This window comes from Neoarius graeffei, chromosome 20 (genome assembly GCF_027579695.1).
Source record: "Neoarius graeffei isolate fNeoGra1 chromosome 20, fNeoGra1.pri, whole genome shotgun sequence".
In the NCBI taxonomy this organism is placed as follows: domain Eukaryota; kingdom Metazoa; phylum Chordata; class Actinopteri; order Siluriformes; family Ariidae; genus Neoarius; species Neoarius graeffei.
This window is the reverse complement of record NC_083588.1, coordinates 59,446,116-59,590,294: the sequence shown is the minus strand read 5'-3', so window position 1 is coordinate 59,590,294 and position 144,179 is coordinate 59,446,116. Positions and strand designations below refer to the sequence as shown.

At 41.6% G+C, this 144,179-nt stretch overlaps 1 protein-coding gene across 1 annotated transcript; it reads right to left on the bottom strand.

Annotated features, from left to right (window-relative positions):
- Positions 1–35,042: 35,042 nt before the first annotated feature.
- Positions 35,043–137,974, bottom strand: LOC132868851 (C1q-related factor). Its single transcript, XM_060902087.1, has 2 exons — positions 137,387–137,974; positions 35,043–35,513 (listed from the first exon to the last, which is right to left on the bottom strand). The coding sequence occupies exons 1-2, from the start codon at positions 137,957–137,959 to the stop codon at positions 35,334–35,336; spliced, it is 753 nt and encodes a 250-aa protein (XP_060758070.1). The 5' UTR covers positions 137,960–137,974; the 3' UTR covers positions 35,043–35,333.
- Between the last annotated feature and the right edge of the window lie 6,205 nt (positions 137,975–144,179).

Here is a 144,179-nt window from a genome sequence, read left to right as displayed (position 1 = left end):
GACCCTGTAGAACAGGATAAAGCGGCTAGAGATAATGAGATGAGATGAGACAATTAATACTAATAACAAAAACCAATCCTTTGCGGCAACATGAGCTACCTTAGATAGAACTTTACTGTTTTCTTGGGCTTCGCGTAACATCACATCCGCCTCATTAGTTATTCAAAACTTTAGCTGGTGGTCTACCAAAGCTCAGTTGACAAAGCGTTTGTATGAAGGTGCATTGCTCGCATGAAAAATACCTTACGCTTGCATTGTTTGAATCGATCAAACCGTGAAGCTGATAAAAGTTTCTTCTGGGTTTCCTGTGAACGAATAAAAAAGGGTAAACAAACAGGATTTCACAAGATGTCGAAAGGTGGCTTTTGAACCTCTCAGTGAAATCGAAGGGAGCCTAGTCGAAGTATGCTCGAGTTTGCAGTGATCACTTGGTGAAAGGTTTGTATTTTCCTCTCAGCTATGTGTTAGTGTTTTCCAAGTACTTTTCTTGCTGTGTTGTTATTGTACGGTACTTTTCTTAGTCACGAAGAGCTAAAGTCCCCAGCTGTTTCTTTGTTTCCTCCTCACAAAGTCCATATGCATGAAGGCCACAACAAAATTCTTCCCCAGCCGTACAGTTACAATGCACCGTGATCACTTCTCCGTCTTGTTTAACTAAGATCCAGGTCTTTAAAGGGGTTTCTGATGATCTTTGTGAATGATTTAGCTGAGAGATAAGAGCCAACACAAGTGAGAATCAAGCCAACTGTTGTCTGTTTACACTTCAACTTGCATCGCTTCGTTGTAAAGATGCGAATGAAAAGCTTAAAAAAACATACTTACATGGGCAAAAACAATACAGGATTCATTCGGCAGCGACTTGATAGCGAGGTCCTTTACCCAGCCACATACAAAAAAGTCGTAAGTCTCCATACTCTTCCACGCTTTCATCTGTTTTGCGGTGTAGAAGGACGTCTGCAACACCAGATAGTTCGAGATGTCGGGGAACTCGACTGAAGGGTAGTTTTGGAGATCGTATGACAAATCCTTCTTTCCCAGACTGTAGGCATCGATTCCATTGCACATAGCAATCTTCTGAATATATCTAAAGCGAGCAGTGGCTTCTAGATTACGGGTATACTCTGATAAGTCATCGCTAGTTGTTTGCACTACAGCAGCCATTTTGGTTTGCTAGACCACCAGGTGTTTTACCGGAAGTGAAATCGCTAAGAAAAGTCACGTGACTGAAACCCAAGAATATTAGCTAGCTAGTAATGTAGCTAACTCATTGCTAATTAGAATTTTTTCTTAACGGTCATCGCCCCTCCCCCACCCTCATTCACACACACTGGTCTGGTCCTGGTCTTGCCTCAGTCTCGTCCTGCCTCGGTCTTGACTTGATCTCAACCCCTCAAAGTTTTGGTCTTGTCTCGGTCTAGATACACTTTGGTCTCGGTTTAGGAGGTCTTGACTACAACACTAGCTGGTGCTTCATACGAACAAGGTACCCGGACATCATCATTGCACGAAGGAGCACTGAACATGCACAGAAGGTTCGAGGTGCGGAAGGGAATCTGCTCAAGCGTTTACATGGCTGATATTTTCTTTTGATAGTTTTATGAAAAGGTTTAAACTGTCCTTCTGAAACTGAATGAAATTTCAATCAGTTTGGGCTTTTTTTTTATTCTGACTGAGGTGTATGAAAATTAAGCATTTTTATTTGGTTTGGACTTTGAAACCAATTATAATTGGAATATCAGGCTCCATGGAAACCCAGCCATTGATACCGTTTGACCTTCATATACGGAACATGACACATGACGTCACGGTGGAACAGCTTGGCATTTACACCCCTCATTTCAGATCGGTTGTTATCTGTGTGCTTGTTTGGATGTGAGATCTGCACCATAACAACACTTCAACACTTTTGTATGGTTCTGTAAGAGCCTGAGATAAGAAAAGCAGGTTAATTGTAAAAAAAAAAAAAAATTGTGGTGTGTCATTTGGTATCAATAACCTCCCATCATTACGAGCTTCACATGGGCAATTTTGGCAAAATTAGACTGTGCGCCTGAGAGAGAGAGAGAGAGAGAGATCGTTGGAAACAGTGGTAATTGAAAAGAAGAGTGCAGTGGTGGGCGTGATGCCTAATTGGGCAGATGGCTCACTGTGCCTCCCTCAGTGATGCATGCAGCCCTTAAGGCGCACACACACACAGGTAGCCGTTCCACTTTTGTCCTCTCCACCTTGTTACCTGACACTGCACACACCACAAATCACACCTCATTCACCGTCTAAAATCCCTCCATCAGTTCTGTATGTTTTCTTCTTCGTTGTCTTTTTCTTACTTTCACCCTTTATTTGTCACATGCACACTTCAAGCACAGTGAAATTCATCCTCTGCATTTAACCCATCTGAAGTAGTGAACACACGCACACACACCCAGAGCAGTGGGCAGCCACACGACAGCACCCAGGGAGCAGTCAGGGGTTCGGTACTTTGCTCAAGGGCACTTCAGCCCAAGGCCGCCCCATGTTAACCTAACTGCATGTCTTTGGACTGTGGGGGAAACCAGAGCACCCGGAGGAAACCCACGCAGACACGGGGAGAACATGCAAACTCCACACAGAAAGGCCCTCGCCGGCCGCTGGGCTCGAACCCAGAACCTTCTTGCTGTGAGGCGACAGTGCTAACCACTACACCACTGAAAGAAACTTGTGCTCAGTATTTCTAATTCAAACTTTCCGAAAGTGTAAAAACAAGTGTTCTTGTGCCTTCGTGTCTCAGTTCCCCCTTCAGCTTGAGTAATTACATGTCACGTAAATACAGATGCTAATCCACTGCTACTGGCGACTAGCGCAGTGAGGCAGAACACAATACAATCAATGAGCTGGGCAGTTAAAGGTTAAAGAAATAAAATTTACATAATGTCTCCTTTCTACTAAATGTAGTCAGGATTTCTAGCATTTTCTGAGACAACACTGTGTTAACTACTCTAGCACTTTCCTATCCACAATGAAGCTAAAAAGCTAACAAAATAAAAATATCAAACAGCCCAATCAGCAATATCCTTCCCCAAAGTGGTGTTGTCTTTCAAAATAGTTTTAAAATCAGGATTCAAACTAAAAATCTCACTCTAGAGAAAATAATTTCATCTTAAAAAGTGCTGCCACTGGTGATGACAGCTACTAAAGCGACAGTATCTTGCAAAATAATTCCTCCCCATTGGTGTTTGTCTTGTTTTGTCGCATTACAAGCTGGAATTAAAATGGATTTTTTGGAGGGTTAGCATTTGATTTTCACAACATGCCTACCACTTTAAAGGCACAAATTGTTGTTTTTTAATTGGGAACAAACAATAATTAAGATGAAAAAAACATAAATCTGGAGCATGCATAGGTATCCCCCCAAAGTCAATACTTTGTAGAGCCACCTTTTGCTGCAATTACAGCTGCAAATCTCTTGGGGTATGTCTTTATTAGCTTAGCACATCTAGCCACTGGGATTTTTGCCCATTCCTCAAGGCAAAACTGCTCCAACTCCTTCAAGTTAGATGGGTTGCGTTGGTGTACAGCGATCTTCAAGTTATCCCACAGATTCTCAATTGGATTGAGGACTGGACTTTGACTTGGCCATTCCAAGACATTTAAATATTTCCCTGTAAACCACTCCAGTGTAGCTTTAGCAGTATGCTTAGGTTCATTGTCCTGCTGGAACGTGAACCTTCATCCCAGTCTCAAACCTCTGGCCGACTCAAACAGGTTTTCCTCCAGAATTGCCCTGTATTTAGTGCCATCCATCTTTCCTTCAGTCCTGACCAGCTTTCCTGTCCCTGCAGATGAAAAATATCCCCACAGCATGATGCTGCCACCACCATGCTTCACTGTAGGAATGGTGTTCCATACTTCTCCACAACTTTGTCTTTGACCTGTTTGGAGTGCTCCTTGGTTTTCTTGTTGCTTGCTTAGTAGTGTTGCAGAGTCAGGGTCCTTCTAGAACAGGTTGATTTATACAGACATCCCGTGACAGATCATGTGACACTTTGGTTGCACACAGGTGGATCTTAATCAATTAATTATGTGATTTATGAAATGAATTGGTTGGACCAGCTCTTATTTAGGGGTTTCATATGAACGGGTGTGAATACCTATTGCACACTCCAGATTTCTTTTTTTTTTTTATCTTAATTTTTGTTTGTGTCACAATAAAAAATAATAATAATTTACACCTTTAAAGTGGTAGGCATGTTGTGTAAATCAAACGGTGCTAATCCTACAAATATCCATTTTAATTCCAGCTTGTAATGCGACAAAACAGGACAAGCACCAAGGGGGATGAATACTTTTGCAAGACACTGTAGCTAGGTATTTCGAAAACAAGATAAAACCGTATGCCCAACCTTTGTGTCATGTCCAGCATTTTCTTTCTTTTTTTTCTGCCAAATTAAACATAAAATACAGTTTCTTGATTGTCCCGGCATTGCCTGTACACTCTACACAGCATTCAAACATGAAATTAAAATACTAAAATACAGAAAATAGCATCCAAATTGCACTATCTTGGCATACTTGCCAACCCCCAGAGAATGAAAAGTGGTAGGTGAGGTTGTACGGTGCAGTTGTGGCCTTCTAGAGTGGTTAAAAAAAAAAAAAGTGTAAAATGGTGCATTGTGCTGCATTCTGACGGCCATATTTGAAAAAAATTCTCAAAAAAAATCGAACCAACATGCGTCACAAAATGCTGCTTCTCAATCTCACCTCGCCTCGATGCTTTGATGCTGGATGATCCAACGGCCAAGTCAACTTGAACTTGTCATAGCGAATCCTTTTTCCTTCAGAGTTTTCCTTGCTCGTGATCACCAAACTGTGTTTGGTTTTTAAACATACATACAGTATTTGTTGAATCATGTGAGCTCTTTTGCTGATTAGCTAGAACCATAATGAGAACCAATGGAATGGTGCAATACAATAGAGCGATACAATTTACATTCAATATCATTATCATTATCGTGCCATTCCATTGGCTCTCGGCTTCATGACTATTTGAAGCTGTATACTTGTACCCCTATGCTGAAAACAGCTGAAGTGAGATCAGAAGAGTGAATCCAAGAGTGTTTGCTGATTATTTTGTAATATGTTATTTTTTAGATCTAAAAGCGTTAGGCGGGATTCACCTGTCAAAATCGGTAGACTACCACGTGAATTGGTTGAGTTGGACACTATGACTTGGAATTCTGGACATCACATGACAATTGTATGTTTGCCTTTGCAAAAAAGTACAACGCAAGCATGGCGCTGTCTGACTTAGCAACTTTGGAGAATGGATTGAAAAGGATTTCGAAGTTTAGATTAAGAATATTAAACGGAAACTTAAGGCAAAACTGAAATCACAACTATTGATAAATCGCTAGTCGCTCATCTCTTCCTGTGTGTGCGTTGTCTAGAGTTGTTTTTTTTCCAGTTCTGATGAGAAACAACATTGAAACATTTCCAAAGATAATCCATCCATCCATTATCTGTAGCCGCTTATCTTGTTCTACAGGGTCGCAGGCAAGCTGGAGTCTATCCCAGCTGACTATGGGTGAGAGGTGGGGTACACCCTGGACAAGTCGCCAGGTCATCGCAGGGCTGACACACAGACAAACAACCATTCGCACTCACATTTACACCTACAGCCTAACCTGCATGTCTTTGGACTGTGGGGGAAACTGGAGCACCTGGAGGAAACCCACACAGACACGAGGAGAACATACAAACTCTACACAGAAAGGCCCTCGCCAGCCGCTGTGCTCAAACCCAGGACCTTCTTGCTGTGAGGCGACAGTGCTAACCACTACACCACTATGCCGCCCCAAAGATAGTCCATTAAACACAAATTAAAGTGCTAATCAGTGTGAAAACCAGTTGCTTGACTGATACGGTAGGTTCTCTGTGCTCGGCTTCATTCTCGTTTTACTGACAGATTAGCAAAGCAGCATGCTAATTGTATTCGCTACACTCACACTCATCAGAGGCATCAAAGCTTCCTGCTACATCCTTCCAAGATTTATTTATTTATTTTATTTCTATTCAATATTTGCCCTGTGGCCGGCGAGGGCCTTTCTGTGTGGAGTTTGCATGTTCTCCCCGTGTCCGCGTGGGTTTCCTCCGGGTGCTCCGGTTTCCCCCACAGTCCAAAGACATGCAGGTTAGGTTAACTGGTGACTCTAAATTGACCGTAGGTGTGAATGTGAGTGTGAATGGTTGTCTGTGTCTATGTGTCGGCCCTGTGATGACCTGGCGACTTGTCCAGGGTGTACCCCGCCTTTCGCCCGTAGTCAGCTGGGATAGGCTCCAGCTTGCCTGCGACCCTGTAGAACAGGATAAAGCGGCTACAGATAATGAGAGCTCTGTTCGCATGCTCTATGGTATAGTAATATGGTCCCCTGGCACCTGCTAGCATTAGCATTCTGTATGATCATTGTGCACAATGCTAAACTAGCAGCTAAATAGCATCACTAATCATGCCATCACTGACTCCTTTTTTTATAGCTCCACTGCAAAACAAAAAACAAAAAAACAAAAACAAAGAAAGAAGTAGAAGAACATCACTCAACAACACCAAACATGTGTTTGCTAATTGATGGCGTGTGATAAGGAGGTAATTTTGGTAATCTTATAATTAGCCAGACGGCTGTGTTGAGAGAGCTGCTCTATCGATTAGCGGTGGCTGAGTCACTAGCATGGAATCATTAGCTGCTAAGCTTTAGCTAGTTTAATGCCAAAGTGCTGTATTTTACTCTCCTCGGTGTGATCAGTGATCTCTATGGATGTGTGTGTGTGTGTTTCTTCCTGAAATTAAATCCTGTAACCTGTTGTGTACGTCCCGTACCTTCAAAATGTGTAATTGAGCACTGTGTGTACGAATCTATAAATAATATTATGGGTTAAGTGTGCGAGTCGTAATGTGTAGTGACAGTGTCCCTGCGCTGTGTGTGTGTGTGTGTGTGTGTGTGTGTGTGTGAAGTCACAGTGCGACTATTCCTACTGTGTCCTCTGTGCTCAAATTGCATTATTCATCCTCATGCCTACACTACTCATCCCTAGACATTCACACTGTAAGGGTACTCTGTGTGTGTGTGTGTGTGTGTGTGTGTGTTCTCTACAGTGATCCAGCCATTATTTATGGACACCACAACCCCCGGCATGATGAATCCATCAGAAGAGAAAAAGAATAAATGCTACAGTCATCGTCACCTCTGGAAAATCGTCACACGTTCTATTTTAAAGTGGAAATTGTGATCATGCAATCATTATTTTTTGCTCTGTATCCCTTTAATCCCTGCATGAGACCGTTCATAGTCATGAAATACAATTTCTATGCTTTCCTTTCTGTGCTGTCCATGAATGATGTGTTGGCTGTTCTGCTCTCGGCTCTCGCTCCACATTGGAACGCATCAGTGTCAGATGGAGAGCTCTGAAACATGTTTTTCTTATGGAACAGAGAAGGACAGATCATGAATTCATTAGTCAGCCTCCCAGGCAAGTGAAAGAACCAGTGTGCTGCCCAGTCTCATGTTTTGGTTGGCCACAAGTCCAATTAACTCGAGAATAACTTCAATCCAAAGTATGACAAGCTGATAATGTGCAATAATAGAGACTTTGGGAAAATAAAGGCTGATCCGAGTCCCTGAGAGAGGCAACTTCTCTAATTATCTCAGTCTCTGGTGATTGTGTTTGGACAGGAAGTATTTGGAAAACATTTCAGTTACTCAAAGGGCGTTCAGTAGATTGTATACGTCTGCCAAGCCACATATGTAGAGTTGCATCAAAATCTAATCAATTGGTCCTTGGCCCATGGTTCACCTTTCTTCCAAATTTCATCCAAATCTGTTCATTACTTTTTGAGTTATGTTGGGAACAGACAAAGAAAAATCCTGGATGTGTATACATATTTAGATCCTGGATCCACATACATATATAGAGTTGCATCAAAATCTAATCAACTGTTCCTTGGCCCATGGCTCACCTTTCCACCAAATTTCATCCAAATCTGTTCACTACTTTTTGAGTTACATTGGGAAAAGCCAAACAAACAAACAAACAAACAAACGGAGACGAAAACGTAACCTCCTCCAACATAGTTGTCGGAGGTAATAAGCTGTAATGTTCTTGTTCTGCATAAAAATGTTACTTGAGCCTGGCTAGAGTCTTCATGTTCTCATGTTGCCAAAAATATGTGGACACCTGACCATTGCACCAATTTGCAGTTCTTCCCTGAAGTTGCTACAAAGTTGGAAGCACACACTTGTCTTGAATGTCTTTGTATGCTGTAGCATTACAATTTCCCTTCACTGGAACTCAAACCTGTTCCAGCATGACAATGCCCCTGTGCACAAAGCGAACTCCATGAAAACATGGTTTGCCAAACTTGGAGTGGAAGAACTTGAGTGTCCTGCACAGAACCCTGACTGAACTCAACCCCACTGAACACCATTGGGACGAATTGGAATATTAATGGAACCCCAGGCCTCCTCATCCAGCACTGGTGCCTGACCTCATTAATACTCTTGTGTCCTCACAGCCATAATCCAAAATGTAGTAGACAACCTTCTCAGAAGAATGGAGATTATTATATCAGCAAAGGAATGGAAATCCTGGAAGGGGAAGCTCAACAAGGACATATTGGTGTGATGGACAATTGTCCATTAACGTTAGGACATATAGTGTATCATTAGAGTTGTATTACAGCCGTTGCACTGCGTTATACCAATCTTTACAAGGTGTTTCCACAACTCTTGGTATTCCAAGAAGCTCCATTTCTCTCTTCTCCCAAATTCTCATAAACATTCCTGTCCTGTCCAAAATTCTCCTCTTCCAAATGTGCATTTATCATAAATGTAAGTTTGGAAGATGTCCTTATCCAGAGTGACAGTTATCTCTTTGATTAAGGGCCCTACAGTGATATCTTGGCAGTGCTGGGATTCCTCTCCTATGCCAAACTTTCCTATCTTACCCTGGTCAAGGCATGGTGGATCCAGAGCCTGTCCTGGGAGCTCTGGCATACACCCTAGATGACACACCAGTAACATCACACTCATTAACACCTAGCTTGACTAACACATCTACCAGTGTGTTGTTTGGAAACCCACACGGACACTTGGAGAACTTGCAAAACTGTACAGAGAGCATCCCAAGCTCAGGGTAAAACCTAATAGGAGACCCTATTAGACAGGAACACTACCATGTGCCATCATGCTGCGCACCATATCTGATTAAATCCAATCCGATTATATCCTGGTTTAAGCAGATACATACAGATCAACTTCTTCTTCTTTAGTGTTCTGCCTGATGGAAGGTGTACTCTGATGGCTTCAGCCATCAAGGATTCAAGTAGTGGCTTCCCGTTGCCTTCTACTGGATTATTATTATAGAGGTTTTCTCCTTTCAACCATTCACACCCATGGACAATTTAGAGTAGATAGTTAACCTAACCTCATGTCTTTGGACTGTGGGGGAAACCGGAGCACTCAGAGGAAACCCACACAGACACGGGGAGAACATGCAAACTCCATACAGAAAGGCTCCCATGGGCCACTGCGCTCAAACACAGAACCTTCTTGCTGTGAGGCAATAGTGCTAACCATGACACCACCGTGCCACCCACAGGTGTGCATGCATTTCAAGCTTATGATAAAATCTGATTCTGTCCGTAAGGACAGAGGTCAGACAGACTCTCTGATGTCTCTGGGGTGTTTATGTCTCTGCAGTGTTGATGTCCCAGGTGAAAAACACTTATGAAAGGTTATGCACAATAAGAGCAAAATTCACAACTCCTGCTGCTGATTTAACCTGTTTTCTGGCAGGCTTCCCAGAGACCATTTGTTTTGTGCTGTATCTGTGTGTGTGTGTGAGAGAGAGAGAGAAAGAGAGAGAGAGTGAGTGAGTGTGTGAATGAGAACGTGTCTTTAGACCCTCCTTGATCCACCATGGCCCTGGTCACAGTTAGAGAAGAAAAACCTCACACTCAGAAAAGTGAAGAGAGAAAACAATGCAGAAAAGACAAGAACACAATTATAAAAGTAAATAACAATATACTGGAGGAAGAGATTAAGAGCATCCACGTGAAGCATGAGGAGGATTAGAGTTCGATAAATGCTAAATTCCATCAAACTAATCGCACACGCAATTCAGAGGACTTATAATGAGTGAGGGAGATTTCCCCGGATTTCATGTAAATGAAATAATGTTATGAGCACTAAACCCTTCTGCAGTCACAAATTTAACCTGAAATTCCTGTGACGTCCTTTTAATCCGACAACAATTGCCATTTGTTTTATGTTAATGGAGATTTAATACTTTCTTTCAGACTTCACATACATTCGCCTTTGCCTTTTTCCATTTCTCTCTCTCTCTCTCTCTCTCTCTCTCTCTCTCGATGATGGTTATTATTTAATGTACTTTCAGTGCACATATTCACTTCAATTTAACACACATAATACTAGTGCATCTCAAAAAATTAGAATATTGTGAAAAAGTTCAATATTTTCCATCAGTTATTTAAGAAAGTGAAAATGTTATATATTATAGACTCATTACACATAAACTAAAATGTTTCAAGCATTTTTCTATTTTAATTTTAATCAGTATGGCATACAGTACAAAACATAAAAAAAAACATCTCAAAATATTAGAATATTTCATTTCGAGTTTGAGTAAAACAGTATGAACACAGTGTATCTCTCGGTCTAGTTCAGTACACACAACCACAATCATGGGGAAGACTGCTGACTTGACTGTTGTCCAGAAGATGATCACTGATGCCCTCCAAAAGGAGGGTAAGCCACAAAAGGTCATTGCTGAAAAGGGTGGCTGGAAAAGGTGCACAAGCAACAGGGATGGCTGCAGTCTTGAGAGGATTGTCAAGAAAAGTTGGTTCAAGAACTTGGGAGAGCTTCACAAGGAGTGGACTGAGGCTGGTGTCAGTGTATCAAGACCCATCACAAACAGACATCTTCAAGAAAGGGGATACAACTTTCGCATTCCTAATATCAAGCTACTCCTGAGCCAGAGACAATGTCAGAAGTGTCTTATCTGGGCTAAGGAGAGAAAGAAATGGACTGTTGTTCAGTGGTCCAAAGTCCACTTTTCAGATGAAAGTACATTTTGCATTTAATTTGGAAATCACGGTTCTAGAGTCTGGAGGAAGAGTGGAGAGGCACAGAATCCAAGGTGTCTGAAGCCCAGTGTGAAGTTTCCACAGTCTGTGATGATTTGGGGTGCCATGTCATCTGCTGGTGTTGGTCCACTGTATTTTATCAAGTCCAAAGTCAACACAGCCATCTACCAGGAGATTTTAGAGCACTTCATGCTTCCATCTGCTGATGAGCTTTTTGGAGGTGCTGATTTCCTTTTCCAGCAGGACTTAACACCTACCCACAGTGCCAAAACTACTACCAAATGGTTTGCTGACCATGATATTACTGTGTTTGATTGGCCAACCAACTTGCCTGACCTGAACCCCATAGAGAATCGATGGGGTATTGTCAAGAGGAAGATGAGAAACACCCGACCCAAAAATACAGATACGCTGAAGGCCACTATCAAAGCAACCTGGGCTTCAATAACACCTCAGCAGTGCCACAGACTGATCACCTCCATGCCACACCGCATTGATGCAGTAATTCATGGTAAAGGAGCCCCAAGCAAGTGTATAAATGAATATACTTTTCAGAAGTTGGACATTTCTGTATTGTAAATCCTTTTTTTTTTATTGATCTTAGGGAATATTCTAATAATTTGAGATACTGGATTTCTGATTTTCATGAGCTATAAACCATAATCATCAAAATTAAAACAAAAAAGGCTTTAAATATTTCACTTTACATGTAATGAATATAGAATATATGAAAGTTTACCTTTTTGAATTAAATTATGAAAAAAAGGAACTTTTTCATGGTATTCTAATTTTTTGAGATGCACTAGTATATTTTGATTTTGTACTTATACACTCACCAACCTGTAGTGGTTAGCGCTGTCGCCTCACAGCAAGAAGGTCCGGGTTTGAGCCCCGGGGCCGGCGAGGGCCTTTCTGTGTGGAGTTTGCATGTTCTCCCCGTGTCCGCGTGGGTTTCCTCCGGGTGCTCCGGTTTCCCCCACAGTCCAAAGACATGCAGGTTAGGTTAACTGGTGACTCTAAATTGACCGTAGGTGTGAATGTGAGTGTGAATGGTTGTCTGTCTATGTGTCAGCCCTGTGATGACCTGGCGACTTGTCCAGGGTGTACCCCGCCTTTCGCCCGTAGTCAGCTGGGATAGGCTCCAGCTTGCCTGCGACCCTGAAGAAGGATAAAGCGGCTAGAGATAATGAGATGAGATGAGACACTCACCAACCACTTTAAAAGGAACTTGTTCTTGATTCTAAGATTCCTGTTTTTCACAGGAGTGGAACCCAATGTGGTCTTCTGCTCTTGCAGAAGATGCTTTTCTGCTCACCATGGTTGTAAAGAGTGATTATATGAGTACCTACGGTATATCCTTCCTGGAAAAAAGCTCAAACCAAACTGGCCATTTACCTCTGACCTCTCTTATCAATCAACAAGGTGTTTGTTTCCGCCCAGAGAACTGTCTCTCTCTCACTCACTCAGTGTTTTTTGTTTTTCGCACCATTCTGTGTAGAGACTGTTGTGTGTAAAAACTCCAGGAGATCATCAGTTTCTGAAATACTCAAACCAGTCCATCTGGCTCAAACCAACACCCATGCCACAGAGAAAGAAAGTCGCATTTTGAGATCACAATTTTTTTCCCATTCTGATGTTTGAACATGGGCGGCACGGTGGTGTAGTGGTTAGCGCTGTCGCCTCACAGCAAGAAGGTCCTGGGTTCGAGCCCCGGGGCCGGCGAGGGCCTTTCTGTGTGGAGTTTGCATGTTCTCCCCGTGTCCGCGTGGGTTTCCTCCGGGTGCTCCGGTTTCCCCCACAGTCCAAAGACATGCAGGTTAGGTTAACTGGTGACTCTAAAATTGACCGTAGGTGTGAATGTGCGTGTGAATGGTTGTCTGTGTCTATGTGTTAGCCCTGTGATGACCTGGCGACTTGTCCAGGGTGTACCCCGCCTTTCGCCCGTAGTCAGCTGGGATAGGCTCCAGCTTGCCTGCGACCCTGTAGAAGGATAAAGCGGCTAGAGATAATGAGATGAGATGAGATGAGATGTTTGAACATTGTGAACGTTAACTGAAGCTCTTGAATTTGTATCTATATGATTTGATACATTGTGCTGCTGTCAAGCGATTGGCTGATTAGAGAACTCCATAAAACACATATATGCATGCGTGCACCTGCTATGTATTGTATGTATGTTCCTAATAAAGTGGCCAGGTGAGTGTAAATATGTTTAAATAAGTACTGTATATGTAATATTCTTGGTGTTGAGCCAGAGTGCCCCCAGAAATATTGTAATTAACTATTTCAACATTTATAAAAAAACCTATAAACAGTAAACAGTAAGCCATAATAAATGAAACAAAGTCAATATTTGGTGTGAGACGACCCTTTGCTTAAAAAAAAAAGTCATTTCAGGTACAATGAGTGCAGTTTTATAAGCAAATGAGCTGTAGGTTTTACTGAGCATCTTGCAGAACCAGCCACAGTTCTTCTAGACACTTTGAGTGTTGCTTATTTATTTTTGCAGCAAAACCCAACAGCCTTCATTACATTTTATGTCTGAAAAGTGTCTCTTATGCAATATACTGCTTTCTTAACTGACTTACAAATGTTTTTAATTTAGTAGCATTTAATTTTGTCCTGGAAGACTGATGTTCGGAATCTAAAATGCTCTTGTTCTGACTCGATAATATACAAGTCTGTGGCAGCGGGGGCGTGGTCAAGCGCCGGTCTGTGACAGGAGGGCGGAGTCAGGGAAGGTAAGTGGCAGAATCACTACACCTGACGGCAATTAACCTGTGTTTGTGTGTGTCTTCCCAGTGACCACGCCCTATTTAGGGAGGGAGAGCGAGAGCAGAGGGGCTGATCCCGAAACCAGATGCCGGTTGTGTGTGTGCGCATCTGTGTGAAGCATATTGTTAGACTGAAAAGTGTGGCAATAAAAGCCTTAATTTACAAACCTGATCTCTGTCCTGGCGTCCTCTGTGCTCCACCCCTAGTTGAAACGGTTACAGTGGTGCAGAAACCCGGGAAAGTGGAGCACCAGCTGATCAGCCCCATGGAGTCCTCCCCGTTCGCCGACCTGGTCCACGCCCTCGCCACGGGCCAGCAAAGCCAGCACCAGGTGCTCGTCACCCTCCAGAAGGAACAAGAGCGACGCTTTGAGGCCCTGGTGCTGGCCCAACAAGAAGACCGAGAGGCGTTCCGGCACCTCCTCGCGTCGGCGGGGTCCACCAGCGCTCCTACTGTGGGCCCGTCTCCCCTCACCGTCACCAAGATGGGCCCGAAGGATGACCCCGAGGCGTTCATCACGCTCTTAGAGCAAGTCGCAGAAGCCTCGGGGTGGCCGATGGAGCAGCTCGTGGCGCGCCTCCTCCTCCTGCTAACGGGAGAGGCGCAGCTGGCCGCGCTACAGCTCCCCGCCGACCGCTGGCTGGCCTACGCGGACCTCCGCCGGGCCGTCCTCCAGCGCATGGGGCGCACCCCAGAACAGCAGCACCAGTGCTTCCATGCGTTGCGCTTGGAGGAAGTCGGCCGGCCGTTTGCGTTTGGCCAGCAGCTCTGGGACGCCTGCTGGCGGTGGTTGAGGGCTGACAACCGTGACGCCGAGGGAATCATCGACCAGGTGGTGCTGGAACAGTTCATCGCTCGCTTGCCAGCAGGAACCGCAGAGTGGGTCCAGTGCCACCGCCCAGCGTCGCTGGATCAGGCAGTCAAGCTGGCGGAGGACCATTTGGCGGCTGTCCCGGCGGCCGGACAGCAGACGGCATCTTCTCTTCTCTCCTCTTCTCTCTCTCTCCCCCTCCTCCTGTGTCCCGTCCTCGCCCCATTCCCCCACCACGGAGGTGGGGGCCGGCACCACCCCAGCCGGCCTGCCGCACCCGCGGTGCCCTCCCGTTTCTCCCTTCTATGTCTGTCTCTCCCCCCTCAGGTGAGTGAGCCCCAGAACACCGGTGCAGAGGGAAAGCCCGGGCCGGTTTGCTGGTGCTGCGGGGAGCCGGGCCACTTTCAACAGCAGTGCACGGTGATGGAAGTGGGCATGGTGGTTCGGATCCCCGACGCGCCAGAGGCCGCCGTTGATCGGGCTGGAGCGTATCACATACCGGTGAGTATCCAAGGGGATACATATCAGGCGTTGGTGGATTCTGGCTGTAATCAGACCTCAATTCACCAAAGCCTGGTGCAAAACAAGGCATTGGGGGGAGCACAGGGGGTGAAGGTGTTGTGTGTGCACGGGGACATTCACAGCTACCCTTTGGTGTCGGTCCACATTTTTTTCAGAGGGGAAAAAGTTATAGTGAAGGCGGCGGTTAATCCTCGCCTTACCCACTCGCCGTACAACAAGGGTACGCGCTTTGGGGACTGATTGGCCGGGATTTCGGGATTTAATGATGCACTAAGTCAAGAGTGGGTCCTGCCATTTAACGGGGGGAGGTCCCGGTGTCGCTTTGGCGGGAGCAGCTGTCACAGAGCTGTCTACGTCATCTCCGCGTCAGAGTGAGGAGCCGCCAGCCCCTCCTCTCTCTCTTGGGGAATCCCTCGCAGATTTCCCATTAGAGCAATCGCGGGACGAGACTCTGCGACATGCATTTGACCAAGTGAGAGTAATCGATGGTCAAACGCTCCAGCCAAACGCCACCCCGTCCTTCCCCTACTTTGCGATTATGAAGGATAGGTTATATCGAGTGATACAGGACACTCAAACTAAAGAGTGAGTCATGCAGCTTTTGATTCCGAAGAGCCGCCGGGAATTGGTATTCCAGGCGGCTCACTTTAATCCCATGGCTGGACACTTAGGGCAGGATAAGACACTAGCCCGAATAATGGCCCGATTCTATTGGCCGGGGATTCGCGGCGATGTTCGTAGGTGGTGTACGGCATGCCACAAATGCCAGTTAGTAAATCCAGTGGCCATTCCAAAAGCGCCTTTGCGCCCTCTTCCATTGATCGAGACCCCGTTTGAGAGAATTGGGATGGATCTCGTCGGGCCATTAGATCAGTCAGCATGGGGGTACCGCTTTATATTAGTTCTGGTGGACTATGCAACGCAATACCTGGAAGCAGTGCCTCTGCGCAATATCTCAGCACGCAGTATTGCAGAGGCACTCTTCCGCGTCATCTCCCAAGTCGGAATCTCAAAAGAGATTCTAACTGATCAAGGCACTACATTTATGTCACGGACACTGCGCGAACTGTATGGGTTATTGGGGATTAAGCCAATCCACACCAGTGTGTATCACCCACAAACGGGCGGTTTAGTGGAACGGTTCAATCGCACCCTCAAAAATATCATTAAAAAATTAGTAAGTGAGGACGCACGTAATTGGGATAAGTGGCTCGAGCCCTTGTTGTTCTCAGTGCAAGAGGTTCCCCAAGCCTCCACGGGGTTCTCCCCATTCGAATTATTATATGGGCGTAAGCCGCGTGGCATCCTAGACATGCTGCGGGAAAATTGGGAGGAGGGACCTTCACAAAGCAAGAACGAAATTCAATATGTTATGGACCTGCGCGCAAAACTCCACACGCTCACCCACCTAACCCAGGAGAATTTGCGGCAGGCCCAGGAATGGCAAGCCCGCCTGTACAACAAGGGTACGCACCTTAGGGAGTTCACCCAGGGAAATAAAGTACTCGTACTGTTGCCCACTTCGAGCTCCAAATTGATCGCCAAGTGGCAAGGACCCTTTGAGGTCACACGGCGAGTCGGGGACGTTGACTACGAGGTGAGGCGAACGGACAGGGGTGGGGCGCTACAAATTTACCACCTCAATCTGCTTAAACTCTGGAAGGAGGAGGTCCCCGAGGCATTGGTGTCGGTGGTTCCGGAGAAGGCGGAGCTGGGGCCGGAGGTTCAAAAAGGGGCATTGACATCAGGTACCCCTCCGGTCCCCTGTGGAGACCACCTCTCCCCGACCCAGCTCACGGAGGTCGCTAAGTTGCAGACCAAGTTTTCAGATGTGTTCTCGCCCCTGCCCGGTCGCACTAACCTCATAGAGCACCACATAGAGACGCCCCCGGGGGTAGTAGTGCGTAGCCGCCCTTACAGACTACCCGAACACAAAAAAAAGGTGGTTTGGGAAGAACTTGAGACCATGCTCAAAATGGGCATCGTCGAGGAGTCCCACAGTGACTGGAGCAGCCCGGTGGTCTTGGTACCCAAGGCCGACGGGTCGGTCCGGTTCTGTGTGGACTACAGAAAAGTCAACGCGGTGTCTAAATTCAATGCATACCCAATGCCTCATATTGATGAGTTGCTCGATCGACTCGGCACTGCTCGCTTTTATTTGACACTGGATTTGACGAAGAGATATTGGCAGATCCCCTTGACTCCCCTATCCCGAGAAAAAATGGCCTTTTCCACACCGTTTGGTTTACACCAATTTGTCACCCTTCCGTTTGGGCTGTTTGGGGCGCCCGCTACGTTTCAGCGGCTGATGGATAGAGTCCTCCACCCCCATACCACTTATGTGGCCGCATATCTAGATGATATCATCATCTATAGTAATGACTGGCCGAGACACCTTGAACATCTGAGGGCCGTCCTTAGGTCGCTGAGGCGAGCGGGGCTCACAGCCAACCCAAAGAAGTGTGCGATTGGGCGGGTGGAAGTATGGTATCTGGGCTTCCACTTGGGCAACGGGCAGGTGCGTCCCCAAATTAATAAGACGGCAGCGATTGCGGCCTGCCCGAGGCCCAAGACCAAAAAGGGGGTGAGACAGTTCCTGGGGCTGGCTGGCTATTACTGTAGGTTTATACCTAATTATTTGGACGTCACCAGCCCGCTGACTGATCTCACTAAAAAGGGGGCCCCAGATCCGGTCCAGTGGACGGAGCAATGCCAGCGGGCTTTTTCAGAGGTAAAGGCTGCACTGTGTGGGGGGCCACTTTTACACTCCCCTGACTTTTCTCTCCCCTTTGTGTTGCAGACCGATGCGTCAGACAGAGGGCTGGGGGCAGTTTTGTCCCAGGAGGTAGAGGGGGAGGACCGCCCCGTCCTCTACATCAGTAGGAAGCTGTCAGTGCATGAGGGGCGCTACAGCACCATTGAAAAGGAGTGTCTGGCGATCAAGTGGGCAGTCCTCGCCCTCCGTTACTACCTGCTGGGGTGCCCTTTCACCCTCTGTTCGGACCACGCGCCCCTCCAGTGGCTCCACCGCATGAAAGATGCCAACGCGTGGATCACCCATTGGTATCTGGCACTCCAACCCTTCGATTTTAAGGTGGTCCACAGGCCGGGGGCACAGATGGTCGTGGCGGACTTCCTCTCCCATCGGGGGGGGGGGGGGGCGAGTCGGCTGCGGGCTGGACGGCCGCCCGGCCTGAGTCGGGCGGTGGGGGTATGTGGCAGCGGGGGCGTGGTCAAGCGCCGGTCTGTGACAGGAGGGCGGAGTCAGGGAAGGTAAGTGGCAGAATCACTACACCTGATGGCAATTAACCTGTGTTTGTGTGTGTCTTCCCAGTGATCGCGCCCTATTTAGGGAGGGAGAGCGAGAGCAGAGGGGCTGATCCCAAAACCAGATGCCGGTTGTGTGTGTGCATCTGTGTGAAGCATATTGTTAGACTGAAAAGTGTGGCAATAAAAGCCTTAATTTACAAACCTGATCTCTGTCCTGGCGTCCTCTGTGCTCCACCCCTAGTCGAAACGGTTACAAAGTCATCAAATAAACGTCAATAACAAAAAGTGTGTACTAAAAAATGCTGCATATGATGACGAAAAGTCGCTGCCTCTGGTTGGGAAGATTTCACACAATTTGCAGTTAGCAATCATAGTGAAGGTAAAGAAGCTTCGTAAAGTTCTCATGGAGTTCTCAGAGCTGTCGCAAAGATCTTCAACCTCCAACTGGTTTGGTTATTATGCAGGTAAGGAAATGATAAGGGAAGGAAGAGAGAAGCTAGAAGTCAGTTGAAATGAGTTGCAGGATGACCTGAAAGCAGCAGGAACAACAAAGTCCGAATCCTTATTTCTGTTCACTGTACCTGTATCTGCCAGATAAACACTTTGTTCTGTTTGAACTTCTTGCTCACCAGAGACCTCCTGACAGCTTTGCCTGGCTGAAAGATGAAGAATAATTTTTCTTCTTCTCTGATCTTCTAGATCAGAGGAATGTGACTTTGCTGACGACAGAAACTACCCAAGTTCTCGTACAAGCTTTAATCATTGTTGAACTTCATTATTGCTGGAGTTTACTTCCTCGTCTCCCTTCGTATCACTTCTTTCTGCTTCAGAAAGGCTCTCATGTGACTCTCAGGTCAATACTCTGGCTAAATTCTTGTTCCACATTATCTACTTTCCTTTCCTTGGATCAGAACTACCAGGTGTCTGGTGTGTCCATCTCTGAGATGTAAGCATGTTTCTATTTAGGGACGAGAAAAAAATCTAAAATGCGTCTTGATTCTTTTTTTATATGATTCTCCAAATCTCCATAACCAGAATCAGTTACAAATACAACATGTAGCAAGTCATAATAAAAATAAAAATAAATACAACTGTAATGTGTTTCAGCTAGGTGGTGAAAGGTATAAGCTAGTCACATGCTAGGTGTACATTTAACAGTTATTCCCTGAAATCAAGTCGTACATGAGCTGATAGCTGAAGAGGCGCGTAGCACCGAGTTGGCTATAATCCATGTATGACGAGATTGAGTGGAATAACTGTTTTATTCTATCCATGTTCACTGGGTTTTGAGAAACAGAGCATTTTTTTTTTGCAAATCCAATAAATAAAAACTTTATACAAAACATCTGACAAAATAATTTCCGTTTAGAATGTAACCAAACTGGTGAAATGACTGGGCAATTTGTGAAAAATGCGATAATAATGATAATAATTCTTGAAAAATAAAAGATACGTTCTTACCATCAAATACTTTCATTCCATATCTTGTTGCTTTATTTATTATTATTATTATTATTATTATTGGGGGGTGTCTTCTTTTCCTTCTATTTTAGTGTTTTTTTGGCGGTTGGCAAACAAACTTAAAGGTGCATTACCGCCACCGACTGGGCTGGAGTATGGAACAGGAAATACTGGGGGAGGGGAAAACTATATTCTTTTAGCTATTTCTGTTTCTTTTAAATACTTGATAATTTTTTTGTTTTCGGGGTTTTGTTTTCGAGTAAAGTTTTTATTTCGTCCTTGGTTGGTTCAGCAACATGCTTCGCCATTTTGTATTTTTCTACTCAAGGTATATGAGCTGATAGCCTAGTAGTAGAGGAGCCAATCAGAGAGCACGATTGCTCATATCCAGTGAATGTGGATAGAATAATAGAAAGTAGCGAAGCTAGCTAGATGATCTGAAGGTGGACAAACTCTGACCTGTGACCTCCATTTTGAAAGTGGGCGGAGCACACACATGATGGATTTTATCAGTAAAGAAATTGGACAAAAATACAACCATGTGCAAGCTCTGTCATATCAAGATACTCAGCATCTTGGGAATATAATTTCCATCTGGAGCTGGAGATAAAACAGCAACAGGCATCTGGTGCTCCTGCTCTACAGAAAACCAGTCAAAAGTTTGTACACCCCTACTCATTCATAGGTTTTTCTGTACTTTGATTACTTTCTACATTTTAGAACAGTACTGAAGATATCAGAACTGTGGAATAACATATGGAACAGATATGTGAACAAATATGAACAAATTATGTGGTAAACAAAAAAAAGTGATAAAAAACAAAATATGTTTCATATTTTAGATTCTTCAGATTCTCTGTCTCACACACAATCTTTCTCTCTCATGCTCTTTCTTAATCTATTTCTCACTCTGTCTCTCTCACTCTCAATCTCTGTCTCACACTATTTCTCTCATACACTCTCAATCTCTTTCTCTCATGCTCTCTCAATCTCTCTCACTCTCTGTATCTCTCTGATGCTCTCTCTCAATCTCTCTCACTCTCACCCTTTATATCTCTTTCATGTTCTCTCTCAATCTCTCTCTCACACACACATGCACACACACTCAATCTCTCTCTCAATCTCTCTCTCTCTATCACACCCTCAATCTCTCTCTCTCTCTATTTCTCTCACCCTCAATCTATCTCTCTCAATGTCTCTCTCACTCTGTCTGTCTGTCTGTCTGTCTCTCTCTCTCTCTCTCTCTCTCCCAGGCACACACACACACACACACACACACACACACACACACACACACACACACACACAGCAGGTCACGAGGAGGTGATGAATATGAATCTGGAGTATTATCCAGAGTCTGATTTAAATGAACAGATATTCAGTATGTCTCGAATGGCTGTGCAGTTGAGACAGAGAGAGACAAAGAGACAAGGAGAGAGAGAGAGAGAGAGAGAGAGAGATGGATGAAGGTGCGGCTGTTGTTGTGGCTGAGGCTGTTTTTCTCTTTCACTTTGTAAGTCAGGGCAAGCTACTGCCAAACTCAGGTGACAGATAGAAGACAAAAATAGAGGTGTGTGTGTGTGTGTTGAGGAGACAGGAAGTAGTGGAAACGTCCTCAGAGACTGTGACAGTCATGGACATTTGTTTCCTTTCTCTGAGACAGTTGTAATAGAAAGCAGTAATACGAATAAAAACACTGATGTGAAAATCTGCTGCTGAAAACATACAGACTCTGTGCGGCATCCAACATCTGCCCTAAGTCACTACAACAACAACAATAATAACAATATCAATAATAATAATAATAATAATAATAATAATAATAATAAAGCAAAAGGCCCACTGACTTCATAAGCCACCTTTATTAATGAAATTCATTCACATTTTGAAAAGATAACTTAAGTCAGACGGACATTTGCATACATTTCATTTCCTTTCACAGATTTACTGTTCTCATTTCTTCTCGAGAGCGTGCGTGCTTATTTATTTATTTATTTAATCAATCAATCAAATCAATCATTCCCTGGTGCTGCAATCTTATTGGCTGGTTAGAACGTGGACTGGCTGATTGTGATGTGTGTTTGTCTGTTCAGTAATCAGAGATTTTCAGGGCATGCATGAAGGCTTGTCTGGACACACACACACAATTTGAACAGATCAGCTTCATTTGGCTGCAGGTTGTCACCGTGTCATATCACATTAGCGCCACGTCGTGAGTGTGTGGAAGTTAGAAGTGACCCATGGGGACGCTGCAGGAGGAGATTAACTTCTTCTTCTTCTTCTTCTTTGTCTTCTTTTCCTTTGTCTCTGTCCCTGCTTTCCCTGTACTTGTTCTGTACATTGTGCTGAGGTCAGAGGTCACACAGCGGTTTTAACCTGCACTAAAACTGCACACTTACAAACAGAAGCTCAGGACGCAAGATCTCTGAGGGCTGAAAAGATGAGACTGGATGATTCGGGGCCTAAAAAACAGACCAGTGCAAAAACTACGAGTGAAAATTCTCTTGTATGAATCGACTGCAGTGAGAAAGTGATTCGACTCTGAATCGACTCACTTGCAGGAAGTGAATCAAACATCAGAATTTTTTTTTTTTGAGATGTAAGCTGATAAACTGAGCCAGAGTGTGTGTGCACACACACACACATACACAGAGAGTGTGCACTATCTTCAAACTTTCGTAACTTTAGTACACTACCATTCAAAAGTTTGGGGTCGCCCAGACAATTTTGTGTTTTCCATGAAAAGTCACACTTTTATTTACCACCATAAGTTGTAAAATGAATAGAAAATATACGGTAGTCAAGACATTTTTCTGGCCATTTTGAGCATTTAATCGACCCCACAAATGTGATGCTCCAGAAACTCAATCTGCTCAAAGGAAGGTCAGTTTTATAGCTTCTCTAAAGAGCTCAACTGTTTTCAGCTGTGCTAACATGATTGTACAAGGGTTTTCTAATCATCCATTAGCCTTCTGAGGCAATGAGCAAACACATTGTACCATTAGAACACTGGAGTGAGAGTTGCTGGAAATGGGCCTCTATACACCTATGGAGATATTGCACCAAAAACCAGACATTTGCAGCTAGAATAGTCATTTACCACATTAGCAATGTATAGAGTGGATTTCTGATTAGTTTAAAGTGATCTTCATTGAAAAGAACAGTGCTTTTCTTTCAAAAATAAGGACATTTCAAAGTGACCCCAAACTTTTGAACGGTAGTGTATGTTCAGTATGTATCTTTTATCTAGTAAGGTGTATACATTGTAGCTTTAAGACTTTTTTAAATGAAAGATGCACATTAGTGGTAAAAAAAATAATAAATAAATTTTAAAAAAGGTAAGGACACCCTCCCAGCCACTAGGAAATCCTCCTTTACCTTCATGATACCATTTAGTACCCCTTTAATTGAGCATATTTTTGACTGAAAAAAAATTTAAAAGAAAAGTAAATGCTGGCTGTGATCTACAAAATGTTTTAAAGTAGCGATTTAAATAATTATCAGCTCGTTCACTGAGTGCTGACTCGCTGTTCTACATTCTCCATGTTCTCTCCGATGCTTGTAGCAATTATTTGGTGAGTAAATTTTCAGCTGTATTTTTTTTCACTCATTTAATTATGTGTCACGTGAAACCAAACATCCAAACCAGACAAGACGATCCAAAAGTATTCTTTTCACACTTAATTGGACAAGCAGACTAAAATGAAATGTGTGAAAGCACTAAAAATGTAATTGTAGCCAAATTCTGCTGAAGCTGCTCAAGGGTTCTCAAATACAACATCTCCTTTCCACCAAGGCGAACCCGGTACTAGTTCTGGGCTGGTGCTAATTCGGAGTTGGTTCAACTTGTGAACCTTCAAAGAAATTGTTTGCTTTTCCATGATCTTGAGATCCAACATGGATTCATTATGTCACTGTATACAACCCCAATTCCAAAAAAGTTGGGACGGTGTGTAAACTGTAAATAAAAACAGAATACGATAATTTGTAAATCATGGAAACCCGATATTTCATTGAAAGTTGTACAAAGACAACATATCAAATGTTGAAACTGAGAAATTTTATTGTTTTTTGAAAAATTTATGCTCATTTTGAATTTGATGTCAGCAACACGTTTAAAAAAAAAGTTGGGACAGAGGCATGTTTACCACTGTATTGCATCATCTCTACTTTTAACAACACTCTCTGTAATGATTTGGGAACTGAGGAGACCAATTGCTGTAGTTTTGAAAGAGAAATGTTGTCCCATTCTTGCCTGATATACAATTTCAGTTGCTCAACTGTTCGGGTCTCCTTTGTCGTATTTTGCGCTTCATAATGTGCCAAATGTTTTAAATGGGAGACAGGTCTGGACTGCAGGCAGGCCAGTTTAGCACCCGGACTCTTTTACTACAAAGCCATGCAGTTTTAATATGTGCAGAAAGTGGTTTGGCATTGTCTTGGTGAAAGAAGGAAGGCCTTCACTGAAAAAGATTTTGTCTGGATTGCAGCATATTGCTCTGAAACATGTATATATAATGATGCCTTCCCAGATGTACAAGCTACCCATGTCATATGCACTAATGCACCCTCATACCATCACAGATGCTGGCTTTTGAACTGTGCACTGATAACAAACCGTATGGTTCCTCTCCTCTTTAGCCTGGAGGTCGTGGTGTCTATGATTTCTAAAAAGAATTTCTAGTTCTGATTCGTCAGACCTCGGGACAGTTTTCCACTTTGCCTCAGTCCATCATAAAAGATCTCAGGCCCAGAGAAGGTGGCAGTGTTTCTGGATATTGTTTATATCTGGTTTTAACCTGCATTTGTGGATGCAGTAATGAAGTGTTTTTACAGACAATGGTTTTCTGAAGTGTTCCTGAGCCCATACAGTGATTTCCACTACAGACACGTGTCTGCTTTTAATGCAGTGTCTCCTGAGCGCCTGAAGATCACAGGCATCCAGTGTCAGGTTTCAGCCTTGTCTCTTGCATACAGAGATTTCTCCAGATTCTCTGAATCTTTTAATGATATTATGGACCATAGATGATGTGACCCCAAATTCTTTGCAGTTTTACATTGAGGAACATTATTCTTAAATTGTTGCACTGTTTGCCCACACAGTACTTCACAGAGCAGTGAACCCCTCCCCATCTTTACTTCTGAGAGACTCCGCCTCTCTGGGATGCTCTTTTTATACCCAATTAACCAAATTAGTTTTTTTTTTACATTACACAAATTTTCCAGTCTTTTGATGCCCTGTCCCAACTTTTTTGAAATGTGTTGCTGACATCAAATTCAAAACGGGCATAAATTTTTCAAAAAAACAATAATGTTTCTCAGTTTCAACATTTGATATGTTGTCTTTGTGCTATTTTCAATGAAATATAGGGTTTTCATGATTTGCAAATTATCGCATTCTGTGTTTATTTACAATTTAGACAGCATCCCAACTTTTTTGGAACTGGGGTTGTATGTCTGTAGGCTATACTGTACGTCTCTGCTTTCCTAGCAACACTAGCACCAAGCACAACAACAACAACAAAAACAATGGTGGATTACTGCTTTTTTTTTTTGCTTTTTTTTTTTTTGAAACTTTGTAGTGGTCTTGTATGGCTGTGAGACTTGGCACATGAAGATCAGTCAAGAAAAGAAACTGGATACTTTTGACTGCAAGCGTATCTGAAAAATCCTGAGGTCATGGAGCACGTGCATTAGGATTTGAAAGTATTTGGAAATGCTTGTCTCATCAGACCAGTGTATTTACACTTCTACCTCATCTGATTCAAATTAATCTCAGACCACTTGAAGTGTTTTAAACAATCTGCTTTAAACATGAGCAGATTTAAACTGGGTCTTGATCATTGACTTGAATACTGATCACTGAAAACATTCCTGGAGATCTACAGATCTGGCCTGAGTTTCCCAAAAGCATCGCAGCACAAAGATCATCGTTAAATGGTAGAGCAAACAGCACAATGAATGCTCTCTCTCCAAGTTAAGATGCTCTTAGCATTAAGAGGCTTTTGGGAAACCCACCCCTGACCTAATCCAACAGATATGATCATAATCTGATTATCAATCTGATTATCTGAGGCAGGTGTTGGATTAGGATTGGACCTGAACTCTGTAATAAAGTAGTTCCAGAAATACTCTGTCGTAATGTTGTAGTAAGCAAGAAGGTCCGGGTTCGAGCCCCGTGGCCGGCGAGGGCCTTTCTGTGTGGAGTTTGCATGTTCTCCCCGTGTCCGCGTGGGTTTCCTCCGGGTGCTCCGGTTTCCCCCACAGTCCAAAGACATGCAGGTTAGGTTAACTGGTGACTCTAAATTGACCGTAGGTGTGAATGTGAGTGTGAATGGTTGTCTGTGTCTATGTGTCAGCCCTGTGATGACCTGGCGACTTGTCCAGGGTGAACCCCGCCTTTCGCCCGTAGTCAGCTGGGATAGGCTCCAGCTTGCCTGCGACCCTGTAGAACAGGATAAAGCGGCTAGAGATAATGAGATAAGAATGAGATGAGATAATGTTGTAGTACTTGAGACCGGTCTTGGTCTCAAGACCACTTTTTGAAGGTCTTGGGCTCGTCTCGGAATCAACCGCATTTTTACTTGGTCTTGTCTCAGTCTCAGACATAGAGGATTTGGGATTTTATTTGAAGACCTGTCAAGAACACAGCTGTTGGGATTTCACTAAATTGCCTGTGCATTGTCTGATTTATTTGTTAACATCATTACTGTGATTGGATGTAAAACTTCCTGCTTCAAATGCAACCAATAATGTGACTCATTGCTAATTTGAAATTTTCATTATTGTTAACAGTCATCACCCCTCTCCCAACCCTTCACACCCACTGGTCTGGTCCTGGTCTTGACTCGGTCTCACCCTGTCTTGTTCTCAGTCTTGACTTGATTTCAATCCCTCAAAATCTTGGTCTTGTCTTGGTATCAATACACTCTGGTCTTGATCATGACTTGGTCTCAGTTTAGGTGGTCTTGACTACAACACGACTCTTTTGCAGAATTCAACAAGGAACCTTTTACGGGTTCTTCTAGAGAGAGAACCTGAAGAACTAGAAGGGCTAGATTTAGCCTTTTTTTAACTTTGAATCATGGTCCTTATGGACAAAGTGAAGACATTTTTTTTAAGTGTGTACACTCTTGTAAAACCAAGGTTCTTCAAGGGCTCCTTGGAGAGCTCACAGCTTCCTAAAGGAGTTACACTCTCTAATACAGAAATATTCTGTGTTATTCTAGAGGGAGAAAGTAAAGAACCATTATAAGCACTAGACTTTTTGTCAGAATGTACCCCCTTTGAAAAAGGAGTTCTTCTTGGGTTTGTTAGAGAGTTCACAGCTTCCAAAAGGGGTTACAGTCTCTGATAAAGACATAGAACATTTAAGGGTTAATCCAGATGGATAACATGAAGAACATGTGCTTGATTTAGTCTTGTGCTTGAGTGGACACTCTTGGGGAGAAAAAAAGCATTCTTTACCATTTAATAATTAATGTTCTTAGTTTCCAAGCAACAACAACAAAAAAAAATTTTCTTCTTACCATTTCTGATAGGAACACATTTCAAAGTAGAACCTTTAAGGGTTCTATTAAAGGAGCAAAGTAAAGAACACTTATAGATGCTATACATGAAGAAAGAACACTCTGGGGGGGGGGGGGGGGGGGGGGGGGGGGGGTTTGGATGGTTTTCAGCTTCCTGAAGGGGCGTACACTCTCTGATAAAGAAATACTCTGTTTATACAGTTCAAAAATAGAGCCATTTAGAACCTTTAGATGGACAAGGTGAAGAACCTTACCATGTTCGAAATGTAGCCTTTTTTTATGAGTGTCAACACTTAGGAAAAAGGGTTCTTCAAAGGTTCTTTATGGATTCATTGGGCAATTAAGTGATCTTAGCTCCATTTCTATTACAAAAATAGTTTCTTTTAGGGTTCAACACAGACCCTTTAAGGTTTCAGTAGAAGGGCACTCTTTGACAAATGTGTACACGCTTTCAAAAAGGGGTTCTTTAAGAGTTCATTAGACATTTAAACATTTTGAGTTTCCAAAAATTGGTTCTACTTGAAAAAATTTCTGATAGGAAAGCATTCTACTAAAGGTTTTCACTGAAATCTTTAAGGGTTCCCACAGCAGGGCAATGGAAGAACTGTAAAGGGTTCTAAATCTTCTCAGAGTGTAGTGTTGATCAAGGCTCCACCTAGAACAAGCAAAGGTTCCTTGTTAGTTCTATGTAGAAATGTGTAATACAGGGTTCTGATTCAGAAAAAGGTTTTGAGTAGAACCACTTCAGAAAACTAGAACCATTTATTGTCAGGAGAACCCTTTTTTGTAGCATTGATATATTCATGTGACAAACTCTGAAATCTGATCAGGACCTTCTGAGTGGAATGTTACATTGGACTACTTGCTGTGTACCAATGTGTGATACTCTGTGTGATCCAGGTTCTACCCTGTACCCTGAATACGTAAAACATAAAAGAAGCCATTAGAGGGCATGAGCTCGTATTTAATGTCAAGAACCAGTCCAGGTTGTTCTTGTCGTGATATCAAACAGCCAGCAAAATAGTGTGTATTAAATAGAGAACCATTTGATCAATTTGTCAACTTTTCACTGAGCTTCTCTGGAAGAATTCTGGATATATGGTAAAACTGCACTGTAAAAAAAAAAAGTTATACCAACTTAAAAATTCAAGGCAACTTACTGCACAGGATTTCTGAGTTTATATGACAACTAAGATTTTTAAGTTTTGAAGAAAGTTGTGCCAACTTATACTTTTGGTCTTCATATTCACACAAACTTATTTTTTTTTCAGTTTTACATGATAAGAATTCAACTTTAAGGCCACTAATCTTTCATCTCATCTCATCTCATTATCTCTACCCGCTTTATCCTTCTACAGGGTCGCAGGCAAGCTGGAGCCTATCCCAGCTGACTACGGGCGAAAGGCGGGGTACACCCTGGACAAGTCGCCAGGTCATCGCAGGGCTGACACATAGACACAGACAACCATTCACACTCACATTCACACCTATGGTCAATTTAGAGTCACCAGTTAACCTAACCTGCATGTCTTTGGACTGTGGAGGAAACCGGAGCACCTGGAGGAAACCCACGCGGACACGGGGAGAACATGCAAACTCCGCACAGAAAGGCCCTCGCCGGCCACGGGGCTCGAACCCGGACCTTCTTGCTGTGAGGCGACAGCGCTAACCACTACACCCCCGTGACGCTACTAATCTTTCATCCAAGTAAAAACTTCAAAATTTGAGTTCAATTTTCTTTTTATCCCACAATAAAACAAATAACAATCCAGTTCAAATAGCATGTTTATTTTAACATGATAGTAGCAAAACTGCTGGGCACTTTCACACCAAAGGTTGCCTTTTTCAAGTTTAGCTTCTAGGGTCATAAAAGTAAACTAAATGTGACATAATGTATCACTTTTGTTCACTGTTTTTGTCTGAGGGTCGGAAAGAAGCTACACAGTCAGTGGTTCTTCCATCCTATCATTATTGTGGAAATATTAGCCGTTTTTGACAGAATCTGCAGTCCCAAATTCATCTCATCTCATCTCATTATCTCTAGCCGCTTTATCCTTCTACAGGGTCGCAGGCAAGCTGGAGCCTATCCCAGTCCCAAATTAAATTTTAAAATATTGCATTGAGTATTAAATAATTTCTGTCCCATGCATGGCTGAGCATCCTGCTTCCTTATATAGGGGGTGAGTCAAGAAATGTCCATTCCAAATTTCATGAAAATCGGTAAATTCGTTTGGCCGCTATGGTGATTTAACTGAATCATGGCATTCCGTGTTAAAACAAATAAAGTGATTGTCCTTTCCTGAACAACATGAGTAACTGATAATGTGTTGTGCATTATCAGTCTAGAATAACATTTAAGAAATTGTTTTTCATCACTGTTTTCACCTCATTTTCAATTTGAACTGTTATTAAGCAGGTAGTGAGTTTTTCAGCTATTCGAAATCCTGATGTAGAATCTGCGTTAAAAATCTGTCCTCTCCAGAACTTAGGATAATCTGTAAAATTTACCTCAGTTTTATGGAGAAATATTCTTACTGGATTAATTAGGGCCCAACAATATAAAACCAATGAGAAACTATCGCATTCAAATGCATGGTTGAGATACATTTACATAAAAATGTTGTTAAAGGGGATGTCCTCTCCAGAACAGGATATTTAATATCATAATAGGCATATTTTGTAAAATAAGTAGGCATAGTTTTGGTGTTGTTGTGTTTCACTGTTATGTGTTGTTCATTGTTATTTGATAAAAAGTTAAGTTTTTGTAGCATTAGGCCTTCTTGACAGGTTTTTCTACTGATGTGTAGGAAAGCGAGAATAGACAGATGAGGAACTTCTGAGATTGAACTAGGTGGCAATTTGAGAAAGAACTTTCACCTCAAAGTTACCATCTGGGGACTAGTACTAGTACAAACAAAGACCTGTCGGTCAGACAAGTCAAATAATTTGGATGTAAATGTGCCCAGGTTACAATATTGGTTAATTTTCTGAGAAAATTAAGCGTTAAAGAAAAATGTCCTCTCCTGAACAAATGCCCAAGACTCCCAACACTATTAATTCTCTCTCACTGACTAGATGTTAAATGTTTGCTCTCATCAAATGCATAGTTTAACATATGAAATTTGTGGCTCCAGGTGTTTTGGATGTAAATTGCTAACTTATATGTTAAGTACTTTTAGGATAATAAGGATAAATAAACCTTCATTATTGTAAAGGTCCAAGAAATAATATAATGGTCCAAGAAACTGTGCAAAAGGTTCTTTTTTCAATCAGAAAACATATTCAAAATTGTTGCCATAGTTTTCCTGAGTAATTTTTCATTTGAAAAGTGATGTTAAACATTCTGTCCTCTCCTGAACAGAAATATGGATTTTGTGACCTGATTTGATTTGCGCGGTGACCGGAAAGTAGATACAGTATGAAGTTGAAATTTTCTACTCACCTACCAGATTGGTGTATCTTTCTAAAAAGGCATTTTAGCTGATTTCCTGGACCTATTTCTCATTTCTAGCTCTATTGATATGTGAAGTGACTCCTAAAATAGACTGAAAAAATTCACCAAAAAATAGATTTTCCAAAATATGTCCACCATTGATGGATATTTTGGTGTCTCTTTGTTCCATTAACATCTCTGCAATAATTAGGTGGAATCTAGGGACCCAATCCACCAATTAGGCTTAAATCTGAATGATAATGTAAAAAAATCCAAATTTGTGAATTTTACCTTCCTGCTATGTTAAAACTAATAAATTTTGGAATTTGAAATGACTTGTAGCCTTGATACTTGAGGTACATGTTACCCAATATGTATTCTATGGAATTCAGGATGGATTTTTGCATTACGTTGAAGTTCATTTTCAACTGTTTTTGGGACTTTTAAGGCAACCTTTGGTGTGAAAGTGCCCTGCTATAAAACTGTAGTGGCAGTGCTTTTTTGTTAAGTCACACATTCACTTATTTTAAGCCTGAAGCTCATCTCATCTCATTATCTGTAGCCGCTTTATCCTGTTCTACAGGGTCGCAGGCAAGCTGGAGCCTATCCCAGCTGACTACAGGCGAAAGGCAGGGTACACCCTGGACAAGTCGCCAGGTCATCACAGGGCTGACACATAGACACAGACAACCATTCACACTCACATTCACACCTACGGTCAATTTAGAGTCACCAGTTAACCTAACCTGCATGTCTTTGGACTGTGGGGGAAACCGGAGCACCCGGAGGAAACCCACGCGGACATGGGGAGGACATGCAAACTCCGCACAGAAAGGCCCTCGCCGGCCACGGGGCTCGAACCCGGACCTTCTTGCTGTGAGGCGACAGCGCTAACCACTACACCACCGTGCCGCCCAAGCCTGAAGCTAATTTAGTCAAATTAGTTTTTACTTGGATGAAAGATTAGTGGCCTTAAAGTTGAATTCTTATCATGTAAAACTGAAAAGATTAAGTTTGTGTGAATATGAAGGTTAAGTTATCTGAGACCAAAAGTATAAGTTGGCACAACTTTCTTCAAAACTTAAAAATCTTAGTTGTCATATAAACTCAAAAATCCTGTGCAGTAAGTTGCCTTGAATTTTTAAGTTGGCGTAACTTTTTTTTTTTTTTTACAGTGTGTGCCACATTTAATACCTGAACATCTCTTGAGAGGTTCTTAAAGTGGGGTCCAGGGAACTCCAGGGCTCCGTTATGCAGAATCAGGAGACTATGACTTCCTGATTGTGACAATCCACCATTATCAAAGTTATTACACCTACAAATAATCAACTGGAATCTAATGTAGGCTTGTGTGATGTTGATTTTTTTTCCCCTGCTCACGATTTGATTTTCTGTTTATCATGATTGGTTCTCGAAGATGAAATCCTTAATAAAACAACAGGGAAATGAGCATTTCCACCATTTCAGGTTTGAAAAGAGAATACAGGAGGGCATGATAATATTATCAGTAGCGCGGTCAGGAACTGCTTGCTGGCAGTGGCGATTGCTAAAACTTAGCTGGATATTTAAACTGTAAAAGGAAAAAAAAACACATAATAGTACATTTTTTTATGTGATCCTTTGACAAACATCCACATGACTGACAGTTTGTCTGGTATTCTGTTATTGCTCAAAGTGTTTGGACACGTCTGAGTGCTGACTGGTGCTTGAGGTGCAGCTGGGTAAAAAAAAAAAACCACCATTTTTACTTTCATCACTTTCTCATTCTTATGACCAGTACTTATAAAGTGCTAGTTTTGGCCATTTTGGTCTAAGCTTATTCAATCATTTTAGGGTTTTTAAGGTTCATCCTTTTTGTCTCTTTTAGCCAAAAGTCCTGTTTTGACCATTTTCAACCAATTTTTTCCAGGGGGAAAATATAAAACTCTCCGATAACAATATAATATACACAGCTATCGGATGTTAACTATAATGCTTGTTTAATTCTTGATAATTCGACATACAGTGATAGATTTAATTGCATGTTAATGAACTCAGAACATTTATGTTGCAAGAAAGCCAAAGTGCTCTGCAGTCTAATATACCTCTTTTTAACCAACAGGGAATGGGTTCTTGAACTGGTTCCGTTCAGGATTCTTTGAACATTGGTTCTAGCTAGTGAACCAGCCCATGTTTTCACCAGTTTTGAGTGGAACCGTTGTAATCAAGGACGCACCATGAACGGAAGGCGTTGCACAATTCACAGTGGGAGTAAACAGTAGTCACAAGATGGCGGTGCACATTGATTGATTACCTCCGAGCTTTTGTTCTGTTCTTGCAGAGATACACTACCGTTCAAAAGTTTGGGGTCACTTTGAAATGTCCTTATTTTTGAAAGAAAAGCACTGTTCTTTTCAACGAAGATCACTTTAAACTAATCAGAAATCCACTCTATACATTGCTAATGTGGTAAATGACTATTCTAGCTGCAAATGTCTGGTTTTTGGTGCAATATCTCCATAGGTGTATAGAGGCCCATTTCCAGCAACTCTCACTCCAGTGTTCTAATGGTACAATGTGTTTGCTCATTGCCTCAGAAGGCTAATGGATGATTAGAAAACCCTTGTACAATCATGTTAGCACAGCTGAAAACAGTTGAGCTCTTTAGAGAAGCTATAAAACTGACCTTCCTTTGAGCAGATTGAGTTTCTGGAGCATCACATTTGTGGGGTCGATTAAATGCTCAAAATGGCCAGAAAAATGTCTTGACTATATTTTCTATTCATTTTACAACTTATGGTGGTAAATAAAAGTGTGACTTTTCATGGAAAACACAAAATTGTCTGGGTGACCCCAAACTTTTGAACGGTAGTGTATGTTTTTGGTGCATTTTTTCTGAAGATGTATCCTTTTCTGTTGCATTCTCCATTAAGGCACTCTGCTTCCTCGCAAAACTAATTACACGTCCAGTGATGTCACGGTTCACACTGGAAAAACCAGCTATATTTTGGTTCCAGCTGGGAACTGACTTTTCAGGTTCTGAACCAATTTATTTTTGGTTGAAGTACTCTGGGGTGGGTTTCCCAAAAGCCTCTTAATGCTAAAAGCATCTTAACTAGGAAAGAGAGTGTTCATTGTGATGCTCGCTCTACCATTTAACAATGATCTTTGTGCTACAATGCTTTTGGGAACCCCACCCCTGAACGGTTAAAATTTGGTGCATGAACAAGAACAGAACCCATTCCCTGTTGGTCAAAAAGGGGGAGAATAGAGAGCATGTGCGATCAGGGGAAGGGGTAGGGCTTCCGAGTGCTCTCATCTGATTGGCTAATTCTCATTTTCATTAGGGCAAAATAATATAATGCATATATTATTTCTATAGCTCCAATAAATAGTCAAAATAATATTCACCACGTTTAAATAATGTACCTAATATTTGAGCTGCTGGTTTGTAAAATAAATGTGTACTAATAGAGACTGTGTGATATTTATTATTGTGGGTGTTTTTTTGTTTTGCTTTTTTTAAACAGCATTAAGTTTGAGATCTCCTCATTTAAACTGTAGCTTTTGAACTTAATGAACATGCTGGAAATTTAAAAGGCAAACTGATACTTGAAACCTGAACCATTCGGGCCTGAAGAATTGTAAAAGAGGAGTACTCGGCTAACTGATGGATGAAAATAAAGAAATAAGGATTCACGACATTTGGAATAAATATCCTTTGTGTTCTGAAACATCTTTCATGGACAACGTTCTGATGTTCCACGAGTCACATCTGCACCAGACACAGCACAACACGCTGAAAAACAACAACCGCCAATCTTCAGTTCCTCAGGAACGGGAGGTATAGAACAACAACCAAAAAGCGCTAAGGATGGCACAGATTTTCAATACGCACAAGCACTTTCAATAATCTGAAATAGGATTTTAACTAGGCTAAACTCAATCTCAAACAATTCTTTAGTCAATAAAGCAAGCCTTCAAAAAATATTTAATTTTCTTTTTCTCCAAGAGGGACAGACATCTTGGATTGTTCTTGTATCTCATGGATAAATATCTATGGACGGAAGATGAGATGTGATGGAGACACGTACGTGACAATGAGAAAAAAAAAGATCTCTGTCACTCAAAAGTCCTGCAGGAGTCTCAAAGGAAGAAAGAAAAGTTTTCTTTTTTCAACACTTTCATTTTTCCTCACTTTTTTTGTCATTAAGGTGATTCATAGAGCAGAAACAACACCCTCTGTCCACTGAGAGTCTCTTACTAGAGTTTGCATCAAACAAAGCAAAAAAAAATAAAGAAATAAAAGGTTGAAGAGACAGGATGATCCTATGAAGTGAAAACAAAGCGCTTGGATGATAAAGCCTTCTTCTTTCCCTGTCATGTCTTCTTCCTCTTCTCCTCAAGTGCTGCAGTTCAGTCAGCGTAGAGGATGAAACCGGAGAAAGTGCTGTATTTGTTGTTGTTGCCGCCGTGGGCTTTGCCTCCGTCGAGTTTGATGTAGACTTCGTCTCCGGCGTCCAGGTGCAGGATGACGCTGTTGGAGGCGTAGTCGTAGTTCTGGTCAGCATCCTGAGCGATAGCACTTGCTCTCACCTGAAAGAGGGATGGGGGGAGAGAGAGAGAGAGAGAGAGAGAGAGAGAGAGGAGGCAGGAGAAGCACAGAAGGAGGAGTTAAAGTAACCCTGAAAGTTATGTGCTAAAAAAAATAATGAAAATCAAGAAAATCCCAAATCCAAACTAGCATATATATATATATATATATATATATATATATATATATATATATATATTAGTGCTGTCAAGCGATTAAAATATTTAATCGCGATTAATGTCGCGACTGTCATAGTTAACTCGCGATTAATCGCAATTTAATCGCACATTTTTGTCACATGAAAAACCACTGTAATTCTCTTATCAGCATAAAAAAGTGAATGGGCTTGCTTTGTGCCAATGTTTTTTTTATTGCAAAGCATAACACGTCTTGACACAGCCACTGCAAAGTGAAACCTAAGCCGAGCACCGGTGCTAGCAAAAGAACCATGAGTGAAGTGAGACAGGTTACACAGTGACGGTAGGCTTGACATGCTTGATTATAATATAAAGTACACTATTATATTAACTAAGTTGTTCGTTGATAAATATTGCATTGAATCTGATCTTTACTGTTTCAGCTCACTTAACACATTTTGTACTTTTACACTTTCTGCCTGTTGATGCGTCGCGCTGTCCAATCAGAGGCGGCCAAATTTGCATATTACAGGAAGGATTTCTGGGATAGCATTGAGTTTACAGTTCAGAGGGATCTGGCTTCTTTAGACGCTGTCTTCTTAAAACTGAATAAATATTTAAAAAGAGCCAAATGAGCCAGTCTTTTGAACGGCTCTTTTCAAAGAATGGATCACAAAGATGCGGATCCCATCAAAGAGCCATAAATCCCATCTCTACTAGCGCGCCCTGCCCGCGCTGGTTCTTTGGGGGAGGAGGGCAGAGGACTCTGGCTGTGCGGGGCGCGGCATTACAGTCTAGCTGCTATAGTTTTTCTAAGCAAAGTCTCTGTTCCAAGTTCCTGGCAGTTTCAAAAGCTTATGAAAAACCTACATCATGTCATGTCACACGCGACATTTTTTACAGCACTAAAATATATATATATATATATATATATATATATATATATATATATATATAGGCGGCACGGTGGTGTAGTGGTTAGCGCTGTCGCCTCACAGCAAGAAGGTCCGGGTTCGAGCCCCGTGGCCGGTGAGGGCCTTTCTGTGCGGAGTTTGCATGTTCTCCCCGTGTCCGCGTGGGTTTCCTCCGGGTGCTCCGGTTTCCCCCACAGTCCAAAGACATGCAGGTTAGGCTAACTGGTGACTCTAAATTGACCGTAGGTGTGAGTGTGAATGGTTGTCTGTGTCTATGTGTCAGCCCTGTGATGACCTGGCGACTTGTCCAGGGTGTACCCCGCCTTTCACCCGTAGTCAGCTGGGATAGGCTCCAGCTTGCCTGCGACCCTGTAGAACAGGATAAAGCGGCTACAGATAATGAGATGAGATATCCTGTAATGCATTGAGTTAACTTATTTTCCCTGTTGTTGCCATGGGTACGCTACACTATTATATGTGTATTGTAAAAAAATTATGACCACCTCTAACATAACTCAAAAAGTAGGAAATGGATTTGGATGCAATTTCGAGAAAATGTGAGCCATGGGCCAATAAACAATTATTTAATTTTTTATGCAAATCCGTTTATGTATGTGGATCCAGGATCCATATGCAGATCCAAGATTTTTTTTCATGTTTTTCCAACATAACTCAAAAACTAATGAATGGATTTGGATGAAATTTGGACAAAAGGTGAGCCATGGGCCAAGGAACAATTCCTTGTATTTTGATGCAAATCTGGCTATGTATGTGGATCCATATATATATATCATCTCATCTCATTATCTCTAGCCGCTTTATCCTGTTCTACAGGGTCGCAGGCGAGCTGGAGCCTATCCCAGCTGACTACGGGCGAGAGGCGGGGTACACCCTGGACAAGTCGCCAGGTCATCACAGGGCTGACACATAGACACAGACAACCATTCACACCTACGGTCAATTTAGAGTCACCAGTTAACCTAACCTGCATGTCTTTGGACTGTGGGGGAAACCGGAGCACCCGGAGGAAACCCACGTGGACACGGGGAGAACATGCAAACTCCGCACAGAAAGGCCCTCGCCGGCCACGGGGCTCGAACCTAGACCTTCTTGCTGTGAGGCGACAGCGCTAACCACTACACCACCGTGCCGCCCCATATATATATATATATATATATATATATATATATATATATATATATATATGCAGATCCAGGATTTTTTAAAAATGTTTTCCAATGTAACTCAAAAAGTAATGAATGGATTGGGATGAAATTTGGGGGGGAAAGATGAGACATAGGCCAAGGAACAAGGATTTAAATTTTGATGCAAGTCTGGATATGTATGCAGATCCAGGATCCAAATATGCATAGAGATCCAGGATTTTCTTTATGTCTTTCCAACATAACTCAAAAAGTAGTGAAAGGATTTGGATAAAATTTGGAGGACAGGCGAGCCATGGGCCAAGGAACAATTGGTTATATTTTGATGCAAATCTATGTATGTATGTATGTATGTATGTATGTGGATCCAGGATTTTCTTTTTTAAATGTTTTCCAACATAACTCAAAAAGTAGTGGGAATGGATTTGGAGGAAATTTGGAGGACAGGTGAGCCATGGGCCAAGGAACAATAGTTTAAATTTTGATGCAAATTCAGATATGCATATACGTGGATCCAGGATCCAAATATGTATGCGGATCCAGGATATTTTTTTAAAGTCTTTCCAACATAACTCAAAAACTAGTGAACATATTTGGATGAAACTTGGAGGAAAGATGAGACATGAGCCAAGGAACAATTGATTAAATTTTGATGCAAATCTACTTATGTATGTAGATCCAGGCTCCAGATATTTATGCAGATCCAGGATTTTTTAAGTCTTTCCAGAGTACCTCAAAAAGCCGTGAACAGATTTGGATGAAATTTGGTGGACAGCTTTACTATTGTCCTAGTTTCAAGTGAGTTGAGTTTGATGTTGATAATACGTGGCTTGGCGGAGGTATGAACTCTACAGAGTGCCCTTCTAGTTTACATTGCATACATATGGATTGTTATGTGGCTACTTCAGTCAAGAGTGTTTGAGTTATCAAGGTTCCGGGTTTCTCATTAACACAACAAGCTCTGGGTTGTGATTGATTGATTAATTTGATTGATTTAATTTGGCATTATTAACTTTAAAAGAGAGAAGAAAAGCAAAGCTGACGAGAGACAGACTTTTTATAGCTTTTTATAGCATCACTGAGAAAAGGAATGAATGATTTACAAATATATGTAATTATAAATGGAAAAAAATGCAGTATACATCTCATCTCATCTCATTATCTCTAGCCGCTTTATCCTTCTACAGGGTCGCAGGCGAGCTGGAGCCTATCCCAGCTGACTACGGGCGAAAGGCGGGGTACACCCTGGACAAGTCGCCAGGTCATCACAGGGCTGACACATAGACACAGACAACCATTCACACTCACATTCACACCTATGGTCAATTTAGAGTCACCAGTTAACCTAACCTGCATGTCTTTGGACTGTGGGGGAAACCGGAGCACCCGGAGGAAACCCACGCGGACACGGGGAGAACATGCAAACTCCGCACAGAAAGGCCCTCGCCGGCCCCGGGGCTCGAACCCGGACCTTCTTGCTGTGAGGCGACAGTGCTAACCACTACACCACCGTGCCGCCCATGCAGTATACAGTTTTTTAATAAATAAAGAATTGTTAGTGTTAGCAAATCGCTGTGGTGTAACAAGAGTAAAACACTTCTGGATGTGCTATCATGGGAAAATAATCAACTTCGGGGTCGTAAGAGTAACTATGTTCATCTAACAGCATGCCCTCGAAGTGTTTTATTTCTTTTTGGGTTAAAACACGTCTTACAGCTGCAGGATGACTAGCAATTATACTTAGGGTGAAAAATTAGAACGGAATCAATTTAAAACGGTGTTGTAGCGCCATGATGTTATGACTTCAAGACATAAAGACGTAGTTAAAGTCATGGTTATGACTTTTTTTCCTGGAAAAGCAGCATACCAAGCTGTGTGAATGAGGTTTTATAACAAATCATTATCAATCATATTCACTAGCAAAATACATTCGGAATGCTTCCAGACAGAGTTTTTCAATTCATATGGGGATCAAATTTATACCCCGGGGACTTGATAGCATGATTCGCAGCCACACACACACACATATATACAATAGGTATGAGATGTGAGATTTGAGATGACAGTCAGCGCTAGGAGGAAAAGGAGCAAAGGATTTAAGCACAGATCAGATTTAATAAGCCTGGATTTGTTTGAGCATTTGATTTCAGCAATGGGAAATTGCCGAGGATTTCTGTAATCTGTTTGGCAAATGAAAGTCTGAGCTGCTGAGGGCATAAATATGTACATGTAGGCGGACACATCCTTTTAATTCCGAGACGAAACATAATGAACTTTAAAGTCTGGGATTCAGGAAGAGTGTAATATATTTATAATATATTTATTTATTGTTAAATTTTTTCATTTTCCATTTATTTTTAGAGGAAACTTTGACTTTGGAGAAGTGTATGTGTGTGTGTGTGGTGTGGCTCTTTATGACCTCAGTTTTCTGTCTAATTAAGAGCTGTGTCTGAAGTGTTCTCCCACATGCCAGGGTGACTCGTGTGGGCTGAGGTGTGAAGTACAGCAGCGAGCGTGTGTGTGTGTGTGTGTGTGTGTGTGTGTGTGTGTGTGTGTGTGTGTGTGTGTGTGTGTGATTCTTATATAGCACTTCATAGTGCTGAAAGTTTTAGGGAGTTACTGTGTTTGAATGAATGGGGAGTGGTGTTTTACATGCTCACACACACACGCATTTGTGTTGGCTGGGTAAAATGGCTGGATTGATTAGTGAGGTTTATCTTGCCACCTGTCTCACTGGCTGTGTCATTTTTGGAGTTTGTCTTCACCTGAGTGTGTGTGTGTGTGTGTAGATGACACACTTGCCGAATAGCTTTCCCATGGGTTTACTCACATATGGACATTTGGCACATGGTACGGAGGCTGTATTGGGACACATATGGTGGATGAATCAGTCAGTAATGAGCAGCGGTGCAGTGGTTTAGTCTTCAAGTGTGTGTGTGTGTGTGTTTGAGTGACACCATTTGAAAAACACCAGGTCTCAACCAGGTTTCATCCAATTTTTGCCAACAAATCAGAAGTAGTATAACGCTACGTTCACACTGCAAGGCTTAATGCTCAATTCCGATTTTTTTGTGAAATCCGATTTTTTTGTGAGGTCGTTCACATTAACAAATATATGCGACTTGTATGTGATCCTCAGTATGAACGAAAAGCGACCTAAAAGTGTTCCGCATGCGCATTGCAGGATACGACGACGTCACACGCAGTGAGCATGGCCAGTGTTTACGGAAGTAAAACCGCCCGGTTGCGGTATGACCCATCCAATCTAGCTTGAATAGCTGCATCCCCCCAAATGGAAATCAGCTCCCTAACCTCTGCGTCCTTCCATTGAGAAGATTCAGAACCTTCACAGCCCGAAGCGTCCCTCGCATTGATGTCATGCGCAGGGGCGCAGATACGTTTTTTGAACTGGGGGGGACAAAAAACTGGGGGGGGCAAAGCTGCCAGCAAACCAACCCCAACCCTGATATGCCTGTCAAACTTGTTGTGGGTTACCATAGCAACCAAGCTCGAGCTCGCAACCTGTGCAGTCTGCGCAGCTCAACCAACCGAATATCAGTCTTTGTTTTGTTTTATGCGAGTTGTTGCAACTATGTATACACTGCCGTGCACCTCAATAAACCGAATGGTAATTAGTCTTTTGATTTTTCCGTGAGGTTTGCCTTATGCAAAGAAAGACAGCACAGACGTTTTTTCCTCCCTATAAGTGGGGGGGACCGAACGAGGTGAATTTAAATCTGGGTGGGACGAATCCCACCCGTCCCACCCTCTATCTGCGCCCGTGATTATGCGTCATGTTGTTGTAACTTTTTTTGAGAGACCCGCCGCCTACTTCAGCGCAGAATAGTGACGTTTGTGGCTTGTTGATGACGTGTAAGTCGGATGAATGCGACCTGGCGGTTCAGACTGAAGTCGCATATGAAAAGAGCGGATAGGAATCGGAATTAGGACCACATATCCAAACGGCCTGGGTCGGATTTGAAAAAATCGGATCTGTGTTGTTCATATTGTCAATAAAAGATCGGATACAGGTCACATATGGGCGAAAAGATCGGATTTGAGTCACTTCAGCCTGCAGTGTGAACGTAGCCTAGGACTTACGTCATTTTAACACTCATAATTCCATTGACTGACTAATGCTGAACAATTTTCTTATTTTATCAGCAGATCATTTTGTGACTTTTGAGAAGTAAAATGAGCAAAAGACCAGCTGAAAGAGTTGAAGAGCAAATTAGCAACTCGATTTGGTGCCCTGTAATCTTTGATCATAGGAAGTACTAGATAATGTTTATTATTCTATCCACATTCACTGGATATGTGCAATCGCACGCTCTGATTGGCTACTCTACTACTAGGCTATCAGCTCATATACCATGAGTAGAGAAAAACAAAATGGCGGCTCATCCACCAAAATAGGGTCAGGATGTAATTCCAGTGGCATAGCTGCCTACAATCCCACCAAAAGGCGCATGAAGATATGTCCCACACCGCCTGTACAGCTGCCGCAACAGCATCAGGCAACATCGCTCGGAACACTGCGCTGTGGATCCACAAAGCGAGTACAGAAGCACCACCGCACACAGTGATGGACAACAAGCTCACTGCAGGCCGTAGCGAGTAGCACAGGCATCACTCATGGTGGACCAAGGCCTGAGGAAACCGGCACCCAAAACTGGGTCTGGAGCTACACCACAGCCAGTGGACAAAACATTCAAGCAAAGAACAAACATCAAACCATACAATTGCAAAAAGAAAACCAAAAGGGGGGAAAAAGAAAAATACAAAGCTCCAGTGAGACATGGCAGCCAAAACATGCACAGCGTACTCTCAACCGGAAACAGAAACATAATTAATCATCTCGTCTTATATCCCGTGTAAGCTGTAATCATGAATCTCTTCCCCAAATCAGCCCATAATCATTCCTGGTTCAAGCGTGAAAATGTTTGAAGAGCTCATCTAAAACGCTTCACTTTGAAGCACCATTGTACTGAGCTCCTAAGTTGAAAAGAGGACGCAGGTCAAAAGGGTTGTGTTAAATACTGACACAGGGCCCAGAGATTAGAGTCACCATGAGAAAGTGAAGCCAGAACGCTGCAGTGATGAAAAAACTAAATCTCCATATAACCAAGTCAGATGATTTGGGGTAAGACAGCACACCTAACTGAATAAAACTGGAGACTGGGCGGCCCGTGGAGAGGAGCGAGAAATTGAAAATGGAGAGGAGGGCTGGGCGAAACTGTCACTTGCTTAAAATCGAATAATTCAGCTCCTTTCCCCATCTGTTTTTCTGCTGAAGCAGCGCTTGCCAGAATCGCTCAGCATCGATCGGTTTACCGAATGCATCCGCATAAACATGCAGCACAGTGCGAGCGCCGAAGATCTTTCCCCTCGCAGCTGCAGCCTTATTCATATAGATAGCTTACAAACACACAACCTTCCGGATCATTCCATTGTTCTGCATGGGCCTCCATCCATCCATCCATCCATCCATCCATCCACCCAGAACTAATCTATCATTCTACATATCCTTGTGTCCATCTATTCAATGACCTCCTATCCATCTTTATTAAAATCCATCCCTCCATCTATCTAAAAAAATCTACTCAGTCTTGGGTCCATCCTTTCATCCATTCACATATCTACCCATTCTAACATCCATGCATCATCTCATCTCATTATCTCTAGCCGCTTTATCCTTCTACAGGGTCGCAGGCAAGCTGGAGCCTATCCCAGCTGACTACGGGTGAAAGGCGGGGTACACCCTGGACAAGTCGCCAGGTCATCACAGTGCTGACACATAGACACAGACAACCATTCACACTCACATTCACACCTACGCTCAATTTAGAGTCACCAGTTAACCTAACCTGCATGTCTTTGGACTGTGGGGGAAACCGGAGCACCCGGAGGAAACCCACGCGGACACGGGGAGAACATGCAAACTCCACACAGAAAGGCCCTCGCCGGCCACGGGGCTCGAACCCGGACCTTCTTGCTGTGAGGCGACAGCGCTAATTACTACACCACCATGCCGCCATCCATGCATCAATCCATCCAAAAATATTATATCTTTCTACACATCCATCCAACTACCCCCCATTTATCTTTATTAAAAATCCATCCATGTACAAAAACATCTGCCCATTGTTGTGGCCATCTATCCATCCATTCATCCATAAAAATCTATCTATCTATCTATCTATCTATCTATCTATCTATCTATCTATCTATCTATCTATCTATCTATCTATCTATCTATCTATTAAAAAATCTACCCATTCTAATAATCCTTGTGTCCATCCATCCACCCATCTTTAAAATATCTACCCATACTTGTGGTCATCTATTTGTCCATAAAAATCCATCCATACATACAAATATATTCATCCATCCATCTTTATTGAAATATATCCATCTATAAAAACATCTACCCATTGTTCTGGCCATCTAAGTATCCATTCATCCATAAAAATCCATCCATCTATAAAAAAATTCTATCCATTCTACCAATCCTTGTGTCCATCCACCAACCCATCTTTAAAATATCTACCCATACTTGTGGTCATCTATTCATCCATAAAAATCCATCCATCCATCCATCCATCCATCCATCCATCCATCATTATGAAAATATATCCATCTATAAAAACATCTACCCATTGTGGCCATCTGTTCATCCATTCACCCATAAAAATCCATCCATCCATGCATCCATCCATAAAACATATATCCATCTGTCCATCTTTATTAAAATATATCCATCTATAAAACCATCTACCCATTGTTGTGGCCGTCTAACTATCCATTCATCTATAAAAATCCATCCATCCATCTATCCATCCATCAATCAATCTATAAAAAAATTCTATCCATTCTACCAATCCTTGTGCTCATCCTTCTACCCATCTTTAAAAACATCTACCCATCCTTGTGGTCATCTATTCATCCATAAAAATCCATTCTACCATCATTATGAAAATATATCCATCTATAAAAACATCTACCCATAGTTGTGGCCATCTATTCATCTATTCACCATAAAAATCCACCCACCCATCCATCTATCCACCTTTATTAAAATATATCCATCTATAAAAATGTCTACCCATTGTTGTGACCATGAACCATTCATTCATCCATAAAAATCCATCCATCCATCCATCCATCCATCGATTCATCCATCCATCTGTCAAGTCAATCTATAAAAAAATTCTAGCAGTCCTTGTGTTCATCCTTCCACCCATCTTTAAAAACATATACCCATCATTGTGGCCATCTGTTCATCCACTCACCCATAAAAATCCATCCATCCAGCCATCCACCTTTATTAAAATATATCCATCGATAAAAATGTCTACCCATTGTTGCAACCATCCATAAAAATCCATCCCTCCATCCACTATGTTTAAATAATCTCCTGTACAATTCTACACATCCTTGTGTTTATCCATCCAATAAGTGAGTCCATATCACTTTGCCAACACAAAATTTTTTTTTCATTGAAGAAGCACACTGTACATTTTATCCATTTCTGGTTGCTTTAAAGTTGTGGAATGAATGTAAAATAAGTTAATTATCTCTTTCTTATTAGAATTAATAAGACAAAAACAAATCTATGTCTGTCTTGCTATATTTCATTATTTCACTAAATTTCATTGTTTTTGTCTTTTTATCACACATCTGTCTGTCCATCCATCCATCCATCCATATGAAAAACAACCCAATACCACAGTTTTCAACTTTACCTGCTGATAGAACATCCTCAAAGAGGATGCCACTACGTGTCTATTTGTCAAAATCTATAAGAAAGTATATTAAAAATAATAATTAATAATAATAATACAAAAGAACATGTATTTTGGCTACTTTTAGCTAATGTGTGTTTCCTGTAGCTGTGTTCGTCTGCAGTTTTGTCCATCTGTCTATTTATCTGTAAAGGGCTGCATCATATGTGTGCTAGTTTTAGCCACTTTTAGCTGAGTTAGCTCCTCCTGTGCAGTATTTCTCTGGATATTTTAGGTCTCACTTTCCTCAAGTGTAAATTTCTGAAGGTCACCCTGACAGGAAGCGTGACCTAAAGTACACTGGCGAGGGACGAGAGAAAGCTTGACAGCTCTGCTGTCTGAGAAACCAGACTTTTACTTCACTCCTCACTCTATACTGAGTCCCAGTAATGACAGATAACAATAATAATAATAATAATAATAATAATAATAATAATAATAATAATAATAATAACAAGTGGCATATAATAAATAATTAAAAGCGTGCTAACTGATGTTGTGATGTGTTGCATTAAAAACTTTGCATTTCGCTTTAGTTATGGTTTATAATGCCGCTATATTATTCAACTTTTCATTGAATTATTAATCATTAGCCTTAATAAGCGATGCCAGAAGTGTAACTGTGTACTGTATGTAACAGGCGAACCCGTTTCACATTACAGTAAAATAAAAACACACTCAAGTCCGGGATGTCTGCTATCAACATGTTTTTACAACCTAAAATGGACAATTTGTCGAAAACAATGTTTCAAGTGTAAAATGTTCAACAGATTCACATATGAATGCAAAAATATTATGCATTTAGAGATTTAATGATTATATTTCAGGGTAATGTGGGCTGGGAGAGCAGAAATGCTGCTTTATTAAAGTTTTAAGTTGGAATTTTCTGTATCTGTATAGTGCTTAAAATATTCATATCTGTTTATGGATTTGGATTTAAACCAAAAGTGGGTGTGGTCTAAACCATGAGGTTTCTGTTTGTCTGTCTGTCTGTCTGTCTGTTTGTTTGAATGATTGATTGGTAAACCCAATCATTATGCATGAGAAATGCTGGAAACTGAAAAAAAAGGTAATATTTATTGTTGTTTTAATTATCAGACTTTATTCAACTCCTGGACCAGATGTTCTGTGGAACTTTCTGGAAATATTTAATTCTTCTATCTAATATGATGAAGCAGGCGAGATAATTTCATCTCAAAGCAACAATATTCTTCCCAAATAAATAAATACATTAAAACCCCGTTCCTTACAGTTGACAGCAAACTAAATGGAATAATATTTATCCAGACTGATTTAATTTTTTGTTTGTTAAACTACAGAACAATCAGAAACATTGCCTGGACACATGATCAGAATCTGCTGTAAAAGCCGAACACATAATCTGACGTAAAATCGAACACAGAATCTGCTGTAAAGCTGAACACATAATCTGCTGTAAAGACGAACACATAATCTGCTGTAAAAGCGAACACATAATCTGCTGTAAAGCCGAACACATAATCTGCTGTAAAAGCGAACACATAATCTGCTGTAAAGCCAAACACACAATCTGCTGTAAAAGCGAACACATAATCTGACGTAAAAGCGAACACATAATCTGCTGTAAAGCCGAGCACAGAATCTGCTGTAAAGCCGAACACATAATCTGCTGTAAAGACGAACACATAATCTGCTGTAAAAGCGAACACATAATCTGCTGTAAAGCCAAACACACAATCTGCTGTAAAAGCGAACACATAATCTGACGTAAAAGCGAACACATAATCTGCTGTAAAGCCGAGCACATAATTTGCTGTAAAGCCAAACACATAATCTGCTGTAAAGCCAAACACATAATTTGCCTGTAAAAGCAAACACAATATCTGCTGTAAAGCCAAACACATAATCTGCTGTAAAGCCGAACACATAATTTGCTGTAAAACCAAACACATAATCTGCTGTAAAGCCAAACACATAATCTGCTGTAAAGCCGAACACATAATTTGCTGTAAAACCAAACACATAATCTGCTGTAAAGCCGAACACATAATCTGCTGTAAAGCCGAACACATAATCTGCTGTAAAGCCGAACACATAATTTGCTGTAAAAGCGAACACAATATCTGCTGTAAAGCCAAACACATAATCTGCTGTAAAGCCGAACACATAATTTGCTGTAAAACCAAACACATAATCTGCTGTAAAGCCAAACACATAATCTGCTGTAAAAGCAAACACAATATCTGCTGTAAAGCCAAACACATAATCTGCTGTAAAGCCGAACACATAATCTGCTGTAAAGCCGAACACATAATTTGCTGTAAAGCCGAACACATAATCTGCTGTAAAGCCGAACACATAATCTGCTGTAAAGCCGAACACATAATCTGCTGTAAAGCCGAACACATAATTTGCTGTAAAAGCGAACACAATATCTGCTGTAAAGCCAAACACATAATCTGCTGTAAAGCCGAACACATAATTTGCTGTAAAGCCAAACACATAATCTGCTGTAAAGCCGAACACATAATTTGCTGTAAAAGCAAACACAATATCTGCTGTAAAGCCAAACACATAATCTGCTGTAAAGCCGAACACATAATCTGCTGTAAAGCCGAACACATAATTTGCTGTAAAACCGAACACATAATCTGCTGTAAAGCCAAACACATAATCTGCTGTAAAGCCGAACACATAATCTGCTGTAAAGCCGAACACATAATCTGCTGTAAAGCCGAACACATAATTTGCTGTAAAAGCGAACACATAATCTGCTGTAAAGCCAAACACATAATCTGATGTAAAACCGAACACATAATCTGCTGTAAAACCAAACACATAATCTGCTGTAAAACCGAACACATAGTCTGCTGTAAAAGCGAACACATAGTCTGCTGTAAAGCCGAACACATAATCTGCTGTAAAGACGAACACATAATTTGCTGTAAAAGCGAACACATAATCTGCTGTAAAGCCAAACACATAATCTGATGTAAAACCGAACACATAATCTGCTGTAAAACCAAACACATAATCTGCTGTAAAACCGAACACATAGTCTGCTGTAAAAGCGAACACATAGTCTGCTGTAAAGCCGAACACATAATCTGCTGTAAAGACGAACACATAATTTGCTGTAAAAGCGAACACATAATCTGCTGTAAAGCCAAACACATAATCTGATGTAAAACCGAACACATAATCTGCTGTAAAACCAAACACATAATCTGCTGTAAAACCGAACACATAGTCTGCTGTAAAAGCGAACACATAGTCTGCTGTAAAGCCGAACACATAATCTGCTGTAAAAGCGAACACAATATCTGCTGTAAAGCCGAACACAGAATCTGCTGTAAAAGCGAACACAGAATCTAATGTAAAAGCGAACACAGAATCTGCTGTAAACCCCGATACACGGTGTGATTCGTGTTTTTCAAAAGAGTTCAATAATGCATTTTGTCCCCCTGTCCTTCCCGCACCGTGTGGCACATCAGGCAGCCCTGATCTCTGTTTCCGCAGCCCTCAGCCTCTCACATAGCTCGGGTTACAGTGGAGGGGTAGTCCTCTGGTATGACCCGACCGTGAATAGAACTCCCAATCTCCCGATCGAGAGGTGGACATGCTACCACTAGGCCACTAATAATGCATTTTACTGAGCCACATTTGTATTCCTTTGCTCTTTAATATCTGTTTATCCATCACTATTTTCACTCACTGAGTTTTCTTTTTCTTTCTTTCTTTCTTTCTTCTTTCTTTGACCACTGATGAACTCCAGTGTCAAAATAAAATGAAAATAAAGTGGTGTGATGTTATCCTTAATGAATATATTTCCTTCCACTCATCCTGTCTCTCACTCTTCCTCTCTCTTTATCCTTTATCTTTCTACTTTGATTTTTTTTTTTGCCATTTTCATTGTTTACCACCGTGATTAAATCTGCTGAGTCTAATATCGATGTGCAAACAAATGATGCTATTCTGACTGCGCCATGACGATCGTCCACTGCATATTAATGTGTGATAATCCAGCGTTCGCACCCCTGCCGTCGGGGACAGAGCCTTATTACACCGTTAGCTCTCTGCCCCCGGGGGACTGTGTGGGATTCTGCTGGAGAGGATTTCTGATCAAATCACTTTTAGCACATTTTTTTCTTTTCTCTACTTTTTAATATCAGTCTCTCGTGGGAGGACGGACTTCCAGAGGTGCAGGGGGCTGGATCTCATTACAAGCGTAATTAAAAAGCGATGGTGTGGTAGCGGGAACCTCGGCTTGTTCAGGTTTAAACGAGTTTTATTCTGATTTCCTGAGATCCGGAAGTTTAAACCATGATTAATATTTATAAAGTCTTTAGAGAACTGGAACAGATAACCACAATCACGACAAACCACTAACACGGGTGCCAATACATCTGCTCGGGAGAACACTCACCAACATCTGCTACTGTTCACTCTTTCTTTCTTTCTTTCTTTCTTTCTTTCTTTCTTTCTTCCCTGTTCTTATGTTCTTAATATCTCTACATTATGTTTATATTCTTCTTTCTTTTCTTTATTCCATCCATTCCTTTTTCTTGTTCTTAATATCGCTTTTCAATGTATTTTTTCTTTCTTTCTTTCTTTCTTTCTTTCTTTCTTTCTTGAATCCCTGTTCTTATGTTTTTAATATCTCTACATGTTTAAATTCTTCTTTCTTTCTTTTCTTTATTCCATCCATCCCTTTTCTTATGTTCTTAATCTCTTTTCTTTCTTTCTTTCTTTCTTTCTTTCTTTCTTTCTTTCTTTCTTGAATCCCTGTTCTTATGTTCTTAATATCTTTTTTCAATGTATTTCTTTCTTTCTTTCTTTCTTTCTTTCTTTCTTTCTTTCTTTCTTTCTTTCTTTCTTTCTTTCTTGAATCCCTGTTCTTATGTTCTTAATATCTTTTTTCAATGTATTTCTTTCTTTCTTTCTTTCTTTCTTTCTTTCTTTCTTTCTTTCTTTCTTTCTTTCTTTCTTGAATCCCTGTTCTTATGTTTTTAATATCTTTATGTCTACATTCTTCTTCCTTTCTTTTCTTTCTTCCATCTATCCCTTTTCTTATGTTCTTTATATCTCTTTTCAATGTCTTTCTTTCTTTCTTTCTTTCTTTCTTTCTTTCTTTCTTTCTTTCTTTCTTGAATCTCTGTTCTTATGTCCTTAATCTCTTTTCAATGTCTTTCTTACTTTCTTTCGTTCATCCTTTCTCTCGTTCTTTCCTTCTTTCTTTCCATTTACTCACACTGACTAAGGACCCCGCCCTCCCACCTGCCTGATTTCCACCAAGCTGAGGTTTATGAATTCACAGGTCAAAGTTCACGGAGATAAAACCAGAACTAAATGACAGCAGAAACAGTGACTCGGCTTCCCTTCAGTCTGACCACTGATTTATCTGAAAATGCAGAAACGTGGGTTTTTGTTTGTTTTTTTGTTTTTTCTTCAGATTTCTCCTGTACTGCCATAGCAAGGAGTAAAAAAAATCCACAACTACTAAACCGTAGATGTCTCGTCTGCTCACTATCTCATGCTGAATATTAAACCTGTAAGTGTGAGTGTACTTCATTCCACTGACTGAACAGATCCAGTAACACTGGGAAATAAACAGCAGATTTCCTGGGACTGAACCCTATCACACAGAACCCTGTCCATCTTATGACTCCTGTCTGAATCATGTTGAGTCGTATAAGAATCATGATGCGATTGCAGAAAGGAAACAGCTTGTTTGTGTGAAAAATAAAAACTTGTCCATCTTCCTGATAAAGCGAGTCATGAGGCTGAGCTCTGAGATCTTTCGCCTTTCAGCTTTCTAAATGAGTCGAATCATTTGAGTGAGTTTAAAGAATCATATGAAATGAAAGTACAGACTGATTCACTCAGTAAAAGTATAACATTTGGAAAAACGGAAATTCTTTATAAAATAGTATTAAGTATTTAAAGTAAGATACTTTAAAAAAGTATCTTGATTACAGTAATGAATTAAAGAGAGAAAGTGACGGAGCTGGTGCTTTAGTCTTTGTTCATTCTGCTGTTAGAAAGGTTCAGTAATGAGTGTCGTAATGTGTAACGCTTTCAGGCAACATGGTGTTAAAGACTCGGAGATAAAACCTACAGAAAATGGTTCAGAACATCAGCAGAAATGTCACGTCTCCACAAATTCCACTCACATCTTCCTGAGCATGGTTTACCCATGAAATAATAATAACACCATATCATTTCACTCTCATTATTAAACTCATTCCTTCATATAAACCCTGAACCACTAATACACCATCACAACATTAAAACCATTCATCACAAACATTACTTTTTTAATAATAAACCAAATAACGCCACAATGAGCAGCGTGAACATCACATTAACAAAGGTAAGTGTGTTTGTTCGCTGGCAAAATTCAGAATATTTACATGTGGAGACCAGAGTTCAGTAACTTATCATCATTTAGGAAGTCATTAGCATATTTTCGCTCATGTGTGTGCAATTATTTTAAGTTACGGATCGAATAAACAATCAATGTCGTGTATTTTGTTAATATTTCAGCCATTGCACATCAGTGAATGTGTAAATGCACATATTTGTTATGTCGGGTTTATCAGTGCTGAGCTTCATGTTGACACGTGCAGTAAATGAGGTTAGTTCAAGAAAAAAAACAAAGAGTTCAACTTCAAACTGAACAATAAATTGCCTTTTAAAACAATTTTTAAAAAGCATTAATTTGTTATTTTGAATAATTTATGGTTTGGTAATGTTTACTGATGCACTAATTCATGTTTGTAAATGTAAAATAACATAAGTAAATGAATAAATAGCAGCAATAGTATTGGGTGCGTCTCAGAAACTGGTCTCTCATATGGGACATTATGGTCAAAAAATAAATTTTCTAATTTGACTTTTTTTTTTTTTTGCATTTACCGAACACTCAATGTTTGTTTTGTCATGTTCAATAAGAATAAAGATAGCATCTTGCTTTATCTGGCCTCCACTGTGGAAATTTTTTTTGATTACAATTCAAATGCTTTTGTAAAATTGATTTAGATATAAAATAACTACATCATGAAGAATTAAACCCCTCCTTCACAGATGAGTGAAAATATTGAATAAATTTCCTCTTTTTGATCGCTTGGGTTAAAAATGCCAAGTTATGATGATTGAATTGATTATTCACTTAAATATGAATAATATGATACAGTTTGGGTATTTGATATGGCGAAATAGGACACAATGGAAAAATCAAGAACACACCGGAAAGATGAGAATAACGGCGGTGGTAAAAGAACAGCAACTGTACCAGCTGAAGGTCGCGCGGGTCTCTGCTGCGGCGTGCAAGCAACGGGACATCACTACCGCACCGGACGGAGCCTGAGGTGGGGTGGGGCAAAATGACTGGCCGTAGATTCTATCAAAAGTTCGATTTAAATTGACCATGGTTGCAAAATATTGGCCAAAAATACTCAAACACTACGAAATATGAAAGTAAGATGAAAAAGAAACATTCTATTGCCTTATACTGCAAGACTAAAACAAAATAAAACTGTCAAAGCTCACCTTTTCAGTGATAACGTCCGAACAGATCACCCGCGTAACAGAAAGACCGCAAATGGAAGCACGATCAACTTCTAACTGTCGGAGTGGAAAATTCCATTCTACACATGCAAATTGTTAATGTGTGTCCTTCCCCGCACACAAATAACACGCTACGGTAAAAAACAGACCGCAACTCATTTTATAGCTCAGAAATTCATACAAGACCAGCTACCATCGTAACATATTCTGTAAGAAACATATTCTATACCGAACTTTCAGCTTTCACTTTAAAAAACAAAATCGCAGATTTATAACTAAATTTTTATATGGCGTAGTGATTTTAAGTTCCTACTTTTGGTGAGGTAGTGACCTTGACCCTGAGGCTTTCCGTTTAGATCAAAACACACGATCGTATTGGTTTTGGGTCTGCGGAAAATGGAGTTACAACGGTGATGAAATATTTTGCATGATGTTTTATTACGGTTATGATCATTCTGTGAGCGCACCAATCCTTAGGTGTATAAAGTTACAACTTAAAATACAATTAGTGATAACTGTAGACTTTTCAGTGGACTACAACCTTTTTAAGGGAATGCGATGTAGTCGACCATTTATCATGTCCCAGATCAAGCCACCATTTTTCCACAAATTTGCAGAATTTTTGCCAAATTCTGAATAGAGTATTCACATCAAAGATTTAGTTTTATCTGTATTGTTTCTTTCCTCATTTTATTTAAAATTAAAACCAACATCACCATTCAAAACCGTATAGTTTATTGACTGTGAGTATATTTAGTGAGGGACCCCCACAGTACCCAATAAATAAATAAATAAAAGCAATACTACTACTACTACTAGCAGTACTACACTTACCAATAACTGCACACACACACACACACACACACACACAGACATATATATATATATATATATATATATATATATATATATATATATATATATATATATATATATATATATATAAATAAAGAAATTGTTCTCCTTAAAATTGACCAATAAATTGCCTTTAAAATAACAATTGAAAAAAGCATGAATGTGTTATTTTGTGTAATTTAAAGTTTATTAAATATTAAATTGGTCATTTGTTAATGTTTACTGATGCACTAAATCACTGTTAGTAAATGTAAAATAAATAAATAAACAACAACAAAAATAACAGCACTACAACTACTAGTGGCGGCACGGTAGGGTAGTGGTTAGCGCTGTCGCCTCACAGCAAGAAGGTCCGGGTTCGAGCCCCGTGGCTGGTGAGGGCCTTTCTGTGTGGAGTTTGCATGTTCTCCCCGTGTCCGCGTGGGTTTCCTCCGGGTGCTCCGGTTTCCCCCACAGTCCAAAGACATGCAGGTTAGGTTAACTGGTGACTCTAAATTGACCGTAGGTGTGAATGTGAGTGTGAATGGTTGTCTGTGTCTATGTGTCAGCCCTGTGATGACCTGGTGACTTGTCCAGGGTGTACCCCGCCTTTTGCCCGTAGTCAGCTGGGATAGGCTCCAGCTTGCCTGCGACCCTGTAGGACAGGATAAAGCGGCTAGAGATAATGAGATGAGATGAGACAACTACTAGCACTATTTTCTCCTCCTACAAACAAACAAAAATAAATGGTTGCACTTTAAATTGACCAAAAAAATTTGCCATTTAAAACAAATTTTTAAAAAGCATTAATTTATTTTGTGCAATTTATGGTTTGTTAATGTTTACTGATGCACTAAATCATGTTTGTGAATGTAACATAAATAAATAATTAAATAAATACACAAACAGCAATAAACAGCAATAGTACTACTAGCACTACTACAGCTACTAATAACTATGTATAAAACAAACAAACAAACAAACAAACAAAAACAGTTCAACTTAAAATTGACCAATAAATTGCCTTTTAAAGCAATTTTTAAAAAGCATTAATTTGTAACTTTGTGTAATTTATGGTTTATTAATGTTAAGTTCATGCTTTGTTAATGTTTAACGATGCATTAACTCATGTTTGTAAATGTAAAACAAACAAACAAGCAAACAGGCAAAAATAACAGCAATACTACTCCTCCTACTACTACTACTAGTACTACTACTACTACTACTACTACTAATAATAATAATAATAATAATAATAATAATAATAATATAAAACAAACAAACAAACAAACAAACAAACCAAAGAAAACTAATAAATATGTTGGTCTACTCAAAATGTACCAATAAAATGTCTAAGTACATTTTAATAATGCTAATTTGTTTCATTATGCAATGTTGTGGTTTATTAATTCTGAGGTTCATGGTTTCTTAATCTTCTCTCATGCAGAAAATAAGGTTAGTTAATAATAATAATAATAATAATAATAATAATAATAATAATAATATCAAACAAATTTCATTGTTGACTTCAAATAATTAAAAAAATACTTTTTAGACAACAATTGAAGTCAAGCCAGGTCGGGCTATGATTGGACTCAGATAGACATTCTCTCTCTCTCTCTCTCTCTCTCTCTTTCTCGGCGATGGCTCCCTGCTGATCCCTCCCTTCTCCCCTGGCAGTTTATCCCAGTGTGTGATGCTCTCTGGTTAAATTGAAGTGTTTTTCCAGCCTAATTACATCTGAACACAGAAGCATGAGACGCATCCTAAAGCCATATTTTCAGGAAACTCTTCATCTGCTGCTCAAGAGGAAAGAGAAAGAAAGTCCCAGCTGAATTTTGCCAAACACATGAGAGCCAAACCAGCTTTCTGGAGCCTCTCTTCCTATTCTGCTCTCGCTGTAATTTATTAAAGAATTGACCCTTTTGAGACCATGACGAGTTCTGGAGAAGAAACTGGAGAAGGCTTTCCTCCATCTGTCGCTTGGGAAGATATTAATCTCACCAGCTGCTCCCTGTCCTGTTAAACGCTGGTCTCCGAGATGTTTAAATACTGTGGATGTAACACTTAAACAGTGATTAGACATGTTTAGTAAGAAGGAACTGAGATTTTAGGATGATGAACAGAAAACGTTTGGATCTGAAAGAACAAGCAGCGATTTCATCAAGAGAATTGTTTTTTCTTGCTAATTAGCAATGGATGTCTCAAGGTTTCATTTCAGATCAATCATTTGTACAATTTCTGTTGAGTTCCCTGCTGTATCTTTGATTTTGATTGGTCAGAAGGTGTACAAACCTAACCATTCAATGAACCACTGAGGAAGCTTTTTTTTTTCCTGAAAGTGTAGCGATGAAGACCAGGGTGAAGAGAATACAAAGTCTTTTTGGTCCATGTCTACAGACACCAGTAACTTTAACAGTTTTAATTCAAAATTATATGAATGTGAGCCATGGGTCAGATTTACTCGTGCTTTTAGTGCTTTTTCACACTGCACGACTCAACACTACTGACACCCTGAGGAAATACTACAACTGCTGAAAAAAAAAATTAAAAGTGGGATCCTGGGTGAGTGTTAGGTCAGCTTAGTGACTCGATAAATTACTAAAGCCCTTTATAAAGAAAGGGCTTGTAAAAAGGGGGGAGGCATAATTTGAGCTAATATGAGCTACTGCCCTACACTCAATATGGCTCCTCAAGCTCACATCACTGCTCAGACCAAGTTCTCTGGTCACCAACCACCAATCACTGACCACCTTTGGTCCCCCCCCCAAAAAAAAAAACAAAAAACAATCAGTGATCGTCATTATTCCTAAAATCCAATCACTGATCACAACTGTTCCCAAAAATAATTACTGGTCACCGTTGTTCCCAAAAGCAATCACTGATCACCAGTGGTCAAAAAAAAAAAAAAACCAGGATCACCCCCCCAAAAAAACCCTATCCATTATCATTATTTTTCCCAAGAACCAAATCACTGATCACCATTGCCCCCCCCCAAAAAAAAAGTGGTCACCATTGTTCTTGAGAATGAATCAAATCAGTGATTACTACTGTTCCCAAGAACTAATCTCCAATCACCATTGTCCCCCCCAAAAAAAATCAGCAATCACCAGTGTTCCTGAGAATGAATCGCTGATCACGGTTGTTTCCAAAAACAAATCACTGATCACCACTCTTCCCAAGAACCAATCACTGATCAACATTGTTCCTAAAAATGAATCGGTGGCTGCCTTTATTCCTAAAAAAACAGTCACTGACCACCACTGTTAAAAAAATCACTGATCACCATTGTTCCCAAGAACTAATCACTGATTATGATTGTTCCCCAAAAACCAATCACTATTCACCAGTGTTCCTAAAAACGAAACAGTGATTGCCACTATTCCCAACAAAAACAATCAGTGATCACCGCTGTTCCAAATAACCAATCACTGATCATGATTGTTCTCAAAAAACAATCACTAATCACCATTGTTCCTAAAAACAAATAAGTGATTGCAATTATTCCTAAATACAATCACTGACCAACATTGTTAAAAAACAATCAGTGATCACCACTGATCCTGATAACTAATCACTGACCATGCTTGTTCCCAAAAACTAATCACTAATCACTAAGACGGTGTGTGGCAGTGATTGGGTTGCGCATGCGCATTCTGTGCTACACACTTCCTGGTTTCTGAGTTGTTTGCGACGAGTCTTTTTTTCGCGAGTGTTGGCGTTAATTACTAATCTTTTTTATTTTTTCTACAAATACGTAATTTTCCAGTATCCTCTTCATTTTTTAATTGTACTTTCGCTTTCCTTTTTGTACTTAAAACTTTCACTTTCCTTTTTCCGTTTTTTCTCTCTCTTTTTTTCGGAAGAATGCCGAGACTGGAAGCTTTCTTTTTTTTCTCCTCCTGTGTAAAGACCACAAGCGGAAGCCATCCACATTGGATTTGCTTTAATATCAACAGATTTTCGATGAAGGTACGTGAATCCTTTCATCATGGCACACTTTCAGCCTGTTCAGTGTGCTGAGTGCAGGATGTTTCGTCATTCTTCCTCTGTCACTAGCGATAGCTTTATTTGTGATAAGTGCAGATTAGTTAGCTCTCTGACAGAGAAGATTATAGTGTTAGAAGCGTGTATCCAGGCTTTAGAGAAGGTCAGTGAGAATGAGAACAGTGTAGTTTCTGTAGGGGGAAGTCTGGATGCCCTAGGTGGAGTTACTGTAGTAATCCCCCAACTCCAGCATTAGAGCCCTTACAGCAGGGCAAATGGGTGATGACTCGGTGGCATAAGTGTAGAGCCAAAGCTACCCTGAGGCTCGCCCACGGGAGCATCACTCCTCTCCGCTTCACGTGTCGAACAGGTTTGCTCTCCTTAGTGATGCACCCACTGAGAAACCTGAACGAGCTCTGGTTATAGGGGACTCTATCATACGGCACATGAAATTAGCTCAGCCTTTAGGGGCACCAACAGGTTTAGTCAGGTGTATACTGGGAGCCAGGGTGCTGGACATAGCAGGTAATCTTAGGGTCCTATGCAAGCACATGTTCTCAAAGAGAGTTATCCATGCAGGAGCTAATGATTTACGCCTTTGTCAGTCTGAGGTTACTAAGAGTAACTTTGTAGAGGTGTTTAAATTAGCGAAAGTGATGTCCGATGCTGTAGTATGCTCTGGCCCCATCCCAATGCGGCGTGGCGATGTAGCTTACAGCAGGTTATGGTCGCTGAACTGCTGGCTGTCCAGGTGGTGCTCTGAAAACAGTGTGGGCTTTATAGATAATTGGGCTAATTTTGAGGGCACTGCTGGCCTGTTAGGGTGGGACAGTAGCCATCCCACTCGGGAAGGTGCTGCTCTCATTTCCTGCAGCATAGGTCATAGTCTCAGAACAGGCCTAGTTAATTTCTGACAATCCAGAGCCAAGGCCAGGGAGCAGACAAACAGGCTAAACCGGCTGTCTGCTAGCTGCACAGAGTCATCACTCAGGGTCCACTACGTCAAGACTGTGTCTGTTCCCCGAGCTCAACAAAAAAGTAGAAATATTCAGAGAGTTTGTTCCAGTAACCTAATCAGTATAAAATTAGATCATACTGACTGAACAGCCGCTGCCAGCTCCTTTGATCTAAAGGTGGGGCTATTAAATATTAGATCTCTTATATCTAAAGCACTAATGGTTAATGAACTCATTACTGATCAGGAGTTTAATGTACTGTGTTTAACTGAAACATGGATTAAGCCAAATGAATATATAGCATTAAATGAAGCTAGTCCTCCTGGATACAGTTATATACACCAGCCTCATGTAACTGGCAGAGGAGGAGGCATTGCAGTTATTTATAATGATTATCTAGGTATAACACACAAACCTAGTTATAAATTTAATACATTTGAAGTTCTTCATACTCATATAATGTATGTGGCCTCAAAAAATAAGTCTACCCAGTTAATTCCATTACTTATTATTTACAAGCCCCCAGGGCCATATTCTGAGTTTCTTTCTGAATTTGCAGATTTTATCTCAGATCTGGTTATTTCCTTAGACAAAGCTTTAGTTGTTGGAGATTTTAATATTCACTTCGATAACCCAGAAGACCCTTTGAAAACAGTGTTTGTGTCCATTTTAGATTCAGTAGGGATTAATCAGAATGTCATAGGACCGACCCATAATGGTGGTCACACCCTCGATCTAATACTAACATTTGGGTTAAACATAGAAAATATAGTCACACTTCCACAGTCTGAAGTTATCTCAGATCATTATCTCATCTCATTCAAAATATGTCTGAATAATAATATATGCACCTCACCACGCTACTGTATTAAACATACATTCACGTCAACTACTGCACAGAGCTTTATAAATGATCTCCCAGAGTTATCAACTTTGATTGGGTCACTGTCAGCCCCTGCAGAACTTGATCAGGCAACTGAATGCTGAGAGTCAACGTTCCGCCATACTTTAGGTAATGTAGCTCCTCTTAAATGGAAAATGGTCAGAGACAAAAAATTAACATCCTGGTATAATGATGACACTCGCACTTTAAAACAGACCACTCAAAAATTGGAATGTAAATGGCATCAAACAAAATTGGTAGTGTTCAAATTAGCTTGGAAGGAGAGCTTCCTGAAGTATAGAAAAGCTCTTAGTGCTGCTAGATCAACATATCTCTCTTCCGTAACAGAAGATAACAAAAATAATCCTAGATTCCTATTTAATACTGTAGCAAAATTAACCAGGAATAAGTCCACTATAGACACATGCACACCTGTAGTATGTAGTAGCAATGATTTCATGAATTTTTTTAATGACAAAATTGAGAATATCTGACAAAAAATTCAAACTACTAATTTAAGGTCAGACAATGTAAGTGACCCTGTAGTTAACAATATAACTGCATCAGATCAGCAATTAGAATGTTTTACTCCCCTTAGAAAAAATGTAATTACTTTCATTAATCTCGGCATCAAAAGCCTCAACTTGTGTACTAGATCCCTTACCTACACGTCTATTCAAACAGATAATACCTGAAGTAATTGAACCGCTTCTAAAAATAATTCTTCTCTTACGATTGGCTATGTACCAAAATACTTTAAACTAGCAGTTATCAAACCCCTGATTAAAAAACCTGACCTTGATCCCTGTCAGCTGTCCAATTATCGGCCAATATCAAACCTCCCCTTTATCTCCAAGATCCTTGAAAAAGCTGTGGCACAGCAGTTATGCTTATATTTACACAGGAATAACATCCATGAAATGTATCAGTCAGGATTTAGACCTCATCATAGCACAGAGACAGCACTGGTTAAAGTAGTAAATGACCTACTGTTGGTGTCTGATCAGGGCTGTGTCTCACTGCTTGTGTTGCTTGACCTTAGTGCAGCATTTGATACCATTGATCATTCCATTCTTCTGGATAGACTAGAAAATGTTGTGGGAGTTAAGGGAACGGCCCTCTCCTGGTTCAGGTCTTATTTAACTGATCGCTATCAGTATGTTGATGTAAATGGTGATTTTTCTAGACATACTGAGGTAAAGTTTGGTGTTCCACAAGGTTCCGTCTTGGGTCCACTGCTTTTTTCTTTATATATGTTACGTCTGGGTGATATTATTCGTAGACATTGTATTAGTTTCCACTGTTATGCTGATGACACACAGTTGTATGTTTCTGCAAAACCTGATGAGAGACACCAGCTTAATAGAATTGAGGAATGTGTGAAGGACATTAGACACTGGATGCTTATTAACTTCCTTCTGCTTAACTCTGACAAGACTGAAGTACTTGTACTCGGATCACATGCAGCTAGAAGTAAGTTTTCTGATTACACAGTAACTTTGGATGGCCTTTCTGTTTCTTCACATGCAGCAGTAAAAGACCTTGGAGTGATTATTGACCCGTCTTTTATTTGAAACTCACATTGATAACATTACCCGGATAGCTTTCTTTCACCTCAGAAATATTACTAAGATAAGAAATTTAATGTCAGTACATGATGCGGAAAAACTAGTTCATGCTTTTGTTACCTCCAGGTTGGATAACTGTAATGCCTTACTGTCTGGATGTTCCAATAAGTGCATAAACAAGCTCCAGTTAATTCAAAGTGCAGCAGCAAGAGTCCTTACTAGAACTAGAAAATATGACCACATCACCCCTGTCTTATCCACACTGCATTGGCTCCCAATCAAATTTCGTACTGATTATAAAATACTACTATTGACCTTTAAAGCACTGAATGGTCTCGCACCACAGTACCTGAGTGAACTTCTGGTCCTCTATGACCCGCCACGCCTACTTAGATCAAAATGTGCAGGCTATCTGCTGGTACCTCGTATAGTGAAGGCTACATCAGGGGGCAGAGCCTTTTCTTACAAAGCCCCACAGTTATGGAACAGCCTTCCAAGTAATGTTCGGGAATCAGACACAGTCTCTGCGTTTAAGTCTCGGCTGAAAACATATCTGTTTAGTCAAGCCTTGTGTTAATGGTGTTTATGAGGTAAAGGAGTAGATCTGGAGGGTCCTCAGACAGAGTGTTGGTAAACTGGGATGTATGGATGCTGTCAGTCCCTACACGCTTGCTCACTTGAGTTTGTTGATGGTGTAGTGGCTGCTGCTTTATGGCCCGGAGCTCCCTCATGTCTGTGTTACCTTCTGGCTCTCCCCTTTTAGTTATGCTGTCATACTTAGTTGCCAGAGTCCCTGCTTGTACTCAATGCAATATATATACTGTTCCTACTTACAGTATTCAGGTGACATTGGGCATACCTAACAACCTGTGTTCTCTCTCTCCCCTCCAAAAATCTGTCCCTCTGAGTTACATGTCGGTCCTGGGATCGAGATGCTGACCTCTTCTGCTCCTCGGACCTGCCTGATCCATCCTGGTGCCCTGTGTCTGGTTGAAGTCTCATCACATCTCTCCTGTGGAGGACGGCCCCATGTGGACAGTTGAAAGTCACACCTGGAGGACGCTCTGAACTCTTACAGTAATGCTTGTATGGCTGAGGACTACAGCTGACTTGCTAACTTTAGGACTGCAGTTGTCATGAACAGTTTTGCACTCAAGTTTCCATCAATGAAGAGTTTATAGCATCAACAAAACAGACTTCATGTTAAAACTGTTAATGTTATAGTCATGTTGTTTGTTGTTGCCCAAATGAGGATGGGTTCCCTTTTGAGTCCGGTTCCTCTCGAGGTTTCTTCCTCATGTCGTCCGAGGGAGTTTTTCCTTGCCACCATCGGCACAGGCTTGCTCATTGGGGATAGATTCGGGATAAAATTAGCTCATGTTTTAAGTCGTTCAAATTCTGTAAACCTGCTTTGCGACAATGTTTATTGTTAAAAGCGCTATACAAATAAACTTGACTAATCACCACTGTTCCTAAAAACGAATCAGTGATTGCCACTATTCCCACCAAAAACAATCAGTTGAGCACCACTGTTCCCAAAAACCCAATCAATGATCAACACTGTTCCTAGAAACCAATCAAAGATAGATTGCCATTGATCCCACTGACCAGTCACTGCTCACCATTGTTACAAAACCACAGGCGGGCTATGCGTGGAGCTCCTCATGTGTGAAATGAAACTCCATATTGAAGAGAATATGGTATTGCATCATACATGTTCCACCACAGGGAACCTGATTGTAAGTACAAGGCAATGTATCTCATAAACACTTCAGCACCAGACAACAAAATTTGTATCTTTATTTCCATAAGATAGATGGATTTTTATCCTTAACGAAGAGACAGGAGGCAAAGTCGGAGGTGGCGGAGTTGAGGATGTTAAGGTTTGCGATGGGAGGTTGGACAGGATAAGGAATGAGCACATCAGAGGAACAGCACATGTGGAGAGCTTGGGAATTAAGCTAAGAGAGATGAGACTGAGATGGTCTGGGCACATCCTGAGAAGAGATGCAGAGCATGTTGGAAGGAGAATGTTGAGGATGGAGCTGCCAGGCAAACGAAAACGAGGAAGGCCAAAGAGGAGATGCATGGATGTGGTGAGAGAGGACATGAAAGTGGCAGGTGTGGTAGAGAAGGATGCTGAAGACAGGGAGCAATGGATACGAAAGATCTGCTGTGGCGACCCCTAATCGGGAGCAGCCAAAAGAAGAAGAAGAAGATGGGTTTTTATCCAGTGCTTAGTTTTAATTTGCTTTTTAAAAACATAACATGGGGTTATTTACTAAACGTTTTTACACTCATTGGGAGCTCTGCATTTAGACATTGAAGCATCTCATCTCATCTCATTATCTCTAGCCGCTTTATCCTTCTACAGGGTCGCAGGCAAGCTGGAGCCTATCCCAGCTGACTATGGGCGAAAGGCGGGGTACACCCTGGACAAGTCGCCAGGTCATCACAGGGCTGACACATAGACACAGACAACCATTCACACTCACATTCACACCTACGCTCAATTTAGAGTCACCAGTTAACCTAACCTGCATGTCTTTGGACTGTGGGGGAAACCGGAGCACCCGGAGGAAACCCACATGGGCACGGGGAGAACATGCAAACTCCACATTGCAGCATTTCACAGTAAAAAAAAAAAAGAACTTCTGAAATATCTGCAAAAAAAGTGTATAAATCTGTGTTTCCATGTGCTTCAACTCTGGAAGACGTAATAAAAATTGATTAATCACAAAAGACTATGAGACCCAAAGTGTGCCGGTGAAGAGAGTGGGGGGGGACCCAGCAGGGTAATAAAGATTTAGCATTTGATATTTATTCATCTTCAGTAAGCGCTTTATCCTGCTCTGGGTCGCACTGACATCTTCACGACTTTGCTTTTGTTAATTAAGTGGAGAAAAAAAAAACCAACTTTGTATTATAGTCTAAACAGCACTGAAGAAATGATGAAAATCGAGAAACCCCATGTCGAAGTGTGATAAATGTGAGCTAGGTGGCTAGCAGGAGAACACGGAGCATTTGCGATTTGTATATTTAAAGCTCATGGCATTTTTACTGATTAATGGAGCGTAAGAGGTGAGCAGATGTTCTCTGGGCATTGTGGTCATTTCTCAGGTATTTATTATTCAACGTAGATTATATTCACCGGTTTAAAATTTCATGTTCAGGGACACTTTACTGTCCACCTTTCTCTCCGGTTCACAAACTTAAATGAGCTCATTAAGCTCATTTCTACAAACTTTGGATTCGAAGCATGCTTTATAAAAACACACACTCCTAATGAGAACATCGTTCATCGTACAAGCTCTAAAGAAAAAAAAAATCTTTGCAATGGTACACAGCATCACAGATTATGAATCTTCATAGTGTTTAGCTGCGTGTGGATGGTGCGGAGTGTCAGACCAGGTCTTTGGAGAGTACAGTTAGTGAGTTAGGGAGGCCTTGGGTGTATTACGATACTTATAAGGAGTCTCAGATTGATGGAGTGGCCTCCCGTCGTCGCGGCTGTGTAATGAGGAGCGCGGTAATTGTGGTCTTTGGGGGAAGAGAAGGAGAAAGATGAGGAGAGGGAATGAGGGACGGAGAGATGGATTGAGAGAGAGAGAGGGAAGGATATTGCTACATCATACATTTTTCATGAAGTGGTCGATTCATCAGTATTTGCCAGGTTGTGAGCTGTTATCATATAGTCGTGCTTGTTTATTTCCAGAGGTGAATTAGATGTTCAACACACGAATACACACACACAAAACCACACATACACACCAGCCAGTGGTGTACATTGTGTGTGTGTTAGTGAGAAATGCTATGAATCAGACCTGATGATGATCTGATGGATGTGAAGCATCATCAAGGCGTCAAGATGTTTACAGAAAAACTTCACCAAGAGCTAAGACAGATAAACTCTTGTTAATCGTTTTGTGTGTAACAGTAAAGAGATGTTAAAGGAGAACTGAAGTAATTTTAAACTTGCTTTATTTCTTAATTAACGTGTTATTCAATTACGTTTTTGGTTTTAGTAACCTTATATCGTGACTCGTATTGGCAACTAATTGCAATTAAATATTATACTTATCGGCCTGTTCGGTTTTTAGCCGTGTTGAATTTAGTTCGTTTGGTCCACGGCAGGCGTCGCTTATCCGCGCGATCTTCACGAGACTTGTGCGAAACTTCGAAACGTGAAGTGTCAGCCAGGTGTCAGTGCCGCCATTTTGAAAACTGTTTTCCAAACGAAATATTGCACAAAAACGAGTTTAAATGACGATTACTGCCTACTTTTTTCAAACTTTCCTGATCGCTATCAAAACAAACAAAACTTCCGGCTTGATTACATCAGCATTCGAAAGAGGGTGCGCGCGTCTTTTGACAACGTTGGCAGATGTTGGTCGCTTTGATTTCCGCTCTACGTTTTACTTCCGTCCTACGATGTCTCGCACAGGTCTCAGCGAATCTTGTTTACGACCGTTGCTTTGACATATGGACTGATATATTACAGAGCATATTTCGAACACTCATAACTTGCTATAGCAGCGACAAAATAGCGATCAGAAATGCATTCCTACATTTAATAAAATGACATAAATAGAATTTTGATTTTAAAAAATTGCCTTCAGTTCTCCTTTAACATCAGCATGCAGCTGTATATCTGTGTGCTAAACAAAAAAAAAAACAAAAACATGGCATCCGATTTGCTCCAAGCATGCTGACGACATGAAAGAAGTGAATGTGAAAGAGGTGAAAGACGTTTCATCTGGGAAACTCCTTTATTTTGCTCTTTCAGCCACAGCACTGTTGAATTCTCGATTCTGATTGGTCAGAAGGTGTTGATTCACTTTTTCGAAAACAGGAGTTACATTACCAATCAAACACCAACATTTGGACACACCTTCTAATCTAATGTTTTTTTTTAATTATTTCTATTAATTAAAAGTCACTTCATATCTTAAATTAATGATGGATATCTCATCTCATTATCTCTAGCCTCTTTATCCTGTTCTACAGGGTCGCAGGCAAGCTGGAGCCTATCCCAGCTGACTACGGGCGAAAGGCGGGGTACACCCTGGACAAGTCGCCAGGTCATCACAGGGCTGACACATAGACACAGACAACCATTCACACTCACATTCACACCTACGCTCAATTTAGAGTCACCAGTTAACCTAACCTGCATGTCTTTGGACTGTGGGGGAAACCGGAGCACCCGGAGGAAACCCGCGCGGACACGGGGAGAACATGCAAACTCCGCACAGAAGGGCCCTCGCTGGCCACAGGGCTCGAACCCGGACCTTCTTGCTGTGAGGCGACAGCGCTAACCACTACACCACCGTGCCGCCCTATGATGGATGTCGTTTCTGTTTACTTCGTTGAGCGGGTCTTGATGCAATACTCTAAGGATTATGACACTTGTTTATTTTTATTGATGTTTATTATTTACTCTTTGATCTCAAACACATTAAGACGGCAAGAAACTCATCCACTAATTACCTTTTGACGAGGCATGCCTGTTAATTGAAAATCATTCTAGGTGACTACCGTACCTCGTGAAGCTGGTTAAGATAATGCCAGTAGTGTACAAAGCATCATCAAGGTAAACGTTGGATACTTTGAAGAATCTAAAATACCAGAACGTCAAGGGCGTAGTCGCTCATCTGGCCTGCCATCAGAACAACCATGACGACCAAAACATCAAACAGAACTGAAATGTGACGATGTGAGAGAGGACCGACCTCCATGACAAACTGTTCACAAGCGGAACATCGACAAAGGACTAAATTTTGTTCCCTGAGTGAAGACTGACCCAAAACATCGATCAGAATTGAATTTGTATAATAAACGAGAGAGGAGATACAATTCTAGTCAGAAGAAATGTTGTTCAGTTGATCTAATTACTAATTTGTTAGCAAAAAATTGACAATACAATGACCAAGTTTTGTGCAGAATGTCGAGTTCTTTAAAAAAAAAATCAGAACTGAAATCATTGAGAACTGAAGGAGGGAGGAGATATGACTTAACTGAAAATAAACAAAATTGTAAACAAAGTTGTAAACAAATTGTTTACAACAAGAAAATTAACAAACAAACGACCAAGTTTTGTTCCCCGAGGGAAGATCTACCCAAAACATCGATCAGAACTGAAATCGGGTGAGAACTCCAAGAGGAGATACAATTCTAATGAGAAGTCCCAAAACTCGTTAAGGTGACCTAAATGAGCAGTTTGTTAGCAAAAAAATTGACAATACAATAACCAAGTTATGTGCAGAAGGTCAAGTTCTTTCAAATAAAACAATCAGAACTGAAATCCATTGAGAACTGAGGGACGAGATACGATTCTAGTGAGAGGCCTGGAAAATTCATTAATTTGGCATAATTAGCAACTCATTAGCAAAAAAATTGACAAAACAATGACCAAGTTTTGTGCGGAGTGATGAGTCCTTTCAAACAAAACAATCACAATCGGAATGGAAATCCGTGGAGAACTGACGGAGGAGATACGATTTAACTGAATTGTGGATGACGGATGCCACGCCATAGCAACAGCTCATCAGCCTTATGGACAGATGAGCTAATGAAACATATTTTGTTTTTTAAAACTTTTTTAAATTTAAAACATAACTCCATATATGTTCCATGTTATTTCATAGTTTTGATGGCTTCAGTATTGTTCTACAATATAGAAAATACTAAATACAGAAAAAATCCTATGAATGAGAAGAGTAGGGGTGTACAAACATTTGACTAGTACTGTATATCTGACAATACTTCCATCTATAAGCCAAATAACAGCTTTGTATTAATGTGCTTACTGTTAAAACTTTCACTAGGACTTGGGGGAATGGTGGATACTCCAAATAAACAGATGAAAAGATGATTTTTCTGTAAGGAGACGTTTGTTTCACATTTATGGAAGGAGTCTCCGGTGTCAGTGCTTCAGAACGGTCAGAGATAAAGCTGTAACTTTGTGTTTTCTGATGTAAAGTTAAGAAAAACGTCTTCAAAATGGAGGAGTTTATGCTTTACGGTTTATTCGTAACATCACAAGCTGCATCTCATCTCATTATCTCTAGCCGCTTTATCCTTCTACAGGGTCGCAGGCAAGCTGGAGCCTATCCTAGCTGACTATGGGCGAAAGGCGGGGTACACCCTGGACAAGTCGCCAGGTCATCACAGGGCTGACACATAGACACAGACAACCATTCACACTCACATTCACACCTACGGTCAATTTAGAGTCACCAGTTAACCTAACCTGCATGTCTTTGGACTGTGGGGGAAACCGGAGTACCCGGAGGAAACCCACGCGGACACGGGGAGAACATGCAAACTCCACACAGAAAGGCCCTCGCCGGCCCCGGGGCTCGAACCCAGGACCTTCTTGCTGTGAGGCGACAGCGCTAACCACTACACCACCGTGCCGCCCCACAAGCTGCATATTTTATTTTTTTTCATTGTTGTATTAAGTTCAAGACAAAACAAAAGAGAGGCTGGAATGGCTCTTTATAGCTGCTATACCGTAAGCGAGAACAGGAACTATCTTGTTTCATGGCTGTAACTATAAACGGTTTAAAGGAGAACTGAAGGCAAATTTTTTATTACCAAAATTCTATTTCTCTCATTTTATTAAATATCGGAATGCATTTTGATCGCTATTTTGTCGCTGCTATAGCAAGTTATGAGTGTTTGAAATATGCTCTGTAATATATCAGTCCATATGTCAAAGCAACGGCCGTAAACGAGATTCGCTGAGACCTGTGCGAGACATCGTAGGACGGAAGTAAAACGTAGAGCGGAAATCAAAGTGACCGACATCTGCCAATGCTGTCAAAAGACGCGCGCGCCCTCTTTCGAATGCTGACGTAATCAAGCTGGAAGTTTTGTTTGTTTTGATAGCAATCAGGAAAGTTTGAAAGAAGTAGGCAGTAATCGTCATTTAAACTCGTTTTTGTGCAATATTTCGTTTTCAGTTTTCAAAATGGCGGCACTGACACCTAGCTGACGCGTCACTTTTCGAAGTCTTGCACAAGTCTCGTGAAGATTGCGTGGATAAGCGACGCCTGCCGTGGACCAAACGAACTAAATTCAACACGGCTAAAAACCGAACAGGCCGATAAGTATAATATTTAACTGCAATTAGTTGCCAATACGAGTCACGATATAAGGTTACTAAAACCGGAAACGTAATTGAATAACACATTAATTAAGAAATAAAGCAAGTTTAAAAATGACTTCAGTTCTCCTTTGATGCGTCATTCTTAATAAAATAAATCAAAACATTGCAATTGTTGAAAAATTGCTGTAGTATAAGATGAATCATTCTTTTGTCAATGTTCTGAAACAGTGTGAAGAACAAAACTCTCACATCTGATTGCTTTTGGTGTGGGTGTGTATATTTTTACTGTATGTTTTTTTTTTTGTATAGTTATCAGTTGGATCTTTTTTTGGGGGGTATGTGTTCATTCGGATACCTAGCTATCATTCCTCATAAACTTGAGACAAGATGATCTCATTCTCATCTCATCATCTCTAGCCGCTTTATCCTTCTACAGGGTCGCAGGCAAGCTGGATCCTATCCCAGCTGACTACGGGCGAAAGGCGGGGTACACCCTGGACAAGTCGCCAGGTCATCACAGGGCCGACACATAGACACAGACAACCATTCACACTCACATTCACACCTATGGTCAATTTAGAGAGACAAGATGATGCATGATATAAACAAGATGGTGTATGATGTCAGCCCTGAGCACATATCAATATTACAACGTTGCCACGGCAACTCAGAAACACTCAATCATTTGGTTTTTACTTTGTTTCCTGACACAATTATATATAAATCTTATATACTGCAGCTTTAAATTTTATGGACCTTTAGATTAGATTAGATTAGATTAGATTAGATTAGATTAGATTAGATTAGATTAGATTAGATTGATCTTTTTACTTGAAAAATCCCATATCCATAAATCCAGATTCTCAAATTATAGACCATCTTTTATAATTTTGAAAAAGAAATCAAACAATACATTAACTCAGTTGGAAAATATCTAAAAACGAGGCTATTTTAACATTGAATGTAGATTAGATTAGATTAGATTAGATTAGATTAGATTAGATAAAACTTTATTGATCCCTTTGGGCGGGTTCCCTCAGGGAAATTAAGATTCCAGCAGCATCATTACAGATAAACAGAGAAAAGAAATAGAGAAAACTTCTAGATAATAAAAAAATAAGTATTTACATATACAAAAAGAATAAAATATGGGGAAGAGAGGAAGGGGGGAGGGGGGAAGGAGGCGGAAAAAAAAGGTGGGGAGAAGGGGGGGGTGGCGGCAGGAGAGATATTGCACTTTATATTGCACATTGTCCAGTATTGCTTATTGTCAGGCTAGGCTACTGCTCCTTCCCGTCCTCTGTCCTCCTGTTACCCCTCCTCCCCCCCAGAGAGGAGTTGTACAGTCTGATGGCATGAGGGACAAAGGAGTTTTTGAGTCTGTTCGTCCTGCACTTGGGAAGGAGCATTCTGTCACTGAACAGGCTCCTCTCTGGTTGCTGATGATGGTGTGCAGAGGGTGACTGGCATCGTCCATGATGTTCAGTAGTTTGTCCATAGACCTCTTTTCTGCCACCGTCACCAGAGAGTCCAGCTTCATTCCGACCACAGAGCCGGCCCGCCTGATCAGTGTAGGTACATTCAGTCCGTCTCTTTTAGAAACTACATTTCCCATCAGCCACCTTCCGCGTTGACCTGCGTCATGCGGGGGTGGGATCACCAACATCACATCCTACATGAAAGCATAAGAAACCCGAAAACTCCTAGCTCCTTCTCTTTTGGCGCCGTGATTCAACACGGACACAAGGAGGAATCGCTCACTCCGCGAGCAAACCCAAAAAGACCTCTTTTCTTTTCTTTCTTGCAAGAATCAGAGTTTCGCACTTTTCTTTGTTTACCTTTGGCCACGGTAGACTCTAAGATCACGCGATTTTAAACTCAGCTTGAGTTACAACCGGTTTTTCATTTGTTCCTTATAAGTACGTACAACACTACAACCAGGCAGTTATTTTAAAGTTAAGAAGCGATTGAATCCTTTTTAACTCAAAAGCTGTGCACAGTATTTAATCAGAGACTTTCTTTTCATCACGAGCAACGCATCGGATCAAGAAGTTCTCTGCTCCACGGAATCGACTCACGGAATCGACTCACGTGCTTCACAACGGAAACTCCAAAGTCATCTCTTCATAATTTTGTTAAAGGCAAGATACTGAGTAAGACTTGGCATTTGGGCAAAACCTAGTCTTAGGAATTAGCTTTTATTGAAGTAGTGTGAATTTAAACTCACGTTTAATTGTTACACTATAGACACGCAGCGTGTTGAATTGATTTATTTGTTTTAATCTCTCAATTGTTTGAATAGATAGGCTGTGCATGCTTCTCTTTATTCCATACTAACATACTTAATTTCCTTATACATCTTGACTGCATCAAGATTTCAGTGGATTCAGTATTGTTATGAGCTAGTGGGTTAACTACCGGCTAGTCCTTTGTTACTTAGAAACACATGTTCACAGGCCTCACAAACACCTTAGCTAAACACACGGCTAATTCTTTTGTTCCATTAGCCTCCAGGGCTAATTGTATTGTCTCAAGGGATCACAAGGCCTCCACCACGTGGAGTTAGCTACACAGAGCTAATATTTTGTCTCTAACACATGGCACTCCTCCCCCACACACACAAACACACCTTTAGCTAGCAACCAGAGCTAAATCCTTTGTTCTCAAACCCCACGTGGTGACACACCCTCTTTAGCTATCTTTCCTTTGCCTTAGCTAAACACAAGGCTAATCTAGGCCTACACAAACACGTGGCCTCTCACAAACACACGTGGAGTTAGCTACAAGAGCTAACCCTCTTGTAGGCCACACCCACACAAGGCCTCTCATACACACACACCCACACACCTCACTGTTTGTATATATTTCAATCTGCTATTATCCATTTTTATCTTTGTTATAATAAATTCATTTATTATTGAAACTGTGTGTTTTATTTGTGTTCCAATGTTTATGAAGTCACACAATCTCCCAAAGAATTCAAAAAGGTGCATATAATTTATATAATATGATAAGTGATCATAATTTGGAATATACCATAATTTAGCTGTTTGATAATGTATTATTAAGCACCAAAATTAATGGTATTAATTAATGAGACTGATTCCATGAGTGATTTAATGATAATGAGACTGATTCCATGAGTGATTTAATGATATGAGACTGATTCCATGAGTGATGTAATGATAATATGAGACTTATTCAATTTAAATAATTCAAATGAGACTGATTCAATTTTAATTATTAACCTTCAGATTTAATGAGATTGATCACTCAATTACCCAAATGCAGCTACATCAGTTTGTCTAGCCTGGATGTGTCCTTCTTGGATGTGCTGCCCCCCCAGCACACCACGGTGTAAAACAGGACACTGGTGACCACAGACTGATAGAACATCCACAGGAGTTTCCTGCAGATGTTAAAGGACCGCAGCCTCCTAAGGAAGTATAGCCTGCTCTGTCCCTTCCTGTATAAGTGTTTGGTGTTGCAAGTCCAGTCAAGTTTGCTGTCCAGCCACAGCCCGAGGTACTTGTAGGAATCCACAGCTTCCACCTCGACTCCCTCGATCAGAACTGGTTGTGACCTTGGTCTGGACCTCCCAAAGTCAATGACCAGCTCCTTGGTCTTCGAGGTGTTGAGCTGCAGATGGTTCCTGTTGCACCACACAGCAAAGTCCCTCACCAAGCTCCTATACTCCTCCTCTCTGTCGTCACTGATACACCCAACGATGGCTGTGTCATCGGCAAACTTCTGAATGTGACACAGCTCCGAGTTGTAGCAGAAGTCCGCGGTGTACAGGATGAAGAGAAGAGGGGCCAGCACCGTGCCCTGGGGTGCTCCGGTGCCGCTAATAACAGTGTCAGACGTGATGTCCTTCAGCCTGACGTACTGCAGCCTGTCAGTGAGGTAGCTGGAGATCCAGTTGGCCAGGCAGGGGTCTGTATGTATGCAAATACTTTAACATTTTTTAACAAATGAGTCCATTATTGTGGTTTTATTGTGTTATGTTTTCTGATGTTGTTATTATTGTTGTCACTCCTACTATATGATTCTATTTGTCAGTAAAACAACTTAAAAATTAATGTTCAGGTGTAAAATAAAGTAAAATACAGGGTGTTTCCAAAAAAATATATATTATTTGAGGTGTAAATATCCCAGAAACTACATAGTCTCGGCAAATGAAACTCAACAGGCTTAATGTTGAGCAATATAAGATTTATTCCTCAAAATTTGAATGAGAAATTCAAAAGCATGTTGATCCCATGAACGATTTCACAAATTTTCAATATGTGTGTCCCCGGAGGCACGGCACACATCAAGTTGGTCGGCACGATGGTGTAGTGGTTAGCACGGTCGCCTCACAGCAAGAAGGTTCCGGGTTTGAACCCAGCAGCCGGCGAGGGCCTTTCTGTGTGGAGTTTGCATGTTCTCCCCGTGTCTGTGTGGGTTTCTCCGGGTGCTCCGGTTTCCCCTACAACCCAAAGACATGCAGTTAGGTTGCTGTGGGGTGGCCTTGGGCTGAAGTGCCCTTGAGCAAGGTACCTGACCCCTGACTGCTCCCCGGGTGCTCTGGTGTGGCTGCCCACTGCTCTGGGTGCGGGTGTTCACTGCTTCAGATGGGTTAAATGCAGAGGATGAATTTCACTGTGCTTGAAGTGTGCATGTGACAAATAAAGGTTTCTTCTTCTTTCTTCTTAGTCCAGCTCCTGCCAAACACACTGCAGCATGTCTTTGGTAACCAGAGGTGGACAAAGTACCCAACTTCGTTTGTAACTGCTGTGGATATTCTCATCTCATCTCATTATCTCTAGCCGCTTTATCCTGTTCTACAGGGTCGCAGGCAAGCTGGAGCCTATCCCAGCTGACTACGGGCGAAAGGCGGGGTACACCCTGGACAAGTCGCCAGGTCATCACAGGGCTGACACATAGACACAGACAACCATTCACACTCACATTCACACCTACGGTCAATTTAGAGTCACCAGTTAACCTAACCTGCATGTCTTTGGACTGTGGGGGAAACCGGAGCACCCAGAGGAAACCCACGCGGACACGGGGAGAATATGCAAACTCCGCACAGAAAGGCCCTCGCCGGCCACGGGGCTCAAACCCGGACCTTCTTGCTGTGAGGCAACAGCGCTAACCACTACACGCTGTGGATAATATTTGCAATAATTAATAATAATTTGTTTACATATATGTTTACATATATTATTTACAGGGGCGACACGGTGGTGTAGTGGTTAGCGCTGTCGCCTCACAGCAAGAAGGTCCTGGGTTCGAGCCCCGGGGCCGGCGAGGGCCTTTCTGTGTGGAGTTTGCATGTTCTCCCCGTGTCCGCGTGGGTTTCCTCCGGGTGCTCCGGTTTCCCCCACAGTCCAAAGACATGCAGGTTAGGTTAACTGGTGACTCTAAATTGAGCGTAGGTGTGAATGTGAGTGTGAATGGTTGTCTGTGTCTATGTGTCAGCCCTGTGATGACCTGGCGACTTGTCCAGGGTGTACCCCGCCTTTCGCCCGTAGTCAGCTGGGATAGGCTCCAGCTTGCCTGCGACCCTGTAGAAGGATAAAGCGGCTAGAGATAATGAGATGAGATATTATTTACAGGTATGTGGTTTATTTTTTGTGAAGATTTATTTGTATTGTGCAACTCAAGCCCAAGCCTTCTCAGTCCTTCTGTCTACATGTCTGAACATGTCAGAACATGTCTCAGGGTTTACATGTAGATGTGAGACTATTTGAGACACTTCTGCAGTGTAGTGAGTAACAGGTGCTGAGGGAGAACCATGTGAGGACAAACAGTGCTAATTTCTACTGGAAAGCACCACATCTGGTGGGATCACAGGACGCAATTAATTGCGGGAATCCACCAAGAAAGTTTCAAGAAATTGTTTATCCTCTGTTTTCAAGGTGATTCTAGTATTTCTTATTTTGATTTTGAGGGGATTTTTTGTTCAAGACTCATTCCCCCTGTGTTGTATGCAGCCAGTGAAGTGTGTTTATTTACGTTGCTTGTCACGTTAATTAGTGTTTGGCATGTCAATTTTATGTTAAATGAATGCATGGTTTTTTTTGTATATTGTCTTATAACAGTTCGACGGTGGATTGTTGACGGTGAATTGGAATGAAGAGAGAAATAAATCCATCTGTATAAAGAACCAACGTCACTTATTTCATGGAGGGCGTGATAGTTGAACTCGGACCTGCGTGAACTCTCCGTGACCTGCTTGTGCCGACGGTTCACCAAGATGGGAAATACAGATAAGCCACTGTTCAGTGTTGAGGACACATAAGTTTATCAGTTTTCATGAATACGTCCATACGGTAAGTCAGGCACTTAAGTTTGTGTAATGAAAGGGGACATAAGAATTGAAAACCTATAAGGGACTGTATGTACCAACTAAGAACAGTGTTTCACAAGATATGGAGGAGCACTGATGTAATTGATTTACAACCCCAATTCCAAAAAAGTTGGGACAAAGTACAAATTGTAAATAAAAACGGAATGCAATAATTTACAAATCTCAAAAACTGATATTGTATTCACAATAGAACATAGACAACATATCAAATGTCGAAAGTGAGACATTTTGAAATTTCACGCCAAATATTGGCTCATTTGAAATTTCATGACAGCAACACATCTCAAAAAAGTTGGGACAGGGGCAATAAGAGGCTGGAAAAGTTAAAGGTACAAAAAAGGAACAGCTGGAGGACCAAATTGCAACTCATTAGGTCAACTGACAATAGGTCATTAACATGACAGGGTATAAAAAGAGCATCTTGGCGTGGCAGTGGCTCTCAGAAGTAAAGATGGGAAGAGGATCACCAATCCCCCTAATTCTGCGCCGACAAATAGTGGAGCAATATCAGAAAGGAGTTCGACAGTGTAAAATTGCAAAGAGTTTGAACATATCATCATCTACAGTGCATAATATCATCAAACGATTCAGAGAATCTGGAAGAATCTCTGTGCGTAAGGGTCAAGGCCAGAAAATCATACTGGGTGCCCGTGATCTTCGGGCCCTTAGACGGCACTGCATCACATACAGGCATGCTTCTGTATTGGAAATCACAAAATGGGCTCAGGAATATTTCCAGAGAACATTATCTGTGAACACAATTCACCATGCCATCCGCCATTGACAGCTAAAACTCTATAGATCAAAGTAGAAGTCATATCTAAACATGATCCAGAAGCGCAGACGTCTTCTCTGGGCCAAGGCTCATTTAAAATGGACTGTGGCAAAGTGGAAAACTGTTCTGTGGTCAGACGAATCAAAATTTGAAGTTCTTTATGGAAATCAGGGACGCTGTGTCATTTGGACTAAAGAGGAGAAGGATGACCCAAGTTGTTATCAGCGCTCAGTTCAGAAGTCTGCATCTCTGATGGTATGGGGTTGCATTAGTGCATGTGGCATGGGCAGCTTACACATCTGGAAAGACACCATCAGTGCTGAAAGGTATATCCAGGTTCTAGAGCAACATATGCTCCCATCCAGATGACGTCTCTTTCAGGGAAGACCTTGCATTTTTCCAGCATGACAATGCCAAACCACATACTGCATCAATTACAGCATCATGGCTGCATAGAAGAAGGGTCCGGGTACTGAACTGGCCAGCCTGCAGTCCAGATCTTTCACCCATAGAAATCATTTGGTGCATCATAAAACGGAAGATACGACAAAAAAGACCTAAGACAGTTGAGCAACTAGAATCCTACATTAGACAAGAATGGGTTAACATTCCTATCCCTGAACTTGAGCAACTTGTCTCCTCAGTCCCCATACGTTTACAGACTGTTGTAAAGAGAAAAGGGGATGTCTCACAGTGGTAAACATGGCATTGTCCCAACTTTTTTGAGATGTGTTGTTGTCATGAAATTTAAAATCACCTAATTTTTCTCTTTAAATGATACATTTTCTCAGTTTAAACATTTGATATGTCATCTATGTTCTATTCTGAATAAAATATGGAATTCTGAAACTTCCACATCATTGCATTCCGTTTTTATTTACAATTTGTTCTTTGTCCCAACTTTTTTGGAATCGGGGTTGTATTTGCATCTTGTATATATTGATCCTTAAAGGTCCCATGGCATGAAATTTTCACTTTCTGAGGTTTTTTAATGTTAAAATGAGTTCCTCTGACCTTCTTAAGTCACCCCAGTGGCTAGAAATTTCATAATGTGTAAACCAAACTATGCCCAACATTTGAGAATGGCGCGTCAAAATGGCGCGTTGATAAACTCTTCCCTTTCCTACGTCAGCAAGGGAGATGATCCCCACGCCCCCCCCCCCCCCTCTGGATTCCCACCCACCGTATGGATTGCCCCGCCCAGTTGTAGTGAGGAGACCATAGAGGGAGGACACAACAACATGGCATCACCTAAGCGAGCGAAACATGGAAATTGTGCTGTACATGGATGTGACAACACAGAAAAGAGTCTGTTTTTACTGCCGACGGGAGAGCCCCTGAAGACGCAGTGGCTTAATTTTATTTACTCCAATAATACGCCGTCGAGTCTACCTAAGACGGTGTATGTTTGTCGGAAGCATTTTCCTGAGGAATGTTTCCACAACTTGGGACAGTACAGGGCAGGTTTTGCACATCAACTGTCACTGAAGCCTGGGTCCGTACCAAGCATCCCTGCCGCATCAGCCACAAACAGCGAACAAGTAAGTGTATAACTGGTCGTTTTGCCGTGTTTTAAAATCGGTGCCACGTTAGCCTTGCAATGGCTACATTAGCTGTGCAGCTAACCGCTTCCTGCAGTTAGCCAGGTACTCTGCGCTACAAAACCAAAAAGCATGCAGCATGCTCTGTTATAATAGCCAATCAAAACAGTTTTTACAAAGACACCCACATTCTTTTTTTTAAGTCACTCGTTCATTTTATTTGTTTGTTTGTTCAGTAAAAACCGAAACATTTGTTGAATTTATTTTATTTCCTCGCATCGCACCTTAATGACATCAGCGCGTGGTATTTTTCCCTTCGCGGTTTGTTCCTTCTCTCTCGCCATAGTAAGACACCCACATCCGCTTGTTCTGACCCACTGGAGGTAGCGTCACAGTGCTGTTAGCCAATCAGAGGTAACACATTTACATGTCATGAATATTAATGATAAGACCCGCCCCCACCCTCTACCCTTCCCTGCCTCCATGCTTCTCATTAGCAAAACGACGCACTGGGAAAAGCGCTGAAATGGGGCTTTCTCCCAGGAGGCTATATCTACGTGCCGAGGGTTCATTTCGAGAAAGGCTGCGGATATAACATCCGGAAACCTCCACGAGCCCGTTTAAAGCATCAACAAACCACCATGCCATGGGACCTTTAATTATTTAATTGAACAAGGGTAATTGATTTCCTTTGAAGAAGAGGGAAATTTTGTGTGTGCATGTAACTAAGTTCATATGTAAGCTCATATTTGGCAAGAGGGTTTCTATTCATAGTTTAGTATTTCTATGCAAGCTCATTGAGGTGTCGCCATAAGGGCCTTGTCAATGCCTATTTTAAAGGTTGCTTTAAAGGCAGTAACCTAATTTGATTTTTCTTTTCAATTGAAACATATTTTTGTGGAAATGTTCATTATTAACTACTCTATTTATTTGAGATAAGTATATTGTGTAAAGGTCATTTCCAAATAAGCTAAAATGTCACAAACAAGTGAAGAGACTCGTTATGTAGCAGTTTCTACAGAACAAGCAGCAGAGCCAGAGCAGATAGATGAGTCTAGAGTTGTACAACCAGCAGTACAGCCTGAAGAGCCTCGTAGAGGTGAGCGAGCCCGCAGATTAACAGAAAAGGGAAGGGAATTTCTGCAAGAAAAAACTAGCAGACTACTACTTCGCTTTGACAGTATTTATGAACGATGGAAGGCTCTAACTAAGGTAGCTAAAAAATCTGTAATAAAACAGGGCCCGAGTAACATCCTACGAGAGCACATCAGCAGTATTCAAAGAGACTTGTCTGAGCTGAATATTGTTTATGATGACTACAGAAGGATTGACAGCCCATCACATGACATGCGCTGCAAGCTGGACAAGTGTATATCAGTCACCAGGATCGTTGTACAAAATGCTCAGTCACAAAGTCAAGATGTAAGGGAGGAGCTGTGCTGGCCTGAAGACAACTCTGTGTTTGCATCTTCAGTCTCTAGTGTGTCACCTCCAGCCTCTGATTGTTCTGTTCTAAAGATCATTCCATTCACGCTAATGTCTCTTCAGTTAAAAGGCAAGAAGCTGCTGCTGAGTATGAAGCCACTCGATCTGTATTAGAGATTATGGCTCAGCAAGAATGCCACCAAGAGAAACTGCTAAAACTTGAAACTGAGGAACGGCAGATAGTCGCAGACCAAGAAGCAGCTGCATTAACCCGCCGTCTTCAAGGAGAAAAGGAAGAGACTGAACGTAGGATAGAAAAGGAAAGACAAGAGGCTGCTCTCTTAAAGAAACAGCAAGAAGAGAGTGCTGCAAGAAAAAGGTCTGTAGAAGACTTGAAAAGAGAGCTTCAGCATCTGGAGGAGCTGAAAAAGCTGAATGCTGCCAAGGCAGAGCTTAAGGTTTATGATGGAGCTGAATTCTATCCAGACCAAGTACGTGCACCACAGAACTCTGTACTACCTACAGCTGCACCAGAAGGTAATCAGGTGAATGCTGTGCCTTTGTATCCACAACCACTGAGAGACATGGCTCCGAGGAAAACGCTTCAAGATGACTCAGGAGACCTTGTAAAAGTCTTGGCTGAGGCTATGTCAGCAAACAGGCTACCCATTCCAGAGCCAACAATCTTTAGTGGAGATCCACTTAAGTTTAATCATTGGAAGTCATCCTTTCAGGCACTGACTGAGAGGAAAAATATTCCAACTTCAGAGAAAATCTTCTTCCTTCAGAAATATGTTGGAGGAGCAGCTAAAGAGGCCATAGAAGGTTACTTTCTGCTTGATTCAGAAGACTCGTATTACGCAGCATGGGACGTGCTAAATGAACGATATGGTGAGTCCTTTGTAATTGCCAAAGCCTTCCGAGACAAGTTATATGCCTGGCCAAAAATAGTCTCAAGAGAGAGTGCTGAGTTGCGAAAGTTTGTGGACTTCCTACGCAGTTGTGAATCTGCCATTGCCCACAATGAGATTTTAAACGTTCTTAATGATGGAACTGAGAACCAGAAACTTACTGCCAAACTACCTGACTGGTTAAGTACCAGATGGAATCGAAAGGCCACACAATACCAACTGGAACACAGAAGGTTCCCAAACTTCAGTTATTTTGTGACATTCCTATCAATGGACGCTAGTATTGCTTGCAACCCTATAACATCTTTCCATGCTTTACGGAAAAGTGAACCTGATAAGGCAAAGATTAGGAACCAAAACACAATGGCCTCCAAGAATCAAACAGTTGGTGCCAAGATCTTCACAACCAACACCAGTGAAAGAACCATAGTCGTATGTGCGTTTTGTAAGAAAATAGGACACGGCTTACAGAAGTGTCACAAGTTCATGGAAAGGTCAGTTGCCGACAGAGTCAAATTTACTCAGAGTGAGAGACTGTGCTTTGGCTGTTAAAGTCCTGGCCATCAATCCAAGAGCTGCAGTAACAGGATGGTCTGTGAAACTTGCTCAAAACATCACCCCACATGTCTACATGAAGACCGCTCAAAACAAGAAACAAAAAAAACAGTCTAAGGAAGTGAGCTACAGTAAAGAAAGAAAGTTACAGTCAACACAGCTACAAGACGCCATTAAGGAAACCACATCCAACAGAGTTGTGCAAGATGGCAACAGTACCCAGACTTCAGTGATAGTGCCTGTCTATGTGTCAATGCCTAGTGACTCAAGCAAGGAAGTTCTCTTCTATGCCCTGCTAGACTCACAAAGTGACTCTTCATTCATTCTTGAAGAAGTTGCAGATGTTCCAGATACTAACACTGAACGAGTGAAGCTGAAACTATCTACAATGTCATCCAAAAAGACAATTGTGCCCTGTAAAAGACTCAGAAGCCTACAAATAAGAGGGATATTCTCTTCTAAGAAGATCACAGTGCCAACAGTCTAAACTCGTGAATTCATTCCTGCTAATCGAATGCACATCCCAACTCCTGAGACCGCCAAGGCGTGGCCTCATTTGGAGCATCTTGCAGAACATAGTGCTCCGCAAAATGATTGTGAAATCAGTCTGCTGATTGGTTACAACTGTCCACAGGCTCTGATGCCTAGAGAGGTTGTGTGTGGAGAGGAAAATCAACCCTTTGCCCAAAAAAAACGACCTAGGTTGGAGCATAGTGAGTTATGGTGATCCAAGTGAGCATTGCAATGATGCAATTGGAGTAAGTCATCGTATCACTATAAGACAAGTGATGCCTAAACCCATACAGACAGTAAGGCTCAAAAGTGCAGTTCACTATGTTTGCAAGACTCAGATCACGGAAATGATCACTCCAGATGATGTACTCAAGGTGTTAGAATCTGACTTCAGTGAAAGATGTGGAGAAGAAACAGCTGTCTCGCAGGAAGATCTTCACTTCTTGACAAAGCTGAAAAATGGTATCAAACACAAACAAGATGGTCATTATGAAATGCCCCTACCTTTCAGACAAGACAGACCAAATCTCCCTAATAATAAGTCATGTGCTATTCAGCGTCTAATGTGTTTGGAACGAAAGCTCAAGAGAGACCAAAAATATTGCTTAGACTACATGAACTTCATGAAGGAAATTATCGATCATGGTGATGCAGAGAGGGTCCCAGAAGAGGAACTCGGAAATCAACCAGTTTTGGTATATTCCCCACCACGGCGTATACCACCCTCACAAGCCTGGAAAGATCCATGTTGTCTTTGATTGTTCAGCAAGGTTTGAAGATACATCATTGAACGACCACCTTCTTACTGGGCCAGAGCTCACAAACACCTTGGTGGGAGTTCTTTGTAGGTTTCATAAGGGCCCGATTGCTATTATGTGTGTTGTGGAAAAAATGTTCCATCAGTTTCATGTAAGGTCTGAAGACCAAGACTACCTGAGGTTCTTATGGTGGGAGAACGGTGATCTAGAGTCTCCACCGTCAGTCTTTCGGATGAAAGTCCATCTGCTTGGGGCAGCCTCCTCACCCGGTTGTGCCAATTTTGGTCTCAAGCATCTAGCCACTGAAGGGCAGAATTAATTTAACCAAGATGCTGTCAAATTCATCCAGAGGAATTTTTATGTTGATGATGGACTGGTGAGCGTCCCATCTGAGACTGAGGCGGTTCAGCTCATCAAGGAAGCAAGATGTCTTTGTAGCACAGGCAAACTAAGGCTACATGAGTTCATTTCAAACAGCAAGAAGGCATTGAAATCAATACCAAAGGAAGAGTCAGAAAAGTGAAGCTGTTAGTTAGTGACTCAACTTTAGACAACAAGGGAAAATGCACTACTAAACCAGGCTACCTTGATAGGCCTGTACATAAGACTGTTCTACTGCTTGAAGCAGAATAAAGGTCAGGGTTATTCTCCACAAGTTTGAGTTAATTTGTGAGGTTGAAATGAAAGTGAAGTGAAATCACACAAAAATGTGATTTGGTGGGAGTGTAACTGCTGTGGATATTATTTATGTGGTTTATTTCTTGTGAAGATTTATTTGCATTGTGCAACTCAAGCCCAAGCCTTCTCAGTCCTTCTGTCTACATGTCTGAACATGTCTCAGGGTTTACATGTAGATGTGAGACTATTGCTGTGTTCACACTTATACCGGTACGAAAGTGGTATAACTGTATCGATATAAAGTAAACCGGTACAGTTTAGTGCATCTGTCCACACTAGCGAGAAATGTTTGCGGTTTTCTTTCACAGTAGTTGAAATGCGCGTGCGCGAAATGTTTCCGTGGTTACCGAGTAACTTCCTTCTGAGAATATATGGCATCTGTTATTTCAAGATCTTGAGAAAACAAAACAATTATTTCATGATCTCAGCTGGATCGCTGTATCTCCGTCGGTAGAGACGAAGCCGGGCCAGTCTTCTGCGGAGGTGCCGCGGACTAATTTTGAAATTATCCCTTATTAAAAGACTTAATGCAATCTCTCCCTGTGTCAACCCCTGATCAAAATATTGCCTTATTAGGTGATCGATTATTCCAGACATTCTAATGACCAAAGTTGCGTCTATCCAGAATGAGAAATAGCCCCAAAGTCAGCATATCACAAGTTTCTTGGCGCACCTGAATGAACCATTTCTCAGCTGTTTACTCGAGATCACGGAATAATTGTTTTGTTTTCTTGAGATCACGGAATAATTGTTTTGTTTTCTTGAGATCTCGAATTAGTTGTGTTGTTTTCTCGAGATCCTGAATTAATTATGTCGTTATCTCGGGATAACAAGGTGAATAAAAAAAAAGGATTATATGAAGGGCCTCTCTCGGCTTCCGTACGGATGAAACAACGTGTGTGTGCTTTTTGTTGTCAATGTACAGTCTGTATTTCTGGTGGTCATTTATTCAGTCGAATCGTATAAAACGCGCGAGGCAGTTGAGAAAGAAACAAACGAATCTCCGTTCTTCACTATTTTATTCAGCGAAGACATCGATTGAGGTGTGTGACTTTGCGCATGTGCATTATATTTGTATCGATACAGAACCGCTTCATCTGTCTACACTACAGCGAAGCGCTACAGTACCGATACTGTACCGGTACGAAACCCATACATTTGTGGGTTTCGTACCGATACAGTTATACCGCTACAGTACCGGTATAGTTGCTAGTGTGGACAGGTGTTGCGGTACGAAAGTAGTTTCGTATCGGTACAAAATCCCTAGTGTGGACAGGGTATATTTGAGACACTTCTGCAGTGTAGTGAGTAACAGGTGCTGAGGGAGAACCATGTGAGGTGCTAATCTCTGCTGGAAAGCACCACATCTGGTGGGATCACAGGACGCAATTAATTGCGGGAATCCACCAAGAAAATTTCAAGAAGTTGTTTATCCTCTGTTTTCAAGGTGATTCTAGTATTTCTTATTTTGATTTTGAGGGGATTTTTTTGTTCAAGACTCATTCCCCCTGTGTTGTATGCAGCCAGCGAGGTATGTTTATTTACGTTGCTTGTCGCGTTAATCAGTCTTTGGCGTGTCAATTTTATGTTAAATGAATGCGTGTTTTTTTTGTATATTGTCTTATAACAGTTCGACGGTGGATTGTTGACGATAAATTGGAATGAAGAGAGAAATAAATCCATCTGTATAAAGAACCAACGTCACTTATTTCATGGAGGGAGTGATATTATTATTTAAGCACTTAAGTCAAAGTACAGATCCCACTGGTCAAATGTTACTCTGATACAACTGAAAGTTGTCCAGTCAAATTTTTACTTCAGTCAAAGTACTTGCTTTTAAAAATACTTAAGTAATAAAAGTACATTTTGTGTCAATGCATCATTGTATTATTGCCACAACGCTTATAATACCTAATGCCATGACCAAAAACAGAAATGTGAATTCACAAAATGCTGTGCCATCATGGTGGTTTAACGTTAAGCTAGCTAGTCAGTGAAACTCCACCTGACATGCTAGCAAACTCTTTTCAAACTCGAAATCATATTGGGTAGCTAACGCTACTAGAAAAGAAAGATTTCTACATTTTGTTTATTTGGCAAGATTATACTAAAACATATTTCTGAAAGCACTTCGAATACAATAACATTCATGTTAGCGTAACTCCGTTTTTACATGCTAACTAAGAGTGCCCAAGTTAACTAGCTATTTGTTAACATTAGCCGTGGACAAGGCTACGGCAACTTGGTGGGCAAATCCATAGAAAGCCATTTGACTAACCAGACTGCATAGCTATTGCAACGTTATCGCTAGCTCTAAAAGCACAGACAACTTCATTGCAAGCTTTCTCTTGGAATAAAACGTTTATATACCTCAATATGCTTCCACAGGTTGGACGGCAAGTTTTTGTAGGCCGTCATGTGGTTCGTTTTCAGCAAACACTTAAAACAAAATTAATCTTTAATCCTTTCAGAAAACTGAAACATGGGTTCTAGGTATAGCCATGAGTGTGTGCATTCTCCAGAAGAACCGCCTCCTTCCATTCTGCCATCAACTGATCGTGTTCAAATAACGCTGCTGAGAAATGACTGAACTTGATTTTATACAGTCTATGGACGTGACGTGACCCTAGTGATTACTGATAGACTGTCTCATACCCCTTTTCCACCAAATCCGTTCCAGGGCTGGTTCGGGGCCAGTGCTGGTGCTGGTTCACAACTCGTTCAACTTGCGAGCCAGCTGAGAACCAGTTTGCTTTTCCATAGCTCGCAGTGCTAAGGGGAGCCACGTCATTACGTCGCTGTATACGTCAGTTACGTCGCTATATACATCAGTTACGTCGCTGTGTTTGCATAAACCTTGGCGTGAACATCGAAGCAACAACAACACAGAGAAGAAGCAGCAGCAACAACAACAACAATAATAATGGATGACTTCGCGTTTGTACAGCTGCGGCTTCTCGTCGCTTAAAAATGGCGACCTTTCGCGGTCTTGCGATTGTTGTTGGTCTTAACAACTCCACCCCCCACTGACATAAGCGGTTCTTTCCTCTGGCCCAGCAGAGAGTTGGTGCTAGCCTGGAACCGGTTTTTCTGGCCCCAGAGCCAGTTCTTTGTCAGTGGAAACAGAAAACCCGATTCCAAACTAAGCACTGGCCCCGAACCAGCCCTGGAACTGCTTTGGTGGAAAAGTGGCATCAGTGTCACCTGCGAAAAAAAAAAAAAAACAATTATGTTTTAGAAAAGAAAAGAAAAATCATCCACTTTCAAAGCTGCTTCATAGTAACAAGCAACGAGGACCTTGACAGAAATGTAGTGGAGTGAAAAGTACGATATTTGTCTTTCAAATGTAGTGAAGTTAAAGTCATAAGTTTCCAAAAAAAATAAAAAATACTCAAGTAAAGTACAGATACTCAAAAAGTGTGCTTCGTTACTGTCCACCTCTGTTGGTACCTGTCTTTTCTGGTAACAGTACATTTTTAGAATTCTCTCATAAATACATGCTGCAGTCTTGTTCGACTGTGTTCGCGCGTACTCTAACACACAAAACGCCTTTTCTTTTCCAGTGAATGGCATTTCTATACCTAAAAAGATAAAAACAAAAAACATTAAAGATAAAATTTTGACCTGTTTCTACACATGCTGTTAAAATTTGAGGTCAGTTGAACAAGAATTGGCAAAATTATTAGACTGTGAGATGGTATCAAATTTTTTGAAATACCCTGTATAATCCTGCCAATTTCCACTATGTTTTTGAAAATATAAGGGGTAGAGACAATAGATATAGGGGGGTGTTTTGTTTAGAATTTTTTTGTCATTTTTAAACTGTTGTAAAACAAATAGCCAAAAAAAAAAAATCGATCTTCTTGCACCATCAAAATGCAACCATCATGACAGACATTAGCAGAAAGCTAGCATTTTATGGGTAAAATTTCCTTCCCTCTAAGAAAAACAAGAGAACGTTAGTATTTTTCATTTCAATTCTTTTATATAATTGATAATTTTTTTGCAAAAACAACAATACAATTTGGCTTTTTTTTTTTGTCTAGAATCAGGTGTAAATAATTATTTTGGCCATTTGGCTCCAGTTACTAAGGGTGGCACGGTGGTGTAGTGGTTAGCGCTGTCGCCTCACAGCAAGAAGGTCCGGGTTCGAGCCCCGTGGCCGGCGAGGGCCTTTCTGTGCAGAGTTTGCATGTTCTCCCCGTGTCCGCGTGGGTTTCCTCCGGGTGCTCCGGTTTCCCCCACAGTCCAAAGACATGCAGGTTAGGTTAACTGGTGACTCTAAATTGAGCGTAGGTGTGAATGTGAGTGTGAATGGTTGTCTGTGTCTATGTGTCAGCCCTGTGATGACCTGGCGACTTGTCCAGGGTGTACCCCGCCTTTCGCCCGTAGTCAGCTGGGATAGGCTCCAGCTTGCCTGCGACCCTGTAGAACAGGATAAAGCGGCTACAGATAATGAGATGAGATGAGATGAGCTCCAGTTACTCCTGTTCATTAAAGACGTGTGAGCGCCCTCTAGGTGAATTGCAGCCATTTTGGGTAGAATGGCGTTAATAGGAAGCGGACAGTCTCCTGAAATGGTATTTGTTTGTATGTGAGTCAGTGTGTGAACCGGGAACAAATCAGTCAGGTGCTTATTTTAGGGCATATGCTCGGAGTAACACTACCACACACACAGCAACGTGTCTGTGTACATCGACACCCAGCACGCTGCCTCGCAGGAACTGCTGTTTGACTGATGTGTGTGTTTGAAGAGCGAGGCCAGCAGCTCTCAGCTATGACTTTAAGATTTTCTGCCGCTTTCTCATAAATGAGGGTTTTTTTTGTTTATTTTTTTCCCTCTCCTCTCTGCTCCTGACTTCCCAGCTTTGATGTACCCGGCATTTCCGTCCAGCCTGGACAAGTCCGCCGATAATAACCTGACAACACCCAATTACAGCGTCCTTAATGTTCCACTCCGCCGAGTGGCAAATGCAGTGTCCAATTAGACATCAGATTAGGGCGAAGGTCGTGGCCCCGCCTCCTCACTGCCTGATTAGTGGATGGAGTGAGTAAGAAATTCTGAAATAACCAGTTGTTAAGAACACTCACTCCATAACAATGGAACTTTCTGGGCTTATTTAAGAGTTATCACTTAATTAGGCAACAGTTTTATTTCAAAAACTTTTATTTCTAGTAACAAACTTTTCTTGTGTTTTCTGTGCACTGTAGACCGTTTGCACTTACGTCACGAATCTCCCATGATGCTCTCCGATGTTGTGTCCGCCATCTTTGTAGGATCCATGGTGACCGAGGAAAGTACATTGGCGAACTGTAACTTTTTGCAAATATATCACGAATTGAGTAATAGCGACCAGGTCAGATACAGAAAGAAAGAAAGAAAGAAAGAAAGAAAGAAAGCACAACTTTATTCATCACACACTTGTGAAATTTCCTCTCTGCATTTAACCCATCTGAAGCAGCGAACACACACATGAGCAATGAGCACATACTCAGAGCAGTGGGCAGCCATGCTAACAGCACCCAGGGAGCAGTTGGGAGTTCAGTGCCTCGCTCAAGGGCACCTCAGCCCAAGGCCATCCCATATTAAACTAACCTAACCGCATGTCTTTGGACTGTGGGGGGAAACCGGAGCACCCGGAGGAAACCCACGCAGACCATGCAAACTCCACACAGAAAGGCCCTTCGCCAGCCGCTGGGTTCGAACCCAGGACCTTCTTGCTGTGAGGTGACTGTGCTAACCACTACACCACCATGCCACCTCACAGTGTTGTAGTGGTTAGGGAAAAGATAAAAGGGAAAAGATAAAAGAATGTTCGGAGTGGATCCGTACAGCAATGTTGTAGAGTATGAAGATGATGTACGGACGTGGCCGAGTGTGAATTACGCAGACGTCATGAATTACCTGGTGTTCACTACTATCTTCGTCACTGGGAAGCATATGAAAGCATACAGAAGTTTAGTGCAAGTTTACTGTAAGGATCTAGTAGGTTCCTGATGTGGGTAAATGCTACGCAAAACAGAAACCAAAAAAACCAACAACAACAACAAAAAAAACAACCTAATTATTGACGTCTTCTAAGGCGACATTTTCCCGAGCTCAACTACCTACATTTTACTGGAGCTTTGTGCTCTGCATTTGTAACTGCAGTATAAATTGGAGTAGCGCTTACATGTATACGGGTCTGTCTCAGAAACTGGGTACTGTGGGGGTCCCCCACTAAATACACTCACAGTCAATAAACTATACGGTTTTGAATGGTGATGTTGGTTTTAAGTTGAAATAAAATGATGAAAGAAATAATACAGATAAAACTAAATCTTTGATGTGAATACTCTATTCAGAATTTGGCAAAAATTCTGCAAATTTGTGGAAAAATGGCGGCTTGATCTGGGACATGATAAATGGTTGACTACATCGCGTTCCCTTAAAAAGGTTGTAGTCCACTGAAAAGTCTACAGTTATCACTAATTGTATTTTAAGTTGTAACTTTATACACCTAAGGATTGGTGCGCTCACCGTAATATAACCGTAATAAAACATCATGCAAAATATTTCATCACCGTCGTAACTCCATTTTCCGCAGACCCAAAACCAATACGATCGTGTGTTTTGATCTAAACGGAAAGCCTCAGGGTCAAGGTCATTACTGTACCTCACCAAAAGTAGTAACTTAAAATCGCTACGCCATATAAACATTTAGTTATAAATCTGCGATTTTGTTTTTTAAAACGAAAGCTGAAAGTTAGGTATAGAATATGCTTCTTACAGAATATGTTACGATGGTAGCTGGTCTTGTATGAATTTCTGAGCTATAAAATGAGTTGTGGTCTATTTTTTACCATAGTGTGTTATTTGTGTGCGGGGAAGGACGCACATTAACAATTTGCATGTGTAGAATGGAATTTTCCACTCCGACAGTTAGAAGTTGATCGTGCTTCCATTTGCGGTCTTTCTGTTACGCGGGTGATCTGTTCGGACGTTATCACTGAAAAGGTGAGTTTTAACAGTTTTATTTTGTTTTAGTCTTGCAGTATAAGGCAATAGAATGTTTCTTTTTCATCTTACTTTCATATTTCGTAGTGTTTGCGTATTTTTGGCCAATATTTTGCGACCATGGTCAATTTAGATCGAACTTTTGATAGAATCTACGGCCAGTCATTTTGCCCCGCCCCCGCCTCGCACTCCGTCCGGTGCAGTAGTGATGTCCCGTTGCTCGCATGCCGCAGCAGAGACCCGCGCGACCTTCAGCCGGTACAGTCGCTGTTCTTTTATCACCGCTGTTATTCTCATTATTCTCTTTCCGGTGTGTTCTTGATTTTTCCATTGTGTCCTATTTCGCCATATCAAATACCCAAAACGTCTCATCTCATCTCATTATCTGTAGCCGTTTTATCCTGTCCTACAGGGTCGCAGGAGCCTATCCCAGCTGACTACGGGCGAAAGGCGGGGTACACCCTGGACAAGTCGCCAGGTCATCACAGGGCTGACACATAGACACAGACAACCATTCACACCTACAGTCAATTTAGAGTCACCAGTTAACCTAACCTGCATGTCTTTGGACTGTGGGGGAAACCGGAGCACCTGGAGGAAACCCACGCGGACAACATGCAAACTCCGCACGGAAAGGCCCTCACCGGCCCCGGGGCTCGAACCTGGACCTTCTCGCTGTGAGGCGACAGCGCTAACCACTACACCACCGTGCCGCCCACCAAAATGTATCATATTATTCATATTTAAGTGAATAATCAATTCAGTCATTATAACTTGGCATTTTTAACCCAAGCAATCAAAAAGAGGAAATTTATTCAATATTTTCACTCATATGTGAAGGAGGGGCTTTAATTCTTCATGATGTAGTTATTTTATATGTAAATCAATTTTGCAAAAGCATTTGAATTGTAATAAAAAAAAATTTCCACAGTGGAGGCCAGATAAAGCAAGATGCTATCTTTATTCTTATTAAACATGACAAAAGAAACATTGAGTGTTAGGTAAATGCAAAAAAAAAAATTAGAAAATTTATTTTTTGGCCATAATGTCCCAAATGAGAGACCAGTTTCTGAGACGGACCCATATCACTTACAGTATGTCATATTTTTATATATATTTTGTCTATGGCTCACATAAATGGTAGAAATATAAACTTACCCTTTGCGAAATGATCTGCACATACTCGTACATATTTGTAGCTGGTCTCTTTTATGTCCGATCTGTTCAGATTTGCAAGTCTCTGTCGTCTACGGGTTAGATCTTCCATTCGGGGTCTTTCTTGCATTTTAACAGTGGGTAAACTAAACAATCTGACTCCAGCCTTAGCAGAATTTTTCAAGTAGCCAATAATTGCGCAAATTTGCAGCATTTCGTTTTAAGGTACTTGTTGCTCCACGTGTGTTATTCCACAAAGATGGTGGAAACAGCTAAATCAGAGAGGGTCATACGTAGGACATGTGACATCATGTGCAAACGGTCTATGGGCTTGGATACTTTTCACTCATGATCTCCAATTGTGGGCGTGGATTGGTGCCTAATCTTAAGGCTACGTTCTGAAATTTACTTTATATATTGTTTATAGGGGTGGCACGGTGGTGTAATGGTTAGCACAGCAAGAAGGTTCCAGGTTCCAACCTCACAGCTGACAAGGGGCCGTTCTGCGTTCTCCCCGTATCTGTGTGGTTTCCTCTGAGTGCTCCGGTTTCCCCCATCAGTCCAAAGACATGCAGTTTGGCTCATTGGCTACTCTAAATTGTCCATGACCCCCCCAAAAAAAAAAAATAGTGCAGCAAGCTGGTTGTACTTACTTCGCCAAGAAACCCTAGGAATGGGACCTGATCCAGAACACACTGGACAGGCGAAGAAGAAAATTGTTTATAGGGCGGTGCAGTGGTTAGTACTGTCCCCTCACAGCAAGAAGGTTGTGGGTTCTGAGCCCCACAGCTGAATGGAGCTTTTCTGTGTTGTTTCCTCCCACAGTCCAAAGGCATGCAGATTAGTTCAGTTGGCTATTCTAAGTTGCCCATAAGTGTGAATGTGAGTATGAATGACTGTCTGTCCCTCTGTGTTACCCCTGTGATGGACTGGCGATCCATCCAGGGTGTACCCCACCTCTCACCTGATTTCAGCTAGGATTGGCTTGGTATAGAAAATGAATGAAGGAATGACTGTTTACAGGCCTAGATTGCACAATATAGCACACATTTGTATTTTTAGGGTTTATGATATCATTTAGGGCAGCATGGTGGTGTAGTGGTTAGCGCTGTCGCCTCACAGCAAGAAGGTCCGGGTTCAAGCCCCGTGGCCGGCGAGGGCCTTTCTGTGCGGAATTTGCATGTTCTGTCCGTGTGGGTTTCCTCCGGGTGCTCCGGTTTCCCCCACAGTCCAAAGACATGCAGGTTAGGTTAACTGGTGACTCTAAATTGACCGTAGGTGTGAATGCGAGTGTGAATGGTTGTCTGTGTCTATGTGTCAGCCCTGTGATGACCTGGCGACTTGTCCAGGGTGTACCCCGCCTTTCACCCGTAGTCAGCTGGGATAGGCTCCAGCTTGCCTGCGACCCTGTAGAACAGGATAAAGCGGCTACAGATAATGAGATGAATGAACACACAGATGCTTTATGATAATCATGGATATGTGTTTAAATATCAAAAACGAAAAAAAAAATTGCAGGGTTCTCCAGAAAATTTAAAGTAACCAGCTTAAAAAAAAAAAAAGTAGTAAGCAGCTAATGCTAATTTTGGGGGGTCTGGGGAAATGCCCCTAGAAAATTTTTAAATTTACATGTGGTGGCTTCTCATACATTCTCTGCTAATAAATTACTAACCATTTCCCTGTAAAATACTTGCAAAATATATATCTGAAATTTCCTTCCAGATGTGTGTGTGCTTGGCTTTCTCAGTTCCCCTCTGTAGTACACTGCCTGGCTCTGTAACATAACTACCGGTACATATGCTACGGCGTGGTCACATGGTCCGGCTCAGCTAATCAGAGCACAAGAATCGATCAACAAATATGGCGTCGCTTCTGGTCACTCTAGGCTTGAATCGAAGACAATTTCGTTGTGGAATAATTGGATTTACAGCAAATTATGGGCAGCCGAGATGATATAAATCACTTGAACATTGAAAGGCAGGTTTGTTTGGTTTTTCTGGGATCGAGTACCTGGTGCAGACCGTCTGTGTAAGTGGAGAAAACCACCGGTCGCCGGCGCTTGTGGACATCACTGAAATTGCTAAGTTTTTTGTTAGATGCAGGACGAATGACAAAGAAAAGTTCCTCAGCGACCACCGCAAAACATACTTTTAATGCGAAGAACGTAGACAAAAAGGTAAAATACAGTGAACTTCTCAGTAAATACAAGACCACAAATGGCGTTATGATGATGAAATTTGAATCTTTTGATCACAAGACTGTGCAAAAGTCTTAGACGTGTGTAAAGAAATGCTGAAAAACAAATCTGCCTTCCAAAATAATTTCATTAAAACTTTTTTTTTAAACCCTTCTACAAAAAGTGCCTAAGACTTTTGCGTAGTACCATACAATCCTGTAGTAATAATAATAAAAAAAATACTATGACACGTCCATTCTGTTTAATGTAAACTTGAATAAACCAGTGACGGGCTCGTGTTTTGCAGCTTGTCGGTTTTGTCTTGATGGGAAAAAGTCTTATTCAGTCCAGTATATATGCTGCTCCGAGCATCTCATTCATTCCCAAGTTTTGTTTTGAAGTTTCTGAGCCAGTAGTGCACAACCTTCATATACGATTCTGAAGCTTCTGGCCAGAAATGTGTACAAATAAATAAACCTCGGCTGCTCTGTGTCCTGAGAGAGAAGGGTCTGAGGCGAAGACTAATCTTAAACTAACTGTGTGGTTTAATTTGTGGATTATTGTGCAGGATTTTTGTTTACAGGCGTAGGTAGCGTTCTTGAACGACCCCCTTGACACCCCTCTCCCTCCCAAATTTCCGACGCTGTTGTACTGCACCTTTTTTTACTTACATGAATAATCAGTGCCATTTTACAAACCCAAACACGATCCTTAATTAAACCGGGACTCTAAAACACGTGTTTATCCAGATGGCCAAGCGTTCGTCACGTAGTTGTGTAAAAATTACCAACAGACTGTGTGTCAGGAAGGCGTTCACCCCGTAGAGAAAAGCCTTTGTCCAGACAAGGAAATAGCGTAAGCAATCTTTTCTGCTATAGATGCACATTATATGCTGTAGAGGACCTAATCTGATTTTATTTTATCAGCAGCCAGATTAGTCATGTCTGTGTTTTCTCCGTCAACATCTGAATCCTCGTCCAAAAGAGAGCTCGGTGCAAAAGTTTGCACCCCCTGCAATTTATCCGCTATAAAACACAATTCAAAAAATGTTCAGAATGAAATGTGGGTGTTCGGAGAATATGAAAGAGGTTGGATTCATTATTAAAGGCAAATAATCATAATCAATAAGCCAAGCTGCAGGCTTTATTCCTTTATCATCATCTAAACATTCACTATTGTCTTGTCCCTTTTTGTTACTCATATTTTGAGAGTACGTCGTGCGCATCCTGGCTGCCGCTTCTCACCAGAGCTTTTTTTTTTTAATTTTATTTTATTTTTATTTTCTTTCTTTTTCAATTTTCATTTAATTTATTTATTTTTTTTCTGTGTGTTTGTGTAGTTTGATGTTTGTTTGAGTGTTTTGTCCGCCGGTTGTGGTGTAGCTCCGGACCCAGTTTTGGGCGTTGGTTCCCTCCAGGCCTTGGTTCGCTGTGGGTGATGCCTGCGCTCCCAGCTGTGGACTGCAGTGAGCTCGCTGCTCATTTAACATTCATGGTTGTCCAGCGCTCTGCGCTTTAATGCTTGGCGTGATGTTGCGAGTGATGTTGCTCGGTGGCGTCGCGGTGGCTGTGCAGGCGGTTTGGGACACACCAGCGCTCTGCATGGCGGAGCTTCTCTGCTCGCTTTGTGGATCCATGGCGTGGTGTTTGAGCGATGTGGCTGACAGCGTCACGGCGGCTGTGCTGGAGATGTGGGACTCATTTTCATGCGCCTTTTAGTGGGACTGTGGCTGCTACACCACTGGAATTACATCCTGACTCCTACTTGGTGGACTTTTTATTTTTTATTATTTATTTATTTATTTATTTATTATTTTTTATTGTTATTATTTTTTTCTTTGTCTATAATTGTAAAGTGTCCTTGGGTTTCTTGAAAGGCGCTATATAAGTTGAACTTATTATTATTATTATTATATTCTTGGGTTTCAGTCACGTGACTTGTCTTAAGCCTCGGTCACAACCGGATGTACGATTTTTTGGCCATGCGATTTATAGCGTTTCCCAAATCGCTACTTTTTTTTTTGTTCATGGAGAACGTAGTTGTGGTGACCATGAAGGAGTAAGATCACTGCACACCCAACGTACAACCCGGAAGTCGAACGTGCGTACCACGCACGAAATCTGAGGCTGCTCGGACGTACGGCTGTCGCTTCATTCGTACAGCCAACGCACCTTCAAACATGCACTAATCGTACTGACCGTGCGTTCCATGCAGGCTTCGTATGAAGGTTGCAAGAACTGTGCACGATCTGTACGTTGTGCGTACCAACGGCGTTCGTTTGTCGCACTGCGGCGATTGGAGAGGGGTATATATATTTCGGCATACTTTGGTTTCTCACTGTGAAAATGGCAATCCCTCCGCAAAGACTTCGTCTCAAACTCCTGGCCTGCTGGCCACTGTCGTGGTCTTCATCCTCCTCCTCACTGCTCCTTGTCCTCTCTCTCTCCTCCGTCTCCGACACCTTTTCTATCCTCCTCTTCCCTTTTGCCTTCGGCATATTGAATTGAAGCGATGCAATGCAATGAAATGAAATGAAATGAAATGAAATTGGGTTTTCTCTCAATCAAAGCCTACGTGTACAAATGGCCATAGGCACCCCTGCAGCTTTATATACCCGAGTTTTCGTGCGATTGACGCCCTCTTGCCGTATGGCCAATGCACGTCCGACTTACTTGACACGCATGGATGACGTACGAAATATCTGAACGTGCGTTGGCCGCACTAATTACGTATGTGGGGTGCACGACATACATATGGAGTCCGCAAGTGCGACGTACGAAAAAAATTGACATTTTGCCCAAACCTGACACCAGCAAATCGTACGAAAGATGCACGTCGGCTGTACGGAAGACACACGAGGCTGTAAGTTTGTCTTGCAACCTGAAAAAAATGTAAGCGCCCGTAGAGTTTGTTTGACATGACAAAGAACCTCTGCGGCCGGTCTACGGCTCGAAAATCAGCATGTCACACGCGCGCCCTCCGTGCATTTCTTTGCGTTTTTTGCACGTAGACCGGCCCGGCCGTAGGAGCACGTACGGCCGGTTGTGACCGAGGCATTAACGATTTCACTTCCAGTAAAACAGCTGGTGGTCTAACAAACCAAAACGGCTGCCGTAGTGCAAACAACTAGCGATAACTTATCAGAGTACGCTCGTAATCTAGAAGCCGCTGCTCGCTTTAGATATATTCAGAAGATCGCTGTGTGCAACGGAATCGATGCCTACAGTCTGGGAAAGAAGGATTTGTCATACGATCTCCAAAACTACCCTTCAGTCGAGTTCCCCGACATCTCGAACTATCTGGTGTTGCAGACGTCCTTCTACACCGCAAAACAGGTGGAAGAGTATGGAGGCTTACGACTTTTTTGTATGTGGCTGGGTAAAGGACCTCGGGATCAAGTCGCTGCCGAATGAATCCTGTGTTGTTTTGCCCGTGTAAGTGTTTTGTTTTTAAGCTTTTCGTTTGCGTCTTTACAACGAAGTGCTGCAAGTTGAAGTGTAAACAGACAACAGTTGGCTTGATTCTCACTTGTGTTGGCTCTTATCTCTCAGCTAAATCATTCACAAAGATCATCAGAAACTCTTTTAAAGACCTGGATCTTAGTTCAACAAGACGGAAAAGTGATCACGGCGCATTGTAACTGTACGGCTGGGGAAGAATTTTGTCACGACCTTCATGCATTTGGACTTTGTGAGGAGGAAACAAAGGAAACAGCTGGGGACTTTAGTGCTTCATGTCTAAAAAAAGTACCATAAAATAACGACACATAGCAAGAAAAGTACTTGGAAAACACTAAGGACAGAGCTGAGAGGGAAATACAAACCTTTCACCAAGTGATCACTGCAAACTCGAGCATGCTTCGACTCGGCTCCCTTCGATTTCACTGAGAGGTTCAAAAGCCGCCTTTCTCAACGACTTTTTGTGAAATCCTGTGTTCGTTCACCCTTTTTTATTAGTTCACGGGGAACCCTGAAGAAACTTTTATCAGTTTCATGGTTTGATCGATTCAAACAACGCAAGCGTACGGCATTTTTCATGTGAGCAATGCACCTTCTTCATACAAACGCTTTGTCAACTGAGCTTTGGTAGACCACCAGCTAAAGTTTTGAATAACTAATGAGGCGGATGTGACGTCATGTGAAACCCAAGAATTAATGAAGCGCATTAAATATCTTGTTGCACCAAATGACATTTATTTACACCACAGTGTTGTTGAAGTCACGATTCCAACTCGTCAGAAGGTGCTGATTAATTTTCTCGGACTGCAGCTCAGAGGCAAATCAACACATTTAATATTAACGCACTGGGTTGGGTTTCCCAAAAGCATCATAGCACTAAGATCATCATTAAATGGTTGAGCGAGCATCACAATGAACACTCTCTCTTCTAGTTAAGATGCTCTTAGCGTTAAGAGGCTTTTGGGAAACCCACCCCTGATCATTTCTATAGTAACAACTCATTCACAAGAGCGTGTATGGAGAACACTCTACTTAAATGAATGAAATGTGTAAAGGTTGAATGATATGGTGGAGTTTTCTGGAAGGAAATCTTTCTTTTTAGCTTTTTGGAAAGAGTTTTGAGTGCCAAGCTGCAACTTTAGGGTTTTTCTAACATTGGAAAATCTTCAGGACAAAAAAGAAAGTTTGCAGTTTCCTGTTTCTTGATAAAAATGACAAGCTGGATTTTTTTTTCCAGAGAGAGAGAGAGAACAGTGGTCATTGAGAGATGTTGGATGTGAGCTAATTACAATCTAAGATGGGTGATGTTAGCTCATTAGCCACAGCACTTCAGCTAGATGATAACATGTTACTTTTAAAGCTAGACCGCCTTTCAGATTTTTCAAGTGTAAATCATAAAAAGAATTTTCCCCGACACCCAGTTATTTTTGTTTAGTTGACTGAAAGCTACTGAATACGAATCACAGACTTCCAATTTTATTCGTTTTTTTTAAATAGAACAATTAATGAATTTAGTGCCACGTGGCCCTAAATTCTCCGCTATTTTTTCCTACTTCACCATGATGCAATACAAGATACTATATCATGCATGACATGGTGGGCTTTCCCCATTCGCACAAGGCACTGTGGGATACAAATCTGAAACAGGAGAGAAAAATGGAGGACGCGAGTGTGCGAATGAAACGTGAAAGACCGACTACAGTAACGGAAAGAAAGCGAGAAGAAAAGACGTTATGTTATATACGAAGGAAAGGAAATGCAGTACCAAACTAATAAATATGGGCGCTCAGCGAGCACCTCGGTGTGATCAGCTGTTCGTTTAGCGACAGAACGATGGAACTGTCAGTGCACGCTCAAAGGGAAACCTGCGCATGCGCACACGCACGGACTTCCTCTGTCTGCTTGACTGCGCGACGCGAGCGATTTCATGCACATTATTTGCTTTAATCCCCTCAAATTAAATAACTTCCCAGCCACAGAATGGCCTGATATTTTGAGATATTACAGAAATAAACATATATCACAATGACCACATTTCAGACGGAACTAAATTTCACCAATTTTATGAAATTGAAAGGCCGTCTAGCTTTAACGTTAGTCCAAAAGCCGTATATTTATGGATTGTGTATTGTTTGTGCATTGTAATTGTATTGATTTATGCTGAAGAATAAAGTGTGTCTGTGGTATTATACTGAAATTTAATGTAAAGTGAAATTGCTGGATTCAGCTCTGTGATTTTTCCAGTCCAGACATTTTGCTTGAACTGAAGGTTTTTTTTATTGCTTGTTTTTTTTTTTTATGAACAAATTACAAAGTATATTCAATAACGTGAGCGTCCAAGGCTGTAGAGTCAACAGCAAGCAAGGTATCACTGGTGAAAAATCTAGAACACTCACTGAACAAAGAATTACAGCATTTTGCACAAGTATTCGTCCCCCTTGGTGTTTGTCCTGTTTTGTCGCATTACAAGCTGGAATTAAAATGGATTTTTGGAGGGTTAGCACCATTTGATTTGCACAGCATGCCGACCACTTTAAAGGTGCATTTTTTTTTTTTTTAATGTGACACAAACAATAATTAAGATGAAAAAACAGAAATGTTGTGCAAATCAAATGGTGCTAATGCCCCCAAAATCCCTTTTAATTCCAGCTTGTAATGCGACAAAACAGGACAAACACCAAGGGGGATGAATACTTTTGCAAGACACTGTATGTCTGAATGTAGGACATACAGTGCCTTGCAAAAGTATTCATACCCCTTGAACTTTTTCACATTTTTCCACCTTACAACCACGAACTTAAAAGTTTTTTATTGAGATTTTATGTGATAGACCAACACAGAGTAGCACATAATTGTGAAGTGAAACGAAAATGATAAATGGTCTTCAAAATTTTAAACAAATAAAAATCTGAAAAATGTGTTGTGCATTAGTATTCAGCCCCCTGTACTCTCATCTCATCTCATCTCATTATCTCTAGCCGCTTTTATCCTTCTACAGGGTCGCAGGCAAGCTGGAGCCTATCCCAGCTGACTATGGGCGAAAGGCGGGGTACACCCTGGACAAGTCGCCAGGTCATCACAGGGCTGACACATAGACACAGACAACCATTCACACTCACATTCACACCTACGGTCAATTTAGAGTCACCAGTTAACCTAACCTGCATGTCTTTGGACTGTGGGGGAAACCGGAGCACCCGGAGGAAACCCACGCGGACACGGGGAGAACATGCAAACTCCACACAGAAAGGCCCTCGCCGGCCCCGGGGCTCGAACCCAGGACCTTCTTGCTGTGAGGCGACAGCGCTAACCACTACACCACCGTGCCGCCCCCCTGTACTCTGATACCTCTAAATACAATCCAGTGCAATCAATTGCCTTCAGAAGTCATCTAATTAGTTAATAGATTCCTACCACGGGCGATTGCTCTAAGACAGTGAGGGAGGCTCAGCCTCCTCTAAAAATGACGAACATCATGTAGGATGAATTGCGCTAGGCTTATGTTATAGCCGACCTTATAACATTGCTATTTCAGATCCAGAATCATAGAAATATATGTGCTCAACCCAACTACAGTGCGAAATCATTCTGTTATAACTTTCCCCAGTTCGCCTAATGTGTGCGTGAGTTTTTCCCCCTCGTGACAGCGCGATGCAGCCCAGCCTCAGTGGACTTCAATGGCATTTGGGAGCTATGCACTTTTCAATATCAAAATGCAAGACGATTATTGGACAAATACTGCGAAAACGCCCACCCACGGACTCCCACGGACTCCGAGCCTCACAGTGGGAGGGACATGGCAAAGCTTTCCGCGAGGAGACTGGTGATTGGTGAAAGCGGCCGGATATTTTCTTTGATTGACAGCTCGTTTCAAATATAAACAGGCAGCGGTGAATCTCAGTTCAGTCCCATGCGGATTCGCAAGTGCTGTGGTGTATTGTAAGAGATCAGCTTACATTTCGATTTCATTCATTACATACGGTTTCTACCAGCTTTTTTAGTTTGTATATATTTTCATCGTAAATAAAGTGTAAATATAGTGTTGTCAAGTTTGCTATCTTAGTTCCAGAAATTTCATTTTTTTGAGTGACTGAACTTGAACTTGAGGGGGCTAGTCAGCTAGCAAGAAAGCTGCGCACGGATGCCAAGCATTGCTGATTTAATTTTGGCGAAGCCATTTGCCAGTCTTCCTTTCGAGGAAAAAAATAAAATTAAAGAGCAGGGTAGACCAACGCCTCAAATTGACTTGGTGAAAAAGGTAGGGAATAATACGTGACCCACATCAACAACAGTAAATAGGCTACTTTAGTAATACGTCATGAATGGACCAAAAATATAGAATCTATTTAAAATGTTTATGCTGAGTATATTATATTGGAATATATATTTCTCTGGATATGAATTAAACACAGCTACAATTTGGAAAACATTTTTAAACAAAAACACAGCCAAGAACATTTCACACTACAGACCTGGATTAAAAGTGAAGGGTTATCAAAATTGTCAATAAAACATTTCTCACTCAAAATAAGTAAACTATAGGGAAAGTGTCATTGAATGAAATGTGTGGCACCCAGCTCTATGTTTGGCTCCCCAAGGTCAGTGCTTGTGCCTATTCCAGAACACTCTGCTGTTACTGCTGAGGTTCCTGACAAAGAGCTGCTTTCAATAATGATCAATTTTTAAACAACATGCCACAGTTTTAAAATATAAAATGTTAAAATATACCCCCCCCCAACACCACCATCATGTATATTGGACAGTAGGCTAATGGGCCAAAAGAACCTGTTATGTCACAGTTTGTGACCCTGCCAACAATCAGCCAGATCAGAGGCAAGAGTATGGGCAAAATTGATGTGTTTTTTCTTTTAAAATCTGGAAATATCGTAACTGACCAGCATCCCCTGTTTGAAAGACTACCAGCCGCCACTGAGTCCTACTGTGTGTAATTTACTCTCAGCATAAATACACTTGTTCTGTGAAGGCCTCAGTGGTTTGTTAGAGAACACTGAAGAACAAACAGCATCATGAAGACCAAAGAACTCACCAGACAGGTCAGGGATAAAGTTCTGGAGAAGTTTAAAGCAGGGTTAGGTTATAAAAAAAAATATCCCAAGCTCTGAACATTTCAAGAAGCACTGTTCAATCCATCATTCAAAAATGGAAAAAGTATGGCACAACTGCAAACCTACCAAGACATGGCTGTCCACCTAAACTGACAGAGCGAGCAAGGAGAGAGAGCACTGGTCAGAGAAGCAGCCGAGAGGCCCATGATCACTCTGGAGGAGCTGCAGAAATCCACAGCTCAGGTGGGAGAATCTGTGCACAGGACAACTATAAGTCATACACTCCACAAATCTGGCCTTTTTGGAAGAGTGGCAAGAAGAAAGCCATTGTTGAAAGACAGGCATAAGAAGCCATGTAGGGGACACAGCAAACATGTGGAAGAAGGTGCTTTGGTCAGATGAGACCAAAGTTGAACTTTTTGGCCTAAATGCAGAGCGCTATGTGTGGCGGAAAACTAACACTGCTCATCACCCTGCACGCACCATCCCCACTGTGAAACATGGTGGTGGCAGCATCATGCTATGGGGATGCTTTTCTTCAGCAGGGACAGGGAAGCTGGTCAGAGTTGATGGGAAGATGGATGGAGCGAAATACAGGGCAATCCTGGAAGAAAACCTGTTGGAGGCTGCAGAAGACTTGAGACTGGGAAGGAGATTCACCTTCCAGCAAGACAATGACCCTAAACATACAGCCAGAGCTACAATGGAATGGTTTAGATCAAAGCATATTCATGTGTTAGAATGGCCCAGTCGAAGTCCAGACCTAAATCCCATTGAGCATCTGTGGCAAGACTTGAAAATTGCTGTTCACAGACGCTCTCCATCCAATCTGGCTGAGCTTGAGCTATTTTGCAAAGAAGAATGGGCAAAAATTTCAGTGTCTAGATGTGCAAAGCTGGTAGAGACATACCACAAAAGACTTGCAGCTGTAATTGCAGCAAAAGGTGGCTCTACAAAGTACTGACGCAGGGGGGCTGAATACTAATGCACATCACATTTTTCAGATTTTTATTTGTTTAAAATTTTGAAAGACCATTTATCATTTTCGTTTCACTTCACAATTATGTGCTACTCTGTGTTGGTCTATCACATAAAATCTCAATAAAAAACTTTTAAGTTCGTGGCTGTAAGGTGGAAAAATGTGAAAAAGTTCAAGGGGTATGAATACTTTTGCAAGGCACTGTACACTGGCTTCTCTGTAGGCAGGTTTGTATTTACCTGCTTAATGTGCAATTTGAAAGTGTGAACTAAAAAAAAAAATCAAGTAATGGGAACATGAATTTTATAAAAGAAAAAAGGCTCAAATGTGACAAAAAACGGAAGCAAGTAACAAAAAGCAAGAAGAAAAAATGTTATGTTATATACGAAGGAAAGGAAACGCAGGACCAAACTAATAAATACCGGCGCTCAGCGAGCACCTCGGTGTGATCAGCTGTTCGTTTAGCGACAGAATGATGGAACTGTCAGTGCACGCTCAAAGGGAAACCTGTAGATGGCAGTAATGCAACACTGTGGATGCCAGCTGCTGTAAAACCCAAAAGAAGAAGAAGAAGGTAAACCTCTGCATGCACACACGGACTTCCTCTGTCTGCTTGACTGCATGAAGCGAGCGATTTCATGCACATTATTTGCTTTAATCCCCTCAAATTAAATAACTTCCCAGCCACAGAATGGCCTGATATTTTGAGATATTACAGAAATAAACATCTATCACAATAACCACATTATAGCATTAATTTTACATCATGGATAGCGATAACGATAGTGTTCACAGCGAAAGCGAGTTTTACTACCCTCAGGAAGAAGAAATACAACCCCGATTCCAAAAAAGTTGGGACAAAGTACAAATTGTAAATAAAAACGGAATGCAATGATGTGGAAGTTTCAAAATTCCATATTTTATTCAGAATAGAACATAGATGACATATCAAATGTTTAAACTGAGAAAATGTATCATTTAAAGAGAAAAATTAGGTGATTTTAAATTTCATGACAACAACATCTCAAAAAAGTTGGGACAAGGCCATGTTTACCACTGTGAGACATCCCCTTTTCTCTTTACAACAGTCTGTAAACGTCTGGGGACTGAGGAGACAAGTTGCTCAAGTTTAGGGATAGGAATGTTAACCCATTCTTGTCTAATGTAGGATTCTAGTTGCTCAACTGTCTTAGGTCTTTTTTGCCGTATCTTCCGTTTTATGATGCGCCAAATGTTTTCTATGGGTGAAAGATCTGGACTGCAGACTGGCCAGTTCAGTACCCGGACCCTTCTTCTACGCAGCCATGATGCTGTAATTGATGCAGTATGTGGTTTGGCATTGTCATGTTGGAAAATGCAAGGTCTTCCCTGAAAGAGACGTCGTCTGGATGGGGGCATATGTTGCTCTAGAACCTGGATATACCTTTCAGCATTGATGGGGTCTTTCCAGATGTGTAAGCTGCCCATGCCACACGCATTAATGCAACCCCATACCATCAGAGATGCAGGCTTCTGAACTGAGCGCCAATAACAACTTGGGTCGTCCTTCTCCTCTTTAGTCCGAATGACACGGCGTCCCTGATTTCCATAAAGAACTTCAAATTTTGATTCGTCTGACCACAGAACAGTTTTCCACTTTGCCACAGTCCATTTTAAATGAGCCTTGGCCCAGAGAAGACGTCTGCGCTTCTGGATCATGTTTAGATACGGCTTCTTCTTTGAACTATAGAGTTTTAGCTGGCAACGGCGGATGGCACGGTGAATTGTGTTCACAGATAATGTTCTCTGGAAATATTCCTGAGCCCATTTTGTGATTTCCAATACAGAAGCATGCCTGTATGTGATGCAGTGCCGTCTAAGGGCCCGAAGATCACGGGCACCCAGTATGGTTTTCCGGCCTCGACCCTTACGCACAGAGATTCTTCCAGATTCTCTGAATCTTTTGATGATATTATGCACTGTAGATATTGCTCCACTATTTGCCGGCGCAGAATTAGGGGTAAGATTCCCATCTTTACTTCTGAGAGCCGCTGCCACTCCAAGATGCTCTTTTTATACCCAGTCATGTTAATGACCTATTGCCAATTGACCTAATGAGTTGCAATTTGGTCCTCCAGCTGTTCCTTTTTTGTACCTTTAACTTTTCCAGCCTCTTATTGCCCCTGTCCCAACTTTTTTGAGATGTGTTGCTGTCATGAAATTTCAAATGAGCCAATATTTGGCATGAAATTTCAAAATGTCTCACTTTCGACATTTGATATGTTGTCTATGTTCTATTGTGAATACAATATCAGTTTTTGAGATTTGTAAATTCTTGCATTCCATTTTTATTTACAATTTGTAGTTTGTCCCAACTTTTTTGGAATCGGGGTTATAAAAGAAAATGTTTCAGGAGAAAGCTAAAAACCTCTAACTGTTGCTAACACCGAGCAAAAACATGGCTGAATCCTGAATGACTCAATTTTGTATAAATAGGGGACTACATAGCCGGCAAAATGTAGTTTTTTTTCCTGCCATGGAAGTGCACTTGTATACCGAGGAGGAAGCAATTTGCATTACAGCCGTGAATGAGGATTCAAAATGGCGGCTCGGCTCGGTTTTCCCTTTCAGGCGCTCTCATTTTCTGTTAGAATTTGGTAAAGAAAAAAATATATATATTATTTACCAGCTTAAGGTCGGTCCGTATGGTGAAATACTGTGACCTCGGCCTTAAATACTGACCTCGGCCCAGAGGGCTTCGCTCAGTACTTTCAAGACCTCAGTCACGGTATTTCACGATACCGACCTCCCAGCTGGTAAATAACAGATATATCACTTACAATGACCGAATTTCAGAGGGAACTAAATTTCACCGATTTTATGAAATCGAAAGGCCGTCTAGTTTTAAGAAAGTGTCAGAGTAAATCCGAGTGCTTGTTGTACGAAATGCTCTATGTTAGAGAAAAAAGACCAACTCTCACCTTGCAATCAGATTCCTTACAGGCCAAAGTTTTGTTTAGCATGATGCTAATCTATTTTTATATGTTTTGACATTGACTGAGTTAGCTTTCGAACGCTCGCTTGATAATGGCGTCTGAGCGACACCGAACCGTTACATTCTTTTCTTTAAAAAGAAAATCACTTCTATTTTGCACAAAACCACAACGGAAACCTGTCTTGTGTTGAGTCTGGGCCCATTGTACCCCACAGTTTTAAAGAATCCGATATCTGTTGGTTTGATGTGGACTTTTGCACTCAGTTAACTATCGTCTAGTTGGCATTTTACAAACAGCAACAGATTTCTGCTTTCTGTGACTTGCCTGTTCCAAGAATTTTTAAATACATGCAAGAAAAAAAAAAAAGAAAGAAATGCTGGATGCTTTGAATAGTAATCAATTCATTTCCTGAATTTGAGTCCAACAGGAAGGAAGTCAATGAAATAAACAATCAGGATCATCTTCAGTACTTTTGCTATAATGAAATCAATTATTAGCACATGCGCATTTGGATGAAGGGGCGATGCGGAGAGATGGAGGAGGACGGTTGGATCGTGTTGCTTTGGCGAGCCGAGACCGCGAACCTGCAGGAGCAAATTCACCGGAGACCGAGTCTGGATGCGTTCGGCTATAATAAAGTCCAAACAGGCTTGCGAGGATTAATGGCGATATTAACAGGAGGAACAGGAGGACGGCTGCCAACGCCGCCTGGCTCCCGTTCAAGGTTTTTAATTATGATTAAGCAGCTCTGCTGGCACAGTACAAGTGTCTCTGCTTACACCTTTGTCTTTTCCTTTCTCTGTCCCTCAATCCGGCATCGGTTCTAGCGCCTGCGCCTTGACTTTGCAGAAATGGAGGAAATGCACAAGACCTGCAAAAAAGCCAGACAGATGTCATATGGAGCCGGGGAAAGGAGGATTTTTATTTTGAAGAATATCTGGCATGGAGAGGGAAAGAAGTGTTCATAAATAAGCGTATGGAGGGGTGAAAGCGACGAGTTTGGAAAGAGGATAACGCAGATTGAAAATAGATGAAGAGCAATGTCTACAGTATGTGGGCGTCTTCTCGAGTGTGTGTGTGAAACTGAGAAAGAATCTGAAAGTCAACAATATCTTTTGAGATCTGGGGGAATGGAATTTAAAGACCTTTTCAAGACCTTTAAAAATCACACTCATAAGCTCTTAATGAAATATGAACCGTGCAATTAACACCTACACACACACACACACACACACACAAAGTACACATACGCTTTCTACTCCATCTCATACAATCAATAGCATCGTGCAAATCTAGGAATTCTTCACACCAGCAATGGGACGGGACCCTTTCCATGCTATAACAGGAAATTCATCAACGCTAGCATGCTACAATGAAGTTGTTACCCTTCTGAAGTTGATCGTTTTTCCAGTAACTGCACACCCTGGAAGTGTTTTATTCCTCTTATACCACAACCATTTTAACCAATTACATGTTTTTTTTTTTAATTCAATAAAATGACACTGCATCCTTTTATTTTTATCCGTTTAGAGTTACATTTAGGGCGGCACGGTGGTGTAGTGGTTAGCGCTGTCGCCTCACAACAAGAAGGTCCGGGTTCGAGCCCCGTGGCCGGCGAGGGCCTTTCTGTGTGGAGTTTGCATGTTCTCCCCGTGTCCGCGTGGGTTTCCTCCGGGTGCTCCGGTTTCCCCCACAGTCCAAAGACATGCAGGTTAGGTTAACTGGTGACTCTAAATTGAGCGTAGGTGTGAATGTGAGTGTGAATGGTTGTCTGTGTCTATGTGTCAGCCCTGTGATGACCTGGCGACTTGTCCAGGGTGTACCCCGCCTTTCGCCCGTAGTCAGCTGGGATAGGCTCCAGCTTGCCTGCGACCCTGTAGAACAGGATAAAGCGGCTACAGATAATGAGATGAGATGAGAGTTACATTTAACACTATGGAATGCCTACGTCATTAGTCGTGCTTTGAATGATCAACAACAACGACACAAATTTTTCTACTTTTTAAGCATAAGATCAGAGCAGAGTGAGTAAAACCAAACACCAGCTAAAACCCGGTCTAAAGCAAGTTCATTCATTCATTCATTATCTCTAGCCGCTTTATCCTTCTACAGGGTCGCAGGCAAGCTGGAGCCTATCCCAGCTGACTACGGGCGAAAGGTGGGGTACACCCTGGACAAGTCGCCAGGTCATCACAGGGCTGACACATAGACACAGACAACCATTCACACTCACATTCACACCTACGGTCAATTTAGAGTCACCAGTTAACCTAACCTGCATGTCTTTGGACTGTGGGGGAAACCGGAGCACCCGGAGGAAACCCACGCGGACAACATGCAAACTCCGCACAGAAAGGCCCTCGTCGGCCACAGGGCTCGAACCCAGAGCCTCCTTGCTGTGAGGCGACAGTGCTAACCACTACACCACCGTGCCGCCCCACTTGATATACAGTATTTATGCTTTTTTATCTGTTTATAGTGTATGTAATGTTACAAAATTTCAACAAGAAAAGTTACTTAACAAACAGTTATTCCACGAAATCGAGTTGTGCATGAGCTGATAGCCGATGAGTCATGTAGCACCAAGTCGGCTGTAACCCATGTACGACAAGATTGAGTGGAATAACTGTTTTATTCTATCCACATTCACTGGATTTTGAGAAACGGAGCATTTTTATTTTTTGCAAATTCAATCAATAAAAACTTTATACGAAACGTCCGACAAAATAATTTCTGCTTAGAATGTAAACAAACTGGCGAAATGACAGGAGCAATTTATGAAAAATGCAATAATAATAATAATAATAATAATTATTATTATTATTATTATTATTATTATTGAAAATGTAAAAAAAATTTCTTACCATCAAATACTTTCATTCTATATTTTGTTGCTTTTTTTGTATTTCTTGGGGTTTTATTTTCGAGTAGAGTTTTTATTTCATCCTCGGTTGGTTCAGCAACACGCTTCGCCATTTTGTTTTTCTCTACTCACGGTATATGAGCTGATATCCTCGTTGTAGAGTAGCCAATCAGAGCATGCGATTTCTCATACCCAGTGAATGTAAACAGAATAATTCCTGTTATTGCTTATGTTATGGCAGCTGTAATCAGAAGCTGCTGCCTGATTATCATCTGCCTTTTTTTCTCTCCCGTTTGAGGCAGTTTGTTACTGAGGAACCGAAAAGCGCAAAAACTCCTAAGTCCTGAAGACTTTTGCGTGTCAGGAAGAGACTCCATCCTGAAACCTCGACCTAAACAAAGCTTCGCCACATCAACGATGACGCATATTTCAAGACTTTTTTGTTGTTTTTGTTTCAACATATGAGCTAAGGTGATGTGGCATGTCTATGGAATCAATTTTGTGCCAAAATGTTCATACAATACTTTTGAAATATCAAACAAAAACGACAAATCAAAATACAAAAAAAGAAAAAAAGTCAATTTTTTTAGACTGGCAAACAAATTATTTGTGTAACTGTGCAAAATATCAGTCTATTACTCTTCAGAAACCTTTTATTTTTGTTCCGCGTCTTTCTCAGTTTTGTTTGATGTAATTTATTTTGGTTGCGATTCCAGCTTTCTCGTTTGCGCTCCCTGACTTTTTGCTTGCAGTTTTGGCACAAACTTCACATGTGGGTGGGCTGTCCAGGAATGCATTCCCATTGGGTAACTTGTGTTTGACTGACAGCTACGCTCAGCCATTCCCTACTCGGATTCTGGCGGACTGTTTGACGAGTGAGCGATCCATTGACGGTAAACAAGGATGGAGTGGACTTCAGTGGCAACTATGATATTGAATTTACACTTTGAATTAATTCAATATCATAGTCGCCACTGAAGTCCACTCGATCCTTGTTTACCGTCAATGGATCGGTCACTCGTCAAACAGTGACCGCAACAGCCTCCGGGGGAATCGCTGAGCGTAGCTGTCAGTCAAACACAAGTTAGCCAATGGGAATGCATTCCTGGACAGCCCACCCACACGTGAAGTTTGTGCCAAAACTGCAAGCAAAAAGTCAGGGAGTGCAAACGAGAAAGCTGGAATCGCAACCAAAATAAATTACGTCAAACAAAACTGAGAAAGACGCGGAACAAAAATAAAAGGTTTCTGAAGAGTAATAGACTGATATGTTGCACGATTACACGAATAATTTGTTTGCCAGTCTAAAAAAATTGACTTTTTTTTCTTTTTTTGTATTTTGATTTGTCATTTTTGTTTGATATTTCAAAAGTATTGTATGAACATTTTGGCACAAAATTGATTCCATACATGTCCACCATGCAGATACTTCCATATGAGCTGTTACTATAAAAACAATAACGTATTAGAACAAGCACATGAATATAAAACTATTGTTTATGCTGTGCAGCACGGTGGGGCAGTGATTAGCACTGTCACCTCACAGCAAGAAGGTTCCAGGTTTAAAGCTGACAGCCGATGGGGGTCTTTCTATGCGTCGTCTGCATGGGTTTCCTCAGAGTGCTCCAGTTTCCTCCGCAGTTCCAAGACATTCAGATTAGGTACTGTAAAAATACCCAGCCACTGGGGTTGCACAAGCCAGTGCATACTTAGTCCTGGACAGATTGAAGAGGGTTGCATCAGGAAAAGCATCAGGTGTAAAACCTACGCCAAATCAAATATGCAGAACAGCTCTGCTGTAGCGACCCCTAACGGGAGCAGCTGAAAGAAGTAGTCTATCATTTATGTAACTCTGTCCGTATTCTAGGATGTGATCTGGACAACGTAATGACTCTAAAGGAGCATATCAAGAACATCGCAAAGACCTGCCTCTTCAAAGGGGAACTGAAGCCATTTTTAAACTTGCTTTATTTCTTAATTAACGTGTTATTCAATTACGTTTTCGGTTTTAGTAACCTTATATCATGACTCGTATTGGCAACTAATTGCAATTAAATATTATACTTATCAGCTTATGGGGCGGCACGGTGGTGTAGTGGTTAGCGCTGTCGCCTCACAGCAAGAAGGTCCTGGGTTCGAGCCCCGGGGCCGGCGAGGGCCTTTCTGTGCGGAGTTTGCATGTTCTCCCCGTGTCCGCGTGGGTTTCCTCCGGGTGCTCCGGTTTCCCCCACAGTCCAAAGACATGCAGGTTAGGTTAACTGGTGACTCTAAATTGACCGTAGGTGTGAATGTGAGTGTGAATGGTTGTCTGTGTCTATGTGTCAGCCCTGTGATGACCTGGCGACTTGTCCAGGGTGTACCCCGCCTTTCGCCCGTAGTCAGCTGGGATAGGCTCCAGCTTGCCTGCGACCCTGTAGAACAGGATAAAGCGGCTACAGATAATGTGATGTGTGACTTATCAGCTTATTCGGTTTCTAGCCATGTTGAATTTAGTTCGTTTGGTCCACGGCAGGCGTCGCTTATCCACGCGATCTTCACAAAACTTGTGCGAGACTTCGAAACGTGAAGTGTCAGCCAGGTGTCAGTGCCACCATTTTGAAAACTGAAAACGAAATATTGCACAAAAACGAGTTTAAATGACGATTACTGCCTACTTTTTTCAAACTTTCCTGATTGCTAATAAAAACAAACAAAACTTCCGGCTTGATTACGTCAGCATTCGAAAGAGGGCGCGCGCGTCTTTTGACAACGTTGGCAGATGTTGGTCGCTTTGATTTCCACTGTACGTTTTACTTCCGTCCTACGATGTCTCGCACAGGTCTCAACGAATCTCATTTACGGCCGTCGCTTTGACATATGGACTGATATATTACAGAGCATATTTCAAACACTCATAACTTGCTATAGCAGCGACAAAATAGCGATCAAAAACGCGTTCCTATATTTAATAAAATGACATAAATAGAATTTTGATTTAAAAAATTTGCCTTCAGTTCTCCTTTAAGCTAAAAAACACGTTTAAATTTCGCCATTGCATTAGCATGGAAGATCACGGTAAACATGATGATAACATCAAAGTTAAGTACTATCATGGTATCCTCTATGGTCTGCCAACTTCTAGTCTAATCTACCTGCATGCTATACAGAAGTTGTCTACACGATTTATCACCCACACTGGCAAGTATGATCATATTGAAAGTACGATCTGTAATGAAAGCTCTCCGCTGGTTGCCTATTAGAGGAAGGATCGACTATAAAGTCTTGGTTACTGTACACAAGTCACTTTATGGATCCTCGCCGTCATACCTTATGGAAATTCTCCACAAGAGACCAAAAAAAGGCACCAACAATGAACTCGTCATTCCAAGATTCAAATATATATATAATACACACACACACACAGTTGTGGTCAGAAGTTTACATACAGTGACATGAATGTCATCTTGGATATGAATGTCAGGGCAGTATTTGGGCTTTCAGTAATTTATCTGAACTGTTCTTTTTCTGTGGCAGAATGATTGTACAGCATACAGCTTTAATAAAAAAAAACACTAGAATTTGATGCACAAGTTTTAATTTTCTTTGGGTTTTCTGAAATCAACACAGTGTCAAAATTATACCTACAGGGTCAAAAATGCACATTTGCTCACTTAGATGATTAATTCCAAGGTGCTGAAACTTCCAAAATGTCTCTTATCTTGCCAAGGCCGAGGTCTCTTAACTTCCTGTTAGTGATCATGATTGAATGCAGCTGGTAGCTTCTCTGTGCCTTCATAAAAAGGGTTTGTTTACACCACTCATCGGATTGGCCAACATACAGTAAAACGAGAAAGTCCGAGGAGCTCAGTGCAGATCTGAGAAAGAGGATCGCAGATGTACACAACTCCGGAATGTCCCTTCTAAATTCCAAGATCAATTCAAACAATCATATCCAAGTTATTGTGAGGTGTAGTCACTTTGCCAAGCCACTTTGCTTCAAGAAAACCCAAACTGTCACCCTCAGCTGAAAGGAAATTGGTTTGGATGGTCAGGAACAACCTGGGAACCACCATGGCACAGCCTTACCATGAACTGGAAGCTGATGGATCACTGTCTACAGTTCAGATCTCCATGGACTAAGAGGCTGCTATCCAAGAAATAACCCCCTGCTCCAAAATTGACCCCTTCAATCTTAACTAAATTTTGAAGCTGACCACATGGACAAAGAAAAAGCCTTCTGGAGGATAGCTGTATGGTCAGATGAGACAAAGATTGAGTTGTTTGGTCAGTCTTTTTCACAGCACTGTACTTTGTGAGATTAACATCGTTTGAGAATCCGGAGTTTGAGCAAAAGGATTCAACTCTAAGCATTCACTCGGTTCAAAGAGTCAACTCTGATAAATGACACAATCAACGCTGCTATATTAAAAATGTTTATAGACGGATTATCATCAGGGATGACGTTCCTGTCCTGCCATGTGTACGGCTTCTACATGTGCTTCCTGCACAACTGAATACACTCGCACATCTCCAACAGTTGCCGCTCCATCACTTGCGCATATTTAGGGTCAAATAGAAACACACACACACACACCGCAATGCAGAGACAGGAAATACAAGACGGCACACATTCCTCAAATTCAACAGGAGGAAGCACGCACCTACACACACACACTTCTTTCTCTGTCTGTTTAATTACTGAGGCGGTAGCCACTTTATAAAGATCAGCCGCCTCTCCGGAGGTGATGGGGAGTATACTGGGTATCAGGACGGGGTGGGGATTGTGTCTACTGGTTGTGCTTTAAGTGTCCATGAGCCAGATCTCATGGGAGGACTCACCGTGCCTCTGCCAGACGCTGCTGTTTTATAACAGCATATGGTCTAACACGCTTACTCATTTCTGTTGTAAAAAGAATGCAGTAATAGCCACACACACACACACACACACACACACACAGTGTTTGCACTGACTCTGCTGTTCCTTAATGTCGCTGGTTTGGCACGCCGACCCAGACGCAGCAAGAACAAACAAACGCAGTGAAAGATCTAAAGCAGCAGAACGTGAAGCTGTAAAGTTTTCCGACGATGGTGGTGTTATCATACAGAATGCACAATACGGACGACATACATTTTAAAGTCTGTGCTGTCATGGATCTCCTGGCGTTTATTAATAGCTTGCATATGATAGCAAGCCGTCATTTTGATGAAGATTGATGACGTCTCCCAAACCTACTTTGACTTTTAATCCACCCAGGAATTGTTAAAAACACTCCATTTTTTGATCCATTTCGTTTTCCGGACAAGCAACACTTTAAAGGCAGTTTTAGAGGTGCAGTTAATAATTTGTGCAAATTTTCCAAACGTGTATTAATCACAGAATTTCAAAAGATGATTAAATTCCTATTACAATTCCAGACAAAAGGTTCATAAAGGAGGTGAACCGACATGGAACCTATCTGACAGGAAAAGACGGTCCCTGTGTCCGAAATCACTCCCTACTCACTATATAGTCCACTTGCATGTGACGTCACAGCCGATCCAGATTGTAAACAGATGCCATCTTGTCGGTCAAACGCCATATTTCCACCATCGCAATTTACCGACACTGACTTTTGTTGTTTTTTGCCCAAATCTGCAAATATTACCATGCCACAATGCCGGAGAGTTGTATGGCATATAAATGCCACAACAGGAGAGGTCAGAAATCGGGAAGAAAGTTTCATAGGCTGCCACGGGACCCTGACAGGCGTGCAAAATGGATTGCTGCTATCAGGTATACCATATACACAGTAATAGTGATAGACTACTGATACTTGATCTAACTGAAAATATTCAACCATAATCGGCTGGTCAGTGCTATACTAGATACTACTGATATATCTAGTATCAGTACTAGTACTCAATACTTAAGTGACTTACCCGTCCAATGAGGATTGTTATTTTCTTGTTTACAAGATGCGACATCTAAGGGGGGCTGACAAATCCTGAATTTCTGTAAAGATAACTGTCCAGAGATTTATAAGCATGCAGTGCTTCACCACTGAACAGCGAGGGAAAGTTAATGAGGTAATTATACACATCTGAGTATTCCACCTCTGGCAGTTCAATATCCACTGACACGGTCGTGAAAACTATGTCCGGTAATCGATAAGGGTCACTAATCTGTAGGTCATTTATTTTAGACATATATCTAGTTATCTGGGGCGGCACGGTGGTGTAGTGGTTAGCGCTGTCGCCTCACAGCAAGAAGGTCCGGGTTCGAGCCCCGTGGCCGGCGAGGGCCTTTCTGTGTGGAGTTTGCGTGTCCACGTGGGTTTCCTCCGGGTGCTCCGGTTTCCCCCACAGTCCAAAGACATGCAGGTTAGGTTAACTGGTGACTCTAAATTGACCGTAGGTGTGAATGTGAGTGTGAATGGTTGTCTGTGTCTATGTGTCAGCCCTGTGATGACCTGGCGACTTGTCCAGGGTGTACCCCGCCTTTCGCCCATAGTCAGCTGGGATAGGCTCCAGCTTGCCTGCGACCCTGTAGAAGGATAAAGCGGCTAGAGATAATGAGATGAGATGAGATCTAGTTATCTGTTCATTAGAAAAATGAGCCGTGTAGTCTGTCGGTTGAAATTGATCCATTTTGTACACGAGTGCAACAATATTCAGCTGTGTTGTTGACCGACAAGATGGCGGCTGTTTACATTCCAGCCGGGATTCGGTCACGTGACTGCAAGAGCTCCATAGTGGACTATATAGTGAGTTCGCCATTTTGTCGTGCTGTCCGAATGTATAGTGAGAATTATTACACCCTATATAGTGGACTCATAGTATCCCACAATGCACCGTGAAAAGTAGTGTACCTTTAGATGGTCACTAACCAAGCAATATACACCATCATGCATTGTAGTCGCACTGATTTCATAAGAAGTGTTAAGTATTTTAGACTGAGAATAGCAGTAGTTTGTTTTTCCTTAAGACAACAGGCACAAGACAAATTTATAAGTCGTGGCATGAAAATGGCAATAATATTGTAGTGTGTTGGGGCGAATGGACGGAGGAAGAAACACATTATAAATGGATATTCAAGTGCAATTAAAAATAGTAAGAGAATAGAAAATAAGCTAAAATAGAATAAGACAGATAAAATATAAGAATAAAAGTTAGAGTGCAGAGCGAGAAATTAATCAAAAGCCTCAAATTTGATTTAATAAAAGGCAGTGGCAAAGAAGAAAGAAGGTATTCAGCCTTGATTTAAAAGAACTCAAAGATGCAGCAGACACAAAGTATATTGTATTTATTAATGTGTGAAAAGTGCTCAGTATAATATGGATTTATCACAAAAATACATGCATGTATTTATTATTTTGAAGACCCACCAGCCGACTGATCTGGCACGTTTTAATTGTGCGACAGTAATGACGTAAATAACGTCCCGGCGGAGTAGTGTCCGAAAGCGTTTTTCTTTTTCATTTTACCAATGAGCTCACTATATAGTCCTCTATATAGAATTCCCTAGATAGTGAGTAGGGAGTAGTGAATGAATGAGTGAGTGATTTCAGACACAGGGACTGTTGTAGGGTTCTACGCCTTTACGAATCTTTAAGAGATCTTCCAGAAAGACTATGAAAGAACCCCTAAGGGTTCCAAATTCAACTTTTCTGTAGTTTAGTGTCCTCAATACAGTAGTGCCATGCAATCAGTATGCTGAGTTCACTTCAGGGTTTGTTGCCAAAATTTAGCTCCACCCCTCATTGGTATACAGCTTCTCCAGAGGGGAACCGTCAGGGCCTTCTAGGCGTTCAGAGAAGATCCAAACATATCACTATTTCAAAGTTATATTTAATTTCTTTCATTATAATTATTCTATTCTAATTCAGCCTCATTTTCTATCAAAGTTGCTTCAGAAATGAAAAGGTCCTGAAAACATTAAAATCGAGTTATCCAATGAGATTTTTTTGTTTGCTGTCTCTAGGCTGAGAAGAGTTTAGAGCTGCTCACTCATTGGTTAGGACTTCATTGCTGGGACAGAAGGCCATAGCAGTGTATGTTTATGTAGGAAGTGGCAGATGAATTAACCAATCAGATTTTGATTTATAGTGGGAGGAACCAAAAATTCATCACCCTCGACCTTCTCGAAGGCCAATATGAGGTTACCCATGAGCCAGTGCCGTCAGCGCAGCAGTGAAGTCACCTTCCAGCCAGTGTAGCGTTCATCAGTAGTGTTAGCGAATGCTAATGAAGTGGTCAAGCCAGTGCTATCTATCGAGAGCAAGTAGCACAGGCTAACGACCGAGAAACTAAGATTGCTGTCTCCAGACACTTCTTCCACGCTGCACGCTCGCTACAGTATTTTTCACTCAGACTTAAGTATTCATTTCCTTCTGTAATTTACTGAGTTACTTTTAAAATCAACATCTACACCAACTACATGCAACAGAGCGACCTGGCAGCCTGGTTCTAATCCCTTACAAAATCCTTCGCCCTGCTGCTTTTTTGGTGTCTCTGGCTAAGTTTTGGCTGAGCTCAAGTCCCAGCTCTGATAGTAACGGTTCATCACTGAGCTACTCAGCCCCACCCACTTTTCCAAAAAGGCAGCTCAAGAAGCACACACAGCTTCATTTTAATGCCCGTCACTTTTTTTTTTTGCCACATTCCATACAGATGTTGATGTCATTGATTGAAGTTTGAGTTTGTGAGGAAAAAAAAAAGGGTTCTACTTTAATGGAATTCTATGCAAAATGCAAAATCCAAGCAAACATTTGCTCAGGAAAACTTCACTGCTCTCTCCAGAGTAGGCATGTCACGCAAAACCAATATCTGCATCTGTTTAGTGCTTCACATATTCTTATTCGTATCTGTTTTCAGATTTGGACCTGGCATGGGTGTGCCCTAAAGTTGAAGATGCTTTTTGAAAACGCTTAAAAAAAAAACAACAACCCAAACTCTAAGCAAACTAGCAGCCTAATTTAATCTCAATTAACTCTGACCAGGCAGGTACTAAGGATCATCACACTTACTTTCATGTTAATAATTATGATCGTTTTTGAGGGTCATATCGGAAATTTTCATGAAAGTAAAAATTCCTGTTCAAGTGAATTTTTGTGGTGTCCCGCAAGTTTCTAATGTACACCTCGACTCTCAAAATGATGCCCTGTGAAGCTTTCTGAATAATAATAATAATAATAATAATAATAATAATGAGACCGTCAATGACGGTGTAGCTCACTCTGGCCCCATCTAGTCCAGAAGAAACGATCTAAAGTGGGCCACCTCATGGGCACAATAAATGTTGCAAGCTATATAGACTATACAGTATACAAGCTATATACAGAAGCTATATCCACTCTAGGAATACCAACCTATTTGCCAGAAAGAATCCAAATCGGCGAGGAATTGACCAAGAAGAAGCTATTTTTGTTGAACTGCTGTTGAATTATGGCTTAATTAGTCCATAACTTCATTAATAATTGTAATTAAGCAAATCTGGATAGAAGTTATATGCACCCTAGGTACCCCTACCTTCATGCCAGAAATAACCGAAATCGGTGAAGTATTGAGGGAGAAGAAGCAATTTGTGTGGAAACTGCTCATTAGGGCTTAATTACTCCATATCTTCATTATTCATTGCAATTATGCAAATTTGGGTAGAAGCTATATGCATCCCAGGCAGACCTACCTTCCTGCCAAAAAGAATAAAAATCAGTGAAGAATTGAGAGATAAGAAGTGATTTTCGTGAAATGTGAACGACACTGAACAGATGCCGGACAACACATGATGGCATAAACTCATCGCCTATTGGCTGGATGAGATAATAGTAACAATAATAATAATAGCTTTAGGAGCACCACACTAAGTCTCAGCACTCTTATAAACTTAAAAAATAAAAGAAACAGTATTTTACAAACAGAAATGTTTAAAGCAGAGATTTAAAGTTGTTTAAACTCTCCGCAGTGTGGATGTTAATTGGAGTTGAATTCCAAAGTCTTGGGGCATAAACCATAACCATGCTCTGACTACGCAGCTCTTTGAGTTTGATGATGGTACTGTGAGCAAACTTTGGTTAGATGATCTTAAGTTACGTTGAGTCTTGTGACTTGTCAAGAGTTCCTGAATGTGTTCTGGTGCTTGATCGTTGAGACATTTATACCGTATGTTAAGAGAAGGATCTTGAAATCAATTCTCACTCTGAAGGGTAACCAGTGTAGACGTTTTAAGATGGGAGGAATGTGATCGTTCTTCTTAGCTCTAACTACGATTCTAAAGAATAGTTTTCCTCGGCTCCTGAGCCGTGCAGCAGAAAAATGTTCGAATCCCAAAGATTACATAGCTATTTTTTTTCTTTTCCTCTTCTCCGTGCTTCCACGAAAGGTGGTTGCATTTTCTGCTCTCCCTCTCCCTCCTTTTTTTCCCTGCTTGTGCTTCTGTGTCTTGTCTCGTCTGCTGTACTTTTTGAAGAGACTCTTCCTGCATTACTTTCTAAACTAAAAAAGCATGGAATTGATAATCTGGTCTCCTAACGAAATTGACACAGTTTTCTCGATGAGAAGTTTGGGTTCGGGGGAACCCATTTGTCCTGCCAGAACGTTTGTGGCTGGTTACATGATGGACGCGTGGGAGCGGTGGCGGGTCGTGTGCCTGGCGATTCTTTCTGTGGAGGACAATGAAGATATCTACCTATTCGGAACCATGATTACAGGACTTTTGCTGATTGGATTAGGAATTGCCCTGGTATATTGAGGAAATCAGACAATGGTGACAGCTGTTCAAAGCCCCACAAAGCTGCCCGATATGATTGGAGTGGTGAGCAAAGCTGTTGGCACTTGGACTGTGGACATTCAGAACCTTAACCACAAAATGGTTGTTATCTCGGAGCAGCTTTCAGCTTTGCAAGGAATACGTTTTTCGGAGATCAATTTGAATAAAATGGACGGAATGGACAGATATGGATGAGCGGTGAGGATGTGCAAAGACTGCGTCTGGAAAGACCAAACAATTCATATCTTATCGACATTCGGCGCCCTGAGACAGAACCAGCCTTGGTTCAGGCCGTTGCTGAGAAAACATTTCCCCCTGAAGGTCAATGCCGGGAGACACTCTCATTCCTCGCATTCCTTTCTAACTCTCCGCGGTCGCCATTTTTACCCCCAGTGTGACAAGCGGGTGCGTGACCAAATTTCTTCAATGTTATCACATAATTATTAAAATGGTTAACAGGTGTATTGTAGGAGGGTGTAGCAACACCAATCTTGACGGGATTAGTACTCATCGTTTCCCAAAAGACCGGACAATGAGAGAGAAATGGGAGCGCTTTGTGCGAGGCACCTGGAAAAATTGGCTACATGCTACAGACTACAGCATTATTTGCGGTGCTCATTTCACAAGGCCCGACGACTTTGAGCACTATTTGCAGTGGGAAATGGGTTTCGCGAGGCAACTTAATCTGAAAAAAGACTCAGTTCCATCCAGCGCTCAGGTGACAATTCCATATTTCAATGCAAAATCGCTAACTGCTAAACTTGGTCTACACAGGCTGTGCACTGAAACCGTGCAAGCTCTCGCAGCCTGCTGGCGCTTCCGCAGGTGACGTCACAAATCTGGCTCCAGACTCCCTTGGGATTTTTCCAGACGCGTTTTGTTATTTTATTTTTTTCTGCTGTAGCCAGATGGCCTTGTGCAAAATTACCCTTCTGGATGAGTGTGTAAAGGGACATTCTTTCATAAAAAAAAAAAACGAAATATGCACTTTAAAGGAGTTTATGATGATCTTTGTAAATGATTTATCTGAGAGATAAGAGCCAACACAAGTGAGAATCAAGCAAACTGTTGTTTGTTTCCACTTCAACTTGTAGCGCTTCGTTGTAAAGACTCGAATGAAAAGCTTAAAAAAAAACATACTTACACGGGCAAAAACAATACAAGATTCATTGGGCAGCGAATTGATCCCGAGGTCCTTTACCCAGCCACATACAAAAAAGTTGTAAGCCTCCATACTCTTCCACGCTTTCATCTGTTTTGCGGTGTAGAAGGACGTCTGCAACACCAGATAGTTCGAGATGTCGGGGAACTCGACTGAAGGGTAGTTTTGGAGATCGTATGACAAATCCTTCTTTCCCAGACTGTAGGCATCGATTCCATTGCACATAGCAATCTTCTGAATATATCTAAAGCGAGCAGCGGCTTCTAGATTACGAGCGTACTCTTATAAGTTATCGCTAGTTGTTTGCACTATGGCAGTTTTGGTTTGTTAGACCACCAGCTGTTTTACTGGACGTGAAATCGCTAAGAAAAATCATGTGGCTGAAACCCAAGAATGCTATATTAGTGGGGGAAAAAGAAGAGTGCTCCTCCTATTCGTATCTTTATCTGTGACTCTTTATAACACATGATCTGTTCGATCCAAAGAAAAAGGAAACCATCCTGCCAATAAGCCCTAAAATATTTAGGCTTATTTACTATCACAGCTGCAGTTCTAAAAATTACAGACAGCACCTTAAAAAAAAAAAAAGAATGAATGAATGAATGAAAGTCTGTATTTCATTTCAATTGATTGTTCTCGTTTACACACACATTGGAGTGTATAAACTGAATGAGAGCTACAGCGGTATTTATTAGACTCTTAGTGTCCTGCTTTTGAGAAATATGGTCACTCCACAGCGTGCCCGATTACATAAAGACTGTACAAGTACAAATTCCCTGGCACTCTGCACTATGCACTTGTTTATACAGAAAAAAAATATCTTCAAATACTGCAGTTCGTGGATTTGGAAGCACTTTTTTTTTTTTTACCCTCGAGCCATAGGTCAAGGAAACCACATTGTGAATATGTTTATATAAGCCAAATTTTTATATTAGCTAAAGAAAAGTTGAAACTGTGCTGCTTACCCATGCCCTGCAGTACATGGTGAGGAAATTCAGCTGGAGTTCAGAAGTGCAAAGGGGACGTACTGTAGTCTGAGAGACCAAATCATACACACTCTACAAAATCGCCAGCCTTTGGACATCACAGTGAACTCAGCATAGCTAAAAGCACTCATGCAAGTGTTTGAATACCAAAGCCTGCATTTTCCCAGCTATAATATCTGCAGCTTAGGTGCTTGGGTAAAATGTAGAAGCAGAAAGCATTTCATCACGGAGAAAACCACTGTCTCAAAGATTCAGCTCAGCCTGGCGAATGGACCTTAGTGATGTAGGATTTGGTCAACGTTCTATATTGATGGCATAGCGCCGAGTTGGCTATCACCCATGTACGACGAGATTGAATGGAATAACTGTTTTATTCTGTCCACATTCACGGGGTTTTGAGAAACAGAGCATTTTTATTTTTTGCAAATTCAACAAATAAAAACGTCACACACAACGTCCGACAAAATCATTTCCACTTACGCGAACTTCTTAAAAACCTATCGATGGCTGCACGAATTGACTTTAGTGTTGTTTTTTTGTCCAAAGTGCCGTCTCACTGTTGTGCCGAGGTATAGAATAGCTTTAGACATTTATTTAATTCTTCCTTGGACATTTCAGTTACGAAATTTTCAAACTTCTCCGAGCTTTTGAACCAGTAAAAAAAAAAAAAAATCAACCAATTTTAATGCTTAAAGATGAAGGATGGGCATCTCTACTGTACAATCCCGTCCGAAATATGCCAAAATTTCGCCAAAGCGGCGAAATGACAAGCAATTTTGTGAAAAATGTGATTCTTGACTATATATATATATATATATATATATATATATATATATATATATATATACACAGTGGTGCTTGAAAGTTTGTGAACCCTTTAGAATTTTCTATATTTCTGCATAAATATGACCTAAAACATCATCAGATTTTCACACAAGTCCTAAAAGTAGATAAAGAGAACCCAGTTAAACAAATGAGACAAAAATATTATACTTGGTCATTTATTTATTGAGGAAAATGATCCAATATTACATATCTGTGAGTGGCAAAAGTATGTGAACCTTTGCTTTCAGTATCTGGTGTGACCCCCTTGTGCAGCAATAACTGCAACTAAACGTTTGCGGTAACTGTTGATCAGTCCTGCACACTGGCTTGGAGGAATTTTAGCCCGTTCCTCCGTAGAGAACAGCTTCAACTCTGGGATGTTGGTGGGTTTCCTCACATGAACTGCTCGCTTCAGGTCCTTCCACAACATTTCCATTGGATTAAGGTCAGGACTTTGACTTGGCCATTCCAAAAAATTCACTTTATCCCTCTTTAACCATTCTTTGGTAGAACGACTTGTGTGCTTCGGGTTGTTGTCTTGCTACATGATCCACCTTCTCTTGAGATTCACTTCATGGACAGATGTCATGACATTTTCCTTTGGAATTCACTGGTATAATTCAGAATTCATTGTTCCATCAATGATGGCAAGCCGTCCTGGCCCAGATGCAGTAAAACAGGCCCAAACCATGATACTGCCACCACCATGTTTCACAGATGGGATAAGGTTCTGATGCTGGAATGCAGTGCTTTCCTTTCTCCAAACATAACGCTTCTCATTTAAACCAAAAAGTTCTATTTCGGTCTCATCCGTCTACAAAACATTTTTCCAATAGCCTTCTGGCTTGTCCACATGATCTTTTTCAAACTGCAGACAAGCAGCAATGTTCTTTTTGGAGAGCAGTGGCTTTCCCCTTGCAACCCTGCCATGCGCACCATTGTTGTTCAGTGTTCTCCTGATGGTGGACTCATGAACCTTAACATTAGCCAATGTGAGAGAGGCCTTCAATTGCTTAGAAGTTACCCTGGGGTCTTTTGTGTCCTCACCAACTATTACACGCCTTGCTCTTGTGTGATCTTTGGTGGTCGACCACTCCTGGGGAGGGTAACAATGGTCTTGAATTTCCTCCATTTGTACACAATCTGTCTGACTGTAGATTGGTGGAGTCCAAACTCTTTAGAGATGGTTTTGTAACCTTTTCCAGCCTGATGAGCATCAACAACGCTTTTTCTGAGGTCCTCAGAAATCTCCTTTGTTCATGCCATGATACACTTCCACAAATGAAGATCAGACTTTGATAGATCCCTGTTCTTTAAATAAAACAGGGTGCCCACTCACACCTGATTGTCATCCCATTGATTGAAAACGCCTGACTCTAATTTCACCTTTAAATTTACTGCTAATCCTAGAGGTTCACATACTTTTGCCACTCACAGATATGTAATATTGGATCATTTTCCTCAATAAATAAATGACCAAGTATAATATTTTTGTCTCATTTGTTTAACTGGGTTCTCTTTATCTACTTTTAGGACTTGTGTGAAAATCTGATGATGTTTTAGGTCATATTTATGCAGAAATATAGAAAATTCTAAAGGGTTCACAAACTTTCAAGCACCACTGTGTATATATATATATATATATATATATATATATTAGTGCTGTCAAGCGATTAAAATATTTAATCGCGATTAATGTTGTGACTGTCATAGTTAACTTGCGATTAATCGCAATTTAATCGCACATTTTTGTCACATGAAAAACCATTGTAATTCTCTTATCAGCATAAAAAAGTGAATGGGCTTGCTTTGTACCAATGTTTTTTTTTATTGCAGAGCATAACACTACGGAGCCGTAGAGGGGACATGGTGAATAAAAAAAAATAAAGCATGGGAACGACTTATAAGGCGTGTGCACGAGATATTAATGCGCGCGCACGAGTTATAACCCATGCGCATGCTTTGCGTTAAGGTGTGCGCTCGGGTAATTAAAAGTGAGGGGACGAGTTACTACGGCTCCGTATAACACGTCTTGTCACAGCCACTGCAAAGTCGGGCTGGAGCCGCCGATGGGAAAACGAAACCTAAGCCGAGCACCGTGGCTCTTCGTCCCGAGGCGCGGCAGCACAACCTGCCCGCGCTGGTTCTTTGGGGGGAGGGTAGAGGACTCTGGCTGTGTGGGGCGTGACATTACAGTCTAGCTGCTATCGTTTTTCTAAGCAAAGTCTCTGTTCTGTTCCAAGTTCCTGGCAGTTTCAAAAGCTTATGAAAAACCTTCATCATGTCACAGAGCGTTAATCTCGCGATAAAAAAATTATCGCCGTTAAAATTGAGTCAAGTTAACGCGCGACATTTTTGACAGCACTTTTATATATATATATATATATATATATATATATATATATATATATATATATTCTTACCATCAAACACTTTCATTCTATATTTTGTTGCTTTTTTTTGTATTTTTTGTGGTTTTGTTTTTGAGTAGAGTTTTTATTTTGTCCTCAGTCGGTTCAGCCGTAGATTTACATAGAAGACTAGATTCCTCACCGCGTATTCCAGAACGTCCGCACAGGGCGGCCATCTTACCACAGACAAGGGGTATGAAGACTTACGCAAGCACAGCACAGCCCAGCCCAGCACTCACATTATGATTTACAGGAAATCAAAGTACTGACTTTGATGACAAGATGATGTGTGTGTCTGTGTGTGTTTTAATTGTAGATGTTTATATCAGTATGTTTAGTTTTATTTTAACTGCACACTGGAGCCTAGTCAAATGAAATTTCAATCTTCTGTGCTAACATATATTGACTTTGACATGATAAACAGCTTTGAATGTTCTTTTTGTAAATGTAAAGATATCTTTTTATCCTTGGAAGTATAACCACATGTGATTAATTAAATGCTTTTTTTGTCACAAACTATCGTGAGTCGCTGTCACTGTTTTATACTATTACTTACTCGGGCAGTGCATTTGTTATTATGCTATGATGTGAGTTTACATTTGTTATTATGCTATGCTGTGAGTGCATTAGGTTTTTGAGGTGGATGAAGTATTTCTGAAGTTTCAGAAGTGAGTAAGCTGTTTATTTAACTTTAGCTTCCCCTACGGTCCTATCACATGTAAAAATATTTTCACTAAAAATTGGAAATAAATTGTATGGTTATTTGTCCTAAGGCCGCAGTTATCCGTAAGTATGCAGTGTTAGGCTTCTCACAGCATAGGAATTTCAGCATGCATCCTGTCTTACAGTCTGTAGTATACTGAAATATTTTCGCCAAGCTATGCGTATTTCTCATCTCATCTCATTATCTCTAGCCGCTTTATCCTGTTCTACAGGGTCGCAGGCAAGCTGGAGCCTATCCCAGCTGACTACGGGCGAAAGGCGGGGTACACCCTGGACAAGTCGCCAGGTCATCACAGGACTGACACATAGACACAGACAACCATTCACACTCACATTCACACCTACGCTCAATTTAGAGTCACCAGTTAACCTAACCTGCATGTCTTTGGACTGTGGGGGAAACCGGAGCACCCGGAGGAAACCCACGCGGACACGGGGAGAACATGCAAACTCCACACAGAAAGGCCCTCGCCGGCCACGGGGCTCGAACCCGGACCTTCTTGCTGTGAGGCGACAGCGCTAACCACTACACCACCATGCCGCCCGTGCGTATTTCTTTAAAACATAAAATGATTATTCCAGGCATGAAAACGGGTCAGGGGTGAAAAAGATGAGAAGGGTGCACGAGTGGTAACGTGGCCTCTGGTGTTGTTTTATTTTGTTTGGGGGGTCCTCCCCCAGAATAAATATTATAGCCTCCTTACTAAGTATACTGTATTGACATTTGCACAAGGACATACAGTACAAATACATGTAGTTATAGTGAAATTATGCCCTGGAAAATAATAATAGAACGAAGAAAGTGGAGAACACACAAGGAATAGTGATCATTTTTTCCTTTTATTTGCCTGGACCACCAGTGTCTCCATGGCCCACTTTCGCTGAGTTGCCACATGTTTCAGCCTTGCCCGCTTCTCTCCTTCAGCAGTCTGTTTCTTGGCCTGCTGAGCACTGCAAGTTGCTTGAGAGCCATACTTGCTCTGCTGCTGCTGCTTTTCCTCCTTGTTCACCCTCTGCTGGTGTTTGTACGTGGCTGCTGCAGAGTTAATGTTCTTGCACAATGTTCTGTCCACTTCCCCAAACTTCACGCCCTCCCTTCTAAAGAGCTGCATAGCTGTCTTCCCCCTGGACATCAGCGTGTACTTGACCGTCTGTATTGCATGAAATGTTTCCACATTCATGTTGCCACTCCTTTGATCAATTACATCATTCATCAGGCTAAATGACGACTCGACTCTAGGTCCATGAAAAATGGAGAGGCAACACTTAACCAGTGCACCCAGGGAGGGGCACTTGTCTGGTTTGTCGAAGACATGACCCCACCACTCCACGATGCTCTCTCCCTCCTTGAAGCTGGGGATGGTCAGGTCAACACTGAACCGCACAAGTTCCCTCTGGATATCCTGGTCTGCTGGCAAGAGGTGCCCCAGCATACCACTCAGCCTGCCAAGATATGGAAGTACCTGCAGCTTTCAGTTCTTTTTAAATCAAGGCTGAATACTTTCTTCTTTGCTGCTGTCTTTTATTAAATCAAATTTGAGATTTTTAATTTGATTTCTTTCAGCACGGACAGCACTACAAAATGGCGTCTCCACTATACAGTGCCCTATATAGTGAGTAGCGAGCAATTTCGGACACAGGGATTGTCAAAAGACGCGCGCGCCCTCTTTCGAATGCTGACGTAATCAAGCCGGAAGTTTTGTTTGTTTTGATGGCAAATCAGGAAAGTTTGAAGAAAGTAGGAAATTCAGTCCGATGACTCAGTCCAGCTTCCAGCGGTCTGGTCTGCACTCTGACTGATGTGTGCACGCTCTGGCCAGCAGGAGAAGAGGCGCGAAATGATGCTGCTTGCCCTTTGCAGCGAGATGTACTCGTCGCTATGGCGTCAATATCAAAGCAGGAGGAGGAGGCGCAAACCGGCACGAACTGTCTATGGGTGCGAAGCGACCTCCTTGCCCTTTGGGTCAATATCAACCCCCCCCCCCCCTTTTTTTTTTCTCATCGGATCTACACGATTCACGTAGGTCACCCATTTTGGTTTCAAAACGGCGAATTTCGCCAAAAGGTGAGGGATTTTCATGCATGTTATTCATCATTAATATCATAAATACATACTTCCGTTTGTTTTTTTATATAACAAACCAAACCGTTTGAATATCGATTGAAATTTGAGGAAGTTACGGTCATCTGAAAAGTACATATCGCTACCAACACAATGTAATGGGTAAGCCAGCTGTCTGAGCTAAGATGGCCGCCATTTGCGGACGTTCGACTTCGTTGACGGGCAACGGGGACGAGGCATCTAGTCTTCTATGTAAATCTATGGGTTCAGCAGCACGCTCTGCTATTTTGTTTTTCTCTACTCACAGTATATGAGCTGATATCCTCGTAGTAGAGTAGCCAATCAGAGCGCGCGATTGCTCATATCCAGTGAATGTGGATAGAATATATGGGGTGTTTCAAAAAATTTGATATTATTTGAGGTGTAAATATCCCAGAAACTACATAGTCTCGGCAAATGAAACTGAACAGGCTTAATGTTGAGCGATATAAGATTTATTCCTCAAAAATTTGACTGAGAAATTCAAAGGTATGTGGATTCCATGAACAATTTCACAAGTTTTCAATATGCATGCCGCCTTAGACACAGACACACAGACAGCCTTCCACTTTGAACTTTTTGTGCCGTGTCCAAACCTGCATTGCAGTTGGTGCATTTTTAGAGAACTCTCTCATAGATGCACAGTGTACAGTCTTGTTCGACTGTGTTCGAGCGTACTCTAACACACACAACGCCTTTTCTTTTCCAGTGAATGGCATTTCTATACCTAGAAAGATTAAAAAAAAAATTAAACATTAAAATTTTGACCTGTTTCCACACATGCTGTTAAAATTTGAGGTCAATTGAGAGAGAATTGGCAAAATTATTAGATTGTGAAATTATATCAATTTTTTGAAACACCCTGTATTATACATATACAGTACTCTGCAAAAGTCTTAGGCACATGGAAAGAAATGCTGTGGACCAAAAATGGCTGAAAAAATCTCATCTCATCTCGTCTCATCTCATTATCTCTAGCCGCTTTATCCTTCTACAGGGTTGCAGGCAAGCTGGAGCTTATCCCAGCTGACTATGGGCGAAAGGCGGGGTACACCCTGGACAAGTCGCCAGGTCATCACAGGGCTGACACATAGACACAGACAACCATTCACACTCACATTCACACCTACGGTCAATTTAGAGTCACCAGTTAACCTAACCTGCATGTCTTTGGACTGTGGGGGAAACCGGAGCACCCGGAGGAAACCCACGCGGACACGGGGAGAACGTGCAAACTCCACACAGAAAGGCCCTCGCCAGCCCCGGGGCTCGAACCCAGGACCTTCTTGCTGTGAGGCGACAGCGCTAACCATTACACCACCGTGCCGCCCGGCTGAAAAAATAATGAAATGAAATGTTTCAACATTAAAAAAAATACTACAAAGTGAGCACTAAGCCATAATAAATGAATATAACAAAATCAATATTTGGTGTGAGACGACCTTTTGCTTAAAAAAAAAAGTACTCTCAGGTCCAATGAGTGCAGTTTTATGCGGAAATGAGCTGTAGGTTTTACTGAACATCTTACAGAACCAGCCCCAGTTCTTCTGGACACTTTGACTGTCACACTCACTTCTTCATTTTGCACCAAAACCCAGCAGCCTTCATTATGTTTTCTTTTTTAACCTGAAAAGTGCCCTCTTATGGAATGTAATATGCCACTCAGATCTCAGATACAAACTTTTTTTTTTCTGTAACATTTAATTTTGTGGGCGGCACGGTGGTGTACTGGTTAGCGCTGTCGCCTCACAGCAAGAAGGTCCGGGTGCGAGCCCCGGGGCTGGCAAGGGCCTTTCTGTGCGGAGTTTGCATGTTCTCCCCGTGTCCGCGTGGGTTTCCTCCGGGTGCTCCGGTTTCCCCCACAGTCCAAAGACATGCAGGTTAGGTTAACTGGTGACTCTAAATTGACCGTAGGTGTGAATGCGAGTGTGAATGGTTGTCTGTGTCTATGTGTCAGCCCTGTGATGACCTGGCGACTTGTCCAGGGTGTACCCCGCCTTTCTCCCGTAGTCAGCTGGGATAGGCTCCAGCTTGCCTGCGACCCTGTAGAAGGATAAAGCGGCTAGAGATAATGAGATGAGATGAGATTTAAATTTGTGCTGGAAAACGAATGTTTGGGACTCAAAAATGTTTTTGTAATGTAATGATAATGTAGACGTCATAAAATAGAAATCTATAAAAAAGTTTGTATAAAAAAAATAGGGGGCCTAAGACTTTTGCACAGTACTGTGTATATATATATATATATATATGACATGATATCTCATCTCGTCTCATCTCATTATCTCTAGCCGCTTTATCCTTCTACAGGGTCACAGGCAAGCTGGAGCCTATCCCAGCTGACTACGGGCGAAAGGCGGGGTACACCCTGGACAAGTCGCCAGGTCATCACAGGGCTGACACATAGACACAGACAACCATTCACACTCACACCTACGCTCAATTTAGAGTCACCAGTTATCCTAACCTGCATGTCTTTGGACTGTGGGGGAAACCGGAGCACCCGGAGGAAACCCACGCGGACACGGGGAGAACATGCAAACTCCGCACAGAAAGGCCCTCGCCGGCCACGGGGCTCGAACCCGGACCTTCTTGCTGTGAGGCGACAGCGCTAACCACTACACCACCGTGCCGCCCCATGAGATGATATATGTATGTATATATATTTTTTAAATGATGCTCAGTTTAAAGTTGAGCCTGATTTTTTTTTTTTTTAATCAAAATGATTCACATGCTGGACTGAATCAGTGCCCATTATTCACCCAAACCCCCACATCATCTGGAGCTTGGACAAGATGACCACAGTACAATAATAACCATCCACCCTTGCGGCACACTAATCTTTCTAATTAACACATGACCTTCAATGACGTCCAAGATTCTGAGTTAAAACTTCTTTCATCAACATGGTGCTGTATTTTCACTTTGGTTAACAGTTTCCTACATTACCCACAATGCTGTTAGACTTTCTGCTGATTTTGTTGCACTAGGATTTACCACCAAGTAGGAACTGGAAGCATCCAACTTCCGAGTAGGAAAGCTCAACTGCTCTGAACTGCTGTCTCTATCTCGTAATTCCTATTTATAGCTTTTCAAGAGACTTCTCCGAGTTGCGATACCATGATGTCGCTTCAACGTGCCGGTGCTCGTGGTTAAAAGTAAGAACAACAAATAACAGCATGATGTAAGATTTTTAAACCTGATTTTGATTTTCTGTTTATATTCAAAATCACTAAATATTATGTGAGACTCTGATGACTGAAATGTTAATTCTCTTTCCCAATTGTTCAGAGTGTGCGGCATGATGGTGTAGCGGTTAGCACTGTCGCCTCACAGCAAGAAGGTTCTGGGTTCGAGCCCAGTGGCCGATGAGGGCCTTTCTGTGTGGAGTTTGCATGTTCTCCCCGTATCTGTGTGGGTTTCCTCCGGGTGCTCCGGTTTCCCCCACAGTCCAAAGACATGCAGGTTAGGCTAATTGGTGGCTCTAAATTGACCGTGAGTGTGAATGGTTGTTTGTCTCTATGTCTCAGCCCTGCGACGATCTGGCGACTTGTCCAGGGTGTACCCCGCCTCTCGCACATCGTCAGCTGGGATAGGTTCTAGCTTGCCTGCTACCTCATACAGGATAAGCGGTGATGGCTAATGGATTGATGGAATAGTTCCGAGTGCCTTCAATACATTTTCACCTAAAGAGCGCGATGCAGCGGCACTTTACTGATGTAGTCTGTCCAGCTTCCTCACCTCTTCATCTATAGACTCTGCTCAAACAGTTCAGCTTCCACCATCAGTGTTTCAGGGTGGGGTTTTCTTTTACATACGAGGCTCATTTACATACATTATCATAATTATATGTCGAATGACGACTCTCAGTCCAATATGGATAATGTCTCTCTTTTTTGTCCTTCCCACCACACCGCCTCTTCCTCCGTGCTCTTTAATGACTGCCAGCCCTTTTGAAAGTGACATTTACTTTGTGGAAGTCTGACTGTTTCTCTGAGAACTCAGCTGGACTCTAGTCCTGAAATATCACGAGTCTGGTCAAAGTCATTGAGGCCAAATTGGAAAATAGCAATAAGAGTAAGATTTTTTTTCTGGTAAATCATAGTGTCATGTCCAGGGTTTTAGACATGACATGGCAAAAAGAGGGTTCACTAATAGTAGCACTACCTATACGACAGGTTCTTTGGAGCAAAAATACAATATTATTATTATTACTATTATTATATTGGCTTCATAGGGATTTACTCAAAATACCTACCATGATTTAGAACAACGTGAGCAAGATATCATTCATTAATTGTATGAATTTAATTCGGGATTAGATTTGGGGTGGCAGACGGGGTACCAAGGGTTGACAGTTGCCACCCTGTGCCACTTGTGGCCACGCCCCTGCTGTTTTACAGCATAATTATACTGTACGTGTTTAACATCCATAACCACATACAACACAATTATTTCCAATCCTAAAGCATACTTTGATTAGGATTAATTAGGATGGTGATGGAACAAATGTTTACAGCTGCTATAATGTAAATAATAACAGGAGCTAGCTAACATCTGTTTCACAGATGTTGCACAGCATCAAATGTAAATATAAATGGATAAAATGTATGATATCTTTGTTTAAATAAAAAGATTGCAATATTTTGTGCATTGCTGTAGTATAAGAGGAATTATAATACATAGGGCCAAATTACTCAATTCTGATTGGTCAATCAAGGAGGGCTTTTTTCCTTAACACGGAGCCGTATTTCTGAAATGCTATTGGCTAGTTCGTTGCTTGGTTACGGTTACAAAAATGAGCAAATTTTGTCAACAAAATGGCTGACTCTGCTGACTCTGCAATGCTGCATTTCGCTATATTTGACGAAGAAATGATAAACCAATTGAAAGCTGCAAGCGAAAATGAAAATACCGAAAAAAGTACGAATTTTTGGCTTTCCGTGTTGAAGAAATGGGCCGCAGAAAGACAAATAAACGACTCTCTAGTGGCGTATGAATGCTGTGAGTTAGACAAGGTGCTATCGCAGTTTTATGCAGAAGTGAGGAAAGAAAATGGGGAAAACTACGAACCAGACTCTCTTAAAGTAATGCAGGTAGCATTGGACTGGCATCTGAGACGAGAGAAATATCCGGGATCAATCCTAAAAGATGTTAAAATCCTGTCCAAAATCCTCGTGTTGTGTCGCCATGTCATGATGAAAGACGCTTTAGAAACTGATTCAAACGTGCAAGATCGTCTCGCGCCCTGATTGGTTCAGAAAACGTGAATGACAAATGTTGTGAACTTGAATGGCTTCTGAAATATGAATTTGGCCCTATATATTATAAACAAGTAATCGTATGGTTCCTCGTAAAATCAAGGATCAATTTCACTCGTGATTTCGAAGTTTTGAAAATTTCAAAACTTCGAAATCACTCGTGAAATTAATCCTTAATTTTACGAGGAACCATACGATTACCTATACTAAAACACTTCAGGACATGCTGTTATAGGCACATTATTTAATCCAGGTCATATGAATGAATTTTCTCAAATCCAAAAATACTTTGTCTAAATTATAACAGCCTAGGTATGGAAGATTTTATTATTATTATTAGTATTATTATTATTATTATTATTGCTCGTCTGCTTTTCTTGGTTGCATTATTGCCTAGTTTTCCACCTATCACCAATCTTTAATTACCAAGCTAATGCAATTTGGGTTGCATTAGCATTATCGTTAAAGCCTCTAAATAAAAAAATGAAGAAGCTGAACATATTTAACATAAGGAAACTGCATCATCCATTGAATTTGTCACAACAGAGAGGAATAAAAGGTACAAAATACAGAACCCTTATTTCTGAGAGTGCATTCTAGACTAGTATGTACTATACCGTACAAGTATGCCATTTTGAACACAGCCAAAAACATGCTCACTTTTTTTTTAAAAACTTCAATTTCATGTAAAAATAATAATGTTAATAAAAATGTGTTGGTGAAAAGAAAAAAAATAGCTTGTAGTGTTTTAACATGACACATGTATCCTTTAGGGGGAAAAACAGATATAAATGCCTTCCTTAAACATAAAGTCTATTTATTTTCACTAATTAGCCACATGAATACAGAAAAACAAAGGAAGGCTTGCAGTCTTGAAAATCTGCTCCGGCATTATAAAGGATAATTAATTTCACCTAAAGTGTGAAAAAGAGTTGAGAGCAGCTGGCGGTGAGAATGTGGTGCAAAAATAAAATGAAAAAAAAGGTCCTTTTTCTTTTTCATTTTAAAAGCTCTTTTACTTTCGTTTAAAATATCAAACTACCTGGATATGATGAGAAGGAGAAGAAATAACTGAACATCTCATCTCATTATCTGTAGCCGCTGTATCCTGTTCTACAGGGTCGCAGGCAAGCTGGAGCCTATCCCAGCTGACTACGGGCGAAAGGCGGGGTACACCCTGGACAAGTCGCCAGGTCATCACAGGGCTGACACATAGACACAGACAACCATTCACACTCACATTCACACCTACGGTCAATTTAGAGTCACCAGTTAACCTAACCTGCATGTCTTTGGACTGTGGGGGAAACCGGAGCACCCGGAGGAAACCCACGCGGACACGGGGAGAACATGCAAACTCCACACAGAAAGGCCCTCGCCGGCCCCGGGGCTCGAACCCAGGACCTTCTTGCTGTGAGGCGACAGCGCTAACCACTACACCACCGTGCCGCCCCATAACTGAACAAAATCGCTCAAATTAAGTTACTAAATACATTTAAAACTGAAGCCTGAGCTCAGGTTGTGGTTCTGAGTTCTGAGTGTGTGGATCAGATCAATGGAAACCGATTACGCACTTCTTACTGCTCACACACGATACAAAATTAACTTTTATGATTCTTAGAATTCATGTTTCAAGTGTGAACAAGTCATTCGGTCATATGAAGTTACTGTAACTCAGTGAGCACGTACATTTCTCATGCAATCAAGTTTTTCTTACATGATTATATGAGCAATGTGTGAAGGTGTGTTTCAGCATGTTTGGCCCTGAGATTGGCCATGAATTCAATAAAACACGTGATGTGAAAATTAACTAATCATGTAAGAAATCAAACGTGAATATAATGGAGCCATTAAAGTCCCCAAAGGTCATTATTTTTAAAATCCTTAATTCTTATTGAACGTGTGCACAAGTGAAATGGTGAGTACAAGAGTTGTTAAAAAAAAAATACTATCAATCAGTCAGTCAGTCAGTCAGTCAGTCAATCAATCAATCAATCAATCATCTTTTGGGACTGTTTAATCCTACAGAAGAAAACATATACAAATATAAATTAGCCATATAGAGCAAAATCAAATGTGTAAAATGTATTTATTGGGGAAAAAAACAAAGTTGTCTTGTCAATTAGCTTGTTAGCAAGCTAGTTATGTGTGTGTGTGTGTGTGTGTGTGTGTGTGTGTGTGTGTGTGTGTGAAAGCTTGTGAAATAAGCTAGCTACTTAGGTTTTGTAAATATGCCTGTCAAATTAGCCATCTAGTTGAGTTTTGTGAAGTAGCTTCTTAAATGACTTGCTAGCTAGTTACATTTTGCTATTCCGCTTTGTGAAATTAGCTAGCTAGTCAGGTTCTGTAAATTCAGTTAACTGGCTACTTATGTTTTGTAAATAAGTTTCTTAAATTACTAGCTAGCTCATTATGCTTTGTAATTCTGTCTGTTAAATTAGCTCGGTAGTTCAGTTTTCTGAACAAGCTTGTTAAATTGGCTAGCTAGTTTTTTTTTTAATTAGCTAGCTAGTCAGGTTTTGTAAATTCAGTTAACTTATTAAGTTAACTGGCTAGTTATGTTTTGTAAATCAGATTCTTAAATTACTAGCTAGCTAATTATGCTTTGTAATTCTGTCTGTTAAATTAGCTTGGTAGTTCAGTTTTCTGAACAAGCTTGTTAAATTAGCTAGCTAGTTTTGTTTTGTTTCTTGCTAATGTGCAGCTAATTAAACAAGCAAGCCAGATTTCATGCTTGTATGAGTTGTGGCTAGCTCTTTTCACCAGATAAATATGTTTACTCGTATTTAAAAAAAAAAAACTTGTTAAGGCTTGATTATATATATATATGGCGGCACGGTGGTGTAGTGGTTAGCGCTGTCGCCTCACAGCAAGAAGGTCCGGGTTCGAGCCCTGTGGCCGGCGAGGGCCTTTCTGTGCGGAGTTTGCATGTTCTCCCCGTGTCCGCGTGGGTTTCCTCTGGGTGCTCCGGTTTCCCCCACAGTCCAAAGACATGCAGGTTAGGTTAACTGGTGACTCTAAATTGACCGTAGGTGTGAATGTGAGTGTGAATGGTTGTCTGTGTCTATGTGTCAGCCCTGTGATGACCTGGCGACTTGTCCAGGGTGTACCCCGCCTTTCGCCCGTAGTCAGCTGGGATAGGCTCCAGCTTGCCTGTGACCCTGTAGAACAGGATAAAACGGCTAGAGATAATGAGATGAGATTATATATATATATATATATATATATATATAAATTCTTTGACTTCCACTCAACAATATTTTTAGCCTGTTTCTGCTTTTAATTGTGACGTGATTTTGACACAGTAGGCTACACATCTGGACTTTGACTGAAGTATATATAGCTCCTCGAGAATCAAAGCAAAACAGCACAAAATGCTCGGGTGTTAAGTGTTTGAAGACCTATAAATGTGTAAGGCAGTATGAGAAAACAGGACAAATCTGAGCGTGTTTAAAGATGCATTAACTTAAAGCTCTTTTCTGGATTTCTCTTAACAAACTTTTCTAGTCAGGAACAAACATTGAGTCCTCATGCATGAGGAAATTCACGCACACCTTGCGAACGCTCTGTTATTACTGAAAGAGATCTCAGCTCGCGCGTGCTGTGCAATGAGGCAGCGAGTCGCAAGCGCGTGCCAGACAGGAGACATTAACCCAGCAGCGGCAGCAGCCCGAAATAGATCACGCGCATGACACTAATTCGGTCAGAGTGACTTAATTAACGTGCATCAGACATACCTGCAGAGTTCATCTGATATCCACACCTGATAGACCTTGATGGGCAGGATGCCACGTGTTATGCATCTGGAGCTGACATTGTGTGTGTGTGTGTGTGTGTGTGTGTGTGTGTGTGTGCATTCAAGAAGATGAGATTTGATGACCACTGATGTAACTAGAATATGTGCATGCATGCCTACGGTACATCTCCACTCCATGACATTGGGCATACAGATAAAGTGAGAGGTTGCACTGCACGTGAGCTCCAGTGATCAGTACAATATAGTAATTGCCGGTTTCTTTACAATTAGACCACGCTGCCAGTTCGACAACACACACACACACACACACACACACACAAACAAACGTGAGTTTGGCAGGAAACAAAAAGGTGACAGGCTCTATAATGAATCCTACATCACATCCTGGTGCACAGGTTCAATATAATATTTGGGATTAAAAAAATATATATAATGAATATAATACGCATTAGAATGCACGTGCTTATAGGTTGCATTAATTATTAATTAATAAAGCACAATCATGACTGCTGCATAGAATAATATAGTAATGTACAGCTGAATCACAAAATGCGTTATACTGTATTGCAAAAAAAAAAAAATCAGAGTTTTAAAAACAATATCAATTTGTTGGGGAAAAAAATAAATATCCACCTGCTTAAGCCGCCTTGTGCAAATGTCATCAAATATTTTTTCAGCAATAGTCAAAACAATAGTTGACTCACACATTGCACTGTTGTACTGCATTCCTAAAAAAAAGATTTCACTAAGTAGACATTATCAATCAATTTCAAAAGAGAACGAGAGATGGAGAAAGAGACGGAGAGTGCAGACAAGTTCTGGCCAAGAATAACTACTTCATGTCGACTCTCACCTGTCCGTTCTTGCACAGATCAGCCCACATGCTTGTGCCGTCGCCTCCACGCATCAGCACGTGATAGATGAAGAAGTAGGTACCAGGCACGCCGCAGATGAACTTTCCTGATGCGCCGTCGTAGTTGTTGCCCAGGTTGGTGACGACGTCATCAAATTTGAGGATCTCATAGCCCTCGTGTGGGTTCTTGAGTCCAGCATAGAAAGCAACTCGTGGCTGTGTGCTGTACGTCACTGTGCTGATAGCTCCGTTAATGCCGTTCGTGCCTCTGTCCCCTCTTTCTCCTCGGTCCCCCGGGGGCCCCATCGGACCCGGGGGGCCTGGCTCCCCGGGTGGCCCTGGAGGTCCAGGTTTGCCCGGCCGTCCCGGCTTCCCCTGTGGCCCCTGGACGAGCGTGGAGGGTGGTGGCGGCGCCTCAGAACCTGAGCCCGCTGGACCTGTCACAGCACTTTTGCTGCTCAGGTAAGGGTCACACACCATGTGGCAGGCACCCAGCATCTCATACTGGCCGGCGTCGGTGCTTACGGAGCTCACCAGCACCGGGATGAGCACCACGAGCACCAGGAGCAGCATAACACCTACAGCCGCCGCTGCCAGGCTCTTCCTGCCCAGACCGAGGCGCGGGAGCGGCTGGGTGGCCAGGGTCGCTCTGGCCGGGGTCGAAATGGTGCCTGATGTAAAGAGCCTAAAGCCAAAAGGTGTGTGTGTGTGTGTGTGTGTGTGTGTGTGTGTGTGTGTGTGTGTGTGTGTGTGTGTGTGTAGGACTGAAAGGACAGCAGGACACAGCTAGTATCCTGAAAAGTGCCTCGAAGTGTGTGTGAAGAAGACCCACATACACACACCTGCCGTCACTTTCCTGCGTCTCTTTCTGGATGGCTTAAGCTGCCAGCGCTGGACTGAAGTCTCAGACACCTCCTACATCCCCTCACACAGAACTCCTCCCCTAAAAAAAGTCAATCCCAGCGTTTAGTTGAGAGAGTTGCAGACTGTGATGCAGGGTGGAGAGCGAGCGCGAGTGAGAGTGTGTGAGATGAGCAGCAGATGAGAGGAGGGGAAGAGAAATCTGAGCTGTTTGCAGAGGCAGAATCACAGATCGAGAGTTTTATACTGACCCTCCCCTCCCTCTTTCCCTCCATCTGTCCGTCCCTCCCTCTGTCCCTCCTCTCCGCTCAGACTCAGTCACATCCCCACTGCCACAGAGCAGAGGAGAGGAGGACACGAGGGAGGGAAGGAACAAAGTCAGCTGAGAGGAGAAGAACTGAGAAGATTAGAGGACCAGAGATGTGTGTGTGTGTGTGTGTGTGTGTGTGGGGGGGGGGGGGGGGGGGGGGGTGTCTAAAAAGATGGATTAAAAGGGCAAATTAAATTGTGACAAAAATAAAGAACAAAGCAAATGTGTCAGATCTAACCTTTGTTAATATAAAAGTGCTTAGTGTTAAAGGTGGGTTATGTCTCATCTCATCTCATTATCTGTAGCCGCTTTATCCTTCTACAGGGTCGCAGGCAAGCTGGAGCCTATCCCAGCTGACTACGGGCGAAAGGCGGGGTACACCCTGGACAAGTCGCCAGGTCATCACAGGGCTGACACATAGACACAGACAACCATTCACACTCACATTCACACCTACGCTCAATTTAGAGTCACCAGTTAACCTAACCTGCATGTCTTTGGACTGTGGGGGAAACCGGAGCACCCGGAGGAAACCCACGCGGACACGGGGAAAACATGCAAACTCTGCACAGAAAGGCCTTCGCCGGCCACGGGGCTCGAACCCGGACCTTCTTGCTGTGAGGCGACAGCGCTAACCACTACACCACCGTGCCGCAGGTGGGTTATGTGATTTAAAAAAAAAAAAAAAGAGTCAGAACTGTTCTGTAATATTTGGTGAAGTTCTGTTAAAATTCTGGCAGAGCGCAATGCAATTTCATATCTGAGAAAAATTATGTGTACCACAAGCAACCAACCCAGTTTCCTGTCCCTGTTTTTGCACAAGTATACGTTTTGCAGGTGTGGCTTTTGAGTACTCATATTGGTTTAGCGTTTCAAACAGCTACCTGCAGCTAACTTCCGTCAAATCTGGCAAAACCTTTAAACAACAACAATTTTGATCACTGAAGTGACTTCTATGAACAGAGTCCATCTTCTACTATAGACGTCCATTTCATGTCTTGCTGCCATGTAAACTCAATTTCAAAACAATTCCAAAGTAAAGACATTCACTGACATATGTTCATGTCACAGATTTTTTTTTTTTAAATGACTGAAAGTGATATACAAGTGAGGAAGACCTGAGTTGTGCATTACGACTGGGATCCTGTTGGACACATCAAAAAGTCCTGTGATTGGTTGTTTTTTACTGTCATGCAAGCCGAAATGTTTAGGTATAAAGCTCTGGGGGAAGAAAGGACCTGTTAATGCATATGGGTGAATAGTGGCATTGGTGGTATTATTATTATTATTATTATTATTATTATTATCTCATCTGGCCGACAGGTGATGAATTTATGCCATCATATGTTGCCCGTCATCGATTGTTAGGTTTATATAAGTATTATTCTTATTATTCTTATAAGTATTATTATTAAAATGGTGACAAAATTAAGGATTAACTTAAGGTTCAGTTAAAAATGACCTTCTGTCTCGGCTGGACATTGTTTGGGAACATTTTGTTTATGAAATGTGTATTTTTGATCAGAGGTGTGTCTGAACGACGCCAAGGTCTGTTTTGATGTCAGACCCACACACACTTTAATGTTGGATGTAATGGTAGCCTTATTGCTGAACAAAGAGTTAAGACTCTTATGCCGCTTTTCCACTACCAACGCGGCTGAGTTGGGCTGAGCCGTGCGGTGCTGAGTTGGGCTGAGTCGAGCTGAGTGGGGCTGTTGGAGTTGCATTTCGACTACAACCGTGCTGAACCGTGCTGGCTGGAAGTGGGTGGACACATTGGGTGGAGTTAGCGAAAGTGGGTGTACGTCACGTGATGTCGTTAGGCGGCGCAAACAGTGACATCAGTGACCTTTTAAGCGGTAGTCTCACGACCCGGATAGTAAACAATAAACATGGAGTCATTAGTGTTGCTGGTCTTGGTGCTGTGGCTTGTTGTCACCGACAACGCCAACAGATACTGGCAAGAGCGTATAGATGAGGCGAGGCGCATAAGGCTTCAGAAATTCTCGTAATTCGTAATTCTTCTTCTTCCAGGTTTACGGTGTTTACAGATCCCAGCGTGCTCGCGGGGCGTGTGTGGGCATGTGAGGACACTCCTCCTCACCAATCAGTGCACAGGGGAGTGTCTCCTCACGCCCCTAGCCTCACTCGGCTCGGTTTGGCTCGCTTCAGCCCTACTCCAAAACCATGCGAGTTCTGGGTGCTAAGCAGGGCTGAAGCGAGCTGAGTTGTGCTGCTCTGAGGTAGTCGAAACGCGAGCCATGTCGGGCTGAAGCGAGCTGAAGTGAGCTGAAAAAGGGTAGTGGAAAAGGGCCATTATATTATATTTTTATAGTATAGTTATAGTATATATTATTATAGTATATATTATAGTATATATTACTTATAGTATATTTTAGAGCTTTTTAAGATCCTTTATTATTTTGGACTATTGCATATACTATGGCAGTGATTTTAAACTGTTCCTGTGTAGCCTGACCTTCGTCCAGTGGAGAAGAACACTTCTTTGTTAGACCAAACATAGTCTTCATAGATCTCAAAATGATGTCACTCACTCACACCCTCCCATAGACACACACACACACACCCCTCTCTGAGGTCACATACAAACACACACACATTTGACAGACACAATAGCCGTTTGGAGAGATTATGATTTGTTATAAAAGGTGTTTGTAATCTTTCATCTTTGACGAAGTGACTGTGCGAATAAACTGACATGTGAATCTCTGATTCCTTGTCTGTTTTCTCTCGACCTGATCATTCTCGTCCTCGGCCGAGGGTGGCCCACGAAGGAATCGGGGTCTCTGACTGGGGTGAACCCCAACAACTCCAGTCTCTCTGGAGGCGTGGGTTCGAATCCCACTTCTGACACCAAATTGTTGGGGTTCACCCCAGTCAGAGACCCCGATTCCTTCGTGGGCCACCCTCGGCCGAGGACGAGAATGATCAGGTCGAGAGAAAACAGACAAGGAATCAAAGATTCACATGTCAGTTTATTCGCACAGTCACTTCGTCAAAGATGAAAGATTACAAACACCTTTTATAACAAATCATAATCTCTCCAAACGGCTATTGTGTCTGTCAAATGTGTGTGTGTTTGTATGTGACCTCAGAGAGGGGTGTGTGTGTGTGTCTATGGGAGGGTGTGAGTGAGTGACATCATTTTGAGATCTATGAAGACTATGTTTGGTCTAACAAAGAAGTGTTCTTCTCCACTGGACGAAGGTCAGGCTACACAGGAACAGTTTAAAATCACTGCCATAGTATATGCAATAGTCCAAAATAATAAAGGATCTTAAAAAGCTCTAAAATATACTATAAGTAATATATACTATAATACTATAACTATACTATAAAAATATAATATAAGAGTCTTAACTCTTTGTTCAGCAATAAGGCTACCATTACATCCAACATTAAAGTGTGTGTGGGTCGATCTGACATCAGAACAGACCTTGGCGTCGTTCAGACACACCTCTGATCAAAAATACACATTTCATAAACAAAATGTTCCCAAACAATGTCCAGCCGAGACAGAAGGTCATTTTTAACTGAACCTTAAGTTAATCCTTAATTTTGTCACCATTTTAATAATAATACTTATAAGAATAATACGAATAATACTTATATAAACCTAACAATCATCCAGCATTGTCCACATTTCATGAAAATCGCTTCTTCTCCCTCAGTTCTTCACCAATTTTGATTGTTTCTGGCATGAAGGTCGGGGTAACTTCTACCCAGATTTGCTTAATTACAATTATTAGTGAAATTATGGACTAATTAAACCTTAATGAGCAGTTCAACAAAAACCGCTTCTTCTCAGTCATTTCCTTGCTGTTTTGGATTCTTTCTGGCAAATAGGTCGGTATTTCTAGGGTGGATATAGCTTCTATATATAGCTTGTATATAGTGTATACAGCTTGCAACATTTATTGCACAAGGTGGCCCACTTTAGATCATTCCTTCTGGACTAGATGGAGCCGGAGTGAGCTATGCTGTCATTGACAGTCTCATTGGTTTAAATGACTAGTTTGTTAATATACTACATGGCCAAAAGTTTGACCATCAGTTTGATCCCCAAAGTTGTGTCAGTAATATACAAAGTAATGTATTTGTTTGCTGTAGCATTAGAATTTCCCCTTCACTGGAACTAAGAGTCTTGAATCTGTTCCTGCACGACAATGCCCCTGTGCACAAAGCGCTCCATGAAGACTTGGTGTGTTAAGGTTGGAGTGGAACAACTCAAATGACCTGCACAGACCCCTGACTGAACTCAACCCCAGTGAACACCTTTGGGATGAACTGGAGCCTCTTCACCACATCTTCACAGCCACACCCCAAAATCTATTGGAAAGCCTTACCAGAAGAGTGGAGCTTATAACAACAGCAAAGAGAGAGAACATGTGACTGTAATGGTTAGATGTCCACAAACTTTTGGCCATGTTGTGTAATTACACCATGTATAATTAGAATGTTCTAGACCATCTTGTACAATCAGTATATCAGACACTCACTTACAAAGACACACAGGCACATGTGACAGTCTCGAGCCACCACAGCATGTCTCCTTTTGGGCTTTTTAAAATAGCATTAGGAAAAACTAATAAAAGTAACACACATTAGTAACACAATGACCAGTCAGAAATCTAGATATACAGTACGTTGAGAGATTGCATGATTCTCCATGCAGCTTTCCAACATATAGTCACATGCCAAGAGCCTCTTAATGTTCGACATTGCATGTGCATTGTGTTTTTTTCATAGCCGCCTGCACACTTTATGTACATGTGCATGATTTAAGGTGATGCACATGAGATGGCACATCACAACCAAAACATCCCTATCCATCTGGTTTCCAGATCCAACACTAAAATATTTAGAGATTTCATGCACACCATGATGAGCTCTGTTTCTCTTTAAAACTTTCTGCTGTCATTGTGATTGTTGTCATGAACATCTTATATTGGCAGTTTAGAGCAGCAGGCATGTGCCGTCCTTGACCTCCATACAATGGAGTAGTAAGGTGTCTCCTTCCCTCCACTAGCCTGGGGTGATGCCTTGAGCAAGCACTAGCAACCCCTCGCTCCCCTTAGTCAGGGTTACGACTGAAATCTGGACTCGGCAGATTGCACAGAAGAGACCACCACCTGGTGGTTCAATGGGCAGGAAGGCAGACCCAGCAAAGCGTTTGTGGAGCACAATCAGGGCACAGTGCAACACGTAGAACACTGTTGGCCATCCACTGCATCTCGACCTAGCTCAAACTGTCTTGATTCTGTCTTGCCCCTGGACCCAGTTAGGTTGGGACAGGAGAGTGAGGATGACGGCTGCGCAACTCTCCCTCACTCTAATCCAAGGCATGTGCAAGTCATGACTTCAAATTCAAATTCAAGTCCTGTGGCGATGGGCAAGTGGCAAAGCAGCAGATGCAGAAACACTGGAAGCTGTAAGTCACAAACCTGCACACAGGTGGCCCAGGGCATGGGGTCACTCTCTGCTGGAACGAAGCAGTAGCGGAGTTCGGCAGCCCCCTGGGTCTCTGAGCAGCCCTGTTTAGGATTCGCTCTCCTCACCTCCATGGAAGAAGGGACTAGAAAAGGTGCCCCAAACACAGCC

Excerpts from the sequence above, each read along its gene's own strand:
- LOC132868851 (XM_060902087.1), bottom strand. The coding sequence starts at position 137,959 with ATGCTGCTCCTGGTGCTCGTGGTGCTCATCCCGGTGCTGGTGAGCTCC. Across the intron at positions 35,514-137,386 it reads ATCTGTGCAAGAACGGACAG|GTGAGAGCAAGTGCTATCGC; the intron begins GTGAGAGTCGAC and ends TCCCTCTTTCAG.